The 122500-nt window shown below is 48.6% G+C and overlaps 2 protein-coding genes across 3 annotated transcripts; one reads left to right on the forward strand and one right to left on the reverse strand.

Annotated features, from left to right (window-relative positions):
• Positions 1-50199: 50199 nt before the first annotated feature.
• On the reverse strand, positions 50200-86172 carry LOC311329027 (gap junction gamma-1 protein-like). 2 transcript variants are annotated; one of them, XM_084462917.1, is made up of 3 exons: positions 86049-86079; positions 82026-82080; positions 50200-51973 (listed from the first exon to the last, which is right to left on the reverse strand). In XM_084462917.1, exon 3 carries the CDS (start codon positions 51820-51822, stop codon positions 50335-50337), a length of 1488 nt encoding a protein of 495 aa, XP_084319043.1. In that variant the 5' UTR covers positions 51823-51973; positions 82026-82080; positions 86049-86079; the 3' UTR covers positions 50200-50334. The 2 variants fall into 2 exon arrangements, with proteins under 2 accessions (XP_084319043.1, XP_084319044.1); XM_084462918.1 differs by lacking the exon at positions 82026-82080 and having other exon boundaries at positions 86049-86172.
• A 4799-nt stretch (positions 86173-90971) lies between these two features.
• On the forward strand, positions 90972-107589 carry LOC311328997 (lymphoid-specific helicase-like). Its single transcript, XM_084462881.1, is given in 23 exon segments — positions 90972-91048; positions 92008-92111; positions 92524-92646; positions 93320-93361; positions 93486-93510; positions 94222-94283; positions 94387-94431; positions 95060-95287; positions 97275-97457; positions 97571-97714; positions 98370-98566; positions 99518-99617; positions 100185-100346; positions 101145-101163; positions 101166-101280; positions 101998-102142; positions 103946-104029; positions 104130-104249; positions 105276-105392; positions 106130-106289; positions 106813-106906; positions 107001-107077; positions 107245-107589. Coding segments are annotated over 23 exon segments (2448 nt in total). The 5' UTR covers positions 90972-91035; the 3' UTR covers positions 107334-107589.
• The last annotated feature ends 14911 nt before the right edge of the window (positions 107590-122500 follow it).

The raw sequence follows: 122500 nt of genomic DNA on the forward strand, positions 1-122500 counted from the left end.
TCTGGGTGAGGGTGACGGGGTCTGGGTGAGGGGGTCTGGGTGAGGGTGACGGGGTCTGGGTGAGGGTGAGGGGGTGTGGGTGAGGGTGAGGGGGTCTGGGTGAGGGTGACAGGGTCTGGGTGAGGGTGAGGGGGTCTGGGTGAGGGTGAGGGGGTCTGGGTGAGGGTGACAGGGTCTGGGTGAGGGGGTCTGGGTGAGGGTGAGGGGGTCTGGGTGAGGGTGAGGGGGTCTGGGTGAGGGTGACGGGGTCTGGGTGAGGGTGAGGGGGTCTGGGTGAGGGGGTCTGGGTGAGGGTGACAGGGTCTGGGTGAGGGGGTCTGGGTGAGGGTGACAGGGTCTGGGTGAGGGTGACGGGGTCTGGGTGAGGGTGAGGGGGTCTGGGTGAGGGGGTCTGGGTGAGGGTGACAGGGTCTGGGTGAGGGGGTCTGGGTCTGGGTGAGGGGGTCTGGGTGAGGGTGAGGGGGTCTGGGTGAGGGTGAGGGGGTCTGGGTGAGGGTGAGGGGGTCTGGGTGAGGGTGAGGGGGTCTGGGTGAGGGTGAGGGGGTCTGGGTGAGGGTGACGGGGTCTGGGTGAGGGTGACAGGGTCTGGGTGAGGGTGAGGGGGTCTGGGTGAGGGTGAGGGGGTCTGGGTGAGGGTGACAGGGTCTGGGTGAGGGGGTCTGGGTGAGGGTGAGGGGGTCTGGGTGAGGGTGACGGGGTCTGGGTGAGGGTGAGGGGGTCTGGGTGAGGGTGAGGGGGTGTGGGTGAGGGTGACGGGGTCTGGGTGAGGGTGACAGGGTCTGGGTGAGGGTGTCTGGGTGAGGGTGAGGGGGTCTGGGTGAGGGTGACAGGGTCTGGGTGAGGGTGACGGGGTCTGGGTGAGGGTGAGGGGGTCTGGGTGAGGGGGTCTGGGTGAGGGTGACAGGGTCTGGGTGAGGGGGTCTGGGTCTGGGTGAGGGGGTCTGGGTGAGGGTGAGGGGGTCTGGGTGAGGGTGAGGGGGTCTGGGTGAGGGTGACAGGGTCTGGGTGAGGGTGAGGGGGTCTGGGTGAGGGTGAGGGGGTCTGGGTGAGGGGGTCTGGGTGAGGGTGAGGGGGTCTGGGTGAGGGGGTCTGGGTGAGGGTGAGGGGGTCTGGGTGAGGGGGTCTGGGTGAGGGTGAGGGGGTCTGGGTGAGGGTGAGGGGGTCTGGGTGAGGGTGACGGGGTCTGGGTGAGGGTGAGGGGGTCTGGGTGAGGGTGAGGGGGTCTGGGTGAGGGTGACAGGGTCTGGGTGAGGGGGTCTGGGTCTGGGTGAGGGTGAGGGGGTCTGGGTGAGGGTGACAGGGTCTGGGTGAGGGGGTCTGGGTGAGGGTGAGGGGGTCTGGGTGAGGGTGAGGGGGTCTGGGTGAGGGTGACAGGGTCTGGGTGAGGGTGACGGGGTCTGGGTGAGGGTGAGGGGGTCTGGGTGAGGGTGACAGGGTCTGGGTGAGGGGGTCTGGGTGAGGGGGTCTGGGTGAGGGGGTCTGGGTGAGGGTGACAGGGTCTGGGTGAGGGGGTCTGGGTCTGGGTGAGGGGGTGTGGGTGAGGGGGTCTGGGTCTGGGTGAGGGGGTCTGGGTGAGGGTGAGGTCTGCCAGGCTGGCTTCTCTGCTCAGGCCCTGTGTTTCAGTCTAAAGCATGCTGTCCCTGTTAGATGGGAAATTGAGTTTGAAAAAGTAAGAGACCAAACAAGAGGAGGAGGAAATTGTATAATAATGTGTCTAAATCATGGGTCTAAATCATGGGTCTAAATCATGGGTCTAAATCATGGGTCTAAATCATGGATCTAAATGCTTTGTGAAAATGCAAAAAACATTCTGGACATAACCTCTGTGTAGACAATTCACCCCCGCCAGTTATTTAAAGAATTAGCATTTAATGGAGATGCAGAGAGCGAGTGAATCACTCTGTAAATATAGAAACATTTGAACTAATGAGACTCGAAGTCTTTAATGGACCCCATCATCCCCACCACACACACACACACACACACGCACCATTCCTTCTATCTATCAGCACCACACACAATATACATCTTCTTTTGCACAGGCTTGTGCTACTGTAAGCAAAGCAAAATGTTTTAATCCATTCTGTTTCTGTGCACTTAACCAGTTTCTTTGATCTCTTTATTAATGGGGAAATAATCTGTTGTTTTACAAAATATAATCCAATTATCAATGTTGTTGACTGAAATGAAATATTTCCCTCCCTCCGACAGAGAGTTTTATTAGGCTGTGTTTGTCTGATTTGTGTCTTCCCAGGGTGCATTTTTGATGTGCGGTTCCGGAGCAGGAGGGATGGGAGGTTCCGAGCGTTGGGCCGTCCTGAAGGGCGTCCGGCGTTTGGGCGCAGCGTGGGTCAGTGTGGCGTCACGCCCTGCTCCCTGATTCGCTGCCAAAATGGCGGGACGTGCGTGGACTCCGGCTCTTCCGTCTAGTACGTACAGAGATCACCACTCCTAGGTTGGCCTGCGCCAACACAGATTAACTCTTAAACTAGCTTTAAACAAGGTTTGTCTTTTAATCCTGTTGCACCAACTTTACACCTAGTTTAAACTCTGTTTATAATTAATCCTGGTTAAATCTAACCCTTTGGCAATCTCAGTTTAATTTCCATTTAAATCTAGATTACTGTAAATTCGAGTGTGTTGCACCAGTATCGATCGCCTTGTTGAGAGGGGTCAGGGAAGAGTTTTTACAGCTCACTTATCTGGCCCCCGGGTGATACTGTTTTTTTGCTTCCCTCTGGAATATGTAGGGGTGGGTCGTCTGCCCACCTCCCTTGTTCTCTGTAAAGCACATTGTGTTGCCTCTGGGTATGAAATGCGCTATACAAATAAAGCTTTGATTGATTGATTGACCAGTAATTCTAAACCTGGTCTAAACCTGGATATTTAAACAGCCCTGGAGCAGGTTTATCTCAGTATTATTCACACCATGGCTAGCCTTTAACGTGTTCTGTATATTTGTTGTTCAACATATCAACTGTCCAGTTGTCAAAATGATTTGCTAATAAACTGGCTGTTATGCTAGCCGGCTGTATTTTTCACAAATAAATGTGACAGTATTATGGTCAGAAAATGAGACAGGACTGACGGTCTCAGATAGCTTGGCGTTATTGTAGGTTAATTACAGTAGCTACCTACAGTAGTTTACAGAGCTCGAGGTAAACATATTGTGATAGGCTATTGAGATATTCTCCCCAAATTAATTTGACAGTTTATTACGCTAGTGTTTCATTAAGCATCCACAAACGTGAGTGAAAATGAACGTTCAGAAGTATTATTAAAGCTTCTCCAACAGTTAATTATGCTGTTTAGACTGTTTCTCAAGACTGTGGACAATGGGCGTGGCAGTATTAGAAGAATGGATGATCCACACATGATGATCCATTTAACATGCTTTTAATCTCCAGATTTAATCTCCAGATTTACATAATATTAATCTCCAGATTTAATCTCCAGATTAAAAGCATGTTAAATGGAGCTACAGTGTGGGGATCATCCATTCTTCTTATAGTGTACTTGTTTTTGATCCAGCACCTGCCTAAAAAGGTTTGAGTTGATGAGCGTGCCATATTTTTATTCTCAATGGGCAACCAGTTTGAACCTAGATGTATTAACCCTAGATTAACTCTAGTCTCAACCAGGATTAATTTAATCCATGTTGGTGCAACCCAGCCTTAGACTCCAGTTGATAATCCCAGTTGAGCAGGGTGACGCCTGCATAGTTTCGGCTACTGATGGGGATCCTGCTGAACTCAACTGATGATAACTGTTATTATACTGATTGAGGCTGATTGATTGATTGATTGATATTATACTGATATGTATTCTTTATTAGGCAACATGCAGCACCAAATCATTTGAGGAGCGACTGCTGAGTTTAGACTTGAGGCTGATGTGTCCTCCTCAGGATGGGGGGGTGGGGGCGGGGCGTCTGTCTGACACCCAGGAAACAGGAGAGGTATCGATGCTGTGTGTCAGACAGGGGCTTAGTCACCTTCCCTGCTCCTCCAGCTGGGGTGATCAATGTTATCACCCACCAAGGAGGGCGACTGCAGATGAAACACGGCGCTCGACATGTCGTCAGTTTGACGGGTTCATGTATGGATGTTCAACACATGACTCCCTAGATGGATGACCGTCAGACTGCTGTAAACATGCCTCCACTACTATGCATAATAATGTCAATGAGTGTGTGTATGAATGATGAATACATGAATGAACGTATGGATACATGAATGGATGAGTATAAATGAATGAATGGGTTTAAATGAATAAATGAGTTTGTCTTGCAGGGTTATTTCAGGCTGTAGAGATACTGATGCTGCAGCCACCCATCACTGGTGATGATCTATTGTTGAACCACATTCACTGTGTCCATCCCTCCTCTCTCTCTCTCACTCTAGCTGCCAGTGCCTATTTGGATGGAAGGGAGCACTCTGCACTGAGACTGTGTCTGTGTGCGACGCTGAACACAGTCCCCCTCCCCTGTGTGCCCATGGTTCCACCTGCATCCCCCTGCCCAGCGGGTATACATGTCAGTGCCCCCTGGGGGCGGCCGGCTTGTACTGCCAGCAAGGTCAGAACCACCAGCCCTGTGTCGATCGAGGCTAATATTTTGTGTTTATTATTGAAGTAGACTAAGGGATAACATGGCCAGCCGGTGATTATCGAAAAATAAGAGCCTGTGCGTTCAGAACGCCGAGGCGAAGCCGACTAGCTTCAGATACGAGTCCCAGCAACGTGTTGTCGTTTTCCAAAAGCCAACCGTTATGTTTAGAATGTTCGGCAACTTTCAGACAACCTCCAACTGTCACCCGTAGACATATAATGTGTTGCCCTTGGCGGCAGTGATTATTGCTCCGAGCCGGTAATTCGCCTTATTCACCTCAGCTGCAGTATTGGTCAGTCTGATGTAATTGGTGGTGCGGATGCGGAAGTGCCCGTTGACTTCAATGTTAAAAGTTCACTGTGAAAACACCACTTCAAGAACCGAAATAGTCAAAATAACAGGCTGAATACACTATCGGGGTTACAAACTCATCATTACCAGATTGTTTTTCACTGCCGTTGTTTTCGCGTTTGGAAATACATGGAGGTGAATGAGCCATAGTTAGCCGTCAGCTGCACTCCCATGTTAAATTTAAGATGTACGATTGAATCGCTCCATAGAGCACCGTGGCAGGATCAGTCGGCTGCTGAAGGTGCTCCTCTACCTGACCAGTGTGTCATGAAGAGGGTGAGAGACGGTGTCCATGATGGCCTCAGTTTGTCCAGGATTCTTCTCTCTGCCAGTCAGTCACTCACGGTAGTCCAGGCAGATCCCCAGTACAGAGCTCACCCTCCTGGTCAGCTTGGCATGTCACTCACGCTGGTAGAATATGTTGAGCATTGTCCTACACACACCAAAGGAGCTAAGTAGGGAGGAGTTTGGTCCATGTCAGACCTGTTTAAGAACTAGCTGGCCCAGGCTTGCCTGCTTGTTCTGTTTGGACTAACCAGCCATCACTTTCATGCCTTGCCAGAGCTCCTTCACAGTATTCTGCTGCAGTTTGTCCCCTAACCTCTTCTTGTATTTGTTCTTTCCCTCCTTAAGCCTCCCTTTACTTTCCCTTTGAACACTCATTCCCTCCGTGTCCTCATCCGTAATGGCTCTCCTTTTCTTGTTCAGTAGGAGAGAGAACAAAAGCACCAAAGGGTTTAGGAGTATAACTGCCACATTAGTCATAGAAGGGTGTTTGTACCTTAAAGGACTATGCTCGTTTTTGACAACCTGGACCTTATTTACGACATATTATAAGAAGTTTGACTCACCCAGATCACTTTTGTGTTGTTCGGAGGCATGTAGAAGAAATATAAAATCCAGCGCGAGCCAGTATATCCATGTAATGGCGGCGCACGGGGCATAGGGAATGCAGTTTCTCAAAATCCATTTTCGGCCGCTAAACGGTTGTTTTCATCAATCACATAGCATGAATCGACAGTTGATATTCCTCTACGCCAGCCATTGTTGTTTTGGTTCCAAATAAGGGGTGTTGATCCTCTGTAACATGATCTTTATAAGCCTCTCCCCCACTTGCTCCAGCACGCATGCGCACAGGCCAGCGCGCAGACTTGCTATTCTCCGTCTGTAGGCTACACTCGCGCTCACATTGTGTGCGCTACGATCGGATTGTTGGTGCCTAGAATATTGTGTGCAATATGGCTGAATATTTGTCAGATTTAGAGGATCTAGAAAATGAATTAGAATATGACGGACGTCCATATCGTTTTGAGCCAGAGTATACGGACGAAGAGCTCCTTGAAAGGAGGGTGAGGAGACAGAGAGAGGAACAGCTGGCTCGAGAACAAACCGCTGCACGCTCCCGAAGAGATGGTAACTGGTGGTGTTTTTGCCTACATTGTCACCCTATGCCAACAGAGGAGGAATGCATTTGTTGCTCTGAGTGGGACTTGAGGCCAGACGATGCACGTCTGGAAGTCTCGAGAAATAACGACACATCGGACCCCACACAACAGTGTCTCACAACTCTTGAGGATTTTCCATCTCTGATCAACCGGGCAGTGGTCGAAACTTTCTTTCGTGTGCCAAAAGTGAACTGGAAGACCCAGCCAAAGCCTTTAGGACCAAATGGCCAACTTTCAATTGAGTAAGTAGACTACAAATAACATATGCATAAAATATTTTTGGCCTAGAATTTGAACGCCTGATAAGTAAATATCTTAGAATTTACATTTCTTTCTTCTAATCAACCCTCCTCTCCTACAGGCAGTACAGACTCGTAGCATATCGCATTGTGCTGGAGTGGGCACTTCGAGGGCAACACCTTGGACCTGCCAACAGAAGAGTCATCCCGAGTTGCATTGTCACAGCCATCAGAACGAAATACCCCTCCCCAACAGACAGCTATGTTGGGTTCACCGAGGCAGAGGACATTTTCAATATCATTTGACAATCAATAGCCTACACATTCCCAAACAGACTACATTATTCGATTATTTTCTGCTTCTTTGAAAAATACTGTCATCATTATCATGTCTCATTCTATCTAGGATAACATGCAATGTTTTCCCTAGCATTGCCATTTGCAATCACTAAAATCTTATCACAGACCAGATCTCATAACTATGCTGGATGCATATTACCCACTGCAGTGTATCACTGATGTACTTTTTTTTTTACCAGCCTACATTTGTACATTTTATATAGAGAAATATAACGTTTCATAATTATTGAATCAAAAAATTAAATGAAACAAACACAAAGTTATTTATGTTTTTATTTCGAGTCAGTATGCTCTACAGACAGCATACAAACACACAGACCTACAGCACAGACCAGAAATCAACAAAATTCTCATATAAATGGTACAAGGCACTGTGAGATAAATTCCCATGACATGATAATCCAGCAGTCAGAAAACATGATTCTAATTCTGTCAAGCTAATACGGTGTAGCTCTGAATAAACGCCCGAAACGACTGGTCCGTCTAGCCACTAAAACATTTCTATCTGGTCTAGGGACTGGAGCAATGTTCTGAAGCAGTCTTTTGTGAGGTGGTCTCTTCTCCTTGCGAGGTACTGTGTAAAGCACATTTGGATCATCCCTCATCTGCAGTACGCGCTCCATGAGGTCTCTCCGGAATGTCTGTGCTGTGCGAACGTATATGGGCTGTGTCACCCATTCGTGACTCTGTCTGGAGAATTTAAAACTGTAGCGGAGTTCTCCTGGAAAAAATGAAAGCAGTTTCTAGTTATAGTTCACCATATAAATAATAATAATAATTTTATGTGAATGCAGTTGTTATGGCAGGACATATATTACAGCACAGAACTGTGTTATAAAAAAATAGGTAAAGATTGTCAATTACTCCCACGAAAGACATTAGAGCAAAAAGCTGGCCTATAAAAAGTTGAAGCCCATCAACCATCTATCATCCATCTATTCATCCCATGTGATTGACTGGGTGTGTCTCCCCATCTATTGATCCCATGTGATTGACTGGGTGTGTCTCCGGCATCAGTTTTGCTTCCTGTAACAACCTTGAGTAGTTGCATTATCTATTCTTGTTTTTAGAGAACTAGGTAAAATTTATGTAAATCTTTTGATAACTATAAATATTTTTTGCTAATCTCACGTTACCTTTTTTGTTTGTATCCTGTGGTCTGTCTACATTTTCGTTGTGATCCATGATTGCCAGCTGTGTGCGTGCCCGCATGGAGTCATATCCGAAATGTATTCTTTTCGGGGCGTATTTCAGCACCACGGAGTGAAACACCTCCAGAGATCCTGTGTGGGTGAAAGACAGACAACCATAGACAATTATACATCCACATCGGATACATTGTGTGTGTGTGTGTGTGCGCGTTTTTTGGACTAGTATATTATTTAGTCCCTTGTGGACTATAAAGGTAGTATAACTTTGTAGCTTTTTCTGTGTTTGAGCGCCACCTTTTGCCAAAACAGGAAATGGATCAAAATAAAAAAAAACAGGATTCATTCCCAGCCTACAGCAGCGGATTGCGGTTCAACAACACATTTAGAAGAACAATTACAAATTATGATTCAGAAATACTTCAACTATATAAAAGTGACACACCTGTATGTTTGAAAAGTGACATCTGCTTCAAATCCCGAAGGAGATTTTTGTCTGTCACGATGTCTTTGAGGGCGTTGAAAGCTGGTGAACCAGGTTCTATCCACCTCTTTCTCTGTTGCTGCTCGTCTGTCAAAGGAGGATGACAGCAGGTGTACTCAACACCGTCAACCTCCCATCGATGCACGCCACTGATGTGATGCAGCACCGAAACCCATCGACGGACTGCAACCTGAAAAGATGACAATGGACCCTCAGCGAAACACTTCTCTTGAAAAAAATATAGAAATTACAGGACTGTAGAGATATCTTTACAGTATGTATGTAGCAGATCAGGGGAGATCATTTTGTTTATATTTTAGGTCATTACAAAGTGGAAAAAATCATAATCCCATTCTGATCCTGAATAGTATCGAGGACTTTATAAATTAGAGTATGGTATTTAGTGAATTATTTTTTATGTTTTCTAAATTCATATTCTTTGGATTCTTACCTCCTGATCTCCCTTTGAGGATTCACAGGACCAATACAGGTGGTTGGTTATAGCTTTCACCCACAGAAGGAGGTCTTTGCTGTCCTTCTTATTCGATGCAGCAACAAGTTTCTTCTTTACACCTGAAAACACACATACAACAAAATCCCAATCAGTAAATTAAACAATACAAACACATGCAAGGAAGTGCATTGTCAATTACTTTGCCTTTCTATAAATGAGTAAGCACTTCTAAGCTGTGGGTTAGATAGTAAAATGTGATGGCTTTAGCCAGTGGCAGACTGGGATCAAAAGACGACCCTGGCTGCCGTTTGCATCACAGCGGCCCTTATTCCAATGCACACCCCCCCCTCACACACAGCGGCCCTTATCCCAATCAAATCCCCCTCAGACACAGCGGCCCTTTTTCCATTCAAATTCCCCTCCCCTCAGGCGGGCCTGAGTCCCAAGGCCTTTCTGGCATTTGCCAGCGCGGCCAGATTGCCAGTCCGCCTGTGGTTTTAGCTTACCCTTGACGACATGCCAGGGGTCAAACTCATGCCGGATTTGGGGGTATTCCTCTCTCATGAGTTTCCGGATTGAAGGCGATCTGTCGGTGGTCATCACAGCAACATCCACCCCACACTCCAGCAACTGGTTCAGGCCCCTCTGGAATCCCATGGTCTCCATGGCGACAGAGCTTGTTGCCTCTGTCACCTAAAGCATAATGAATATTAAAAAGTTTAACATCCACATGTTTTTTTTCTTGATGAAAGCAACCTCATCACACAGTGCATTTTAGTTTTGCATAGATGAATTACCTGGACCAATTCAAAATGGACTAGTTCTTTGGTGGCATCATTCTGGAAAGTGTATGTTGAATACTTTGCACTGTAACCTGAGAAAAGAAACACAGATGGTTCAATTTCCTGTGGGGGTGGGGTGGGGAATGTTGATTATATAAAATGATAGCGATTTAGATGATTGTACAATATTAGTAATGATGTAATATTTACCAGGACTATCAAACCTGCCATCACCACAGAGTTCAGTACTATTTCCAGACTGTGATGCATCAATGAGCCGGGATTTGATCTGGTCATGTTTATCTTTGTAGGTGGACTGTATGACAGGTAGGAGGTAGGTCTTCTGAATGTTTTGGAACTGTGTTTGATGTGGAATGGGGACGTTGAGAAGAGAAGCCCAATCTGCTATGTCTGTGTACGTGGCTCCGGTGAAAACTATTGATGCACATACTTGCAGATTATTTTCTGGCATGCCTCTTCGGTCAGGACATGACTGCCAGTCACCAAAGTGTTTCCCACAGGTCCAGTGGATCTTGATTTGGCTGCCTTTGGTGTTGATTTTAGTCTCGGTTATTAGACTGGTACACTTGGGACAGGTTTGAAAAAGTTGAAGGAGGTGTGACTCGTTCACCAGCCACTTCTTTTCGGCCCATCCTGTTGTGGTGTCTCCACAAGAGCTTGCAGACCCAGACGTAGTCCCTGTGCTGGAAGACGGGTCAGAACTTGGTGGTGCAAAACTGACGTCTGCGGGATCCAGACCCAAGTCCCCAAAACTCGTGCTGAGATCAGACACCGGTTCCATGTCTTCTTCATGTTCACTCTGAAGACACAAAACAGTAGCAGAATTTATCTCTAACTGCACTGATGTTCAAGTAAGAAATTTTCACTCTATCATAGTAATATTTACATGATAACTTTTTATGCATACATGTTTATCGTTTTGCTATGAATAAAAGACAAGACTCTCAACTCACTCTCAATACTGCCGATGGTGTTGAGGCAGACGGGTGTGCAGGAATCAAAGTGGAGGTTGATGTGGATGGAATCTGCTCCTGGTGCAGACAAATAAAATACACATTGTATATGTACAGTACAGGAATGGATGGGCTGAATAGATACTCGGATAATACCCATGCAAAACCATTTCACTGCTGTGCTTACCACTGATTTGGAACATATAGGAGGCAAAGCAAGGTATTTTCCAGATCGGGAAGGTCTTGTGCGTGTTTTTGTCTGAGGTGGACTGGTTAGAAGTATAGTCAACAAAGAGGATAAATCAGGCCTAGATGATCCAGATGGCTCCTCATCTGCTCTGTGTTGGCTTTTGATTGGAGTGGATTGTGGGCGTATTTCAAAGTCTGCCTCCGGAGGAGACCCCGCACCACTGGCACTCTCCTAAAAGATAGTGGCGAAGAAGTGTGTTACAAAGCCTCATGACAAAAACAACCGTTTATAAGGTTTCTATTTGTACATGTAGGTAGCCTACAGGATCCCAATTCACACATTGTTGTCTGCATAGGGTAGGCTATTGAACAAAGAAATGTGCCCTTCCCCCAACACCCTTGGTAAAGTTTCGATATGGAAATGCAGGTACAGGAGCCAATTCACACAATTGTCTGCAGAGGGTAGGCTAGTGAAGAAAAGAGGTGCCCTTCCCCCAGCTCACCTGTGTTGAGCTTGGGGTATTCTTATTCTTATTTTTATCTGCTTCTTATTTTTACAGACTTTTCAATTCAGTCTGAGAGTGTTTTATAGTCTATTTATATTGGTATCAGTGATAATTACTGTAGATAATTCTTCAACTTAGTTTGTAACGTTATATTGCTAGCTACTTTGTTGACATATTACACCAATCGATGAGCACACATTATAGCCTAATAACATAATTCCACTAAGCTTCAAGAGAAATGCTTTACCTCCATTGTGTCTGTTGTGCCTTCTGCAACCTTTGGGATGGCATTCTTCCTGAGGCGGAGACGCTGCAATTTCTGTGTCCCATGTGTTTTTTGCCTGCCTGGAAAAAAATCCTCGGCAGCAAAGTGCAGACTGCATACCCGATGATCGGCCAGCCTCAATGTATCCACTGGCGTATTGGGGTCCTTTTTCAGCGCTACTAGCCAGAGCTTTAGGACGTCCGTGGAGAGCAAAGGAAGCCTGTGGAAGCTGAGATTTGTCCAAGTAGTCATTTTGTTTGGACAATTTGGGTACACGCAAAAACGAACCATTGCTGACGAATGACGACGACAATATTCTAGGCACCAACAATCCGATCGTAGCGCAGACAATGTGAGCGCGAGTGTAGCCTACAGACGGAGAATAGCAAGTCTGCGCGCTGGCCTGTGCGCATGCGTGCTGGAGCAAGTGGGGGAGAGGCTTATAAAGACCATGTTACAGAGGATCAACACCCCTTATTTGGAACCAAAACAACAATGGCTGGCGTAGAGGAATATCAACTGTCGATTCATGCTATGTGATTGATGAAAACAACCGTTTAGCGGCCGAAAATGGATTTTGAGAAACTGCATTCCCTATGCCCCGTGCGCCGCCATTACATGGATATACTGGCTCGCGCTGGATTTTATATTTCTTCTACATGCCTCCGAACAACACAAAAGTGATCTGGGTGAGTCAAACTTCTTATAATATGTCGTAAATAAGATCCAGGTTGTCAAAAACGAGCATAGTCCTTTAAGAGAGGCTGCTTGTGTCCCCAAATTCAAATCTCAACTGATACTCTAAACATCCCATCATTCACTTCAATGGGAAGGCACGACCTGCTTCTGACAGCTCTATCTCAAAAAGTATAAATGTTACAGCTTAGACATTGACACCGTAGGAATCCTGGGAACAAGCTGAACATGACACATAACACTTTATGTTATGATGTTTAATATGTCTGTGTAGCTTAAAAACTGTAAGTGTGGCAACAAGCTAGAAAACGGGTATGAATTCAACGTTAGCAACTCAAACGCTAGAGTGGAGCGCCATTCATTTGAATGAGGGGCATGGTTGTCAAGCAGATGGTACAAATGCTTCAAAAACCATAAATCACACAGTTAATATGAATCAGCACAAAACTAAGAGTGATGGTAGTTTACAAAATGTGTGAATGTTTTCAAATCACCAACTGCCACCAGTGTTAATTTTGACAGCAAATTATGATTTTGTTTTAGTCATAGTCTTTTGACTAAAATGCCATTTAGTTTTAGTCATATTTTAGTCATCTGACTTGTTTTAGTTTTAGTCTAGTTTTAGTTGACTAAATATCATTACGATTTTAGTCGACAAAATCTACCATAGATATGCTATGGACATGTGTCGCATACTTAGAAGCAGCTGCACAGCTTAAAAAAGTAATCATTCATAACGACGAACAGCGAAGGAGGGATAATAATAGATGTGTGGACTGTGGTGTGGAAGAAAACGTTGAACACTTTCTGTTACACAGTTTGAGGGAGAAAGGCGGAGACTACGAGATGAAATCAGAGGCAGGATGAGATGGGATTCTAAGGGGATTATTGAGCACTGAGGTTGAGGGGTAGGACTCAGCAGGAAGGCACTTTTCACATCCTTGGGTGACAAGGGGCTCTTGAAAAGGATTGTGCCAACGTCGTGCCAGCATTGTGCCAACATTGCGCCAGCGTCGGGCCAGCATTAATTAGAGCTGCCACCCAGGGGTCTGTAGTCCATTCCTAGGCCGAGCAGTGAACAATTGTATTATTTCCACCTGAAAAAAAACATAAGGGGTATGTATGGCGTAGTTGGCATACCTGTGAATGTTCATGAAGCAATTCTGATCATAGATCTGCCACCCAGGTGTGTCTAGTCCATTACTAGGCCGAGCAGTGAACAATTTAATTATGTCCACCTGAAAAAAAACATAAGGGGTATGTATGGCGTTTTTTTTTCAGACCAAATTAATTTTTATCTACAATCTTCATAAACCTTCACAGGTATGTAGTACAAGCAATTCTGATCATAGATCTGCCACCCAGGTGTGTCTAGTCCATTACTAGGCCGAGCAGTGAACAATTTAATTATGTCCACCTGAAAAAAACCATAAGGGGTATGTATGGCGGTTTTTTTTCAGACCAAATTAATTTTTTGTCTACAATCTTCATGAACCTTCACAGATATGTAGTACAAGTAATTCTAATCATAGATCTGCCACCTAGGTGTGTCTAGTCCATTACTAGGCCGAGCAGTGAACAATTTAATTATGTCCACCTGAAAAAAAACATAAGGGGTATGTATGGCTTTTTTTTTTTCAGACCAAATTTATTTTTATCTACAATCTTCATATACCTTAACAGGTATGTAGTACAAGCAATTCTGATCATAGATCTGCCACCCAGGTGTGTCTAGTCCATTACTAGGCCGAGCAGTGAACAATTTTATTATTTCCACCTGAAAAAAACCATAAGGGGTATGTATGGCGTTTTTTCTTCAGACCAAATTTATTTTTTGTCTACAATCTTCATGAACCTTCACAGGTATGTAGTACAAGCAATTCTGATCATAGATCTGCCACCCAGGTGTCTCTAGTCCATTCCTAGGCTGAGCAGTGAACAATTGTATTATTTCCAACTGAAAAAAAACATAAGGGGTATGTATGGCGTTTTTTTTTCAGACCAAATTTATTTTTTGTCTACAATCTTCATAATCCTTCACAGGTATGTAGTACAAGCAATTCTGATCATAGATCTGCCACCCAGGGGTCTGTAGTCCATTCCTAGGCCGAGCAGTGAACAATTGTATTATTTCCACCTGAAAAAAAACATAAGGGGTATGTATGGCTTTTTTTTTTCAGACCAAATTTATTTTTATCTACAATCTTCATGAACATTCACAGGTATGTAGGCCAAGCAATTCTGATCATAGATCTGCCACCTAGGTGTGTCTAGTCCATTACTAGGCCGAGCAGTGAACAATTTAATTATTTCCACCTGAAAAAAAACATAAGGGGTATGTATGGCGTTTTTTTTTCAGACCAAATTAATTTTTTGTCTACAATCTTCATGAACCTTCACAGATATGTAGTACAAGCAATTCTAATCATAGATCTGCCACCCAGGTGTGTATAGTCCATTACTAGGCCGAGCAGTGACAAATTTTATTTCCACCTGAAAAAAAACATGAGGGGTATGTATGGCTTTTTTGTCTGCCACCACTTTAAAAACTGAACATTTTATAATAAAAGAGATGAAGAAATGAGTTTATATGGTCAAAATGGCTCAATGTATTTTGTTTTGTTTTTTTACCAAAAAAAAATATTATTGTATATATTATATATTTCTCTACCATTGAAACTCTTTAGCTGTTGTGGACCATACATGTACATGTTAAATTTCAGACCCATTGGACTAACAGTTTATTAAGTTACTTTTTATAGGTTTTGCCAATTTTTCAAGCTTCGGACAAATTCATCAGACTGAGACTATGGCAAATAGAGGCAAATTTGTTCCCCATGAGGAAAGACACAAGTGTACCAAGTTTAATACATTTTTGTCAAGAGGGGTGGAAATGCCAGCATTTTGAAATGTGTGGTTTGAATTGGGTATAGCGCCACCTATGGGCGAATAATGGTGATTCCTAATGACCTCTAGTTTCAACATGCACATTTTGAGCATTTTTGGTCAATTACTTTTTGAGTTATTTGACCATTTCCAGGAAAAAAATAATAGCAAGCAGAACAAAAAATACCATCAATAACAATAGGGTACCTACTACCTACCATAGGACCAGTAATAAGTACGTCTGTCTAGAGGAAGTGATCCCAGCCATCGGGAGTAAAGCCTTCAATTCTTCCCCACGGCCATCAGCCTCATCAACAAGGCTTGTCTGACTACCCCCCTCCACCCTTTCCCTAAATGTTATGCCCCATGACCGAAAGCAAATTCCTAGTATGTTGAAAAACCGCATGGCAATAAATCAAATTCTGATTCTGAATAATAACAACTGCCACTAGCAGTTAAGAGTGCTAGAGAACATTCTCTGTTTATATGAATTGCAGCTTTGACTAACCTCTTTCTCTCATTGTCCATGTTTCAGCGGTGGCCATCAGTGACCCCTACTTTAGCGGCAACCAGTCCTCCTGGATGTCCTTCCCTCCTGTCAGAATCAGGCACAGGACCGACCTGCAGCTGCAGTTCCAGACTCTGTCACCAGAGGGCATCCTCTTCTACACGGCACAGCACCTCAGTGCCAGAGCTGGTAGGATTTCAGGAACGTCAGCAGGCGACTGTATGACATAGTCTAAAGGCAATTTGCACATCCCAAAGAGAGTAATTTATCTTTTGACCTTTTGTGGTGTATTATCAGGTGATTTCAGTTTGACATTTGCAGCACAACCAAGTCATCCATTAACAATGAGTATAGCTTACTACAACAGAACTGCAACCTTTTGCAACAGAAAAAGAAACATACAAAATTAAAACGTCAGACTAATTTCCATTCATTACTTCCCTTCCCCCGGCCTGCGTCGCCCTCCTCCCCTCCCCAGGAGACTTCCTGTGTGTGTCTCTGACATCAGGCTTCCTTCAGCTGCGCTACAACCTGGGAGACGGCACCAGGGTCCTACAGTCCGCCCGCCGCGCCGACACCAGTGGCTACACCTGGCACGTCGTACGTGCGGGCAGAGATGGCCACCAGGGCTTCCTGGTTCTGGACGGCGTGGAGGTGAGACGGAACGCCACCGATGACGGGACGATGACCACGTTGGACGTGGCTACGGAGATGTTTATCGGGGGCGTGTCCACTCTGAGCACGGTAGCCAACGAGGCGGTGGAGAACGAGCCGGCGGGGTTCACCGGTGGGATCCGGGAGGTGGTTGTTAACGGGGTGGAGCTAGAGCTGACGGAGACGGGGGCGCTGGGCGGAGCCAATGTGGGGGACTGGGACGGTACAGCTTGTGGGTACAAGGTGTGTCAGAACGGAGGTCGCTGCAGTCCTTTTGGCTCAAACTCCTTCCTGTGTACCTGCCCCCCTCCCTGGACAGGCCCTGTGTGTAACCAGACGGTCAACTGCGTCAACCACCTCTGCCAGCCCGGCTCTCTGTGTGCCCCCGGAGTCGCGCCCGCCTCCTACTACTGCATCTGCCCCCTGGGCAGGCGGGGCAGGTACTGCGGGGATGAGGCCTACGTTACCAGCAGCCTGAAGTTCATAGGGAACTCCTACTTGAAACACAGAGACGCTAAGTTCGGTACGCGGAACCTGAGGTACACAGAGCTGTCGTTCAACTTTTCCGCGGCGCCAGGGACGGTTTGATCATGTGGATGGGGAGGGCGGAACACGAGGACGACGACTACCTCGCCGTCGGGCTCCAAGAGGGGCGCCTCAAATACGCAGTGAACCTCGGGGAGAGACTGGCCCTCCCCTTCACATTCAGAAACGTCTCGTTGTGCTGCAACAAGTGGCACCATGTCTCCATCTCCCTCAATAGCACCGTGACTCAGGTGTTCCTGGACCAGGACAGAGTCCTCCACGAGGACGTGGATCCCTTTGAACGCTACGTCGCTATGAATTATGGGGGGGTGTTTTACTTTGGAGGGTTTGAGTTACACCGAAATATATCCACAGTGACCTCTGGACTCTTTAACAACAGATTTGTGGGAATCCTGAAAGATGTGCGCTTGTATCAGGACCCTAGGCATCTACAATTCCTCCAAAACAGTGAAGGGTTTAATGTTTACAAAGGCAATGAGTAGTTGGGTGCGGTTGTCAAGTAGGCCTGATGGTGTTAGTAAAAGTGATGTGAGATATGTTTGCAGCTACAGATAGAAACGGCACATCCAGAACAGGACTGAAACAGAGGCGTATAGAGACATGCTAGATTGCTTAATTCTGCAACAAAAATATTCAGTTTTTTTATGTTTTAGGTACCACAGAGATCTGGATTAACTAGTTGAAAATGAGCATAAAAGGAACCTTTAGAGTGGCACTTACTTTTCAGGGGGATATCTTCAACATGATGTAAATAATGATCTTGTTGGTAAGAAATTACAATATAGTAGATAATAGCCGTTTCTGCAACCACAAAAGTGTCATGTGCATGCAAATCAGTTTTTGAGCATACAAAAACCACTATACACATCCCAAGTTCTTACCCACACAAAATGTTTCCATCATATATGCATGGTGAATGGATTCCCCTTAAAAATATACATTTAACCCACTGAAGAACATTTTCTCATCAACAATAAAAAGAACTTTATTAGGAACTGTACATACACTGTGCAGAAGGCACACTTGATCTCTAATGTACATGACAAGCCAAAATGTACAGACCACGGCTGCTGATAAAAATGAACAGCTTAAAAAAATCAGAGCAGGTCAAAATAAAGAAATGAATTACAACAGAACAAGCTGCTTTCATGGCAAATGTGTTTGTTGTTTTTTTCCTACTCCGGGGTTACGTCATAGCCGTGATTGAGAAGAACTCAACTGGAGTTCAGTCGATCCCATCCAGGAACATCCATGTCTGTGTTGTTTCATGCATTTGAACAGCATGTGCGAGGCCTCAGAGCATTATGTTCAGAGCTGCGGGTCACTAGGTGACATAATAAACCATATACATAATATACAACAAAAGGAAGATTTTTTTTGTGTGATTCAATTGTTTTTAAAAGAAATAATATTTTGAATGTGTTAATTATCCCAACTGAAATGTTTCTACTGTACTGTATTGTAAATATGACTGTGGGGAGAAAAAAAAGGAACATTTATGAGATGGCACAAAAACAGTTGTAGACCAGGGCGTATAAAAATCAGGATTCGCTCATTTAAAAACCCTTTCAATCCGTCAAACCTGTCCAATCATGAATTAATGTCTTTCAAAATCCTCCAATCAGGAGTGGCCGTCTTTCGAACTCCTCCTCCTCTCTTTGTCGTGGTCAGAGTCTCGCCTGTGTCGGTGTCTGTCCTTGTGCCGACCGCTGTGGTCGTCGCTATGGTGCCTGTCTTTCCTCCGGTCTCCATGGCGATCCTCTTTGGAGTGTCCATGGTGCCTGCTCCTGTCTCTGTGCTTGTCCTTGTCCTCGTGGCTCCTGTCCTGCTTCTTCTCCCTGTCGTGGTCTCGGTCGTGGTGTCGGCTCTTCTTCCCGTGGGGAGATGACTCGCTGTGGGTCCGGCGTCGGCTGTACTGGTCCCTGTCCTCTGCCTGCTGGGGCTGCCGGTCCCAGGGGTCCGTGTACAGCATGCTCTCCGGTCCCAGATCCTCCTTGGGAGCGGCCTGGGGAGGTGGAGGGTCAGAAGGGTCGGGGTAGCCCTGTCCCAGTCCAGGAAGCACGTTGAGGGGCGCTGGGCCGGGTGGCACCCACGGCGCGGTGTGGTTCAGCGTCTGAGGGTCTGGGTGGGGGAATATGGGCGGGGGGCCGCCGGGGTAAACATAGTTACCAGGTACCTGGGGGGGCAGGTGTGGTGGGTAGGGGTGATAGGGGGGCATCGCCGCCGGAGGGTAGGGGTACTCGGGGACTCTGCTGTGGATAGGCGTGTAGGCGGGGGCCTGAGGACCATGGTTGTTGGGAGGGTATGTGCCTGGACAGCCCGGCGCGTTGGGCTGGGGCAGGTTGGTGCTGCTTTCCTCCAGGGGTATGTAGTCAGCCTGGAGGTGGTGCGAGGCCCCGTGCTGGGCTGCTGGGGCTTTGTAACTCCTGGTGTTCAGCACCGGGACCGGCTGGGGGTCCAACGGAGCCGGGTGACCGGCAGAGTTAACCACAGTCTTTGGCCTCTTCTCTTCCGTCGTGCTGGGGTAGGCCGTGCATTTCTTCAAGATGCCGCTGGGAGGGGGTTTAGGGAGGGTGGAGGTGCCGTCTTCGATAGTCCCACCGGATGGGGTTGTACATTTCTCCTCCTTGGGTTTTCCGTTTTCGGAGGACGCCTCTCCTCTGTCTGGAGCAGCAGAGTTGCCGGTCACCTTTCCCTCTGCGGGAGGCAGGCCGGCCAGGAAGGCTTCGGTAGAGACGTCCGGAGGCTTGTCTTTCAGAGAGACGGACGTCACGGCGTGGTTCACCACAACGTCTTTAGAGTTGTTAGTGAGGGACTTCTCTGCGGGGTCGGTGGGGGGCACCGGTTTGGGCTCTCTCTTCTTAATGACGAAGCGGTCGAGCCTGAGCGGGGCAGAGGGGCTCTTCGTGGGGGTGGTGGGGTAGTTCCCCAAACCTGGGATGACTACATCTGTGCTGTCGCTGCCCGGTACAGGTTTACCCCACATGTCCGGCAGGGGCGGCAGCTCCCCTCCCCAGCTCCGCAGCACCCCCGGGAGGAAGCGTAGTGGTTTAAAAGACTCCTGGAGGTTCCCCTCCTCCGACTCCGACATCTTCTCAGGCGAGTCAACGTTAGACTCTGTGACGTCCTCCGGCTCTTTGTGTTTCTCTGTAGCTTCTTTAGTGCGGTGTGAGACGGTGAGGGAGGTGAGGTAGCTGGTCTCCTCGTCCTTTGTAGCGTTGACCTCTGTGTTGGGGACGGGCAGGGGCTTGCTCTCTGGGATGAACCTGGCCGTCTCGTTGATGTCCACCGGGAGGAAGTCTCTCTTGGGCCTCTGGCGGATGATCAGGCCCATGAGCAGGTTGGGACGGTTGGCCTCCAAGCCTAGGGAGAAACACAAAATGGCCAAACATTTCCAATGCTATGAAATCAATACACAAACGAATCACATTTAAGTACATTTCGCCAGACACAGTCTAATCCTAGTCCAAGCATGAACATAACTTTTACAGATATTCTCAGAGATCTTAGTCCTATATGCTATTGCTATCTCTGTGCTAGAAATCCAACTTCAGAAGAAACCGAGAAAATATACTTTTTCTCTGATATGCAGGATGCATTCTTCTCCATGTGGATTGTACATCAGCAAGAACGGTGTGTGTGTGTGTGTGCGTCAGCCCTGTTACCTGGGCCGTCGAATGGCACCAGTTGGTGGGGGACTTTCTCGGCGGCTCCCAGGGGGATGAGGTACATGTCTTTGACCCGTTTCAGGTTGTTGGCCACCACCCCGAAGCGCTTCCTGCTGCTGAAGTAGGCGTACAGCAGCGTGTAGGAGATCTCATCCTCCTCCGTCTCCGGGGAGAAGCGAATCAAACACACCTCCTGGAAAAGATGACGGATATGAAGAGATGGTCTCACGCACGGTCACATCTCCTCGAAAAGTTCATATGGAATAAGGTCAACATCCAAATTGTCTGTAGTGGCAAAATACAATAACCCAAAATACACCATCCTCCTGTGACTGCTATTATTCCGTCAGCACAAAATTGATGCAAAGTGTTCCCCAGATTGCTTTTAACCTCAGGAAGGAACTTGGAGCTACAAGACTGAACTTGCAACATACGTCTAATTGTCTTACTCTAATTGCTAGTGCTAAGTCGTCAGTGTCGTTGTGAAACTGCTGTGTTCTGCAATGCTATTGTGAGAGTGAGTTTTGGCCTGATCTAGACTAACTGCCCTGTTGAGTGGGCTGAGGGAGTGGCCTACTCCCCTGGCGGACGATTAGCAATCAGCAGGTACAGGCCTTAAGCAATGACGGCCTAGACGGCGACAGCTCCCTCTGGCGTGCGACCGAAGGCTGGGGCGACCAAAGGCACCGGGCGACTTAGTCAAGGAAGACGGTCAGGACGGCAGCGCGTCTGCACCTACCTCTGGACCTGTTGGGTCTGCCTTAGGTGTTTGCCTCCGATTCCGTCCCTCTCCTACCGTCTGATACTGCCACTGAACTTCTCCTCTCTACTCTTGCCTCTTCTCTGGACAATCTCTGTCCCCTCACCTCCAGGCCTGCACACCCAACTCCACCTGCCCCATGGTTGACAGACTCCAAGAGGACCTTCTGAATTTCCAATAGGCCTATCTTCTTCCCACATTCTCCTCCACTCTGTCTGCTGCTAAAGCTGCTTTCTTCCACTCCCACTCTGCTTCCTATCCGAAAAAAGTCATTGCTACCTTCTCTTCACTACTCCAGCCCCCTACTCCCAACTCCTCCCTAACCCTGATGATTTCGCAAAATTCTTTAACAAGAAAGTTTACGAGATCAGATCCTCTTTCCACCCTCCCCCAGTCAACGCTCCGTGAACCAAGCGCACCCCCCCACCCTCTCTCCCCTCCCTGCTCCCCCCCTCCTAAAGAAACCATCTCTCGACCCCTCTCAAAAACTACAGACCGGTTTCCCTTCTATCCTTTCTATCCAAAACACTTGAACATGCTATCTTTAACCAACTGTCTTCGTACCTCCACCAGAACGTACCTCCACCACAAAGCTGCTGCTCGCCTGGTGTTCACCCACACAACTTCCCTCCTCCGTTCCCTACACCGACTCCCTGTAGCAGCTCACATCCAGTTTAAAACTCTGGCTCTAACCTACAGGGCAATGAAAGGAACAGCCACCCCCTCCCAACCGCTACGCTCTGCTACCTCGGGACGACCGGTTGCTCCGAGGCTCCTGCGGTCGATCGACACAGTCACAGCTCTTCTCTGTCCTGGCCCCGCAGTGGTGGAACAAACTGCCCACTGATGTCAGGACAGCAGAGTCGCTGCCCATCTTTCGTCGCAGGCTCAAAACTCATCTCTTCAAGAAGCAACAATCCTCCCACCTAAGCACTTATTTTATTATATTATATTGCACTGTACTTTAGATTGCCATTCTTGCACTTTGCCTTCAGCACTAAATGATGCTCTTAGTCACTTGTTTTAGAAAGAAGATGCACTTGTGAGTTCTGGCAAGTAGTAGTACATTGGCTCTTCCTACGTTAAATGCAATTATTGTTAGTCGCTTTGGATAAAAGCGTCTGCTAAATGACTAATGTAAAAGCACATCAAATTAAACCCCACAGGTCATGGAGAGGTTATCAAAATTGAGGTGATTAAGTCTTAAAATGTTAGGAAATGACAATTAAAACTCAGACCTTAGTGCAAGCAAGACACAATGCTTGTGTTCTAGGATCCTGCTCTCCTGGAGGACTTGGATTTGTACTTAATTCGCACCTATTGTTGTTATTATAACAATTTACTTCCTTGGAGGAGGGGTTGTTCATGTTGCCTGGTGTGGGTTCTCTCTGGACAGAGAGTGATAACATATTTTCTACAGTAGAATGGGACCCCCACATTGCCCTTTTGCACTACGGCTGGCTAGTTACCTTTTTTGGTCAGCAGAGGGAGCCATCTACCTGTAAATCAATGCCTCATTCCAGTGGATGGCCTCCCTCTTTTATTTTTGACATGGTGATGTTTACAATGTGGAAATGCTTGTGTTCTAGTATCCTGCTCTCCTGGAGGACTTGGATTTATACTTAATTCGTACCTATGGTTATAACAATTTACCTCCTTGGAGGAGGGGGGGGGTTTTCATGTTGCCTGGTGTGGGTTCTCTCTGGATAAAGAGTGATAAAGTCTTTTCTACAGTAGAATGGGACCCCTACATTGCCCTTCAACCCTGGTTCCTCCAGGGAATTTGGACATGGCTCCTCCTCTCTGACCATACTTATACTGGAACACAATCCTACCTGGATCAAGTCCCACAGACTCAGGAGGGAATGTTGGCCCTGAGAATTGTTGATTTTTCTACTTGATACAAACAAAGATCACTTACTTTTGATAAGTCCGAGTCTTTTTGATGCTACTGTATAAACTCAGTTAGACCTTGATTGGCTAGACGATTGATAAATGACGTCAACAATCCTGTCTGAACCAAGGCCCGTCTATCAGAATACTGACAATTGTCTTAAAGGCAAAAGGAGAATGTGCACTGACCGAATGTGTGGTTTTTGGTATTCATATTTTGCAATCAAGTCTTCCATGTAAATAGTTTAAAGTTATTTTACGGTTGTTGTTCAAATAAAACAAACAAAATAAGCTTAAGTCTTGTGTGTGTGTGTTTGTGGTATGATGTGCTGGGCTGAGGTAATTATAGGTATGATAATATTATAATAGATTGCATGTAGACAGCCAAAATATGTCATATATGTTAATATATAAACAGCCCCCACCCGGTTACACATTGCTTTAAAGAAGTCTCTGGCGCCATCTCCTGACGAAATCTCCACACTGCAAATGAATAAAGCCTCAAATGAGATACTGGACTTTTGTGAGATACTGTACCTTCTGGATTTGGCAATATGGCCTATATGAATATATAAATAGCACACAATCACACACCACAAAAACACACATTGGCCAAAAAGTACACACATTTTTAGAATATATTGATAAAAACGCACAGCACTGTCACACAAGGGGAGCAAAAATAACTAACACACAGGAGCTAGGCTACATCTCTAGGCTACACACACACCAAACACGGCAAACGGCCCAACAAATTGTAACTGGAGTTAGGCAAGAGCCTAATTGCATTCCTCGGCCAGTTCCGTCAACATTTTGGCAGTCTCCTCGTCGCGTCTTCTACGCAGGAGACGACGAACCCTCTCCCGGATGTAGGATTGAGGGCTGCCTTTGATTCCGTCGGGACTCCAATTACGGGGCCACAGACCATGCTGGACGCCGAGTTGGACGATCGTGTTGGCTTTCTCGTCGAGGCGAGTGTGGTCTGCAGGGACAGGAGGGTAGTAGATTGAGCACGATTGAGCAGATTTCAAAGACTGAATGCATTTTCTGCAGCAATGGGCAAAAAGCAAGCGACAAAAACATTTGAGATAGGCCTACTAACCTTTGATCTTAAGTTGGTCAACCATGCAGTGGACAAATCCTGCCTGTAGCACGGTGAGTTTTTCTCTCGGATCTAAAGCTGCCGGCAAGAAGGGCTTTACTTGTTCCGCGAGTTCAGTTTCCAGGTCCTCGAGCGATGAAGCAACCAGCCTTGGTTTTTTGGCCGGGCATGACGGCCTACCCAGCAGCACCAGATGACCAGCAGAAGAGGCAGCTCGCTGACCGGGGATGGTTTCCGATGAGGGGCAGGGTTCTTGGCTTTGCGCTCGGGCAGTGAGCGCGGCTTGCAGGCCAGCGTGTTCCTGCCTCAGCTGGTGAACATCACTTCTCAACTGCGCCATTTCCTTTGCCTGCTGATCCAGCATCGCTTTAAAGTCCTTCATTTTCTCAACCATGAACTGCCGTAGCACGCTCACTTGGTCCTGCGCGCTCAACGCAGGCTGTGACCCAGGAACTTCTGTGGAGGGAGGGGGGGGGGGGGGGGGGGGGTACAGTGATGGACAGTTTAGTCCATTGCAACAGAATCAATGTCTTGTCTGTCACACTGTCATAATGTCATTGTCTTTTTATTTTCTGCACATGCTCTTCCAAACGCACGCACCCATCATCTCCTCCTCAGATTCGCTGCCGGATCGTTCCGCTGGTCGTTCCATGGCCTGTGGGGGAGATGTTCAAAGGTGTTTTTCACCTTCAGTCATAAAATAGCTCATGAGAAGATACGCCGTTTGTCTATTATTATTATTATTATTATTATTATTTGTGTATGTCAAATAAACCAAACCAAACAAACTGAAAAGGTTATTCATAAGGCACATCAAAATAACTTATATATTAACTATATATGCTACTGTTTATAAATAGGCTATTGTGTTTTTCATCCAATTTCCTCAAGAACGTGGTCAGGCCGCTGAACATAATTACATTAAATGATGAACTCAGAAAAGTTGATATACTGTCTTCACTCCCAAGATGTGTGTGTTGCAAACGCCCTCAAGTGTGTTAACATGTGGACTGGCAGACAATGACCACCACTCATCCGCTTCAGTGAGCGTGGAAAGTTCAGATCTTCAGTGGAAGAAGAAAATTATGATGATTATTAGGTTATAAAAGTATGGAAAGCAGTCTTTGATTACATTTGAAATATTGTACTGTAATTCTATATAACAAAAGCTTAAGATTGTTTTGATTTGATACTAAGCACACTGTGACGATTCCGTCTCGGTCACCGCCCTACCCGATGTAGTTGACTCCCAAACCATCACTCACTTTTTTCCACCAATCATCTGTCACCAAATCCACTCAACCAATTCCAGTGGTTTATTTAGAGGCTCTTCCCTTATTCCCTAGTAGCGCGCGACAAAACAAGGAAGTGGCTAGACCGTCCTTTGTTCGAATTGTTTCATTGATAATAACCACCCAAGGAATAGCATTCAGCTGCGGGATTTACAAACTAGCGATTATTCACTGTAGCCTACTGCTGAAACTTACGGGGTGACAGTGACGGTGTCGTGAGTGGAATTGTTATTTTGTTTGTGCTGGTCGAGATTTAAGTTGTAGCCTACAGATCCAAAGACTGAACTGAGCCAAGGACTCTTAATTTTTGTGAGGTTTTGCGCTGTCGGAATTGGACTGTGTAGCTCTGGATCTGACTGATTGGTGCGATATATTTTCGATTTGTGATTGATTTATGGTGACGGCCTATGCGAATGAACTGCAATTTGTTTTGTTTAATTGCATGTTTTTGTTGCACTATATTGTTTTTTTGCACTATGCTTTGTGTACTGAGGTTGCTTGGCTGTTACGCTTCACATTTCTGTTACGATAGTATATCACATTTCTATTAAGATAATATATATTTGAAAAAGAGTGGTTTAGAGCTTTAGTTCATTTGATGAGGTACCATTAGACACGTGAGTCTTTTCTTATAAAGAAAATTGTGCACTAAACTGACATTAAATGGTTGAAATTAATAAATTCCAGTGAACAAAATAATCTTGATAATCAGTGATATGGAATCTGATGACGCTTCTATGGAGATTGATTGGTTCCAAGAGATTATCCTTCTAAGAGGTTATGTTGTTGGCAATCAAATGACTAATTGTTTTTTATGTTATTTCATACAAAACGTGCCTAACTTCTCCCAGCTGGCAGAGCCCCTGAATGCAATGAAGCGCAAGGGAGCCAAGTTTATCTGGACGCCGAAGTGCCAGGATGCCTTTGAGACCCTGAAACGCTGCCTTGTGTCCCCGCCCATACTGGGACATCCAAACTTTAACCTGCCCTTCATTGTCTACACCGACGCCAGCGAGGTTGGCCTTGGTGCAGTTCTGGTTCAGCAGACGGGACTTGGGACCGAAGAGGTTCTAGCATACGCCAGTCGCAGTCTGAACACCGCTGAAAGGAACTATTCCACCACCGAGCAGGAGTGTCTGGCAGTCGTCTGGGCGTTGGAAAAATGGAGATACTACCTGGAAGGAAGGCTGTTCTCTGTTGTGACGGACCACTCCTCTTTGGTGTGGGTTTTCAAGACCCAGAAACCCAGCACCCGTCTCATCAGGTGGGCCTTACGTCTCCAGGAGTTCATTTTTTCAGTGGAGTACAGGAAGGGAAAGTACAATACGGTGCCTGATGCGCTGTCCAGAGCCCCAGCTGATGGACATAGTCCTCCCTTGCCCACCTGTGCCTCTGTCCTGTCCTTCAAGCTGGATCTGGTGAAAGACCTGCAGATCTCAGACGAAGCCCTCTGGAAGGCTCAACAAGCAGACCCAGACATACGGAAATTGTACCAGTCTGTTGTGGATCAGGGTGAAGTTGTGGAGAACTCGGCTACCAAATATACCATCTTGGAGGACAAGGTATACCGAGTGGTGCAGCTGCCTCATAAGATGCTGTACCAGGTATATATACCATCACCGCTACGAACCCAACTGCTGCAGCTCTTCCATGAGGACCCCTTGGCTGGCCATCTGGGGAGGTTCAAAACCTATAAAAGATTGCAAGCCTTGGTTTATTGGCCAAACCTAAGCTTAGATGTCAAACATTATGTCCAATGCTGTCAGATATGCCAACAACACAAGCCGGAATGCCGGAAACCTGCTGGAAAACTCCAACAGACTGTCGTCCATAGCCCTTGGGAGATGTTGGGGGTTGACCTGATGGGCCCTTTCCCTAGAAGCTCCAAGGGAAATGTCTACCTCTTGGTATTTGTAGATTACTACTCACGATGGGTGGAGCTTTTCCCACTACGACGTGCAACTGCTGAGACTGTGTCCAAGGTACTTACAGAAGAAATCCTAACCCGCTGGGGAGTACCAAACTTCATCCTTTCAGACCAGGGCTCACAGTTTGTTTCCTCTGTCTTTGAAAGTGTCTGCAAGCAGTGGAACGTGGGTCCGAAGAGGACGACCGCTTATCACCCGCAGACAAACCTAACAGAAAGGATCAACCGGAATTTAAGAACCATGATTGCCTCCTATGTTGATGACAACCATAAGCACTGGGATAAATACCTACCCGAATTCCGGTTTGCATTGAACTCTGCTGTCCACGAATCCACCGGAGTGACACCTGCTGAGGTGAACCTCAACCGGCCTCTCAGGGGACCCATGGAGGTTCTGTTGCTGCCCCGAGAGTGCACTCCTGACGCCCCAGCATTTGGAAAGGTTGCCCAGCTGTGTGAGCTAAAAGACTTTGTCACCAGCAAGCTCAAGAACGCTAGACAGAAACAGAAGAAATACTATGACAAACATCGGAGGGAAGTGGAGTATAAGGATCAAGACCGAGTCTGGATGCGCACCCACCCGTACTCCAAAGCTGAAAAGTCCTTCTCTGCGAAAATAGCCCCGCGATGGAAGGGACCTTACCGTGTCATACAGAGAGTGGGTGCCCTTACCTATCAGATTGCATTGGAAGACACTGGAGAGGATGTCAGAGTGGTGAATGTCACCCGTCTCAAGCCCTGCTATCCCTCTGCCAAGGAAATGGAGGAACAACAAAGTCGTTCAGACCGACAGCGTGTCCTCGACATTTTTGCTGAAGAGAGTGGGGATGAGGAGTTTCTGGGTTTCAACTCTACGGCTGAGGGGATGGAGGACCAGTGCCGCTCGGACCGCCAGAGGATCCTGGACATTTTTGCAGAGGAGAGCGACGATGAAGATTTCCTTGGTTTTGAGTGAAGTAACGCCTCCCTGCCATCTGGCTTTCTTCAAAGGGGGGGGAGTGTGACGATTCCGTCTCGGTCACCGCCCTACCCGATGTAGTTGACTCCCAAACCATCACTCACTTTTTTCCACCAATCATCTGTCACCAAATCCACTCAACCAATTCCAGTGGTTTATTTAGAGGCTCTTCCCTTATTCCCTAGTAGCGCGCGACAAAACAAGGAAGTGGCTAGACCGTCCTTTGTTCGAATTGTTTCATTGATAATAACCACCCAAGGAATAGCATTCAGCTGCGGGATTTACAAACTAGCGATTATTCACTGTAGCCTACTGATGAAACTTACGGGGTGACAGTGACGGTGTCGTGAGTGGAATTGTTATTTTGTTTGTGCTGGTCGAGATTTAAGTTGTAGCCTACAGATCCAAAGACTGAACTGAGCCAAGGACTCTTAATTTTTGTGAGGTTTTGCGCTGTCGGAATTGGACTGTGTAGCTCTGGATCTGACTGATTGGTGCGATATATTTTCGATTTGTGATTGATTTATGGTGACGGCCTATGCGAATGAACTGCAATTTGTTTTGTTTAATTGCATGTTTTTGTTGCACTATATTGTTTTTTTGCACTATGCTTTGTGTACTGAGGTTGCTTGGCTGTTACGCTTCACATTTCTGTTACGATAGTATATCACATTTCTATTAAGATAATATATATTTGAAAAAGAGTGGTTTAGAGCTTTAGTTCATTTGATGAGGTACCATTAGACACGTGAGTCTTTTCTTATAAAGAAAATTGTGCACTAAACTGACATTAAATGGTTGAAATTAATAAATTCCAGTGAACAAAATAATCTTGATAATCAGTGATATGGAATCTGATGACGCTTCTATGGAGATTGATTGGTTCCAAGAGATTATCCTTCTAAGAGGTTATGTTGTTGGCAATCAAATGACTAATTGTTTTTGATGTTATTTCATACAAAACGTGCCTAACTTCTCCCAGCTGGCAGAGCCCCTGAATGCAATGAAGCGCAAGGGAGCCAAGTTTATCTGGACGCCGAAGTGCCAGGATGCCTTTGAGACCCTGAAACGCTGCCTTGTGTCCCCGCCCATACTGGGACATCCAAACTTTAACCTGCCCTTCATTGTCTACACCGACGCCAGCGAGGTTGGCCTTGGTGCAGTTCTGGTTCAGCAGACGGGACTTGGGACCGAAGAGGTTCTAGCATACGCCAGTCGCAGTCTGAACACCGCTGAAAGGAACTATTCCACCACCGAGCAGGAGTGTCTGGCAGTCGTCTGGGCGTTGGAAAAATGGAGATACTACCTGGAAGGAAGGCTGTTCTCTGTTGTGACGGACCACTCCTCTTTGGTGTGGGTTTTCAAGACCCAGAAACCCAGCACCCGTCTCATCAGGTGGGCCTTACGTCTCCAGGAGTTCATTTTTTCAGTGGAGTACAGGAAGGGAAAGTACAATACGGTGCCTGATGCGCTGTCCAGAGCCCCAGCTGATGGACATAGTCCTCCCTTGCCCACCTGTGCCTCTGTCCTGTCCTTCAAGCTGGATCTGGTGAAAGACCTGCAGATCTCAGACGAAGCCCTCTGGAAGGCTCAACAAGCAGACCCAGACGTACGGAAATTGTACCAGTCTGTTGTGGATCAGGGTGAAGTTGTGGAGAACTCGGCTACCAAATATACCATCTTGGAGGACAAGGTATACCGAGTGGTGCAGCTGCCTCATAAGACGCTGTACCAGGTATATATACCATCACCGCTACGAACCCAACTGCTGCAGCTCTTCCATGAGGACCCCTTGGCTGGCCATCTGGGGAGGTTCAAAACCTATAAAAGATTGCAAGCCTTGGTTTATTGGCCAAACCTAAGCTTAGATGTCAAACATTATGTCCAATGCTGTCAGATATGCCAACAACACAAGCCGGAATGCCGGAAACCTGCTGGAAAACTCCAACAGACTGTCGTCCATAGCCCTTGGGAGATGTTGGGGGTTGACCTGATGGGCCCTTTCCCTAGAAGCTCCAAGGGAAATGTCTACCTCTTGGTATTTGTAGATTACTACTCACGATGGGTGGAGCTTTTCCCACTACGACGTGCAACTGCTGAGACTGTGTCCAAGGTACTTACAGAAGAAATCCTAACCCGCTGGGGAGTACCAAACTTCATCCTTTCAGACCAGGGCTCACAGTTTGTTTCCTCTGTCTTTGAAAGTGTCTGCAAGCAGTGGAACGTGGGTCCGAAGAGGACGACCGCTTATCACCCGCAGACAAACCTAACAGAAAGGATCAATCAATCAATCAAAGCTTTATTTATATAGCGCATTTCATACCCAGAGGCAACACAATGCGCTTTACAGAGAACAAGGGAGGTGGGCAGACATCCCACCCCTACATATTCCAGAGGGAAGCAAAAAAACAGTAATCACCCGAGGGCCAGATAAGTGAGCTGTAAAAATTCTTCCCTGACCCCTCTCAACGAGGCGATCGAGCAAGCTCCTGGAGTATGTTTGTCTACCGGCTAAGAACATTTATAGAGCAATAAATAACATTAAATTACATTTTCAGAGTAAGAGAGGCTAATAACATCATAGGAGAGACATGGCAAAACATTGGAGTATGTCTGTGTGTGCATAAATGTGCCTGGGCCCAGATAGAGGCAGGGGTTTGGGTAGGGTGGGGGGAAGTAAAAGGATACGGACCCGGGTTAGGGTGAGGGGAAGGGGATCTGAGCCCAGGACTGGTGTATGTCAGTGTGTGTGTGAGTGTGCCTGGGTCCAGGTAGAGGCAGGGGTCAGGGGTAGGGTTGGGGTAGGAAGAGGATACGGACCCGGGGTAGGGTGAGGGGAAGGGGGTACTGGACCCAGGCCTAAGGCCGGAAGTGGACTGTTGTATGTCTGTGTGTGTGTGTGTGTGTGTTAACTAATTTGCTACGACATCTGCAGCAGATACAGGGGCATCCATCGGACTCAGGGTGGTCCATTGGCGACAGCGGGGCATCCACTGGACCTGGTTAGAAGATAGGAGGGAGAGAGAGAGGCACTAGGGAGAGGGGAGGCAGAACAGGGTTAGTAGCACACGGAGCCATATATAGAGCAATACATTACGTCAAACTACATTTTCAGAGCAAGAAAGGCTAAGAGCATCATGGGAGAGGTGTGGCAAACACTAATGTGTGTGTGTGTGTGTGTGTGCGTGCCTGGGCCCCGATAGAGGCAGGGGTTGGGGTAGGGTGGGGGGTAGGAAAAGGATACGGACCCGGGTTAGGGTGAGGGGAAGGGGATCTGAGCCCAGGACTGGTGTATGTCAGTGTGTGTGTGAGTGTGCCTGGGTCCAGGTAGAGGCAGGGGTCAGGGGTAGGGTTGGGGTAGGAAGAGGATACGGACCCGGGTTAGGGTGAGGGGTAGGGGTACTGGGCCCAGGCCTAAAGCCGGAAGTGGACTGTTGTATGTCTGTGTGTACGTGTGTGTGTGTTAACTAATTTGTTACGACATCTGCAGCAGACACAGGGGTATCTATCGGTCTCAGGGTGGTCTGCTGGTGACAGTGGGGCATCCACTGGACCTGGTTAGAAGATAGGAGGGAGAGAGAGAGGCACTAGGGAGAGGGGAGGCAGAGCAGGGTTAGTAGCACACAGAGCCATATATAGAGCAGTACATTACATCAAACTACATTTTTAGAGCAAGAAAGGATAAGAGCATCATGGGAGAGGTGTGGCAAACCCTGATGTGTGTCTGTGTGTGTGTGCGTGCCTGGGCCCAGATAGAGGCAGGGGTCAGGGGTAGGGTGGGGGGTAGGAAGAGGATACGGACCCGGGTTAGGGTGAGGGGGAGGGGATCTGAGCCCAGGACTGGTGTATGTCTGTATGTGTGTGAGCGTGAGTGTAGGTGTGCCTGGGTCCAGTTAGAGGTAGGGGTCAGGGGTAGGGTTGGGGGTGGGAAAAGGATACGGATCAACCGGAATTTAAGAACCATGATTGCCTCCTATGTTGATGACAACCATAAGCACTGGGATAAATACCTACCCGAATTCCGGTTTGCATTGAACTCTGCTGTCCACGAATCCACCGGAGTGACACCTGCTGAGGTGAACCTCAACCGGCCTCTCAGGGGACCCATGGAGGTTCTGTTGCTGCCCCGAGAGTGCACTCCTGACGCCCCAGCATTTGGAAAGGTTGCCCAGCTGTGTGAGCTAAAAGACTTTGTCACCAGCAAGCTCAAGAACGCTAGACAGAAACAGAAGAAATACTATGACAAACATCGGAGGGAAGTGGAGTATAAGGATCAAGACCGAGTCTGGATGCGCACCCACCCGTACTCCAAAGCTGAAAAGTCCTTCTCTGCGAAAATAGCCCCGCGATGGAAGGGACCTTACCGTGTCATACAGAGAGTGGGTGCCCTTACCTATCAGATTGCATTGGAAGACACTGGAGAGGATGTCAGAGTGGTGAATGTCACCCGTCTCAAGCCCTGCTATCCCTCTGCCAAGGAAATGGAGGAACAACAAAGTCGTTCAGACCGACAGCGTGTCCTCGACATTTTTGCTGAAGAGAGTGGGGATGAGGAGTTTCTGGGTTTCAACTCTACGGCTGAGGGGATGGAGGACCAGTGCCGCTCGGACCGCCAGAGGATCCTGGACATTTTTGCAGAGGAGAGCGACGATGAAGATTTCCTTGGTTTTGAGTGAAGTAACGCCTCCCTGCCATCTGGCTTTCTTCAAAGGGGGGGGAGTGTGACGATTCCGTCTCGGTCACCGCCCTACCCGATGTAGTTGACTCCCAAACCATCACTCACTTTTTTCCACCAATCATCTGTCACCAAATCCACTCAACCAATTCCAGTGGTTTATTTAGAGGCTCTTCCCTTATTCCCTAGTAGCGCGCGACAAAACAAGGAAGTGGCTAGACCGTCCTTTGTTCGAATTGTTTCATTGATAATAACCACCCAAGGAATAGCATTCAGCTGCGGGATTTACAAACTAGCGATTACTCACTGTAGCCTACTGATGAAACTTACGGGGTGACAGTGACGGTGTCGTGAGTGGAATTGTTATTTTGTTTGTGCTGGTCGAGATTTAAGTTGTAGCCTACAGATCCAAAGACTGAACTGAGCCAAGGACTCTTAATTTTTGTGAGGTTTTGCGCTGTCGGAATTGGACTGTGTAGCTCTGGATCTGACTGATTGGTGCGATATATTTTCGATTTGTGATTGATTTATGGTGACGGCCTATGCGAATGAACTGCAATTTGTTTTGTTTAATTGCATGTTTTTGTTGCACTATATTGTTTTTTTGCACTATGCTTTGTGTACTGAGGTTGCTTGGCTGTTACGCTTCACATTTCTGTTACGATAGTATATCACATTTCTATTAAGATAATATATATTTGAAAAAGAGTGGTTTAGAGCTTTAGTTCATTTGATGAGGTACCATTAGACACGTGAGTCTTTTCTTATAAAGAAAATTGTGCACTAAACTGACATTAAATGGTTGAAATGAATAAATTCCAGTGAACAAAATAATCTTGATAATCAGTGATATGGAATCTGATGACGCTTCTATGGAGATTGATTGGTTCCAAGAGATTATCCTTCTAAGAGGTTATGTTGTTGGCAATCAAATGACTAATTGTTTTTGATGTTATTTCATACAAAACGTGCCTAACTTCTCCCAGCTGGCAGAGCCCCTGAATGCAATGAAGCGCAAGGGAGCCAAGTTTATCTGGACGCCGAAGTGCCAGGATGCCTTTGAGACCCTGAAACGCTGCCTTGTGTCCCCGCCCATACTGGGACATCCAAACTTTAACCTGCCCTTCATTGTCTACACCGACGCCAGTGAGGTTGGCCTTGGTGCAGTTCTGGTTCAGCAGACGGGACTTGGGACCGAAGAGGTTCTAGCATACGCCAGTCGCAGTCTGAACACCGCTGAAAGGAACTATTCCACCACCGAGCAGGAGTGTCTGGCAGTCGTCTGGGCGTTGGAAAAATGGAGATACTACCTGGAAGGAAGGCTGTTCTCTGTTGTGACGGACCACTCCTCTTTGGTGTGGGTTTTCAAGACCCAGAAACCCAGCACCCGTCTCATCAGGTGGGCCTTACGTCTCCAGGAGTTCATTTTTTCAGTGGAGTACAGGAAGGGAAAGTACAATACGGTGCCTGATGCGCTGTCCAGAGCCCCAGCTGATGGACATAGTCCTCCCTTGCCCACCTGTGCCTCTGTCCTGTCCTTCAAGCTGGATCTGGTGAAAGACCTGCAGATCTCAGACGAAGCCCTCTGGAAGGCTCAACAAGCAGACCCAGACGTACGGAAATTGTACCAGTCTGTTGTGGATCAGGGTGAAGTTGTGGAGAACTCGGCTACCAAATATACCATCTTGGAGGACAAGGTATACCGAGTGGTGCAGCTGCCTCATAAGACGCTGTACCAGGTATATATACCATCACCGCTACGAACCCAACTGCTGCAGCTCTTCCATGAGGACCCCTTGGCTGGCCATCTGGGGAGGTTCAAAACCTATAAAAGATTGCAAGCCTTGGTTTATTGGCCAAACCTAAGCTTAGATGTCAAACATTATGTCCAATGCTGTCAGATATGCCAACAACACAAGCCGGAATGCCGGAAACCTGCTGGAAAACTCCAACAGACTGTCGTCCATAGCCCTTGGGAGATGTTGGGGGTTGACCTGATGGGCCCTTTCCCTAGAAGCTCCAAGGGAAATGTCTACCTCTTGGTATTTGTAGATTACTACTCACGATGGGTGGAGCTTTTCCCACTACGACGTGCAACTGCTGAGACTGTGTCCAAGGTACTTACAGAAGAAATCCTAACCCGCTGGGGAGTACCAAACTTCATCCTTTCAGACCAGGGCTCACAGTTTGTTTCCTCTGTCTTTGAAAGTGTCTGCAAGCAGTGGAACGTGGGTCCGAAGAGGACGACCGCTTATCACCCGCAGACAAACCTAACAGAAAGGATCAACCGGAATTTAAGAACCATGATTGCCTCCTATGTTGATGACAACCATAAGCACTGGGATAAATACCTACCCGAATTCCGGTTTGCATTGAACTCTGCTGTCCACGAATCCACCGGAGTGACACCTGCTGAGGTGAACCTCAACCGGCCTCTCAGGGGACCCATGGAGGTTCTGTTGCTGCCCCGAGAGTGCACTCCTGACGCCCCAGCATTTGGAAAGGTTGCCCAGCTGTGTGAGCTAAAAGACTTTGTCACCAGCAAGCTCAAGAACGCTAGACAGAAACAGAAGAAATACTATGACAAACATCGGAGGGAAGTGGAGTATAAGGATCAAGACCGAGTCTGGATGCGCACCCACCCGTACTCCAAAGCTGAAAAGTCCTTCTCTGCGAAAATAGCCCCGCGATGGAAGGGACCTTACCGTGTCATACAGAGAGTGGGTGCCCTTACCTATCAGATTGCATTGGAAGACACTGGAGAGGATGTCAGAGTGGTGAATGTCACCCGTCTCAAGCCCTGCTATCCCTCTGCCAAGGAAATGGAGGAACAACAAAGTCGTTCAGACCGACAGCGTGTCCTCGACATTTTTGCTGAAGAGAGTGGGGATGAGGAGTTTCTGGGTTTCAACTCTACGGCTGAGGGGATGGAGGACCAGTGCCGCTCGGACCGCCAGAGGATCCTGGACATTTTTGCAGAGGAGAGCGACGATGAAGATTTCCTTGGTTTTGAGTGAAGTAACGCCTCCCTGCCATCTGGCTTTCTTCAAAGGGGGGGGAGTGTGACGATTCCGTCTCGGTCACCGCCCTACCCGATGTAGTTGACTCCCAAACCATCACTCACTTTTTTCCACCAATCATCTGTCACCAAATCCACTCAACCAATTCCAGTGGTTTATTTAGAGGCTCTTCCCTTATTCCCTAGTAGCGCGCGACAAAACAAGGAAGTGGCTAGACCGTCTTTTGTTCGAATTGTTTCATTGATAATAACCACCCAAGGAATAGCATTCAGCTGCGGGATTTACAAACTAGCGATTATTCACTGTAGCCTACTGATGAAACTTACGGGGTGACAGTGACGGTGTCGTGAGTGGAATTGTTATTTTGTTTGTGCTGGTCGAGATTTAAGTTGTAGCCTACAGATCCAAAGACTGAACTGAGCCAAGGACTCTTAATTTTTGTGAGGTTTTGCGCTGTCGGAATTGGACTGTGTAGCTCTGGATCTGACTGATTGGTGCGATATATTTTCGATTTGTGATTGATTTATGGTGACGGCCTATGCGAATGAACTGCAATTTGTTTTGTTTAATTGCATGCTTTGGTTGAATATATTTTGATTTTGCTCCGTATATTACGTGTGCATGTGCCTTATTTGCCCTATTGAATGCAACGCATTGGTACGGTGTATTATTTAAATGTGTGTATAATGGTTATGAGAAAAATATAATTTAATATTAAGAACGGAAACATTGGTACCTGTATGAGGGTTCATGAGAAGTCAATATACTATAAAATATACAAATATAATATAAAAGAGCTGATACATGCACCCTTTGTGAGGTTGACTGACCATAGGGGATAAAAAAGAACCTTAAATCTTTTATTGTCAGGTTTAGCCTGACTGGCAATCACATTATAAAAATAGTCAAACCGTCACAACACATAAATTAATCATCTAGTGATAGTAATCAAAGTTGTGGACTGCCAGCGTTTGTGCTTGATACCCTTACAGGATGTGCATAAAATCCATAAAAATCAGTATAATGGAGAAATGACAAGGATACAGTAATTATCTTGTTCAGAAACCTGCTATTATATACTTAATTCTAGGAGTATAATCTTTAGTAACAGTATGGAAAATATCATGACATTGATAAAACTCAAGAAATCTCTCCAAATTATTTTTTAGACCAAATTATATATTATAGGGGCGGCTGTAGCTCAGTTGGTAGAGCGGGTCGTTCAATGATCGAAGGGTCAGCGGTTCAAATCCCAGCTCTGACTGTCCACATGTCGACGTGTCCTTGAGCAAGACACCTAACCCCAAAATTGCTCCCAATGAGCAGGTTAGCACCTTGCATGGCAGCTGCCGCCATTGGTGTGTGAATGTGTGTGTGAATGGGTGAATGAGAGGCCATTGTAAAGCGCTTTGAGTGCCGCTAAGGTGGAAAAGCGCTATATAAGTGCAGTTCATTTACCATTTATACCTTTTGGGGGATGGGGTAACATTTTCTGCTGTACCTCCGACAGCACGAAGTCCCGGCAGGAGGTTATGCCATTAGGAGTGGATCCTAATCACGGAACGGATTCACAAATGATTTGTCCCTTTTATTAACATTGGGAGACTGGGCATTTGGCCTTGTTATATTATGCACAGTGCCATCTGGTGCATTTTTGATATTACGAGACCTGGCGGATCCACAGATCACTTCTCCCCCTCGTTAACATGGACATTGAGAGACGTCCTTCTCTAAACTAGAAGCGCCCACTCCACACACACATTCAGCAACTACATGCTGCCCACATGCATCATGGGAGGTCTGCGCTCTCCGAGTGCCCTTCTAGTTTATGTATTCACATTGTGTTGTGCGGGTAAGATCATATGCAGGTTGCCGTTTCTAAGATTTAAGCCCAAAGTGCCTGTTTCAAAACAATGGCTTTCTCTTCTTTTTTTTTGTCCCCCACTGTTGCAGAACATTTTATGTGACACTTTGTGTGTGCTTGGTGTGTGCTTGGTGTGTGCTTGGTGTGTGTGTGTGTCAAACCTGGCTTTGTCCTGTTTCTTTTCTTTGATTCTCTCAGGCTGAGGAGGAGGAAGAGGTTCGAAGGGACTGGAGCGCCGACCACAGTAAAACAGCATAGGGAAGGTCATGGACTGCATGTGCAGGGGCTTGTACTTCCTGGTTACAAAGCCAATGAGAGATGAGACCCAATATTACACACATATCAAACAAACCACCAGCAAACAAGAGCAGCGAACAGCCATCCGTCTCGGGTGTCGGGGTCTCGATGTCCAGCAGAAGAGGACAAATCTCCTGCCGGCCACTTTAATTAGCTGAAATGATCTGGCTGCTGAAAAGAGCTTTTAGCGCATGGGAGATCCCCCGCCATGTTCATGCAGTAGCGCTGCCGCTCCATGGCCAACGCCAGGGGAAAACGGATACCCTATCCGCCAGAGCCCCCGCCACGCTCCCGGTGAGCAGCTTTGCTCGTGGCGCTCGTTACATTACCTGACGGGACTCCTAAACAGGTTCAATTAAGAAGATCAGCCCCGGATGAAATATAAGACTTTTGAAACCCGGGCTTTGGGTGGGGTGGAAAGGACAGACACAATGTAGGGCACCACACTACCACCAACGCAGAGTATGGTTTCCCAGGGGTCATTAGCAACCAGTCTGTGGGACAGCATCTGTTCCTGTGCTCTAGAGCGCTACATCTACAGCTCTACCACGGCTGCATGTCTACGAGTTCTCCTTTGGGCCTCCATGGAAACATTAGAAGTTCATTCAGAACATTAGCTGGCCCTCTGCCTCGGCTCTGACCTCCTTCGTTCAACAAGCGCCCATGTCATGCTGAGATGTAGACCGTTGAGCCAAAGAACTGGACCTCCCTACTCTCGCTGCTCCTTTAGAGGGGGCAGGGTTTGAAAAGGCCACCTCCCCCGCCTCCCTAGGCCCTGAGGAAGCCACGCTACGGTAGAAGAGATGATGATGTTGCTGGCTGAGTGAGTGAGTGGAGAGCTCACCTGCATGAGTCCTCCACTTTCAGGTACGGGGATTTCAAAGCAACTGCTGTGGACCAGAGAGGAGAAAGCAAAGTGTTGCAAATCATAAGTGACGATAACACCACAGGTCACGAGAGTGAAAAGTAGCCGAGTAGAGCAGTGGATCTGTGTTAATGGATCTGACACTGACCCTTAACGAGCTTTGTCGCAGGACACTTGTTGGTATTCCTCTGCTTGAGATCAAATGTTAATGTCAAAACCTTCAACAAGCTTTACTGATGCCTCTAAAACAGTTGTGTGAGCAGAAAGACACTCATCAAACATGGTTACTTGGTGTGAGGGGGACCAATAGGATCAGAGAGACTGAACCATGTTACCTCTGGCCTCCTGCATTTCACCTTGGACTTCTCAGCTTTCAACAGCTGCACATACGACAGGAAATCTTAAACCGCCATTAAGGACCATGGTCAATCATTATTAATAGCAAATCCTTTGTTAAAACCCAGAAAGGTTATTATGTTCATAGCAATGACATGTATTTTATCAAAGGGAAAAAAACAGGCCTCCTCATGAATTGTAGTGGTTCCTTCGTCTTCAATAGATTAGTTGGCGCCATCTTCTGTCTGCTTATAATAACTACAACATAGGAGGAAATGGTGTGCATAGGATGTATCTGGCCTGTTATACCACAGGATCAAGTCAACAAATCAGTGACTTTAGGGAGACCGTGCATTCAATGACGTTGACGTGCAGCGAAAAGGATACCGTCGACATGGACAATCCTCACCCCCCACGATCGAGCGCTGGCCAACACGCTACTTCCCTGAAGTCGTTCCTGCAAAATAAATACACTTTATACACATTAGGCAGTCGTGTACCAATGAAACTGTACAGTAATGTACAGATGCTACACATTTAGCAACAACAGTGCTTCTGGTAAGGGGCTTAATAAATACTATGCATTATTATTATTAATTATTATTAAAACAGCCAAGCATGTAGTCACACTCACATTATTGCGTATGGCCTTCTCCAGCAGGGCCTTCCCACGGCTGCCGTACACCTGCTACAAACACACGACAGGCCTGCTGTGACACCGCTCACCTGTCTATCCTGGTTCTACACAAAGCAGTAGTGAGGTCCACCATGCACCCTCACCCATAACCAAGATCAGGATCACAAAGACTAATGCAAAATGTAGATGGATAAAAAGTGGCTAAAAAATGTACATGTGAAGGACAGAAGCGGTACGTACTTCCGCTAGGGGTCTAGGGGTGCTGTTTTTAGTGGGAACGCCCTCTCGCTGTTTGGTGGGGCGGGCAGAGCTCGCCTCCTTTCCTCCCATCCCGTCCGATCCTCCTCGGCCGGAGGCTTCCGCCCTCCCAACCATGAGCCCAGAACCTCCTCGGGGTCCGGAGGCTTCCGCCCTCCCGACCATGAGCCCAGAACCTCCTCGGGGGATAGAGGCCTCCGCCCTCCCAACCATGAGCCCAGAACCTCCTCGGGGTCCGGAGGCTTCCGCCCTCCCAACCATGAGCCCAGAACCTCCTCGGGGGCCAGAGGCCTCCGCCCTCCCAACCATGAGCCCAGAACCTCCTCGGGGGCCGGAGGCCTCCGCCCTCCCAACCATGAGCCCAGAACCTCCTCGGGGGATAGAGGCCTCCGCCCTCCCAACCATGAGCCCAGAACCTCCTCGGGGGATAGAGGCTTCCGTCCTCCCAACCATGAGCCCAGAACCTCCTCGGGGGATAGAGGCTTCCGTCCTCCCAACCATGAGCCCAGAACCTCCTCGGGGGATAGAGGCCTCCGTCCTCCCAACCATGAGCCCAGAACCTCCTCGGGGGATAGAGGCCTCCGCCCTCCCAACCATGAGCCCAGAACCTCCTCGGGGGCCGGAGGCTTCCGTCCTCCCAACCATGAGCCCAGAACCTCCTCGGGGGATAGAGGCTTCCGCCCTCCCAACCATGAGCCCAGAACCTCCTCGGGGGATAGAGGCTTCCGCCCTCCCAACCATGAGCCCAGAACCTCCTCGGGGCGCCTCCGTCCTCCTGTCCCTGAGCCCTGAACCCTGTTGGGGGCCGGGGGCCCTCGCGTCCCTGAGCCCTGAACCTTGTTGGGGGCCGGGGGCCCTCGCGTCCCTGAGTCCTGAACCTTGTTGGGGGCCGGGGGCCCTCGCGTCCCTGAGTCCTGAACCTTGTTGGGGGCCGGGGGCCCTCGCGTCCCTGAGCCCTGAACCTTGTTGGGGGCCGGGGGCCCTCGCGTCCCTGAGTCCTGAACCTTGTTGGGGGCCGGGGGCCCTCGCGTCCCTGAGTCCTGAACCTTGTTGGGGGCCGGGGGCCCTCGCGTCCCTGAGTCCTGAACCTTGTTGGGGGCCGGGGGCCCTCGCGTCCCTGAGTCCTGAACCTTGTTGGGGGCCGGGGGCCCTCGCGTCCCTGAGTCCTGAACCTTGTTGGGGGCCGGGGGCCCTCGCGTCCCTGAGTCCTGAACCTTGTTGGGGGCCGGGGGCCCTCGCGTCCCTGAGCCCCTCCAGGCTGCACGTCACCACGCAGCTGACGTCCTTGTTGAGAAAACCCTCGACTGTCTGAAAAACACACCGGAGGAAACGGGACTTCGTTCGTTTTACGCGTGGCTGTTATATCACAACAATCCAGTGCTGCTGAATGTGCTATTGAGGTATCCTGTGCAAAACGTGTACGATAAAATCATGCCTGTATGGACACACACCACTTTTATAATAGGGTTGTTCTTTCTACATCCAAAATAATCACAAGTCCATGAAATCCACTGTGAGTGGGTATTCATAATGTGTCATAATTGTACCAGGAAACTGTTTACTAAAGCATGGCGATTCTAGTACCAAGTTACGCATTAGCTGATTATACCAACCATACACAACATATGGGTGTGTAATGGGCACAACATGGGCCCTAATAGGCTATAATAAGTGATGCGTTTGTATCTTAAGGTTAACATTTACATTTCAGCCACATATAACGCGCTCTACAGGCTACCTACCCCTCCTCTACAGGCTACCTACCCCTCCTCTACAGACTACCTACCCCTCCTCTACAGACTACCTACCCCTCCTCTACAGACTACCTACTACCCCTCCTCTACAGACTACCTACCCCTCCTCTACAGGCTACCTACCCCTCCTCTACAGGCTCCATACCCCTCCTCTACAGGCTACCTACCCCTCCTCTACAGACTACCTACCCCTCCTCTACAGACTACCTACCCCTCCTCTACAGACTACCTACCCCTCCTCTACAGGCTACCTACCCCTCCTCTACAGGCTACCTACCCCTCCTCTACAGACTACCTACCCCTCCTCTACAGGCTACCTACCCCTCCTCTACAGGATACCTACCCCTCCTCTTCAGACTACCTACCCCTCCTCTACAGGCTACCTACCCCTCCTCTACAGGATACCTACCCCTCCTCTACAGGCTACCTACCCCTCCTCTACAGACTACCTACCCCTCCTCTACAGGCTACCTACCCCTCCTCTACAGGCTACCTACCCCTCCTCTACAGACTACCTACCCCTCCTCTACAGACTACCTACCCCTCCTCTACAGGCTACCTACCCCTCCTCTACAGACTACCTACCCCTCCTCTACAGGCTACCTACCCCTCCTCTACAGGATACCTACCCCTCCTCTACAGACTACCTACCCCTCCTCTACAGACTACCTACCCCTCCTCTACAGGCTACCTACCCCTCCTCTACAGACTACCTACCCCTCCTCTACAGACTACCTACTACCCCTCCTCTACAGGCTACCTACCCCTCCTCTACAGGCTACCTACCCCTCCTCTACAGACTACCTACCCCTCCTCTACAGACTACCTACCCCTCCTCTACAGACTACCTACCCCTCCTCTACAGGCTACCTACCCCTCCTCTACAGGATACCTACCCCTCCTCTACAGGCTACCTACCCCTCCTCTACAGGCTACCTACCCCTCCTCTACAGACTACCTACCCCTCCTCTACAGACTACCTACCCCTCCTCTACAGACTACCTACCCCTCCTCTACAGACTACCTACCCCTCCTCTACAGGCTACCTACCCCTCCTCTACAGGCTACCTACCCCTCCTCTACAGACTACCTACCCCTCCTCTACAGGCTACCTACCCCTCCTCTACAGGCTACCTACCCCTCCTCTACAGACTACCCACCCCTCCTCTACAGACTACCTACCCCTCCTCTACAGACTACCTACCCCTCCTCTACAGGCTCCCTACCCCTCCTCTACAGACTACCTACCCCTCCTCTACAGGCTACCTACCCCTCCTCTACAGGCTACCTACCCCTCCTCTACAGACTACCTACCCCTCCTCTACAGACTACCTACCCCTCCTCTACAGGCTACCTACCCCTCCTCTACAGGCTACCTACCCCTCCTCTACAGACTACCTACCCCTCCTCTACAGACTACCTACCCCTCCTCTACAGACTACCTACCCCTCCTCTACAGGCTACCTACCCCTCCTCTACAGACTACCTACCCCTCCTCTACAGACTACCTACCCCTCCTCTACAGACTACCTACCCCTCCTCTACAGACTACCCACCCCTCCTCTACAGACTACCTACTACCCCTCCTCTACAGGCTACCTACCCCTCCTCTACAGGCTACCTACTACCCCTCCTCTACAGGCTACCTACCCCTCCTCTACAGACTACCTACCCCTCCTCTACAGACTACCTACCCCTCCTCTACAGGCTACCTACCCCTCCTCTACAGGCTACCTACCCCTCCTCTACAGACTACCTACCCCTCCTCTACAGGCTACCTACCCCTCCTCTACAGGCTACCTACCCCTCCTCTACAGACTACCTACCCCTCCTCTACAGGCTACCTACCCCTCCTCTACAGACTACCTACCCCTCCTCTACAGACTACCTTCCCCTCCTCTACAGGCTACCTACCCCTCCTCTACAGACTACCTACCCCTCCTCTACAGACTACCTACCCCTCCTCTACAGACTACCTACCCCTCCTCTACAGACTACCTACCCCTCCTCTACAGGCTACCTACCCCTCCTCTACAGGCTACCTACCCCTCCTCTACAGACTACCTACCCCTCCTCTACAGACTACCTACCCCTCCTCTACAGACTACCTACCCCTCCTCTACAGGCTCCATACCCCTCCTCTACAGGCTACCTACCCCTCCTCTACAGACTACCTACCCCTCCTCTACAGACTACCTACCCCTCCTCTACAGACTACCTACCCCTCCTCTACAGGCTACCTACCCCTCCTCTACAGGCTACCTACCCCTCCTCTACAGGCTACCTACCCCTCCTCTACAGGCTACCTACCCCTCCTCTACAGGCTACCTACCCCTCCTCTACAGACTACCTACCCCTCCTCTACAGGCTACCTACCCCTCCTCTACAGGCTACCTACCCCTCCTCTACAGGCTACCTACCCCTCCTCTACAGACTACCTACCCCTCCTCTACAGGCTACCTACCCCTCCTCTACAGACTACCTACCCCTCCTCTACAGGCTAACTACCCCTCCTCTACAGGCTACCTACCCCTCCTCTACAGACTACCTACCCCTCCTCTACAGACTACCTACCCCTCCTCTACAGGCTACCTACCCCTCCTCTACAGACTACCTACCCCTCCTCTACAGACTACCTACCCCTCCTCTACAGACTACCTACCCCTCCTCTACAGACTACCTACCACTCCTCTACAGGCTACCTACCCCTCCTCTACAGACTACCTACCCCTCCTCTACAGACTACCTACCCCTCCTCTACAGACTACCTACCCCTCCTCTACAGACTACCTACCCCTCCTCTACAGACTACCTACCCCTCCTCTACAGACTACCTACCCCTCCTCTACAGACTACCCACCCCTCCTCTACAGACTACCTACCCCTCCTCTACAGACTACCTACCCCTCCTCTACAGGCTACCTACCCCTCCAAGATGGGAGATGGCCTCCACCAGCACAGCTGCCAGGCGGCTCTTCAGGGCGTCCAGGTAGAAGGACTTCCCCTCCAGCTTCCTCTCCCCGGGGGACAGCGCACCCAGGAGGTGTCTGATCTCGGGTGGGTTGGGTCTGATCTCGGGTGGACTGGGTCTGATCTCGGGTGGGTTGGGTCTGATCTCGGGTGGACTGGGTCTGATCTCGGGTGGGTTGGGTCTGATCTCGGGTGGACTGGGTCTGATCTCGGGTGGGCTGGGCTGCATGGTGGAGTCTCTCCGGGTCAAGCCTTGTTGTTGTTGTTAGCTCACTGTTTAAGTGACACGCAAACTAAACAGCAGTCACATGTAGAAATGTTGTTCATTAATTTAATACTTGTGTCTAACAGAGCTGCTCTGCTACCAGACTAGCTCTCCTTTAGACTGGAGCTCACGCTTAGCCCGAGTTGCCAGGTAGCAAGTCTTAGCAAGTCTTAGCAAGTCTTAGCTAGCTAGTAGCCCAGTAGTCATTGTTGGTGTTAGCTAACGTTAGCTTGTCTTAGCTAGGGCTAAGAAGATAGCCAGCTAACGTTAGCTAACAAACCACCACATCAAAATAGACAATTAACGTACTTTATAAACTAGCAAGAGGGCAAACGAGCCAGAAAAGAGATCAAACGGATTTGCAACTCGTATAAAACTATCATCAAAACTATCAAACTATCATCAACAACAGGTTTTTAGTGCAGCCGCCGTTTTCAAACTCCCCTCCATCTGTCACGTGGTGTGAGATGTGGAGCTATGGAGAGCTAAGGGGGACAAACTGAGCTAGGGGGACAAACTGAGCTAGGGGGACAAACTGAGCTAGGGGGACAAACTGAGCTAGGGGGACAAACTGAGCTAGGGGGACAAACTGAGCTAGGGGGACAAACTGAGCTAGGGGGACAAACTGAGCTAGGGGGACAAACTGAGCTAGGGGGACAAACTGAGCTAGGGGGACAAACTGAGCTAGGGGGACAAACTGAGCTAGGGGGACAAACTGAGCTAGGGGGACAGACTGAGCTAGGGGGACAGACTGAGCTAGGGGGACAAACTGAGCTAGGGGGACAAACTGAGCTAGGGGGACAAACTGAGCTAGGGGGACAAACTGAGCTAGGGGGACAAACTGAGCTAGGGGGACAGAAGCAGAAGAAGCAAACCCCATTTATAAAAGGCCCTGGATGCTGAACGATGTCTTGTTATACAAGTATTTTAACATAACATTTTTAAATATATATTTGATACATGATGACATACTTTTTTCTATATATCTGCCACAAGGAAATCTAGATTTTAGTAGTTGTCAACTTTCTGTGATGCAAAACTCTTCACTATACAGCACCTAGCCTTACTGCATTACTGTTCATATACAGCACCTAGCCTTACTGCATTACTGCACATATACAGCACCTAGCCTTACTGCATTACTGCACATATACAGCACCTAGCCTTACTGCATTACTGTACATATACAGCACCTAGCCTTACTGCATTACTGCACATATACAGCACCTAGCCTTACTGCATTACTGCACATATACAGCACCTAGCCTTACTGCATTACTGCACATATACAGCACCTAGCCTTACTGCCTTACTGCACATATACAGCACCTAGCCTTACTGCATTACTGTACATATACAGCACCTAGCCTTACTGCATTACTGCACATATACAGCACCTAGCCTTACTGCATTACTGTACATATACAGCACCTAGCCTTACTGCCTTACTGCACATATACAGCACCTAGCCTTACTGCATTACTGTACATATACAGCACCTAGCCTTACTGCATTACTGCACATATACAGCACCTAGCCTTACTGCCTTACTGCACATATACAGCACCTAGCCTTACTGCATTACTGCACATATACAGCACCTAGCCTTACTGCATTACTGTACATATACAGCACCTAGCCTTACTGCCTTACTGCACATATACAGCACCTAGCCTTACTGCATTACTGTACATATACAGCACCTAGCCTTACTGCATTACTGCACATATACAGCACCTAGCCTTACTGCCTTACTGCACATATACAGCACCTAGCCTTACTGCATTACTGCACATATACAGCACCTAGCCTTACTGCATTACTGCACATATACAGCACCTAGCCTTACTGCATTACTGCACATATACAGCACCTAGCCTTACTGCCTTACTGCACATATACAGCACCTAGCCTTACTGCCTTACTGCACATATACAGCACCTAGCCTTACTGCATTACTGCACATATACAGCACCTAGCCTTACTGCATTACTGCACATATACAGCACCTAGCCTTACTGCATTACTGTACATATACAGCACCTAGCCTTACTGCATTACTGTACATATACAGCACCTAGCCTTACTGCCTTACTGCACATATACAGCACCTAGCCTTACTGCATTACTGCACATATACAGCACCTAGCCTTACTGCATTACTGCACATATACAGCACCTAGCCTTACTGCATTACTGCACATATACAGCACCTAGCCTTACTGCATTACTGCACATATACAGTACCTAGCCTTACTGCATTACTGTACAATCAATTCAAAACCAAGAGAAAAATGAGCACCATGACAAATACTGTATAATCTTTACTTGTTTATTCATGTTCATCCATTGCAACAGAACATGCCCCATTTTTCTTGAATAAAATGATTACCGCAAAATGGAAATATCGGCACTGTGTCGGGGCTCTGAGCTTTATAGGAATAGTTTGGTATTTAGCATCATAAGCCCTGTTATAAGGTTATTTGTGATCATATACAACGGTCTATATACACATTTTGACAGACTGTGCACTCTTGAGATACGTGCTCATTGCTCATGTCATAACTAAGTAGGCTACACATGGATGTCTATGGGGATATTATGCCCATACAGATCCATTCTATTGCTTAGCTGTGACATGAGCAATGAGCACTAATCTCAAGAGTGTTACCTGGACCGTTGTATATGATCACAAATAACCATATAACAGGGCTTATGATGATAATAGTCCTTTAACATTTCAATTTGGAAAAAAAGGTTACCAAAGAAACATTTCACAGGTAGGCCTTTCTGTTATTTGATTTACCACCAACATATTGTGGTAATTAGTTGAGTGAATGATAGTTGCAAAGATCGGCAGGACAACAACGTAACCTCACATCAGTGTACAGATGTGGAATATTGACGCAAACTCCACAATGTCTCCAGCAATACTGACAACAGATTTGTTATTTTCTCCATTTATGTGGAGCTGTGGATAGCTTAAGTTCAACGTATAAAACAGTTTCAGAACCAATCAAAGTACTGCTTAATTGTCTATTCCAAAAAACAGTAAAACTGAACAATACAGAGTTAACATTTCAATTCCATACACATTATGAAAATATAAACAATTCTTAATAAAATGTCTTTGTACGAACATGGCTACAGTATTCCTCAAGCTCTCTTCCTTGACAAGTCTTAACAGCTCATAAACCAGTGTCTGGTGTTTCAATGGTTAAGGGTGCTTAGCACTCCTCTGCAACACTGTAAAAATACACAGAGATATGAACACATGAACACAGAACCTTCTCAGCAAGAAGGCCACAAGTAACATCTGACATTTGGCATTCTAGCCATGGAAGACTGTGTTACTACTGGTGTCAAATCACTCAACCCTTTGCATTTGCTCTCGTGATGTTCAGCTTGGGAGAGTTTACTCTGTGATTATATCACCCAGTTCCAGGAGGAAAGTTGTCTTGAGGTTTGCTGAGAAGTATACTGTACATATGAGGACTATTTTGCTTGGCATCTAATGCCACGTCTGATGAGGAGCACTGCACAACTTTGACCCCTGGGTGGCGCCCAAGAGCCAGTGATAGGACTAGTGGTTTAATGGACAGCGTCAAACTCTGCCTCTGAACACTCAATTCTCCAAATACAACTGAAACCACCACATGAAAAACAAATGTCCAACTTGTTTTAGGCTTGCATTGGCCATGGGCAACCCTAACCCCAACCCTAACCCTAACCCTCACCCTCACCCTCACCCTCACCCTCACCCTAACCCATGGGCAGTTCTATGAGCAGTAAGGCACTTTGGATAACAGAGATGCAGCATACCAAGTCTCCCATTTCGTCATGGAAGCAAAGATAGGACTATAGCACCGATATGTTGCATGGATGAAAAGAAAGAAAAAAAAGTCAATTTGGTATGTTTCTTTAATACTCACTTTAACATTTCCCTCAGCAACATAGATATAAAATAGCTTATGGAACTGCTACAGCATCTATTAAATCAATTCTCCATTTCCCATTTTCATCATGTACTGTATGTGCGTATGTGAGTGTGTGTGTGTGTGTGTGTGTGTGTGTGTGTGTGAGTGTGTGTGTGTGTGTGTGTGTGTGTGTGTGTGTGTAAGAGAGCAACTGAGAGTCATGCTTATTGGTGTAATTTGAAGGCTTCTAGTCGATGACAAGCACCAATCCTGATCAACTGTGTGCAACTGTGACAGCAGCTATTCTGTGGTTCTTAGAGCTGACACACAGCACAGGACGTTAGGAGGAGTAACTCCAGGTAGGTTACTGTACAGAAAGAGGTTAGCCAGCATCTAGCTAATGGATGAGATCTAGCTAATGGATGATATCTAGCTAATGGATGAGATCTAGCTAATGGATGAGATCTAGCTAATGGATGAGATCTAGCTAATGGCCACAGTGACTCAGATGTCCTGTATCTCTGTGATGCATTCTTCTCACTGTACAATCCATTCAAAACCAAGAGAAAAAATGAGCACCAAATAAGGCATAATCTGAGCATGTTTATTCACGTCATGCCGTACCGCAAAACAGAACGCGCCCCATTTCTCTCATATAAAATGATTTCCACTCAGATGGAAACATGGGCGCTGTGTATAGGGGCTCTCAGCTTTTCACCTCTTCAGCAAAGTCCCATATGTGCGAGTCCTGCTTGTGTTCGTTCGTGGTCGTCTGGAAGGTCAGACCCACTCGGAGCCTTTCCCCTCTCCAGACTTCCCGCTGCTGCTGTTGCTGCTGCTGCCCTTGGCGGGCTTGCCGGACGCGTGCTTGGACGCCTGGCGGTGCTTGCGGTCGCGGTGGGCCTTGCCAGGGTTGCCGCCCTGGCCCTGCTGCTGCTGCTGGCTGTAGGCCTGGACGGCCGCCTCCAGTCTGTCCTGCGCCTCCCGGATCTCCCTCTGGAGGGCGCCGCGTGCGTCGCCCACGCCCACGCCCACCACCCCCCCGCGGCCGCCGCCGGGGAAGTTGTCTTCGTTGCTGGCGTACTGCCGCCGCTCCTCCTGCGCGATGTTGGCGCGGTTCTGCCGGCACGCCATCTTGGCGTTGCCGAGGTCCGTGAAGGGCAGGGGCTGCTTCTCCTGGCGGCCCGCCTGCTGCTGCTGCCCCCCCCCCCCCAGGACCGGCGGCGCTGGCTTGACGGCGATGTTGTAGCCCGGCGGCGCGGACGGCGCGTTCCAGGAGAACGGGTAGCCGCCGTAGCCCACCTCTCCGTCCAAACCTCCTCCGCCGCCTCCCCCCTTGCTCAAAGCGGCCGGACCCCCGGCCCCCCCCATCGGCCCGCCCACCAGCCCGTACAGGTCGTCCTCGGACAGCGGTCCGCGCCGCGTGCGCAGGATGTCGCAGATGGTCCCCAAGCCCAGGTGCATCATCTCCAACACGTTGAGCGCCAGGCTGAGCAGCGACACAGCGTACATGATGAGCAGGAAGATGGTCTTCTCCGTGGGCCGCGACACGAAGCAGTCCACGTGGTGCGGGCACGGGCGCCCCGAGCACACGTAGTTGGCGGGCACGGCCCAGCCGTACAGGACGTACTGCCCGCCCAGGAACGCCACCTCCAGCACGGAGCGCACCAGCAGCTGGACCACGTAGAAGGGCATCAGGCCGTCCTCCTTGATGCGCTGGCGCCCGTCGTGGCGCACCTTGCCCTTGCCCTGGCCGCCGGCGGCCCCGCCCCCGCCGCCGCCGCCACCGCTGTCGCTCTCCACCTCCGGCACCTCGTAGATCATGGGGTCATCCTCCTGGTCGTCCTCCGCCTCCTCGATGCCCCGGTGCTGCCGCCGGGCGCCCAGGTAGTGCTTGCTGGGCTTCCGCTGGGACAGGCCGCCGGCGCCGGAGTCGCCCCCGCCGCCCCCCCGGCCCTCCTCCCGCCGGGCGATCTTGTTGACGGCGTAGCCCAGGTACATGAGCGAGGGCGTGGCCACCAGGATGATCTGGAAGACCCAGAAGCGGACGTGGGAGAGCGGCGCGAAGGCGTCGTAGCACACGTTCTCGCAGCCCGGCTGTTCGGTGTTGCAGACGAAATTGCTCTGCTCGTCGTTGTAGATGGACTCGCCGCCCACGGCGGTCAGCACGATGCGGAACACGATCAGCACGGTCAGCCAGATCTTCCCCACGAAGGTGGAATGGTTGTGGATCTCTTCAAGCAGACTGGTGAGAAAGCTCCAGCTCATGGTGGTGGAGGGTGATGCGGGGGCTCTGAGGCTGTGCCCACCCCCTCTCCTCACTCACTCCTCACTCACGGGGCCTCTGGGGAAGACGATGCGGGGGGCTCGGAGGCTGTGCCCACCCCCTCTCCTCACTCACTCCTCGCTCACGGGGCCTCTGGGGAAGACGAGAGGAGAGGTGAGCGGTTAGTCTCTCTGAAGGTGGAGCTCTCTCGACCATGTACACATCCCCCGTAACAAACCACACTCCAATTGGAACACAAAATCTCAAACCCCCCGAAGTCAAAAACACACTTTAATTGTTAAATCATCATCCATTATCCCCCACCACCGCCCCCCATGGATAGTAAATCGCCAGTTTGAGAACCTGTAATGTCTAGCTGCGTACCTAGGACTGGAATGAGGAACTCATTAGATATTGTGCTGATAAGATATAAGCGATGACAAGAATTTCAATGTACCTGCAATGTACCTTCTGGTTATATATGGCGAGAATAAACTTTCCATTTCGATTTTGCTCATTTAAGATTGGAAAGCGTTTTGAAGTTGATTCATCAGTGGTAAAATGTTTTATACTATATCAAGGGGTGTAGTGGTGACTACAGAAGTGGGTATACTGGTTGGTACTGATTGATTGATTGATTGATTGATTGATTGATATACTCCAATGGCTAAATTGCATAAATATCTTTACATTAGAAGTGGTTAAAGAAGTGGGTTTTCGCCGGCAGCAACATTTCACTGTCGTTCACACGTACGTTACATGTGACAAATACAGATGTGAATCTGAACACCGTGAGCCATGGATAGAGAAGTGGGTATATATATGTGTATATAAGTGGGTATACAGTACTTCATAAACCCTCCACTACACCACTGACTGATCTAAAACAGTGGTCATCAGGTTGAATTGAAATATAACGCAGTGCCTTGTCTTGTCAGCAGGGGTGGTTCCACAATTTCCACTACAAATAAGGACAAAATGGACAATAAAGAGGGAGCACAAAGACAAACGATGCTAGAACATCTGCTGGTGTGCCGTCCAGACAGGGTGGTGATGGATCTGTATGTGTGTCAGTACCGTGTGTGTGTGTGTGTGTGTGTGTGTGTGTGTGTGTGTGTGTGTGTGTGTGTGTGTGCATGTGCAAACTATGCTGGAGCCCCATCCTGCATATTTCCACTGTGCCCCCCCCCTCCTTCAACCTGAAGACAGAGCAGCAACGGGCATCATCTCTCCACTCAACACACATGTTTACACTTATCCAGGGCCGCGTGCCAGACCTGCCATACATTACTATCATAGCGCACTCAGAGTCACAGACCACCCCTCTGTAAGTACACCAGGACTCCCAGCCAGGAATCACATCCATCCATACACATTCATTCTGAACTGGATACAGTAATGTGAAATATCAGGAGCATAGTTCAAATGTGTGAGGACAGTGTATATAAACATTTCATAAAAGATGTGTAGGCTCAAAATATGCTGATCGGGTCTTTATATCATAGCAGGGAATCCTTGGAATACAACACGCAGCATAAACGTGGCCCCCTGACCCACGACCCTTCTGGGTGTTTTTTATAGATGACGATGCTGCCTGTCGGAAAAAACAGGCCCCAATAAACAGTCAGCTCACCAGAGACAGGGGGGCTTTTTATGCTCTGAAATATATGGACGAGAAAAAATCCTTAATTCTGCACTTTTTGAAAACAGCACACTGCTAAATTCCATATTTAACATTTGATGCCTCCACAAATGCCTGCCAAGAGGTAATCCGTAACATATTTGGAGTATTAAGACACTTAAGCACACACTTGGAAACTCTAACTCCCTTCAAACACATGGACCCAGTCAGAAATGGCCACACTATAGATGTTCTGTTTTAAATTCATATGAAACTAAAATGAGAAACGTAGTTGAAGTGCGAACCTGCTTCCTGCTGCCTCGTTACTGATAGCCAATGGTGCGCAGCCTTGACCAAGAGAACTGACTCTGCTGTCTGTGACCATGTGAATCTGCTCTACGCTGACCAGTGAATGTGCTCTACGCTGACCAGTGAGTCTGCTCTACGCTGACCAGTGAATCTGCGCTACGCTGACCAGTGAATCTGCGCTACGCTGACCAGTGAATGTGCTCTACGCTGACCAGTGAATGTGCTCTACGCTGACCAGTGAATCTGCTCTACGCTGACCAGTGAATCTGCTCTACGCTGACCAGTGAATCTACTCCTCGCTGACCAGTGAATCTGCTCTACGCTGACCAGTGAATCTGCTCTATGCTGACCAGTGAATCTGCTCTGTGACCATGTGAATCTGCTCTACGCTGACCAGTGAATCTGCTCTACGCTGACCAGTGAATCTACTCCTCGCTGACCAGTGAATCTGCTCTATGCTGACCAGTGAATCTGCTCTATGCTGACCAGTGAATGTGCTCTACGCTGACCAGTGAATCTGCTCTACGCTGACCAGTGAATCTGCTCTATACTGACCAGTGAATCTGCTCTATGCTGACCAGTGAATGTGCTCTACGCTGACCAGTGAGTCTGCTCTATGCTGACCAGTGAATCTGCTCTACGCTGACCAGTGAATCTGCTCTACGCTGACCAGTGAATCTGCGCTACGCTGACCAGTGAATCTGCTCTACGCTGACCAGTGAATCTACTCCTCGCTGACCAGACAACAGCTAAGAACTTGAACACATCACACAACTTACTGAAGGATAAAGTCTTTTTTTTCCTCTAAAAAAGGCAACAGTCCAAAATATGAAGTAGAGAGGAAAACCAGTGTATAATGCAAATATAATAATTATCGTATTTCCTAAAAATATGCACCCTTTAGAATAGAATAGAATAGAATAGAATACAATAGAATAGAACAGAAAGTTTATTTGACATGAGTAACAAGTACAGGTACAGGTACAGGTACAGGTACAGGTACAGGTACACTGGGATTCTTGTAATTGTTGTCCTCACAGTATCTTATCAGTGCTGATCAGTTCCTCATTCCAGTCCTGGGTTCACAGCTACACATTCAAATGTTCCCAAACTGGCAATTGACTATCCTGTCCGTGGTGCAGCAGTCTTAGCGCGTTCTTCTCAGGCTTCTTAGTCTAGGCTAGACTAGGCTTGCCAGTGGTCTGTATCAGACGTATTGTATTAAAAGACCGGTCTGTATAAGCCCAATTCTAAAAAGCCTATCAGAACACTATAAAGGGTGTGTATTTTTAGGCATAAAATAATTTTTATTTTTGCATTATACACTGATTCATAACCATGACTTGACATAGAGAAATAATATTCTATAGAACTTTTGCCAGATTGCTAGCCCTGCAAGCAATATGAATAAGTGTAGCTAGTGTTATATGTGAGAGGATAAAGGCACCAGATAGTATCATAGGATCTCAGCTCCATAAGAGGGTTAGTTGTACAGAAGCAGTTGTACTTCAGATTAACCCACTACTTTTTCTCTTCTTTTTTTTCTATATTTTTTTCTATATTTTTTTTTACCTCAGGTGTTCTTGGAGGAATGTGAAAATATGATTTGTGAAGCTGAGTCCAACATCTCCCCTACTACATGGTCACTTGGCCCAAGACATTCTTGGGTGAATCCCTTTGGAAAAATGAGCGTCATTCGGAAGATATTTTTCTGGTTACTCTTATCTTTATTCCCCAGAACTGTAGTTATCCATAAACAGAGACTAATGTAGATATATAGGACTGTGGAAACAGACGCTTTATCCAAGACGATGAAAAGCGAGAGATTTAGAGGTATTGCATCAAAATGATGAGAATGTGAAAGAGGCAGAGTTAAGCCTCTGCCTTGCTGGAAGACAAAGCTTTTCTTTCTACCAAGTACTGTAGAATAATGGTGGAGTAGACAGAACCAACTGGAGTCCAATTGTGATTGTTCAGAGTGAAATGGCACAGAGGTCTGCCTCTGGTAACCAACCCAAGTTACTCCCGGTATTTTAAAACGGAGACAGAAGAATAAAGCAATGAAAGGAGCTAGAATAAAAGGCTAAAGATTCAGTGCAATTAATAAATCTGGAAGCAGACCAAGCGTTTTTCAAACCAGGGGTCTTTGCCTCCATCGTTGGTGATCATTTATCAACCTTGGTCCTCCTAAGCCCTGTTTCTGCACTCACAGCAGTCCCTCTACACGCCGCCCCTCGCTGGGGCTCTGCTCTCAATCCGCACGCACTTCATCACACTAACATCCTCAATTAGAGCGATTAAAACCTGATCCCGACTGGTGAAATGTTGAGCATTTTCAGATGGCCAACACGGAGGGAAGTCTAGGAGGTGCTTCATAGCCTTGATTTGCATGTTTACCAGAGTCCTACTGATATCAGACATGCTATTGTTTACAGTACACTATAGGCAGATACAGTACAATAGGCAGATTTTTATAACAGACCTGACTTGTGATACACAAAGTAATGCTTTGAAACAAGTATGGCCACACCTCTAAGGGAGGAGGCGCCCTCAGCTCCAAGCTTTTTATTTTATTTTTTATTTTAAATATCTGGTCTTGACCAGACACCAAATTATAAATAATAAATAATTATCCTAATTGCTGTAGCAGAGCCAAACAGCGATCCACAAAGACATGGTTTTCACAGAGGAGCTCTCCATTTTTAATAGCAATATCACAATATTTAAGTGTTTAAAATCTTTGGAAAGTCTTACATACTGCAGCCTTAATATTGTTAGACCTGCATTATTCTAGTGCAGTGCAAATTCGGACCTTGAAATGTGATCCAAAAGTGCTTTGAAAGAGGATTCTTTTTAGGATCCTATTAGCAAATGCACTGATCAAAGTATATGACTGAAAAATAAATTGCTAGCAGCTGAATGAATGTAATGGAGAGATGGTAGGGAGGTGAGAGCTTGGCTAGAATGAAGCGGCATTCCAGTTGAGCAAACTGAGTTTGACATGACAGACTGAGACATGACAGACTGAGACATGACAGACTGAGACATGACAGACTGAGACATGACAGACTGAACCACTACGACATGACAGACTGAACCACTACGACATGACAGACTGAGACATGACAGACTGAACCACTACGACATGACAGACTGAACCACTACGACATGACAGACTGAGACATGACAGACTGAGACATGACAGACTGAGACATGACAGACTGAACCACTACGACATGACAGACTGAGACCACTACGACATGACAGACTGAACCACTACGACATGACAGACTGAGACATGACAGACTGACCACTACGACATGACAGACTGAACCACTACGACATGACAGACTGAGACATGACAGACTGAGACATGACAGACTGAGACATGACAGACTGAACCACTACGACATGACAGACTGAGACCACTACGACATGACAGACTGAGACATGACAGACTGACCACTACGACATGACAGACTGAGACAGCTACGACATGACAGACTGACCACTACGACATGACAGACTGAGACAGCTACGACATGACAGACTGACCACTACGACATGACAGACTGAGACATGACAGACTGAACCACTACGACATGACAGACTGAGACCACTACGACATGACAGACTGAGACATGACAGACTGAGACATGACAGACTGAACCACTACGACATGACAGACTGAGACATGACAGACTGACCACTACGACATGACAGACTGAACCACTACGACATGACAGAGTGAGACATGACAGACTGAGACATGACAGACTGAGACATGACAGACTGAACCACTACGACATGACAGACTGAGACCACTACGACATGACAGACTGAGACATGACAGACTGAGACATGACAGACTGAGACATGACAGACTGAGACCACTACGACATGACAGACTGAGACATGACAGACTGACCACTACGACATGACAGACTGAGACATGACAGACTGACCACTACGACATGACAGACTGAGACAGCTACGACATGACAGACTGACCACTACGACATGACAGACTGAGACATGACAGACTGAACCACCACGACATGACAGACTGAGACCACTACGACATGACAGACTGAGACATGACAGACTGAGACATGACAGACTGAGACAGCTACGACATGACAGACTGAGACATGACAGACTGAGACCACTACGACATGACAGACTGAGACATGACAGACTGAGACCACTACGACATGACAGACTGAGACCACTACGACATGACAGACTGAGACATGACAGACTGAGACCACTACGACATGACAGACACCACTACGACATGACAGACTGACCACTACGACATGACAGACTGAGACAGCTACGACATGACAGACTGACCACTACGACATGACAGACTGAGACATGACAGACTGAACCACCACGACATGACAGACTGACCACTACGACATGACAGACTGACCACTACGACATGACAGACTGAGACATGACAGACTGAGACCACTACGACATGACAGACTGACCACTACGACATGACAGACTGAGACAGCTACGACATGACAGACTGAGACAGCTACGACATGACAGACTGAGACAGCTACGACATGACAGACTGAGACAGCTACGACATGACAGACTGAGACAGCTACGACATGACAGACTGAGACCACTACGACATGACAGACTGAGACCACTACGACATGACAGACTGAGACAGCTACGACATGACAGACTGAGACCACTACGACATGACAGACTGAGACCACTACGACATGACAGACTGGCACCACCAGGGATGGAGGTCTAGAGATATTCTTGGATTAAAATGTATCAGTATCTGATATCATTCCATTTCCAAAGCACATGTGGAGACCTGGCTATTTAAAGGAGTAGTAAAGGGAAAATGCATGTTTAGCCCTATTTTAAGGTTACTTATGATCATATACAATGGTTCAGATCAAAACATTGACAAAACTTTTGAGAAAGTCTGATAATTGCTCTACCGTTTTAGTCATACAATGGATGTGAGTGGGCACCGTGAAAAATCATTCAAAAAACATGTTAAACTCTCAATTTCAAAGACAATAAACTCACCGAGGTGTTAGTTGGCGTTCTGACATATAATTCGCCATAAAGTAAGATTCTAGTTCATCTGGAAAGGCTTTTTAAAATATTTAGCATAGAACTATTTAGTCGCAGCACATACGTGTGTAAACTTCCGCAAACTAGGTAGCCTAGCAACATAAACAATAACAATATTTACCGTAAGTAGTTCCGCTTCCTGAATCCCCTCTGAGGATTGATCTACACATCTACAACGGTAGCTTCAATACAAGTCAATGGATTTCATAAAATGATCAATAAAACCCTACAGGATTCATACTTTGCGGCGAATTTGATGTCAGAACACCAACGGACACCAATTATCCCCTCGGTGAGCTTCTTGTCTTTGAAATCGAGAGTTTAACATGTTTTTTGAAAGATTTTTCAAGGTGCCCACCCACATCCATTGTATGACCAAAACGGTGGTAGAGAAATTATCGGACTTTCTCAAAAGTGCTAGTTTTGTCAACATTTTGATCTGAACCATTGTATATGATCATAAGTAACCTTAAAACAGGGCTAAACATGCATTTTCCCTTTACTACTCCTTTAATTACTTTTAATCTAAATGAAATTAGACATTTTCTACCCTATACAGTAGCACTCTGCCATATGGAATCTACAGTACTGAAACCCTACAACCAGACATCCACCTTTAAATGCAGATAATCCTGTGGGATTCATACCCCAGTCCGATTTAAAGGAGTAGTTTGGTATTTAGCAACAGAAGCCCTGCTATAAGGTTATTTACGATCATATGCAATGGTTACAACAGTCCATATAAAATTGACTTATTGTGCACTCTTGAGATAGTAATGCTCATTGCTCATGTCACAGCGAAGTACACGATGGATCTATATATATATATCTATGCCCATAAAGACCCATAGTGTGCTTGGGCAGGGGCATATACATGCCCATAGAGATCTAGCATATTGGTTAGCTGACACTTAGCTGTGACATGAGCAATGTAAATATTCTTAATGTTTTAAATATTGACCGTTGTATATGATCATAAATAACCTTATAACAGGGCTCATGATGCTAAATACCAAACTAGTCCTTTAATGGAAACTATAATTAAACAGGATAAGCCCATAACCTGCTTGCTCACAATGGTGCAGCATTAGCACATAGATTAGAGAATTCATTACCTCCTTAAAATGAGCATTTCTTTACAGTTCTTATCATGGAGTGACTTTCCATTGAGGAATACGTACATCACAAATGTTGACATGCGGAATGCTTGAATACACCGTTCGATGGCAGGTTTCTCATTTAAATGCGAGTGCTTTTCACTTGAGTGCAAATTTGACTCATGACATGATTGAGCAAAACAGGGTTAGTTGATACTGTAAGTCAGTCGGAGCAAAAAATGTCCACAAACCTGGCAACCGCAACTACAGGGCTAAAAACCTGGCAACAGCAACTACAGGGCTAATTGAGACTTGCGTGCAGGCGATGCTAGACTACATATCATCACGACTTACTGTGTTTTCATGAGAAAAGGGCTGTTCTGACATGATATGCTTCCTCATTTTCCTGAGGAGTAAATCACTAGTTGTTAACAACAGAGCGTACATTGTCTAGCCTGATTTATCTCCAGTTCTTAGTGTAACAATGACCTTCTTTGTCAAAACAACATCAGTGAAATCCCAAGTGAGATCCTCACTAGAGGAGCGATGGCGGCGCGCCCGGGTGACGGACTGAGCAGCCTCTCTTCCCTCTGTGATCGGTTCATTACAATCTGAATGGGCTCATGTTTTATAACTAGGCTGAACCCTGAAACACGTCTGCGTGCTGTAATTAATGAGTAAGTACTGTAAGGCTGGTCTGAGGTCAGGTGTTGTTCTGAGGCATCAGTACACTAGCCTGGCGTGGTCGTCCTGATCACAAGCTCACATTCTGCTCTCCACGGATCAGGCTGGACGTCTTCCCATCCACATCACTTCCCAGAAATCACATTTTTACCGGACCAATCAGGGACTGCGTTCTAACTGCTGTTCCACCCCCCAGTGGGGAGGCAGCCACTGATTGTCGTCAAGCTAGACTCAATAACAACAATTAAACAAGAACAAAACAATGCACTAGTGGAGTTTCTCTGAGTAAAAGTTGTTTTTGTCATTCTTCCAACTGGATTTGGCGAGTAAAGGCAAGTACTCCCGCCCACTGAAAGGTTTTAGGCAGCTAGACGTCCAGACTGTATCACAAAAGGGACTTTCTTTTTTGCCAGGAAGTGTGTCTTCCAGGCTCTAAGCCCACTACTACAGCGGTAGCAGAGCAGAGAGCAGCAGTCCACCCTGCGGAGACGTCTGCACGCGCACAGCTTTTATGGAAAAAATAAATCATGGCAAATTGTGGAGAGCTACTTTCTTCTGTGACATTATTCCCAATCTTTCAATATAGCCTGGGGGTGAATGAGTTTGACCTCTCTGGTCTATGGTGATGAGTGTGTGTGTGTGTGTGTGTGTGTGTGTGTGTGTGTGTGTGTGTGTGTGTGTGTGTGCATGCGCACGCATGTGTATGTGTGTGTGTGTATGCACGTGTGTGTGTGTGCGTATATTCAGTCAGGTGAAAGAGCAGACGTCCTCTGTTCTCCAGTGCCAGAGGAAGGAGAGAGACCTCAGTGAGACGGGAGAGAGAGCTCAGTGAGACAGGGGAGAGAGAGCTCAGTGAGACGGGAGAGAGAGACCTCAGTGAGACGGGAGAGAGACCTCAGTGAGACGGGAGAGAGACCTCAGTGAGACGGGAGAGAGACCTCAGTGAGACAGGAGAGAGAGAGCTCAGTGAGACGGGAGAGAGAGCTCAGTGAGACGGGAGAGAGAGCTCAGTGAGACGGGAGAGAGAGCTCAGTGAGACGGGAGAGAGACCTCAGTGAGACAGGAGAGAGACCTCAGTGAGACAGGAGAGAGAGCTCAGTGAGACGGGAGAGAGAGCTCAGTGAGACGGGAGAGAGAGCTCAGTGAGACGGGAGAGAGACCTCAGTGAGACGGGAGACCTCAGTGAGACGGGAGAGAGACCTCAGTGAGACGGGGGAGAGAGACCTCAGTGAGACAGGAGAGAGAGCTCAGTGAGACGGGGGAGAGAGACCTCAGTGAGACGGGAGAGAGAGCTCAGTGAGACGGGGGAGAGAGAGCTCAGTGAGATGGGAGAGAGAGCTCAGTGAGACAGGAGAGAGAGCTCAGTGAGACGGGGGAGAGAGCTCAGTGAGATGGGAGAGAGAGAGCTCAGTGAGACGGGAGAGAGAGCTCAGTGAGACAGGAGAGAGAGCTCAGTGAGACGGGAGAGAGAGAGCTCAGTGAGACGGGAGAGAGAGCTCAGTGAGACAGGGGAGAGAGACCTCAGTGAGACGGGAGAGAGAGCTCAGTGAGACGGGGGAGAGAGAGCTCAGTGAGACGGGAGAGAGAGCTCAGTGAGACAGGGGAGAGAGACCTCAGTGAGACGGGAGAGAGAGCTCAGTGAGACGGGGGAGAGAGCTCAGTGAGACGGGGGAGAGAGACCTCAGTGAGACAGGGGAGAGAGACCTCAGTGAGACGGGGGAGAGAGAGCTCAGTGAGACGGGGGAGAGAGACCTCAGTGAGACAGGGGAGAGAGACCTCAGTGAGACAGGGGAGAGAGAGCTCAGTGAGACAGGAGAGAGAGAGCTCAGTGTGACGGGAGAGAGAGCTCAGTGAGACGGGAGAGAGACCTCAGTGAGACGGGGGAGAGACCTCAGTGAGACAGGAGAGAGAGAGCTCAGTGAGACGGGAGAGAGAGAGCTCAGTGAGACAGGAGAGAGAGAGCTCAGTGAGACGGGAGAGAGAGAGCTCAGTGAGACGGGAGAGAGAGCTCAGTGAGACGGGAGAGAGAGAGCTCAGTGAGACGGGAGAGAGAGCTCAGTGAGACGGGAGAGAGAGAGCTCAGTGAGACGGGAGAGAGAGACCTCAGTGAGACGGGAGAGAGAGCTCAGTGTGACGGGAGAGAGAGCTCAGTGAGACGGGAGAGAGAGAGCTCAGTGAGACAGGAGAGAGACCTCAGTGAGACGGGGGAGAGAGAGCTCAGTGAGACGGGAGAGAGAGAGCTCAGTGAGACAGGAGAGAGACCTCAGTGAGACGGGGGAGAGAGAGCTCAGTGAGACGGGAGAGAGAGAGCTCAGTGAGACGGGAGAGAGAGCTCAGTGAGACGGGAGAGAGAGAGCTCAGTGAGACGGGAGAGAGAGAGCTCAGTGAGACAGGAGAGAGAGAGCTCAGTGAGACAGGAGAGAGACCTCAGTGAGACGGGGGAGAGAGAGCTCAGTGAGACGGGAGAGAGAGAGCTCAGTGAGACGGGAGAGAGAGCTCAGTGAGACAGGAGAGAGAGCTCAGTGAGACGGGAGAGAGAGACCTCAGTGAGACGGGGGAGAGAGCTCAGTGAGACGGGAGAGAGAGCTCAGTGAGACAGGGGAGAGAGAGCTCAGTGAGACAGGGGAGAGAGAGCTCAGTGAGACGGGAGAGAGAGAGCTCAGTGAGACGGGAGAGAGAGCTCAGTGAGACGGGAGAGAGAGAGCTCAGTGAGACGGGAGAGAGAGACCTCAGTGAGACAGGAGAGAGAGCTCAGTGAGACAGGGGAGAGAGAGCTCAGTGAGACAGGAGAGAGAGAGCTCAGTGAGACGGGAGAGAGAGCTCAGTGTGACGGGAGAGAGAGCTCAGTGAGACGGGAGAGAGAGCTCAGTGAGACAGGGGAGAGAGACCTCAGTGAGACGGGAGAGAGAGCTCAGTGAGACAGGAGAGAGAGCTCAGTGAGACGGGAGAGAGAGCTCAGTGAGACGGGAGAGAGAGCTCAGTGAGACAGGGGAGAGAGAGCTCAGTGAGACGGGAGAGAGACCTCAGTGAGACAGGGGAGAGACCTCAGTGAGACGGGAGAGAGAGCTCAGTGTGACGGGAGAGAGAGCTCAGTGAGACAGGGGAGAGACCTCAGTGAGACAGGAGAGAGACCTCAGTGAGACAGGGGAGAGAGAGCTCAGTGAGACGGGGGAGAGAGAGCTCAGTGAGACGGGAGAGAGAGCTCAGTGAGACGGGGGAGAGAGCTCAGTGAGACGGGAGAGAGAGCTCAGTGAGACGGGAGAGAGAGAGCTCAGTAAGACGGGAGAGAGAGGAACAGAGCATGCTGGGACACACTGGTCCCTTGAACAATGCGTTGCCCAGCGCTGTGTAAACTCCATCATTATTACATTACACGGCATAATGACCATAGCAGCCAAAAGCACCGTGTAAACAAGCTCATTTTTTCTTCTTCTTTGCTTCCCCCCTTGCATTTTAAACAGCGAATGGACTCCTGAACGCTTGGATGGCCTTCCTCGTACGGCCGCCTGCTCAAACCGCTCCATCCTGGCTGGACTGTGTGACGTGACGTCCCCTGTGTCCAGGCTCAGGCCGGGTGCCCAGAGAATCCCAGGGGTGTGCGAGCGGCGCTGCGTTTGTGTACATCCGCGCACGCCCGCGTCCGAGTTGCATTGAGTCGACCATCCCCCCAGAAATCTCTGTTCATCCAAACATCCGTTTTAAATTCTTAATTTGAATCCATCTTTTTTATTTATTTCATGGGATTCAAATATCGGGAGATTTTTTTTACAGACATACGAACACCTCATCGTATCTCCTTTTGGGTAGGCCTGCCGTCCGCAGTCAGTTTAGTGTGTGTGTGTGTGTGTGTGTGTGTGTGTGTGTGTCTGAGAAGAACGTTGAGTTTACACTGTCTCGTTGAGAGCTGCTTTGTCAGTGCTTTATCAGAAAAGGAGTGGTCCATTATACAAATCAAATGAAAAGCCTACTATTCACAGACACACACACACACACACACAAACAAACCAACTAATTCACGCAGACACGCACGCATAGTAGGCCACACGACCACACACACTCAAACAAACACAGATTCATGCTTGGACACGCATACATATTCTGTAGCAGGCTACACACAGACGCTCGCGCACACACACCCACACACACACACACACTCAGAATACCAACACACCCATACACTCACAACTTTCTTTCAGAATGCCAACAAAGGCCACACACACACACACACACACACACACACACACACACACACACACACACACACTCACTCACAACTCTTTTTCAGAATGTCAACACGGGCTACGCTGTCCGTGCTCCGTCCACGCCGGCAGTCCTTGGCACATCCCATCGCTTCACACCTCTGGCTTTCATCAGCATCACTTAAACTGCTGCCGCCCCATGATAATCACCCCGGACCCAGTTCAAAGGCTGCTCCGCACAGCTGGCTCTGTGTAGAAAGGAGCTCCAGGATTTTTCCCCCCTCACATTCGCTCTCGCATTTATTGTCCACTAACTTTCGCTGGCATTTCACAGAGCGTCTGGTAGAAGCGAAATAGCAATGTACAGTAGCGTTTGCGGGCAAAATCCCAAGCAACGCCTTTTATTGAAAATACCACGTTTTGTAGGGTGATAAAAGTAAAATTGTCTTCCTTCTTTTAGAGAGTCTTGCGGTTCTTTCTCTTTCTGGACCCCTGATGGTAGGTTCTGGTGCGGTTAGCCAGATAGATAACAGGTATATCACAGGCAAGCCTTTTCCCTACAGTCTGCCAAACTAAATGATCCTTAAAGGGACCCCGAGGAGTTTATTTTTGGTTACGAAACAGTCTCATTTTAATGTGGGTGAATCTACATTAGCCACACTTGTTTATGTGTCCATTTTCGACAAATGCCGTTTCTTGTATGTAGTTTATTTTTAGATTATTATTTTGTGGTCGGGTCGTCCAGAACTTCCTTGGAATGACGAAACGGTTTACTGCAGTAGCCTACGGCGCCGACAAGAGACAGCACGAGCAAATATGACCGTTATATATTGTCAAAAGTAACGTTACTAGTAAGACCTATGTAATTACCTCGGTGGTGGCCATTGTTCCGTCTTCAAAACACCCGGCTCAGGTAGCTAAGGTTTACGACAGTGCCCGTGGAGGCTTATGGGAAATGTGGTCTTTTTGGGCGGAAAACACTTCCGCTTCTCGAATCTCCTCGTAGGGCCTTTAAAGAAACACTGGGAGAAGAACTAACCTAGATTTAGGATGAAATGTGGCCAAAGAGATACAATGACACACACACACACACACACACACACACACACACACACCACAGGCAATATGTGCAGACACAATAGTCATCACAGCCATTCAGTCTCAAACAGGGTTTCCACTCAGCGCTACGACCAAAGCCAAACTCCAGAGAATATGGATATCCTCCCTTTCATGCCGTCGTGTCATTCAGTAATATTGCTCCATTACATCCCAGAGTCACCCCCCAATCTCATCCCTCATCCGTGACCCCCCCCAAACCCCCCCCCGGATCAGTAAAGTACTACAGTATCTATCAGTCAAGAAGCCGCGCTACATCTCATCTGCCATTTTACAACACCCCACCTTGCCCTCCCTAATAAGTCCCTTAGCCTCTCAGTCCCTCCCCCACCAACATTAACACACAGACCCTCAGAATTAAGCATGTAGCCTGAAGAGAGGACAGTGTGTGCGTGCGTGTGTGTGTGTGTACATGTGTGTGCGCACGTGCGTGTTTTTTGCTGAGATAGCCTACATTCATTAGCTGCTCAATGTGACACACACCACTGTGAGGGTCGAAGTGGTGTTTGCGATGGCCCCGAGACTAGAGGCACGCTGACCTGTAGTGGCATACAAAAGCATACAAAAAAGACTGCTCAAAAACACACAAAAAAAACTAGCATGATAGCTTTGTGTTCAAGTGCACTTAACAAATGAAATGAACAAAGACTTAAGAGCTAGAGCATTCCCAAGGACACAACAGTAGAGGCAACGAAATCACTTGTTGAGTGTCCCAGTCCGATCTCAAACCAGCGAGCGGTCACCGGTCAGACACTCTGACCACTGGGCTACCTGCCGTACTTCTCCTACCATGCTGCACGCAAGCACACTACACTCCATCTCCTACCATGCTGCACGCAAGCACACTACCCTCCATCTCCTACCATGCTACACGCAAGCACACTACACTCCATCTCCTACCATGCTACACGCAAGCACACTACACTCCATCTGACCACTGGGCTACCTGCCGTACTTCTCCTACCATGCTGCACGCAAGCACACTACACTCCATCTCCTACCATGCTGCGCGCAAGCACACTACACTCCATCTCCTACCATGCTACACGCAAGCACACTACCCTCCATCTCCTACCATGCTGCGCGCAAGCACACTACCCTCCATCTCCTACCATGCTACACGCAAGCACACTACACTCCATCTCCTACCATGCTACACGCAAGCACACTACACTCCATCTGACCACTGGGCTACCTGCCGTACTTCTCCTACCATGCTGCACGCAAGCACACTACACTCCATCTCCTACCATGCTACACGCAAGCACACTACACTCCATCTCCTACCATGCTACACGCAAGCACACTACACTCCATCTCCTACCATGCTGCACGCAAGCACACTACACTCCATCTCCTACCATGCTGCGCGCAAGCACACTACACTCCATCTCCTACCATGCTGCACGCAAGCACACTACCCTCCATCTCCTACCATGCTACACGCAAGCACACTACACTCCATCTCCTACCATGCTGCGCGCAAGCACACTACCCTCCATCTCCTACCATGCTGCGCGCAAGCACACTACACTCCATCTCCTACCATGCTGCACGCAAGCACACTACCCTCCATCTCCTACCATGCTGCACGCAAGCACACTACACTCCATCTCCTACCATGCTGCGCGCAAGCACACTACCCTCCATCTCCTACCATGCTACACGCAAGCACACTACACTCCATCTCCTACCATGCTGCGCGCAAGCACACTACACTCCATCTCCTACCATGCTGCACGCAAGCACACTACCCTCCATCTCCTACCATGCTGCACGCAAGCACACTACCCTCCATCTCCTACCATGCTGCACGCAAGCACACTACCCTCCATCTCCTACCATGCTGCGCGCAAGCACACTACACTCCATCTCCTACCATGCTGCACGCAAGCACACTACCCTCCATCTCCTACCATGCTGCACGCAAGCACACTACCCTCCATCTCCTACCATGCTGCACGCAAGCACACTACCCTCCATCTCCTACCATGCTGCACGCAAGCACACTACCCTCCATCTCCTACCATGCTGCGCGCAAGCACACTACCCTCCATCTCCAGTGGCTCAGAGGCAGCTGTGCAGGGTTGAGCCCAGGCTGTCATGCAGACGGGGAACCACAGTGGAACCCTACAGGGGAGCGCAGCGCCCCCTCCCTCCCAGCGTGGACGTCCGTCCTCGGGGCGCAGACCAGACGCCTCCAGCACCCCACAGGGCCGTCCTCGGGGCCCAGACCAGACGCCTCCAGCACCCCACAGGGCCGTCCTCGGGGCCCAGACCAGACGCCTCCAGCACCCCACAGCGCCAGTAAAGGAACTATTTGTGGTCTGGGACTTGAAAGAGCAGCTCTCCATGGTGCATGCCTGCCTATGAGGGCCACACGCTGTGTGAGGAAAGGCTTACGGTTTCTTAAAGTCAGAGCGAGGCACTTAGCCTCAGCTCGCTCGCTTCCAGAGACAGGGACAAGACCTCTATACTCAGGGGACAACACCCGTCCTCTATCTGTCAGGGGACAACACCCGTTCTCTATCTGTCAGGGGACAACACCCGTTCTCTATCTGTCAGGGGACAACACCCTTCCTCTATCTGTCAGGGGACAACACCCGTTCTCTCCATCTGTCAGGGGACAACACCCGTTCTCTATCTGTCAGGGGACAACACCCGTTCTCTATCTGTCAGGGGACAACACCCGTCCTCTATCTGTCAGGGGACAACACCCGTCCTCTATCTGTCAGGGGACAACACCCGTTCTCTATCTGTCAGGGGACAACACCCGTCCTCTATCTGTCAGGGGACAACACCCGTCCTCTCCATCTGTCAGGGGACAACACCCGTTCTCTATCTGTCAGGGGACAACACCCGTCCTCTATCTGTCAGGGGACAACACCCGTCCTCTATCTGTCAGGGGACAACACCCGTTCTCTATCTGTCAGGGGACAACACCCGTCCTCTATCTGTCAGGGGACAACACCCGTTCTCTCCATCTGTCAGGGGACAACACCCGTCCTCTCCATCTGTCAGGGGACAACACCCGTCCTCTATCTGTCAATACCTCTCTTCAGTCTATCATGGTTTAATACAGCTCGCTCACCACTTTCTTATTTGAAGCTTACTTATAGATCCAGCAAAGTGTGTTTGTGCCAAATGATAGCAATAATAAGAAAGTCTAACTGAAAATCTAGACTTCATACTTGATTCAATTAGACTTCAAGTAATTTACAGAACCATTACAGGATGGAGCTCTTTACCTAGTCAGGTTGTTGATTCAAATACTAGAGACGCTTTTAAGAAAACAATACTACTTATGGCATTTAACTCTATAATCGAAGAGTAGATTAGGCTGCTTATCTCTATTTCTGTTTGTTTTATGTTATATATTATTTTTTTTTAATTATGGATCTTTGAAATAAACTGAATGAATATAATGTACTGTATATAACTGTCTGTTAAATGTGTGATTTCTGTCAGGAAGACTGGTAGCTAACGGGGATCTTAAACAATAAAGATCACGCTGGTCTAGTTGTGCTCCTTCAGATAAAAACTACTTTTCAATCTGGACCTTAACTGGAACCACGTTTCTAGGATTAGCACTCCTCCCACACTCCTCCCACACTCCTCCCACACTCCTCCCACACTCCTCCCACTCCTCCCACACTCCTCCCACTCCTCCCACACTCCTCCCACTCCTCCCACACTCCTCCCACACTCCTCCCACACTCCTCCCACACTCCTCCCACACTCCTCCCACTCCTCCCACACTCCTCCCACTCCTCCCACACTCCTCCCACACTCCTCCCACTCTCCTCCCACTCCTCCCACACTCCTCCCACTCCTCCCACACTCCTCCCACTCCTCCCACACTCCTCCCACTCCTCCCACACTCCTCCCACTCCTCCCACACTCCTCCCCCACTCCTCCCACTCCTCCCACACTCCTCCCCCACCCCTCCCCCACTCCTCCCACACCCCTCCCCCACTCCTCCCCCACTCCTCCCCCACTCCTCTCACACTCCTCCCACACTCCTCCCACTCCTCCCACACTCCTCCCACACTCCTCCCACACTCCTCCCACTCCTCCCACACTCCTCCCACACCCCTCCCACACTCCTCCCACACTCCTCCCACACCCCTCCCACACTCCTCCCACTCCTCCCCCACTCCTCCCCCACTCCTCCCACACCGCTCCCACACCGCTCCCACACTCCTCCCACTCCTCCCACACTCCTCCCCCACTCCTCCCACACTCCTCCCCCACTCCTCCCCCACTCCTCCCACTCCTCCCACACTCCTCCCACACCGCTCCCCCACTCCTCCCACACCCCTCCCACACCCCTCCCACACTCCTCCCACACTCCTCCCCCACTCCTCCCCCACTCCTCCCACACTCCTCCCACACCCCTCCCACACTCCTCCCACACTCCTCCCACACTCCTCCCACTCCTTCCACACTCCTCCCCCACTCCTCCCACACTCCTCCCCCACTCCTCCCCCACTCCTCCCACACTCCTCCCACACTCCTCCCCCACTCCTCCCACACCCCTCCCACACTCCTCCCCCACTCCTCCCCCACTCCTCCCACACTCCTCCCACTCCTCCCACACTCCTCCCACTCCTCCCACACTCCTACCACACTCCTCCCACACTCCTCCCACACTCCTCCCCCACTCCTCCCACACCCCTCCCACACTCCTCCCCCACTCCTCCCCCACTCCTCTCACACTCCTCCCACACTCCTCCCACTCCTCCCACACTCCTCCCACACTCCTCCCACACTCCTCCCACACTCCTCCCCCACTCCTCCCCCACCCCTCCCACACTCCTCCCACTCCTCCCCCACTCCTCCCCCACTCCTCCCACACCGCTCCCACACCGCTCCCACACTCCTCCCACTCCTCCCCCACTCCTCCCCCACTCCTCCCCCACTCCTCCCACACTCCTCCCACACCCCTCCCACACTCCTCCCACACTCCTCCCACACTCCTACCACACTCCTCCCACACCCCTCCCACACTCCTCCCACTCCTCCCCCACTCCTCCCCCACTCCTCCCACACCGCTCCCACACCGCTCCCACACTCCTCCCACTCCTCCCCCACTCCTCCCCCACTCCTCCCACACTCCTCCCCCACTCCTCCCCCACTCCTCCCCCACTCCTCCCACACTCCTCCCCCACTCCTCCCACACTCCTCCCACACTCCTACCACACTCCTCCCACACTCCTCCCCAACTCCTCCCCCACTCCTCCCAAACTCCTCCCACACTGCTCCCACACTCCTCCAACACTCCTCCCACACTCCTCCCCCACTCCTCCCACACCCCTCCCACACTCCTCCCACACTCCTCCCACACTCCTCCCACCCACTCCTCCCCCACTCCTCCCACACTCCTCCCCCACTCCTCCCACACTCCTCCCACACTCCTCCCACACTCCTCCCACACTCCTCCCACACTCCTCCCACACTCCTCCCACACTCCTCCCACACTCCTCCCAAACTCCTCCCAAACTCCTACCACACTCCTCCCACACTCCTCCCAAACTCCTCCCACACTCCTCCCACACTCCTCCCACACTCCTACCACACTCCTCCCACACTCCTCCCACACTCCTCCCACTCCTCCCACACTCCTCCCACACTCCTACCACACTCCTCCCACACTCCTCCCAAACTCCTCCCACACTCCTCCCACACTCCTCCCACACTCCTCCCACTCCTCCCACACTCCTCCCCCACTCCTCCCACACTCCTCCCACACTGCTCCCACACTCCTCCCACACTCCTCCCACTCCTCCCACACTCCTACCACACTCCTCCCAAACTCCTCCCACACTCCTCCCACACTCCTACCACACTCCTCCCACACTCCTCCCACTCCTCCCCCACTCCTACCACACTCCTCCCACACTCCTCCCAAACTCCTCCCACTCCTCCCACACTCCTCCCACACTCCTCCCACACTCCTCCCAAACTCCTCCCACACTCCTCCCACTCCTCCCACACTCCTACCACACTCCTCCCACACTCCTCCCACACTCCTCCCCCACTCCTCCCACACTCCTCCCACACTCCTCCCACACTCCTCCCCCACTCCTCCCCCACTCCTCCCACACTCCTCCCCAACTCCTCCCCCACTCCTCCCACACTCCTCCCACTCCTCCCCCACTCCTCCCACTCCTCCCCCACTCCTCCCACTCCTCCCCCACTCCTCCCCCACTCCTCCCACACTCCTCCCACACTCCTACCACACTCCTCCCACTCCTCCCACACTCCTCCCACACTCCTCCCACACTCCTCCCACACTCCTCCCACACTCCTCCCACTCCTCCCACTCCTCCCACACTCCTCCCACACTCCTCCACACACTCCTCCCACACTCCTCCCACACTCCTCCCACACTCCTCCCACACTCCTCCCACACTCCTCCCACTCCTCCCACACTCCTCCCACTCCTCCCACACTCCTCCCCCACTCCTCCCACACTCCTCCACACACTCCTCCCACACTCCTCCCACACTCCTACCACACTCCTCCCACACTCCTCCCCCACTCCTCCCACACTCCTCCCACTCCTCCCCCACTCCTCCCACTCCTCCCCCACTCCTCCCCCACTCCTCCCACACTCCTCCCACACTCCTCCCACACTCCTACCACACTCCTACCACACTGCTCCCACTCCTCCCACACTCCTCCCACATTCCTCCCACACTGCTCCCACACTCCTCCCACTCCTCCCACACTCCTCCCACACTCCTCCCACTCCTCCCACACTCCTCCCCCACTCCTCCCCCACTCCTCCCACTCCTCCCACACTCCTACCACACTCCTCCCACACTCCTCCCACACTCCTCCCACACTCCTACCACACTCCTACCACACTCCTCCCACACTCCTCCCACACTCCTCCCCCACTCCTCCCCCACTCCTCCCACTCCTCCCACACTCCTCCCACACTCCTCCCACACTCCTCCCACACTCCTACCACACTCCTCCCACACTCCTACCACACTGCTCCCACACTCCTCCCACACTCCTCCCACACTCCTACCACACTCCTACCACACTGCTCCCACACTCCTCCCCCACTCCTCCCCCACTCCTCCCACACTCCTCCCACACTCCTCCCACACTCCTCCCACACTCCTACCACACTCCTCCCACACTCCTCCCACACTCCTCCCACACTCCTACCACACTCCTATCACACTCCTCCCACTCCTCCCACACTCCTCCCCCACTCCTCCCCCACTCCTCCCACTCCTCCCACACTCCTCCCCCACTCCTCCCACACTCCTACCACACTCCTACCACACTCCTCCCACACTCCTCCCACACTCCTACCACACTCCTCCCACACTCCTCCCACACTCCTCTCACTCCTCCCACACTCCTCCCCCACTCCTCCCCCACTCCTCCCACACTCCTCCCACACTCCTCCCACACTCCTCCCCCACTCCTCCCACACTCCTACCACACTCCTCCCACACTCCTCCCACACTCCTCCCAAACTCCTCCCACACTCCTCCCACACTCCTCCCACACTCCTCACACTCCTCCCACACTCCTCCCACACTCCTCTCACACTCCTCCCACACTCCTCCCACTCCTCCCACACTCCTACCACACTCCTCTCACACTCCTCCCACACTGCAAAACAGCAATACATGTTTTGGGTCGCATTTGTTTTTTTTCATGCTGTGTAGTGTAAACATAGATTTGTCATTCCGGGAACATGATTATTACCTCCGCCCCAGGCGCAAAGCCCCGCAGGGCGGAAGGTAATGTTTTCGCCCGTCTGTCTGTGTGTGTGTGTGTGTGTGTCTGTGTGTGTGTGTGTCTGTCTGCATGCGGACAGGATTAAACAAAATCATTTTAACTTGTACAGTAAGTAAGATTTAAGTAAATGCTTTTGTGGGGGTCTGGCAGTTGCTCCTCCTCTATAAGCAGAAGTAAGCTGGCTCCAAACAAGCAGCCTGAACGGTCATGTTTCTCAAACAAGCAGCCTGAACGGTCATGTTTCTCAAACAAGCAGCCTGAACGGTCATGTTTCTCAAACAAGCAGCCTGAACGGTCATGTGTCTCAAACAAGCAGCCTGAACGGTCATGTTTCTCAAACAAGCAGCCTGAACGGTCATGTTTCTCAGACAAGCAGCCTGAACGGTCATGTTTCTCAAACAAGCAGTCTGAACGGTCATGTGTCTCAAACAAGCAGCCTGAACGGTCATGTTTCTCAGACAAGCAGCCTGAACGGTCATGTTTCTCAAACAAGCAGTCTGAACGGTCATGTTTCTCAAACAAGCAGTCTGAACGGTCATGTTTCTCAGACAAGCAGCCTGAACGGTCATGTTTCTCAAACAAGCAGTCTGAACGGTCATGTTTCTCAGACAAGCAGTCTGAACGGTCATGTTTCTCAAACAAGCAGCCTGAACGGTCATGTTTCTCAAACAAGCAGCCTGAACGGTCATGTTTCTCAAACAAGCAGTCTGAACGGTCATGTTTCTCAAACAAGCAGCCTGAACGGTCATGTTTCTCAAACAAGCAGCCTGAACGGTCATGTTTCTCAAACAAGCAGCCTGAACGGTCATGTTTCTCAAACAAGCAGCCTGAACGGTCATGTTTCTCAAACAAGCAGCCTGAACGGTCATGTTTCTCAAACAAGCAGCCTGAACGGTCATGTGTCTCAAACAAGCAGCCTGAACGGTCATGTTTCTCAAACAAGCAGCCTGAACGGTCATGTTTCTCAGACAAGCAGCCTGAACGGTCATGTTTCTCAAACAAGCAGTCTGAACGGTCATGTGTCTCAAACAAGCAGCCTGAACGGTCATGTTTCTCAGACAAGCAGCCTGAACGGTCATGTTTCTCAAACAAGCAGTCTGAACGGTCATGTTTCTCAAACAAGCAGTCTGAACGGTCATGTTTCTCAGACAAGCAGCCTGAACGGTCATGTTTCTCAAACAAGCAGTCTGAACGGTCATGTTTCTCAGACAAGCAGTCTGAACGGTCATGTTTCTCAAACAAGCAGCCTGAACGGTCATGTTTCTCAAACAAGCAGCCTGAACGGTCATGTTTCTCAAACAAGCAGCCTGAACGGTCATGTTTCTCAAACAAGCAGCCTGAACGGTCATGTTTCTCAAACAAGCAGCCTGAACGGTCATGTTTCTCAAACAAGCAGCCTCAACGGTCATGTTTCTCAAACAAGCAGCCTGAACGGTCATGTTTCTCAAACAAGCAGCCTGAACGGTCATGTTTCTCAAACAAGCAGTCTGAACGGTCATGTTTCTCAAACAAGCAGTCTGAACGGTCATGTTTCTCAAACAAGCAGCCTGAACGGTCATGTTTCTCAAACAAGCAGCCTGAACGGTCATGTTTCTCAAACAAGCAGTCTGAACGGTCATGTTTCTCAAACAAGCAGTCTGAACGGTCATGTTTCTCAAACAAGCAGCCTGAACGGTCATGTTTCTCAAACAAGCAGCCTGAACGGTCATGTTTCTCAGACAAGCAGTCTGAACGGTCATGTTTCTCAAACAAGCAGCCTGAACGGTCATGTTTCTCAGACAAGCAGCCTCAACGGTCATGTTTCTCAAACAAGCAGCCTGAACGGTCATGTTTCTCAAACAAGCAGCCTGAACGGTCATGTTTCTCAAACAAGCAGCCTGAACGGTCATGTTTCTCAAACAAGCAGCCTGAACGGTCATGTTTCTCAAACAAGCAGCCTGAACGGTCATGTTTCTCAAACAAGCAGTCTGAACGGTCATGTTTCTCAAACAAGCAGTCTGAACGGTCATGTTTCTCAAACAAGCAGTCTGAACGGTCATGTTTCTCAAACAAGCAGCCTGAACGGTCATGTTTCTCAAACAAGCAGCCTGAACGGTCATGTTTCTCAAACAAGCCGCCTGAACGGTCATGTTTCTCAAACAAGCAGTCTGAACGGTCATGTTTCTCAAACAAGCAGCCTGAACGGTCATGTTTCTCAAACAAGCAGCCTGAACGGTCATGTTTCTCAAACAAGCAGTCTGAACGGTCATGTTTCTCAAACAAGCAGTCTGAACGGTCATGTTTCTCAAACAAGCAGTCTGAACGGTCATGTTTCTCAAACAAGCAGTCTGAACGGTCATGTTTCTCAAACAAGCAGCCTGAACGGTCATGTTTCTCAGAAGCCCTTTGGATGAGACACAAGACAGAAGACAGGGAAACAGACGGAATAAATATGTAACACCTCACATCCGTCTATGATGTTCTCTGTGAACAGATACGTGAGCGTAGGAGGCTCAGAGGCAAAAGCTCACTTTTGACCCAAGTCATGACCATGTCTATAGTCTGACTCAACGGATGGAGGTTTTGGGGATAAGCCTTGTCATTAATTGATTACTGTCCAATCAGTGGCGACGGATTTGATTTCCGGCCCAATCACATTCAATACAGACTCAGCCTGCGAGAAACAACCACAACCTAGCAACCACTCCGCCCAGGACGACTGATTGGTTTAAAGAAACACCACGTTCTTTTCCCCCCTGCCACAAATGGTAATGAGTCCAGCCATCTTTTTCTCCAGCAGTGGCACAGCGTAGATGAAGTGTGGAGATACGTAGGTCTGGCTATGCGAGACTACGTGTCTCAATCCAGGTTTGGGGTGGGTATGAGACCGGGGAGGGGGTCCTACTCCGGCACTGTCTCTGGGCCATGAGCAGTAGCAGCATGTTGGTGGTGGTGTGTGTGTCCCAGCTGGGGTCCAGCCCGCCCTGCTGAACAAGCGCAGGATTGAGGGGATGGGCTGTGAGGAGGAGAGGAGGCGTGAACAGAGCTGTTGTTGGTCCCATGATTTGGGATAAAGCAGCAACACAGACCATGAAGGGCTGGACGGTTTCTCAGCTCTTAAACAGGGACAGAAGTGCATACATACTACGCACAAACACCCGCCCCCACACACACACTTACATACTACGCACAAACACCCGCCCCACACACACACACTTACATACTACGCACAAACACCCGCCCCCACACACACACTTACATACTACGCACAAACACCCGCCCCACACACACACACTTACATACTACGCACAAACACCCGCCCCCACACACACACTTACATACTACGCACAAACACCCGCCCCCACACACACACTTACATACTACGCACAAACACCCGCCCCCACACACACACTTACATACTACGCACAAACACCCGCCCCCACACACACACACTTACATACTACGCACAAACACCCGCCCCCACACACACACTTACATACTACGCACAAACACCCGCCCCCACACACACACTTACATACTACGCACAAACACCCGCCCCCACACACACACACTTACATACTACGCACAAACACCCGCCCACACACACACATACATACTACGCACAAACACCCGCCCCCACACACACACTTACATACTACGCACAAACACCCGCCCCCACACACACACTTACATACTACGCACAAACACCCGCCCCCACACACACACACTTACATACTACGCACAAACACCCGCCCCCACACACACACTTACATACTACGCACAAACACCCGCCCCCACACACACACTTACATACTACGCACAAACACCCGCCCCCACACACACACTTACATACTACGCACAAACACCCGCCCCCACACACACACACTTACATACTACGCACAAACACCCGCCCCCACACACACACTTACATACTACGCACAAACACCCGCCCCCACACACACACTTACATACTACGCACAAACACCCGCCCCACACACACACACATACATACTACGCACAAACACCCGCCCCACACACACACACTTACATACTACGCACAAACACCCGCCCCACACACACACACTTACATACTACGCACAAACACCCGCCCCACACACACACACTTACATACTACGCACAAACACCCGCCCCCACACACACACTTACATACTACGCACAAACACCCGCCCCCACACACACACTTACATACTACGCACAAACACCCGCCCCCACACACACACTTACATACTACGCACAAACACCCGCCCCCACACACACACTTACATACTACGCACAAACACCCGCCCCCACACACACACTTACATACTACGCACAAACACCCGCCCCCACACACACACTTACATACTACGCACAAACACCCGCCCCCACACACACACTTACATACTACGCACAAACACCCGCCCCCACACACACACTTACATACTACGCACAAACACCCGCCCCCACACACACACTTACATACTACGCACAAACACCCGCCCCCACACACACACTTACATACTACGCACAAACACCCGCCCCCACACACACACTTACATACTACGCACAAACACCCGCCCCCACACACACACTTACATACTACGCACAAACACCCGCCCCCACACACACACTTACATACTACGCACAAACACCCGCCCCCACACACACACTTACATACTACGCACAAACACCCGCCCCCACACACACACTTACATACTACGCACAAACACCCGCCCCCACACACACACACTTACATACTACGCACAAACACCCGCCCCCACACACACACTTACATACTACGCACAAACACCCGCCCCCACACACACACACTTACATACTACGCACAAACACCCGCCCCCACACACACACACTTACATACTACGCACAAACACCCGCCCCCACACACACACACATACATACTACGCACAAACACCCGCCCCCACACACACACTTACATACTACGCACAAACACCCGCCCCCACACACACACACTTACATACTACGCACAAACACCCGCCCCCACACACACACACTTACATACTACGCACAAACACCCGCCCCCACACACACACACTTACATACTACGCACAAACACCCGCCCCCACACACACACACTTACATACTACGCACAAACACCCGCCCCCACACACACACTTACATACTACGCACAAACACCCGCCCCCACACACACACACTTACATACTACGCACAAACACCCGCCCCACACACACACACATACATACTACGCACAAACACCCGCCCCCACACACACACATACATACTACGCACAAACACCCGCCCCCACACACACACATACATACTACGCACAAACACCCGCCCCCACACACACACTTACATACTACGCACAAACACCCGCCCCCACACACACACTTACATACTACGCACAAACACCCGCCCCCACACACACACTTACATACTACGCACAAACACCTGCCCCCACACACACACTTACATACTACGCACAAACACCCGCCCCCACACACACACTTACATACTACGCACAAACACCCGCCCCCACACACACACTTACATACTACGCACAAACACCCGCCCCCACACACACACTTACATACTACGCACAAACACCCGCCCCCACACACACACTTACATACTACGCACAAACACCCGCCCCCACACACACACTTACATACTACGCACAAACACCCGCCCCCACACACACACTTACATACTACGCACAAACACCCGCCCCCACACACACACTTACATACTACGCACAAACACCCGCCCCCACACACACACTTACATACTACGCACAAACACCCGCCCCCACACACACACTTACATACTACGCACAAACACCCGCCCCCACACACACACACTTACATACTACGCACAAACACCCGCCCCACACACACACACATACATACTACGCACAAACACCCGCCCCCACACACACACTTACATACTACGCACAAACACCCGCCCCCACACACACACTTACATACTACGCACAAACACCCGCCCCCACACACACACACTTACATACTACGCACAAACACCCACTCCCACACACACACACACTTACATACTACGCACAAACACCCGCCCCACACACACACACTTACATACTACGCACAAACACCCGCCCCCACACACACACACTTACATACTACGCACAAACACCCGCCCCACACACACACACTTACATACTACGCACAAACACCCGCCCCACACACACACACTTACATACTACGCACAAACACCCGCCCCCACACACACACACTTACATACTACGCACAAACACCCGCCCACACACACACTTACATACTACGCACAAACACCCGCCCGCACACACACACACTTACATACTACGCACAAACACCCGCCCCCACACACACACACATACATACTACGCACAAACACCCGCCCACACACACACTTACATACTACGCACAAACACCCGCCCGCACACACACACACTTACATACTACGCACAAACACCCGCCCCCACACACACACTTACATACTACGCACAAACACCCGCCCCACAGACACACACTTACATACTACGCACAAACACCCGCCCCACACACACACACTTACATACTATGCACAAACACCCGCCCCCACACACACACACTTACATACTACGCACAAACACCCGCCCACACACACACTTACATACTACGCACAAACACCCGCCCGCACACACACACACTTACATACTACGCACAAACACCCGCCCCCACACACACACACACATACATACTACGCACAAACACCCGCCCACACACACACTTACATACTACGCACAAACACCCGCCCGCACACACACACACACTTACATACTACGCACAAACACCCGCCCCCACACACACACACTTTCATACTACGCACAAACACCCACCCCCACACACACACACTTTCATACTACGCACAAACACCCGCCCCCACACACACACACTTTCATACTACGCACAAACACCCGCCCCCACACACACACACTTACATACTACGCACAAACACCCGCCCCCACACACACACTTACATACTACGCACAAACACCCGCCCCCACACACACACTTACATACTACGCACAAACACCCGCCCCCACACACACACACTTACATACTACGCACAAACACCCGCCCCCACACACACACACTTACATACTACGCACAAACACCCGCCCCCACACACACACACTTACATACTACGCACAAACACCCGCCCCCACACACACACACTTTCAAACATACTCATTTACTAGTGTTTTTCTTTATTACGTAGATCCATGTTCTATAGACTACTCCAACCTAACATATACTGTTTGAAAAAGTGTGTCAAATCAGAAAGATACTAAATATAACTCAAGCCCCTGCAGTGCATGTTGGGAGATGTTGTGATCCTCCTGGTAAATCCAGTCTACCCATGTATAACCTGACCATACATAGCCCTCGCTTCATCTAAACATGGCCTTGAACGAGAGCCAACACCAGTCTCTCTGTTTCAACAGGCAGTTAAGAGTTGATGAAGTGGTGAGTTGATGAAGTGGTGAGTTGATGAAGTGGTGAGTTGATGAAGTGGTGGTCTATTTACATTGCTAACGACAAGCTTTTCAATCATACATGTCATCATGATTCACTAAGACCTGAGACAAGATGTTTGTTTTTTTCTTTCCAGACCCAAGGAAGGTTAGTGCATGGTTATAGATGGTTATAGATGGTTATAGATGGTTATAGACCAACTAGCTCTAAAGTCAAGCACGGTTAGTGCATGGTTATAGATGGTTATAGATGGTTATAGATGGTTATAGATGGTTATAGACCAACTAGCTCTAAAGTCCACTGTTTTCAAACAAAACTGAAATAGGGTGCAAGACAATAACAATGCAAGCTATACCTTCGGCCTGCACTGCCGCTGTAATGCTATATAATACTGATCTGGGGCCTGTCACTGCCGCTGGGCCAGAGGTACAGTAATGCTATATAATACTGATCTGGGGCCTGCACTGCCGCTGGGCCAGAGGTACAGTAATGCTATATAATACTGATCTGGGGCCTGCACTGCCGCTGGGCCAGAGGTACAGTAATGCTATATAATACTGATCTGGGGCCTGCACTGCCGCTGGGCCAGAGGTACAGTAATGCTATATAATACTGATCTGGGGCCTGCACTGCCGCTGGGCCAGAGGTACAGTAATGCTATATAATACTGATCTGGGGCCTGCACTGCCGCTGGGCCAGAGGTACAGTAATGCTATATAATACTGATCTGGGGTCTGTCAGACCGTGACCATGTGTGGTATGAACTTGGGGCAAGGTTATTACCTGTGTTTTAGCTCGTCTTCGGCTGTTTGCTGTGAGGGTGAATCACACCAGAGACCTGACGACAAGAGAACACTCATATATGATCAGACAGCAGGCCGATCCTGCAATGAACACATGTAGTGATACTGTATGTGGTTATAAACTTGTCCAAAAAAGTTTGGAAATGTGTGTTTGGTTGATCGTATCTCTGTTGCCACTGTATTATTAGCATTGTATCTTATATCATTGGAAAGTCTGTTCATTTCCCTTTACAATGATGTCCCATATGTGGGTGTGGTCCCAAGTGACATGTCCCCAATCTCCCTGCCAATGTCAAACGGTTTATTCTGCTGTTGGTATGGACTCTCATTGATTTGAGTTGTTTGCGGGATTGGATGATTGAACTCTCTATCAGTAACAAGGAACAAACAAGACATATTGGTAATTTTACTCTTTATTCAACAGTCTTAGTAGCGGGTGGAAGATGGTTCACAACATCCTGGAACCTGCTCCTCATGCTGGAACCTGCTCCTCATGCTGGAACCTGCTCCTCATCCTGGCACCTGCTCCTCATGCTGGAACCTGCTCCTCATGCTGGAACCTGCTCCTCATCCTGGCACCTGCTCCTCATGCTGGAACCTGCTCCTCATGCTGGAACCTGCTCCTCACGCTGGAACCTGCTCCTCACGCTGGAACCTGCTCCTCATGCTGGAACCTGCTCCTCACGCTGGAACCTGCTCCTCATGCTGGAACCTGCTCCTCATGCTGGAACCTGCTCCTCACGCTGGAACCTGCTCCTCATGCTGGAACTTGCTCCTCATGCTGGAACCTGCTCCTCACGCTGGAACCTGCTCCTCATGCTGGAACCTGCTCCTCATGCTGGAACCTGCTCCTCATGCTGGTCACCCTGCAGGTCCTCAGTGATGTAGGGGGATGACCTGGTCTTCTTGAGGTGTTGTCTTCTTGGGGTGTTGTCTTCTTGGGGTGTTGTCTTCTTGGGGTGTTGTCTTCTTGGGGTGTTGTCTTCTTGAGGTGTTGTCTTCTTGAGGTGTTGTCTTCTTGGGGTGTTGTCTTCTTGGGGTGTTGTCTTCTTGAGGTGTTGTCTTCTTGGGGTGTTGTCTTCTTGAGGTGTTGTCTTCTTGGGGTGTTGTCTTCTTGGGGTGTTGTCTTCTTGGGGTGTTGTCTTCTTGGGGTGTTGTCTTCTTGAGGTGTTGTCTTCTTGGGGTGTTGTCTTCTTGAGGTGTTGTCTTCTTGGGGTGTTGTCTTCTTGGGGTGTTGTCTTCTTGGGGTGTTGTCTTCTTGAGGTGTTGTCTTCTTGGGGTGTTGTCTTCTTGGGGTGTTGTCTTCTTGAGGTGTTGTCTTCTTGGGGTGTTGTCTTCTTGGGGTGTTGTCTTCTTGGGGTGTTGTCTTCTTGGGGTGTTGTCTTCTTGAGGTGTTGTCTTCTTGGGGTGTTGTCTTCTTGGGGTGTTGTCTTCTTGGGGTGTTGTCTTCTTGGGGTGTTGTCTTCTTGGGTTGTTGTCTTATTGGGTTGTTGTCTTCTTGGGTTGTTGTCTTCTTGGGGTGTTGTCTTCTTGGGATGTTGTCTTCTTGGGATGTTGTCTTCTTGGGGTGTTGTCTTCTTGGGGTCTTCTTGGGGTCTTCTTGGGGTGTTGTCTTCTTGGGGTCTTCTTGGGGTGTTGTCTTCTTGGGGTATTCTTGAGGTGTTGTCTTCTTGGGGTCTTCTTGGGGTGTTGTCTTCTTGGGGTCTTCTTGGGGTGTTGTCTTCTTGGGGTCTTCTTGGGGTGTTGTCTTCTTGGGGTCTTCTTGAGGTGTTGTCTTCTTGGGGTCTTCTTGGGGTGTTGTCTTCTTGGGGTGTTGTCTTCTTGGGGTCTTCTTGAGGTGTTGTCTTCTTGGGGTCTTCTTGGGGTGTTGTCTTCTTGGGGTGTTGTCTTCTTGGGGTCTTCTTGGGGTGTTGTCTTCTTGGGGTCTTCTTGGGGTGTTGTCTTCTTGGGACGCCCGCTTCGCGGTCTGTCTTTGACATCACAGCTTTCATGGAGCTGGGCTCTCAGTCTGGAGATGGAGAGGGCTTACTGAGATGGTACCAGGGCTTACTGAGATGGTACCAGGGCTTACTGAGATGGTACCAGGGCTTACTGAGATGGTACCAGGGCTTACTGAGATGGTACCAGGGCTTACTGAGATGGAGAGGGCTTACTGAGATGGTACCAGGGCTTACTGAGATGGTACCAGGGCTTACTGAGATGGTACCAGGGCTTACTCCAAATAATGCTGCAACTTGCTTCTGGGGAACACCAGCTTCAACCTGCCCTATAGCATCGGCCTTATCCAGGCTGGATAAACATGGCGTGGCAATGCTTGGAGCAGACACCAAATGAGAGAGAAAGAGAGAGAGAGAGAGAGAGAGAGAGAGAGAGAGAGAGAGAGAGAGAGAGAGAGAGAGAGAGAGAGAAGGTCCCATATAATGCACCAGGTGCTGCCAATTAGGTGTCAATCAACCAATCCCCCCAAACAACTCAGGACATAGAGTCACACCAACAGGAGAATTAACTGACATTGGCAGGGAAATTCTGCACATTTCACTTTGGACCACACCCACATATCAGCTGTGCTGCTCATCCCACAAATGCAGGATCCTTACAAATGGTACATCATTGTAACGGGAAATGAACAGGCTTTCCAATGATATAGGATACTACTAATAATGATATAGGATACTACTAATCATGATATAGGATACTACTAATCATGATATAGGATACTACTAATAATGATATAGGATACTACTAATAATGCTAGTAATACAGTGGCACTGGCAACAGAAATATATCATGGGCCAAACACAAAACTTTTTTGAAAGGTTTATGAAGCCTTTTGAAAAGGCCAGAATGTGATATTTGAGATTCAATCATGTCAAATGAAGAATCCCAACATGAAACTATTACTAATATCCAACTTTAGGGCAGGTAGAGGAAAAAGAACGCACTTCTCTTTTTTGGTCTGTCTGAATGAGACCTGGAGCGACATTAAACCATGAAAACATCTTCCTTACCTCCTTACCTTACCTAAAATCCTCTACGTACAGTAGCCTAGGCTATACCTGTGTTTTTAGTGCATTGTTAGTCATACCTAATAAGACTACCTTCATGAACATGCTTTTTTCATTGTAATGAGGCAAATGCATGCAATCAAGTGTTTCCAGCGGGCTGCATTCTTCATCTATCATCTTTCATTCTTCATCTATCATCTTTCAGTTAGATAAACAGTCTTCATCTATCATCTTTCAGTTAGATAAACAGTCTTCATCTATCATCTTTCAGTTAGATAAACAGCTGGTGTTACATGTGCACGTGGAGGTGACTTCTTCTAAAGTAATAGAAAGCTGGAAGTTAGAGCTCGGCTGATTCACCCCAGAACCATGGAACTATACCCAGAACCATGGAACTATACCCAGAACCATGGAACTATACCCAGAGCCATGGAACTATACCCAGAGCCATGGAACTATACCCTGAACCATGGAACTATACCCAGAACCATGGAACTATACCCAGAGCCATGGAACTATACCCAGAGCCATGGAACTATACCCTGAACCATGGAACTATACCCAGAACCATGGAACTATACCCAGAACCATGGAACTATACCCAGAACCATGGAACTATACCCAGAACCATGGAACTATACCCAGAACCATGGAACTATACCCAGAACCATGGAACTATACCCAGAACCATGGAACTATTTACGTCGACCATAAAAACTATATACCAGCTAACGTGAGTGATCCGTCAAATCAGTGAAAAGCGAGGCTTTAGAGATGCGCATTAGCTCACTGCAGAACAAACATGTGCTCGTCAACTTTCAGTCACATATTTTACACTTAGCTAGCAAGAACGTTATAGTCTAACCAGTCGGTTTCTTAGGAGAATAACAGGCAAACAGCTACTTGCTTATCTCCTGGAACACGTTAAGCTAAAGCTAGCTAGTGTTAGCTCAATTGAATGTGTTTAAAATCGTCACATTCCGGTTTTCTGTTCCTACCTTCAACAGCCCGACCGCACATCTGGTACGGAGCCCCTCTGGGGTCACTTAGGAGAAGAAAAAAAAAAAAGAGTAATCCGTGCGCACAGTTTAGTAAACTGTGGCCTCAGATTCATAAACTGTGCGCACGGTTTAGTAAACTGTGGCCTCAGATTCATAAACTGTGCCCTGCCCTCATAATCACTCCGCACTTGCGTAAACTGGTCTCGCCTTCATTTCCCTGTATTCAACTGCAGCTGATAGCCTGGACCGCAATGGGTAAGCCAACTTCTTTGATAGTGATATAAGTTAGATATTAAGCTTTGTGCTTTTATAATTTCCACGTTTTACTGTGCATTGTTTGTGTTTTTCATGCAAAAACCTCAGCGTTGCCAGCCACCCGTCCGGCACGATAGCCTACATAGCTTTCATCGGCGGTGTAGTCAGTTATGGGTTGCGCTGTTCTATTGTGCTTCAGTTCTTATGTTATACCGTTATTATAGTTCTTGAATTGATTGTTTGGGTCTGCTGTAGGCGCGTGGCAGATTGCACAGGGGGCCCATATGTTTTAAATAATTTCAACATTTTAGGATTTAAAATGTAGGCCTACCCTACCCCCTCCCAAATATGTGACTGAATCGCATATGCGCATCCACTGCGCGCTCGTACCTAGTTAGGTTTGGTATCGTTTGCAAGCATACAAATAAGGCTTTGCCGTGATATCAAGCATGCAATGACTTGAAATAGCCAGCTCTTGTCAGTGCCACAATAAACACCAAGCCAAACCTTAGAAGTGTGTGCATATGTCACATGACTGCCAGCGCGATTGTCATGAAACGCAACCTAGTTTGATGCCTTGTCCATTTCGAGGTAATAGATTGGCCATCCAAACTGGGGGCGTTCATTATGAGCCGCTTGATAGTAGCCTGAGGCAGAGCCTACTAAATCCAGTATTTGCAGTGATTTGCTTTGTCTTAGTGGGAGTTTGGTGGTAGTCGGCTACACTTAAGACTACTGTAGCCTATAAAATAATGGAGTTATAAGTTATTTATGGGGGGGGGGTCATTTGGAGACCAGTTGTTTTTAATTAATTTTAAACTGTGCCCAATGGTAGAATTTGCCAATACACTGATACATGTCATGGGGAAAGACTTTGTCTTCACAAAGCCTCATGTAGTGGAAATCGGTAGTATTGTATTGCCATATTACAATATTGTAATATGCATCCTTCCTGGATGCCAGCAGGAATGGGATGATAAGGTCTCCTTCTTTCACTCCCGAGTAAAGCTGAAATGAGAAGCAAATGGTTAGCATTTTTGAAGAGCCATGGTGTTACAGAGTCTGTCACCGCTAGCGCCCGCCTCTGCAGCAAACATTTCACTCCCGAAAGCTTCTGCAATTATAATATGAGGCTTTTGGGTTTCACGGACTCACGACTGGTCCTGGTGAATTCGGCGGAGCCAACCATCTCCCTCCCCGGCCTCCATTCTCCTCCTGTCAACCATCTCCCTCCCCGGCCTCCATTCTCCTCCTGTCAACCATCTCCCTCCCCGGCCTCCATTCTCCTCCTGTCAACCATCTCCCTCCCCGGCCTCCATTCTCTTCCTGTCAACCATCTCCCTCCCCGGCCTCCATTCTCCTCCTGTCAACCATCTCCCTCCCCGGCCTCCATTCTCCTCCTGTCAACCATCTCCCTCCCCGGCCTCCATTCTCCTCCTGTCAACCATCTCCCTCCCCGGCCTCCATTCTCCTCCTGTCAACCATCTCCCTCCCCGGCCTCCATTCTCCTCCTGTCAACCATCTCCCTCCCCGGCCTCCATTCTCCTCCTGTCGCATCAACCTTTGGTGCCGACACCGCTGCCTTGTGTGCTTATAGCTAATTCACGTTATAACGTTAGCTAGGTAACATAAGCAATAGGAAAATACACTGCTACGTTAATCTACAAAATGTGTCTTGACATTTATGTGGTAATGTCAGCTATGATGAATTATATTATATCTTAGTGTAACAGAGTTGTTATTGATAATTGAAGTTCGCCAAAATTATGTTTTATTTTATCTGCACCTTAGAATTGTTCTGGTTGTCCATACAGGCATACCATACATGTGACCATGTATTGGAGCGCCCCCGTGTGGTTTGGAGTGGGTGGTTGCTATGTATATTTGCTGTTAAGCTGCCTGCTCGTCCCTTTTGACTGTGACAACGGACGAGTGTGGTGAGTTGAGATCGTGCTCTGCCGTTTTGTAGATATCGTCGAATAAGATCCTATTGAGAGGATCTAAGATTGTATGATTTGTCAGATGTTTGTTTTCTATTTGTTTTCTGACGGTTAATTTGCTTCGTGTGATGTATTTTACTATTTTAGCGAGTGAGCTAACGTGTCTGTCTTGGAGCCGTTAGCTAGCTACAGTAGGCTGGCTACTGCCCTGCGCGTGGCTGGTGTTTTGGGCGGGATCTTTTCCCCCTTTCTTTATTTCATTTCGTTCTTAGTATGTAAAGGGCAGCACATCTGAGTGACAGCAACCATCCCATCTGTGTTAAAAACAGGTATGTTTGTGTGGAGAAATGTATGTATGAAGTTTGATATTGTTGAGTGCATAGATACATTTAGATAAATTAGGAATAAGTTAGTAATAAGTTAGGAAACTATACGATCACTTTGCATCTGTTCAAATTAGTTAAATCAGTAGTAAGCTGCGTGCCCTTTTGACTGTGACAACGGACGAGTGTGTATGTAAAGGGCAGCACATCTGAGTGACAGCAACCATCCCATCTGTGTTAAAAACAGAGTGTGCAATAAAAGCTGGATGAGCGATGAACCTGGCGTCCTGACTGGTGTGTGAGGCAGAGAGAAAAGAGAAGGGTTACATTAGGAGGAATTATAGCTAACATTAGCTATGTAGCTTGTTGCAGATGGGAGTGTGTATATAACCTTAGTCTAGCTAACATAGCTAGCAGCACCGACCAGGCGACCACCCACCAAATAACGTTACGGATGATATATTATGACTATAAGCGTAACTATACAGAAACTGCCTGCCATATTTGTGGCACCTGATGTGCGTATGGGTTCACCGGTAATGGTTCCAGTATATTTCTCCAGCGGGAGACCGGGAGGCGGGAGCGAGGGGGATGGTTAGGTAGGTAGACCAGGTAGACCAGCTGGAGAAAGACGCACCCTCTCCCAGTGAAGCGGTGCTCGGCGGCTACTGGCTGAACATCCCAGTTCTGTTGGATATGAGAGGGAAAGTTGAAGCCGAGTGCTCGTTATTCTCACACATAACATTGCCAACGAGAGTGGATGAGTCTGTCCCGATTATCAACTCCGGTAGTGTACGCTTCTTCGCGCTATCAGCGCTGTTCAAGCCAGTGACTAAAAGGTACATTTTAAACAACTTTTTCCATTGATCCCAAGGGACGACAGGATCGCCTGTTAGGGATAGGAATGGGTCCGGAGGTGGCAGGGAGAAAATAGGGACAGACTCATACATTCCTCGTTGCCTGTTTTTGTATTTTGCATCTAAGGGCAGTAACACTGGCGCGTTGGTATAGAGTAGCTACAGTTTTACCTGTGTTGTTTGTCAGGAGGTAGGTTAGGAGGAAGCATCTGTGCGTTTGACTCATTAGACAAGTGTAATTTCAACTCCTCTCTGTTTTCACAAAGCTGTGCCTTCCTACCACAAAAGAGACGGCGTGCCAGTGTGACAATATGCAGACCAGAGAACGGTACTATTTGACAGGTTCTTCCCTCCACACCCCCTCCCCACGCAATTGGGTGTGGCTTCGGTGCCTTCAGCAGACACGCCCCCACAGTCTCAGACCAGAGAATGCTGCTGATTTTTAACCGATTTTGAAGCCTTATTTTATATACTTAGCGACATTTTTAATCACTCAGATTTGGCTGGGTGGTTAATGACATGTTTTCCTGTGGTGTGTGAAGCTCATAACAAAAATTTGAACTGGGTTAACCTGGACTTTAAGGAAAAGCTCCCTGTGAGCATTTTTGTTCAATGTTTCTTTACAGTTTTGCTTATGATTCAACGGTGTTTATCTTGATTCATGGTTTCATCACATTAAAAGTGGCACTGGACGTGTTTACCCCACTGAAATTTTTTCTTTCATGTTGTGAAACAAACCCGGGTTGAAATACATTCAATCAGTCTCTTTTCATAAAATCTACACAATATAGTTAATAATATTGAATGATTGAAACGTCTCTGTGTTGTGAAGAGGCAGAACTGTTCTGCAGCAAAAAGTAGGGCTACTTAAAAAATAAATAATAAAAGAAAAGAAAAGAATAAAAAGAAGAAATCACTTAGTTTTTGACTGACTAGTCTTATCCTAGAGTAATATCCTATATCCTGCTAGTACATTCGCGGGAAATATTAATCAGATGGATTTCAGTACACATCTCAGCGGGGTGTACCATGAGTAGTTGGTTGTATAAATCTTCCTCTGGAAAAATTCTGTTCATACAAAAATGTATATATTCCTATAAATACCCTTACTGTAAAGACACATCTCTCTTTGTCCGTCTGTAAACTCAAACATTTGACTGTCAGAGAATAAAATAAACAACGGCCACCCCTCGGTTAAAGAATGGTTTCGGAAATCGTGAAGCCCCTCCCCTTTCTCCAAACCCGCACTACCCGGCGGACAGACACGCTGCACATGTCCAGATATACAAAGTAGCTTTTGTTCACATTAAACCACAAAGTTACGTTAATTGCGAACATTACTTTGCTTTAAGTGACAGAGGACAAAGTTTTGAACTTGTTGAACATGAGTTGGTGAGTTCTGTCACGTTTTAACATTGTTTGCTTGCATGTCGTGGTGACTACGTCGTGACTACGTTGTGACTACGTCTTGTCCAGTCTGTGTTGTTGTTTGTTGTCTTGTACAGTGTTGTTGTTGATTTTTCTCTTGTACAGTGTGAAGGAAGAGAGCCGGAGTGTGTCTCCTCTCTGCCCAAAGCCAGATGAATCCGAGGGGCCCCTCGGTACAACCATGGAGCCCAATGGTGAGACATCATGACCTCCTCCTGTGAAAAGCTGACTTTTATTTGACTCAAGGTGCTTTACATGAGACATTAAAAGCATTAAAAACAAAAAGCAAGACATTATAGACATTTAAAACAAAAGGCAGGACAAATTAAAAGCATTAAAACAAAAAAGCAAGTCATTATAGACCTTGGTAAGACTTGTTGTAGCTAGTCTAGCTAGGTACCTTAGCAGTGGCAGATGGGGACCCTGCAAACACGCAACGTTCAGGGAGACGTTCAGATCACGTCTTAATAACGTCCGTGGGTCCTGAACCCCGTGTGTACGTCTGCTGGACCCCTCAATATTCACACGTCTGGCTTGGACCCCTCTAAGACGTCTGTGGACGTGCAGAACGGGTCCAATATCTGAACGTTAAATAAAACTAATTCTGGCTCCTAATTGGATGTCTTTGGACGTACGAAAAAGACAGATAAAAGACGTCTTTTAGACGTGTCTTTGCTCAGTGGGTATAGACCCAATGGAACCAGCGAAACTGGTCCCCAAAAAAACGTACTCTTTTAAATATGAACATATATATATTTACAGGATGTTTGTTTGGACCAGTTGCACTAGTGACCAAATATCCAATTGAAATGGTCTATATAACAGTGCCTGAGCGTTCCTGGGTGTTATGGTGGTGTGCATGTATGTGACTATTATTACTAGACATATCTACAGCCTGGATGCATGTATATTCTATATTTTGTTTATATTCCTTGTTATTTTTCATGCTTAATCGCTACTATCTATATTCTGCACTTCCAACCTTTGGAATTTCCCAATGCTGAAATGCCAAGTTCTCTTATGGGAATTATTAAAGTGTTTATCTATCTATCTATCTATCTATCTATCTATCTATCTGTCTATCTGTCTGTCTGTCTGTCTGTCTGTCTGTCTGTCTGTCTGTCTACAGCTAAATGTGTCTTGTTTTCCACAGCTGCCAGTGTGGAAACTGTGAACGTTGTCACCAAGGAGATGGAGGAGGAGGAGCAGCAGCTGATGGAGGAGGGCGAGAAGAAGGAGAAGGAGTTGATGCAACAGGTCTCATTTCAATCACTGATGTTTGAGATCAGGCTGTATGTTATGTAACCGTTGACTAGACATATGCAGTGTGTGGCTATCGTGCTGGGCGTGCTAAATATTGGTGTGTGGGGCGGCTGTAGCGCAGTTGGTAGAGCGGGTCGTTCAGTGATCGAAGGGTCAGCGGTTCGAATCCCAGCTCCGACTGTCCACATGTCGAAGTGTCCTTGAGCAAGACACCTAACCCCCAATTGCTCCCAATGAGCAGGTTAGCACCTTGCATAGCAGCTACCGCCATTGGTGTGTGAATGTGTGTGAATGGGTGAATGAGAGGCCATTGTAAAGCGCTTTGAGTGCCGCTAAGGTGGAAAAGCGCTATATAAGTGCAGTCCGTTTACCATTTGTTAACACATTGGCTTTGTGTTCTGATCAGGCACGGGTGTCCTGGGAGAAGGACCCTCAGGAGATGCGCTTTAAGAGACTGCAGCACTTGCTTGAGAAGAGTAACGTCTATTCCAAGTTCCTGCTCACTAAGATGGAGCAGCAGCAGCAGGAGGTAAGACCCGCTCAGCTGGAGAATGGTAGTCCTGCAAATAGGGCTGGGGTTAAAAAATCGATGAATCGATTCTGAATCAAATGATTCAGAATCGATTCATGAATCCCAAAATCGGATCTTTTATTTAATGAATGAATGAATAAATGAAGGTATGAATAGTTCATTAATTCATTCAATGATTCATTCATTCATTTTTGGAAATCAGTATCGATACCCAGCCCTAGTATTGATGTGTTGCATAACTTGGCAGTCATGTAATTAAGGTTACAGCTAAAAAAACAAACAGGTTTTAGTAACACTAACCTAATCGATATTGAAGCGAATCGTGATAATCGATTCTGAACCTTGTGAATCGGAATTGAATCGATTCTTGAAATTCGACTTGATACCTGCAAAGCTGCATATTAGAAAAATCGAGACCCTGAAAATATTCATCCACATATTGCTGCACAGCGATCGCCTCTCAGATCCTGCTGCCTCAACACTGACGGGTGAATTAACACCTTGAGCATTGGATTCTAGTGAGCTGGACTAAGCTCTTAACGCACCGTGTTTGGTCCCCTGTGAGTGATGTTAACTTAGACTGAGCTCTAACATTCATTGGTATAGCTGAATCTCATTTGAGGGTGAGGTGAGGTGCTGACGAACAGTTTTGTGTGTTTCTGACCTTCAGGAGAAGCTCAAGAAAGAGAAACTGGACAAGAAGAGACTGAAGGTTTGTGTGTTTTCCACTTCTGTGTTGATTATGTGTGCGATATTCATTCAAGATATTCATTTGTTGTCTGAATTAAGAATGTTTGGCGCTCCAGTTGCACTCACCTATCAAATGTTTGTCACAGGGCACTGGAAAAACTACTGAGAAAGGTGAGTGTTCATAGTGTCCCTCGCTGTCCCCCACAACGTGTAGTGTCCCTAGCTGTCCCCCAACAATATGCTTGGTGAAACTAGTCGCCATGTGCTTGGCTGTTGTACATTTCCTCCTGTGGCGTCTGAACCAGGGTTATAATAGTTTTGCTTTTTTCATTAGTTTTAATTTTTATATCGTTTTAACTTTTTGTGTTCAAATTCAGTTTAGTTTTAATTAGTTTAAAAGCAGATTTGCTAGTTTAGTTTAGTTATTTTTTGATAATGCTTAGTTTTAGTTTAGTTTTTATTAGTTTCAGTATTAGTTTTAGTTTTTTTTTTCTTCTGTGCTAGCCTCGTGAGACCATCCTGATCTCCTGAGCTCACGTTGTTTCACTCTGTGTAAAACAAACCATCTGGCGCACGTCAGGTTACTCCTGCGCAGCGGCACAGCAAAAGAACATGGAGGATAGATTTCATATCCACCCAAAATACTAGGCTTATGTATGAAATGAAAAAGACTTAAACTAAGGACATTTTTTCTACAATTTAAGTTTATTTTAGTTAGTTTTTTAAACGCACAATACAGTTTTAGTTAGTTATCGTTTTTTTGTAAAGCCTAGTTTTTATTTCAGTTAACTAAAATGTTTTTTCACACCTAGTTATTGTTTTTTAGTTAGTTTTCGTTAACTATAATAACCTTGGTCTGAACGTTTCACATTCTTTTCAAAGTCGAGAGGAAGAAACGCGGTCGAGAGGAGGAGTACAAGATCGCTGACGTCATCTCTAAAGAGGTGTGTACAGTACGAACACGGCGTACAGTCATCTCCCCCCGAAACACCTTGACGTTTGTGTTAGTGTGTGAATTCATTCATCAACACTTTTTTTTTTCCTCAGGAAATTCTGTCCAAAGCCAAGAAAGTCAAACTGGATGTGGAGGAGGTAAAACCAACACACCATCATCATCATCATCATCATCGTCATCATCACACACCATTTCTCTTAGACAGTGAGAAGCATGTATTTCTACCAGGGATGCACCGACGGTCACATTTTGAGCCGATACCGATGTTTAAAATAGCCGATGCCGACACCAATATTTTTGTTTGTTAATTTTGTTTTTGTTAGTTATTTCACCTTTTGTACCAGTGAAACAAAGACATCTTCATTATAAAAATAAAAAAACATACAAATTCGCATCATATAAACTGGGAACTGAGTCCCTGAGTTGGGGCGGCTGTAGCTCAGTTGGTAGAGCGGGTCGTTCAGTGATCGAAGGGTCAGCGGTTCGAATCCCAGCTCCGACTGTCCACATGTCGAGTGTCCTTGAGCAAGACGCCTAACCCCAAATGCTCCCAAGCAGGTTAGCACCTTGCATGGCAGCTGCCGCCATTGGTGTGTGAATGTGTGTGTGAATGGGTGAATGAGAGGCCATTGTAAAGCGCTTTGAGTGCCGCTAAGGTGGAAAAGCGCTATATAAGTGCAGTTTACCATTTACCGTTTGTACTCAAGGTAGGCGTGAGAATGTCTTCAGTCCCAAACGAGCTCTCTCCCCTCTCGAACCCGGCAGGTTCAGGTGGCCCGATCCGTCAAGCTGGAGGTGGAGGACATCGAGAAGATGAGCGACTCCAACGCCGACATCAAAGGCCGTCTGTCGGAGGCGGTGCGAGAGGGGACCAAGCAGATGCTCGGCCCGGACAGGACGGTGGACGGCCAGGCCGTGCCGGCTCAGCAGCCCCCCCTGGTGACCGGGGGCGTCATGAGGTTTTACCAGATCGAGGGCATCGAGTGGCTCAGGGTGAGTGTGGGGACCTCAGGGTGTGTGTGTGTGGACCTCGGGGTGTGTGTGTTGACCTCAGGGTGTGTGTGTGGACCTCGGGGTGTGTGTGTTGACCTCAGGGTGTGTGTGTGTGTGGACCTCAGGGTGTGTGTGTGGACCTCGGGGTGTGTGTGTTGACCTCAGGGTGTGTGTGTGTGTGGACCTCAGGGTGTGTGTGTGTGGACCTCAGGGTGTGTGTGTGTGGACCTCAGGGTGTGTGTGTGTGGACCTCAGGGTGTGTGTGTGTGGACCTCAGGGTGTGTGTGTGGACCTCAGGGTGAGTGTGGGGACCTCAGGGTGTGTGTGTGGACCTCAGGGTGTGTGTGTGGACCTCAGGGTGTGTGTGTGGACCTCAGGGTGTGTGTGTATGGACCTCAGGGTGTGTGTGTGGACCTCAGGGTGTGTGTGTATGGACCTCAGGGTGTGTGTGTGGACCTCAGGGTGTGTGTGTGGACCTCGGGGTGTGTGTGTGTGGACCTCAGGGTGTGTGTGTGTTGACCTCAGGGTGTGTGTGTATGGACCTCAGGGTGTGTGTGTGGACCTCAGGGTGTGTGTGTGGACCTCGGGGTGTGTGTGTTGACCTCAGGGTGTGTGTGTGTGTGGACCTCAGTGTGTGTGTGTGGACCTCAGGGTGTGTGTGTGGACCTCAGGGTGTGTGTGTGGACCTCAGGGTGTGTGTGTGGACCTCAGGGTGTGTGTGTGGACCTCAGGGTGTGTGTGTATGGACCTCAGGGTGTGTGTGTGGACCTCAGGGTGTGTGTGTGGACCTCGGGGTGTGTGTGTTGACCTCAGGGTGTGTGTGTGTGTGGACCTCAGTGTGTGTGTGTGGACCTCAGGGTGTGTGTGTGGACCTCAGGGTGTGTGTGTGGACCTCAGGGTGTGTGTGTGGACCTCAGGGTGTGTGTGTGTGGACCTCGGGGTGTGTGTGTGTGGACCTCAGGGTGTGTGTGTGGACCTCGGGGTGTGTGTGTGTGGACCTCAGGGTGTGTGTATGGACCTCAGGGTGTGTGTGTGGACCTCAGGGTGTGTGTGTGGACCTCGGGGTGTGTGTGTGTGGACCTCGGGGTGTGTGTGTGTGGACCTCGGGGTGTGTGTGTGTGGACCTCAGTGTGTGTGTGTGGACCTCAGGGTGTGTGTGTGGACCTCAGGGTGTGTGTGTATGGACCTCAGGGTGTGTGTGTGTGTGGACCTCAGGGTGTGTGTGTGGACCTCAGGGTGTGTGTGTGGACCTCGGGGTGTGTGTGTGTGGACCTCGGGGTGTGTGTGTGTGGACCTCGGGGTGTGTGTGTGTGGACCTCGGGGTGTGTGTGTGTGGACCTCGGGGTGTGTGTGTGTGGACCTCGGGGTGTGTGTGTGTGGACCTCGGGGTGTGTGTGTGTGGACCTCAGGGTGTGTGTGTGTGTGGACCTCGGGGTGTGTGTGTGTGGACCTCAGGGTGTGTGTGTGTGTGGACCTCGGGGTGTGTGTGTGTGGACCTCGGTGTGTGTGGACCTCAGGGTGTGTGTGTGTGGACCTCAGGGTGTGTGTGTGTGGACCTCAGGGTGTTGTTCTGCTGACTAACTGTATTGTAAGCTAGAGCGAAATAATTTGTCTTAGGCTGTGTCAAATCAGTTTTGATCTTAATCTTAATGAAAATCGTCACTGCCGTAGTATATAACAATAATGCCCCCCAAAATAAACTGTTGAACATTGTAAAGAATTTGCGGGAACTTGTTGTGCTTTCAATGTCTTGAGAAAGGTCTGTGACCGAAGCATTGATTTTTTAATAAATCAATCACACAGTAAAAGTGCAGGAATCCACTTTTTTTTTGGAATGGATTGAATTGTATCTTCAATCAATCAATCAATCAAAGCTTTATTTGTATATCTTCAGGGGATTGGATTCCCAGCACTAAGCAAGTCGGTGTGCGTGTCGCCTCTACTCGCCTCACGCTTTCAGTGGAACCGTGTTTGTGCGTCCGTTTAGATGATGTGGGAGAACGGCATCAACGGGATCTTGGCGGACGAGATGGGCCTGGGGAAGACCCTGCAGTGCATCGCGCACATCGCCATGATGGTGGAGAGGCAGGTGCTCGGACCCTTCCTGGTCGTCGCCCCGCTCTCCACGCTGTCCAACTGGGTCAACGAGTTCATGCGCTTCGCACCGAAGGTAGGCCGTACACACCTCTCTTCTGAAAACTACAGTCACTGTGCAGTAGCGGTCGAGCAACGCGCCGGGCTAGCCGGTTCCTAGCTGAGAGCTGTTTGTCGTCGTGTCGCCAGGTGTCGGTGCAGCTGTACCACGGGACGGCGCTGGAGAGGCGGGGCCTGCTGAAGAGCATCAGGAAGCGCCAGGAGCCCCTCCAGATGTGCCCCGTGGTCGTCACCTCCTTCGATATCGCCATGATCGACAGGAAGTACCTCCAGGTAGGCCCGCCCACCTGCCACACTCTTCTCTGTGGTTCACTTGTGTCACTTCCTGCTCACAGTACAAGTTTTCTGTCAAAGTGACCCGAAAAAAGTGTTTTGCGAAGCGATTGATGGTGTTGTGCATTTGTGGCTTCAGGAGAAATGGTTCTCTAGCTGAATGTTGAATTCATTGAAATTGATGGAATCTATTGAATAATTTTTTTCATTGAATAACGTGAACATGTATGAATGTGTACATGTATTAGGGCTGCACGATTATGACAAAAGATGATAATTGCGATTATTTGCTTCAAAATGGTAATTGCGATTAATAATTGCGATTAATATTTCAAAGTAATAGCTTTAGCTCTGCACAGTTTGCATATGACCTGCTGGGCTTGAGCGACATCATCTTTTTTGTAACCCCTCAGCGGGAACGCATGCGATTGGTCAGACAGCATAAGCGCCTGTGATTCGTCCGTGTAGTCCTAGCACACTCAATTCAAAGCAAAATGATTAATCGCATTAATTACGGCCTTTTGCGATTAGTTAATTTCAATTAATTCACGATTAATTGTGCAGCCCTGACATGTATTAATTAATTTTTTTTATATGGCATGTTTGGTCATCCGTATTGATCATCCCTTTCCTTCCCTCATCCCTTCCCACCCAGCGGTTCCAGTGGAAGTTCCTGATCGTGGACGAGGGCCACCGGATCAAGAACATGAACTGCCGCCTGGTGCGCGAGCTGAAGATGCTGCCCGCGGACAGCAAGCTGCTCCTCACGGGCACGCCGCTCCAGAACAACCTCGCCGAGCTCTGGTCTCTGCTCAACTTCCTGCTGCCGGAGGTGTTCGACGACCTCCGCAGGTAGGCGCCCCCTTCTGGTGGAGTGTTGTCAACATGTGGCCGTCGGTGTCTGGTTTAGGCCACTGGTTGGGGGGTATTTAAAAGTCTCACTGAAACGGACGTTTGAGATCATCTAACTTCCGTAGTTTGACGTATTTCCGACGCAAACAAGCCATGAGGGCGGGACATGCGTTTAGAGGAATTTGATTGGAACATTGACAAGTGGACGGGTTTTAAGAACTTTAGACAGATCCGATAGAAGGATAGCGTTGATTGACGGGTGGATGTCGTGAGATTATTGGTCTAAAATCTAAGGTGCCTGTTGTCATTGCACGTGATCTACCGTTTTCCAGGAAGTAAGAAATTACATACTTCGATATAAAATCACAACAAAAGTAGAATTTTGTAAAATTTTTGGCATACGTCGTTGAATAGGTGAACACTATGACCAATTATGTGAACCAAAACGGGACAAAATGCTTTTTTCATTTCAGTGCGACTTTAAGGTGTCTGAACACGGCCACAACCGGCGCCAACCAACTCCCAATACCCAACATTCTTGAGTTGTCAGTTGTGGTTAGAATGTGGGAAGATTAAAATTCAGCGGCAAAATCCATCCAACCAACGGCAAGAGTCACGAACAATCATGGCACACCAATCCAGCAGACACCTTTAGTGTACAGAGATTCATTTTTGGCTGCAACCAGCCGTTCTATAGCTTGTTCTTGTCAGTCGGTCCACAAAAATGTTCACAAACATGCGAGTTTAGCTATTGCGAATTTGCGCTTTTTATTTTAACTGCTGCATGAGCCATGATCTCACTGCGAACGAAACGAACAAATTTGATAGAGGAAAAAGTGAGAGAATTATGTCTTAATGTTTATTTATTGTTTACTTTTACTTATTGTTTACGTTTCCTATATTTTGGGTCGATCATTCTGAGGATGTCGTTGTTGTCGTTGTTCTCTGCAGCTTTGAGTCGTGGTTCGACATCGACACCATCATCAGCTCGGACGCCGAGAACATTGTCGCCAACGAACGCGAGCAGAATATCCTGAACATGCTTCACCAGGTACTCCACCCTCACCAGAGTTACAGGACAATGCTCGTTTTCGACAACCTGGACCTTATTTACGGCATATTATAAGACCTTTGACTCACCGAGATAACTTTGGTGTAATTCGGAGGCCTGTAGAAGAAATTTTAAATCCAGCGCGAGCCAGTATATCCATGTAATGGCGGCGGACGGGGCACCGAGAATGCAGCTTCTAAAAATCTATTTTCTGCCACGAAACGGTTGTTTTCATCAATCTGTCTTCATGAATCGCTAGTTGTGCTTGCATAGAGCGAGGGCTTGTTGTGGTTTTTCACATGCCTCTGTAATATGATGTTTAGAAACGAAATGGCTTCCCCACTTGCTCCAGCACGCATGCGCACAGCGCGCAAGCGTCGCTCCAGCTCAACCGTCTTATAATATGCCGTAAATAAGGTTGAGGTTGTCAAAAACGAGCATTCTCCTTTAATCACCAGTGTCAAGTTACTCTAGGACTGAACTTGAACTTTATTTCCATGTTCTGGTTTGTGTGTCTGAGGCCCTTGTCATGTGACCCCCCCTCACGCCTTCTGTCTCCGCCCCCAGATCCTCACGCCCTTCCTTCTGAGGAGGCTGAAGTCTGACGTGACCTTAGAGGTGCCGCCGAAGAAGGAGATCGTGGTGTACGCCCCCCTCACCGCCAAGCAGGCGTCCTTCTACACGGCGGTGGCCAGCAAGACCATCGCCAAGATGCTCGGCCAGGAAAAGGTTAAAGTTCAAATCTACCTTCTCTTCTGACTGGGGATTTCAATGTCAATGTTCCAATTCTCCAAAAAGCCCCAAAAAGAGTTATTTGGACTTGAAAACAGTATCTTAACACAGGGTTCTCACGGGTCATGGTATTTCTGGAATATCATAGAATTTTAATTAGATTTTTGGCCCAAGTCATGGAATATCAGGGAATTTTGTTAGAATTTTCAATTTAAAAAAACAAAAATTATAATATTTTCCATGCAGTATTTTTCTTTTATCAGGTTATATCACGCGTTTCCTGTATTGCGTGAGTGGTTGTTGTTCAGCAAGCATTTATTCCCTTCCCACAGTTTGTCTGTGTATTACAGGTCATGGAAATTCAGCTTTTCAGTCACTGGAAGTCAGGGAAAAGTCAGGGAATTGGACATGTGGCTTAAGAGTGTGAACCCAGTGAACACGGTGGGAATGAATGAATGAATGAATATTTATTTTCGTGTCATGTCCGAGGACCCATCCCTTAAGGGATTATAAGACACCATAAACGATAATTAACTATATCACATACACTTCTCACGGTTTGTAAGCTATGCAATGTACACCAAACAATAACAGAAAATGGATCAATAAAAATAAGTCTTTCGTCAGAATCCTAAATAAATGCATCACATATAAGTTATCTGTGTTCGTTTTGTCCCAAGCTTTCTCTAAATATTCTGCAAGTGCAAATACCCTATGATCAAACGTCCGGTGTGTGTGTGTGTGTGCGCGCGCGTGTGTGTGTGCGCGCGCGTGTGTGTGTGTGTGTGTGTCCAGGTGGAGGCACCGGTGGAGCTGGCGGACGGCCCAAGCGTCGGGTCAGGAAGCCGCTCAGATACTCGGAGACGGAAGACGACTCTCCCCACGACCTGGAGAAATACCTGGAGAAGCTCCAGGAGGAGCTGGAGGCGGAGCAGACCCACGACCTGGAGAAATACCTGGAGAAGCTCCAGGAGGAGCTGGAGGCGGAGCAGACCCACGACCTGGAGAAATACCTGGAGAAGCTCCAGGAGGAGCTGGAGGCGGAGCAGACCCACGACCTGGAGAAATACCTGGAGAAGCTCCAGGAGGAGCTGGAGGCGGAGCAGACCCACGACCTGGAGAAATACCTGGAGAAGCTCCAGGAGGAGCTGGAGGTGGAGCAGAGGTCTGTAGCATCTCCCTCTGTGTCGTTAGCTCCTGCTCAGTGGAGGTAGTGGAGGCTGCGCACCCAAGCCCAAGTTAACATGTCAAACATTTAGACCAGCGTTTCTCAACTGGTGGGTCGCAGAGCCGTTTTGATTGGGTCGTGGGCGGTTTCCCTTTCTTTTCTTTTTTTTTTAAGGGATTTAAAAATATATATATTTATAGAGAAAATGTTGGGTTTTTATTTTGCAGGACACACAATTCAATAATTTCAATTTATTTATGAGAAATGACAGGAAGTGGGCTAACCTTAGCGTGTGCCAATGTTGTGTTATGTGTCACAGACTTTTTCTATTTTTGTGGAATAAATTGAGTGCTGTGGAATAAATTTGGGTCGCGACTTCATGATGAGGAAAAATGTGGGTCCTGAGGCTCCACCAGTTTAGAACCGCTGATTTCGACTGTCAGTGTGGTCTGAGTCTCTCGTCCGCCCCCCCCTCCCCAGCTCTGGCGCAGTAGTGGAGGTTCAGACGCCCCTCGACGCCCAGATCAACCTGAAGCTGCGCAACATCCTCATGCTGCTGAAGAAATCCTGCAACCACCCCTACCTCATAGAGTACCCGCTGGACCCCGCCTCTCAGGACTTCAAGGTAATGTCCCTACCTCATAGAGTACCCCCTGGACCCGGCCTCTCAGGACTTCAAGGTAATGTCCCTACCTCATAGAGTTCCCCCTGGTCCCTACCTCATAGAGTTCCCCCTGGTCCCTACCTCATAGAGTTCCCCCTGGTCCCTACCTCATAGAGTTCCCCCTGGACCCTGCCTCTCAGGAGTTCAAGGTAATGTCCCTACCTCATAGAGTTCCCCCTGGACCCTGTCTCTCAGGACTTCAAGGTAATGTCCCTACCTCATAGAGTACCCCCTGGTCCCTACCTCATAGAGTTCCCCCTGGTCCCTACCTCATAGAGTTCCCCCTGGTCCCTACCTTATAGAGTTCCCCCTGGACCCTGTCTCTCAGGACTTCAAGGTAATGTCCCTACCTCATAGAGTTCCCCCTGGACCCTGTCTCTCAGGACTTCAAGGTAATGTCCCTACCTCATAGAGTTCCCCCTGGACCCTGTCTCCCAGGACTTCAAGGTAATGTCCCTACCTCATAGAGTACCCCCTGGACCCTGTCTCTCAGGACTTCAAGGTAATGTCCCTACCTCATAGAGTTCCCCCTGGACCCTGTCTCCCAGGAGTTCAAGGTAATGTCCCTACCTCATAGAGTTCCCCCTGGTCCCTACCTCATAGAGTTCCCCCTGGACCCTGTCTCTCAGGAGTTCAAGGTAATGTCCCTACCTCATAGAGTACCCCCTGGTCCCTACCTCATAGAGTTCCCCCTGGACCACGTCTCTCAGGAGTTCAAGGTAATGTCCCTACCTCATAGAGTTCCCCCTGGTCCCTACCTCATAGAGTTCCCCCTGGACCACGTCTCTCAGGAGTTCAAGGTAATGTCCCTACCTCAGAGTTCCCCCTGGACCCTGTCTCTCAGGAGTTCAAGGTAATGTCCCTACCTCATAGAGTACCCCCTGGTCCCTACCTCATAGAGTACCCCCTGGTCCCTACCTCATAGAGTTCCCCCTGGACCCCGCCTCTCAGGACTTCAAGGTAATGTCCCTACCTCATAGAGTTCCCCCTGGTCCCTACCTCATAGAGTTCCCTCTGCTCCCTACCTCATAGAGTTCCCCCTGGACCCTGTCTCTCAGGACTTCAAGGTAATGTCCCTACCTCATAGAGTTCCCCCTGGACCCTGTCTCTCAGGAGTTCAAGGTAATGTCCCTACCTCAGAGTTCCCCCTGTCCCTAGCTGGAGTGATCATGTCAGCCTGCTTCATAAAGTAGAAAAATGGTTTGCGCCCTTCAACTAGTTCAAAAGTATATTTTTTTGAACAGGCGGATAAGCCAAATGCATTTAAGATTTAAAACAGAAAAAAATGCCCCGTTTCATACACATGGGAATGGCAATCTGACACCACAGACGTGACGGAACAAAGTATGCATGGTTTGGTCAGATACAGTAGTTTTTGAGCTGGTGTGAATGAAATTCAAGTCTCACCAAAGTGTTTTGTTTTCCTACTTGACTGTTGTTCTAACTTTGTAGTTTCGTTCTCATAGATCAGTCTGTTAACACTACAAATTCTTCCTGTGTGACATCACTTCCCTGTCCTCTTCATCCTGAAACTGTCACTTCCTTTTTCACTGTATAACCTATCGACCTCGTCCACATCTGACTCACTCAGCCCGGATTCACTTCCTGTGCTCGAGTCCGACTCTGCAGAATCGTAACATAGAATAAACTATTGTCTTTGTTTAAAACCAGCTTGACCGACCACTCAGCGTGTTCTTTGAAATCTAAACTAAACCAAGTAAGATTTTTCCTTTACACTGGTCTGTCGTTGTGATGTGTCTCTAGATTGACGAGCAGCTGGTCCAGACTTCCGGAAAGTTCCTCATCCTGGACAGAATGTTGCCCGAGCTGAAAAAGAGAGGCCACAAGGTACAAACTTGTCACATGGGTACAGATTTAGTTTGACCACTTCCTGGACCAGCAGCCCCAGATGTGAGCTCTTGGGGTTTTGTGTGGCGTTTGTGGGCAGGTGCTGGTCTTCAGTACGATGACGACCATCCTGGACCTGCTGGTGGACTACTGCTACCTGCGGGGGTATCAGTACAGCCGGCTGGACGGCGCCATGGCCTACTCCGACCGAGACCACAACGTGAGTCCCCGGGACGCGCCCGCTCAGGGCTGTTCCTGGCGCAGAATGAGGCGGTGGGGGTACTGTACCTGGGGGGGTCTGGGCATCAAATTTTGGGCATCAAAAGCTTCATTTTCTGCATTCTGGGGAATTTTCTATACACTGTGTGCTTTATTAGCTTGTCTGCCTAACTATATTAGCCTACGTTATCCAATTTCATTGTTTGTTTATTTTTAAATAACAAACAGACTAGAACATTTGTGAGCCTCGTAATTCTCTACGCGTACACTTGAATCACTTATTTGTTTTAAATAACCATCATTAAGCCCCTATTACCATGCGTGTAATTCGAAAAACGTATTCAATTACCACTTATAACAACGATGTGTTAGTAATATGAGTATAGTGATCTGAGTATAGTGATCTGAGTATAGTGATCTGAGTATAGTGATCTGAGTATAGTGATCTGAGTGTAGTGATCTGAGTATAGTGATCTGATGATCTGAGTATAGTGATCTGAGTATAGTGATCTGATGATCTGAGTGTAGTGATCTGAGTATAGTGATCTGATGATCTGAGTATAGTGATCTGAGTATAGTGATCTGATGATCTGAGTGTAGTGATCTGAGTATAGTGATCTGAGTGTAGTGATCTGATGATCTGAGTATAGTGATCTGATGATCTGAGTGTAGTGATCTGAGTATAGTGATCTGAGTATAGTGATCTGAGTATAGTGATCTGATGATCTGAGTATAGTGATCTGATGACCTGAGTGTAGTGATCTGAGTGTAGTGATCTGAGTGTAGTGATCTGAGTGTAGTGATCTGAGTATAGTGATCTGAGTGTAGTGATCTGAGTATAGTGATCTGAGTATAGTGATCTGATGATCTGAGTATAGTGATCTGATGATCTGAGTATAGTGATCTGATGATCTGAGTATAGTGATCTGATGATCTGAGTATAGTGATCTGAGTATAGTGATCTGATGATCTGAGTATAGTGATCTGAGTATAGCGAACTGAATGTAGTGATCTGTTTTTCTTCCAGATGGCCAAGTTCTCGTCCGATCCAGAGGTGTTCATCTTCCTCCTCAGCACCCGGGCGGGGGGGCTGGGCATCAACCTGACCGCCGCCGACACCGTCATCATCTTCGATAGCGACTGGGTAGGTAGCGCCCGGCTCCACTGCAATCTAGAGATTTGACTTTTGCCGTCATTCACATACCGAGCCAACGTATAGCATGTTTCATGTAAAAATCAATCACATGCGTTCCCGCTGAGTGCGCAGCGATTTCAGTACCCGCAGCCGTGAGAAGTGAAAAAATTAGCGAAATTAGCGAAAACAAAAAATTTGGCAGCATTTTGGTTATTATATATTAAATATTAATCGCAATTACATTACATTTTTTACATTACAGTCATTTAGCAGACGCTTTTATCCAAAGCGACTAACAATAATTGCATTTAACGTAGGAAGAGCCAATGTACTACTACTTGCCAGAACTCACAAGTGCATCTTCTTTCTAAAACAAACAAGTGACTAAGAGCATAATCTAGTGCTGAAGGCAAAGTGCAAGAATAGCAATCTAAAGTACAGTGCAATATAATATAAGTGCTTAGGTGGGAGGATTGTTGTAGTACTTCTTGAAGAGCATTTTGAAGCAAATAATCGCAATTATTATCTTTTGTCATAATCGTGCAGCCCTAGCTCTAACCCCCCTGGTCTGTCCCTTGTACACTCGCATGCTCTGACCCCCCCGGTCTGACCCTTGAACCCCCCCGGTCTGACCCTTGAACCCCCCCGGTCTGACCCTTGAACCCCCCCGGTCTGACCCTTGAACCCCCCTGGTCTGACCCTTGAACCCCCCTGGTCTGACCCCTGAACCCCCCCGGTCTGTGTAGAACCCCCAGGCGGACCTGCAGGCCCAGGACCGGTGCCACCGCATCGGGCAGACCAAGCCCGTGGTGGTGTACCGCCTCGTCACTGCCAACACCATCGACCAGAAGATCCTGGAGAGGGCCTCCGCGAAGAGGAAGCTGGAGAAGATGGTCATCCACAAGAGTGAGCATGAATGTGATCAATAACTCCATGAGCACCGGCATGAATGTGATCAATAACTCCCTGACCACCGACATTATCAATAACTCCCTGATCAATAACTCCCTGATCACCGACGTGAATGTGATCAATAACTCCCTGAGCAGCGACATGAATGTGATCAATAACTGGAATGAAAGGCTAAAATGCTGTGGAGTGTTGACTGGCCAGGGCTTCCATCCTTCCTTCCTTCTTTCCTTCCTTCCTTCCTTCCTTCCTTCCTTCCTTCCATCCATCCTTCCCTTCCTTCCATCCTTCCTTCCTTCCATCCATCTTTCCTTCCATCCTTCCTTCCATCCATCCTTCCTTCCTTCCTTTCCTTCCATCCAGGAGGCATCGTAGCGCTACGTTCATCGTAAGCTATGGCGTTCATCATAGCGCTACGATGAACGTAGCGCTACGATGCCTCTGGGAAACTCAGCCCAGACTGGTTGAAGGTCGTGTGAAGGTCGTGTGCGCGTCCTGATGTCGGCGTCTTGTTCCTCAGACAAGTTCAAAGGCGGGAAGGCGGAGCTGAAACAGCGCAGCTGCTTCGACGTCACGGAGCTGATGGACCTTCTCAAATCCAGAGACTACGAGAAGTACGCGCCATTTTGACCTGCTTAACGACACGTGTGCGTTTCAGGATGTAGTATGCAGCTGTGTAATGGTCGTACTGTCCTTGGTCGTCCTCAGGGAGGTCAAAAGCACCAAGGGGAAGGTCATCGGTCAATGTGACCTGGAGTTCCTGCTGGATCGTAGTGATCTAATGGGTGAGTTGACCGCGTTTCTACTTAGTTTGGACGCATTAAACATCTAGAACCTTCCGTGTAGCATGTCCACCAACACAGGACTGCCAGAATCTCTCATTCTCGAATAAATGGATGTTTAGGACCCAAACGACAGCTAAATAACCGTCGCGTCCAACCTCTCCCTCCAGACAAGGAGCGGAAGAGCTGCAAACGGGAGAAAGTCGGCGTCTTCAGGGTGATCGAAGCCAAAGATTCATCTGAGATCTCCTTGACCTGAGGGCCCAAGTCAACTTGGGGCAGACTTCTCCTAGTCCGAACAATCTACTCGTTCATTTTGTTTTGTCTTTTGCAAACTTTTTTCATTTTAGTGTTTTTGTTCGTGGATGAATCTTTGCACTCGTTCTGTGTGTGTATATTTACACATGGTAACTTTAATGCTGTACTATTATGTCCTGTCCACCTATAAGACCTAGTAGATACAGTGTCAATGCATCAGTGTAGTGCCGTTAGTACTGTATGTTGGATCTGAGCACTTTCATGACCTTCACTTTTTGTATCTTTAAAAGAAATAAAAACCTTTTAAATACGTCACTGGTTTTGTACATTTTTGTTGATCAGGAACTGAATGTTACTACTAGATTAGAATTATTGTGTTATGACTCAAATAGGATGATGTAATACTGTAATACATGCTTAACTACACTGGAAGCGTTCAGTGGTTATAAGTGATCGTTTGTATGGAGAACTGAAAAATGCAGGAAACAGGAAATCTACTGTTAACTCATTTAAAGGTGTGATTTATGGCGGCATCTAGTGGTGAGGTTGTAAATTGCAACGAACGGAATACAGTTAAATGGTGCAACATCACAGCCTTCTTGGAAGGTACGGGTCCTATGTAGACATAAAAGGCTCGTTCTAAGATAGCGAAAAACTTGATTATTATTTTCATGGGATTATACTCTTAATTAAAACACATGAATATTATATTAAATCTGCCACAAAATCTTACACACTGAGCCTTTAAGATCGACATTCTCAATGGCTCGAATCGAAGATGTACTAATGTGTGTTCTGTATACAGTAGGACGAGTCCTCCGAGTCCTTTCAAGCATGCAAACTCTGCCATAGTTCAAAACGTACTTTTGCTGTGTACAATGCTCTTGCACCTGCCCAGTCCTGGGGGAACACACCCTCCATTCTCTCCCAAGCCGTGGATGTCAGCGTGCCGTGTAACGCTCACACGCCTTGTCTGGGTGTGGTCAGAGAGCCTTGTCACCTGGCCGCTGGGTTTGCGCTCTCTTCCTAGATCACCGGTCGCCTGTGCAGACATCCAAATCTTTTTTCAGCATTTTGACTTCTGGAGTTGTGTTTTCTTCAGTAAGTCTACCCATCTAGACTATTCTCAACCGTCTGAATTTAAGAACCACTTTATTAATTGAACTATGGAACGTCTGAAGTTAGTTCTGCAGTATTTCCAGTCTAACTCCGAGTCCATCTCCAACGGTATCTGCATCATCCTGGCTCTGGTCAGCGTCAAGCTCTACACCAGCTTTGACTTCAACTGCCCCTGCATTCCCCAGTACAACAAGCTGTACTCTCTGGGCGTGATGCTAGTGCCGCCGGTCATCTTGTTCCTCCTCGGCGTCCTGGTGAACCGCCACACCGGGGTCATGATGGAGGAGTGGCTTCGGCCGGTCGGGAAACGCTCGAAGAATCCTGCTGTTGTCAGGTGAGTCTAGGCTTTAGTTCCATATCCTCCACGTTATTATTCACGTCGTGTGTGTGTGATGATGTTGGGGGGGGGTGAGAACACCTAGAGCGCTTTGAGATGGTCTGATCACTCAATTTTCTTGATTTGGAATAATATTAGCTTGGTCACTAGTAATTTCCTTGATCATAACTTGGTCATAGCCTTTGAAATGCTGGTGGAAAACATTCTCCGTCATTCTTATTTCTGATCTAGAGGAGTGTCTAGTATAGGGAGACATAGAAAGACAGAGAGAGAGAGAGAGACAGAGAGAGAGAGAGAGAGAGAAAGAGAGAAAAAAGAGAGAGAGATAGAGAGAGAGAGAGAGAGAGAGGGGGGGGGGGACTGAGAAAGAGATAGAGGCAGGAAGTGTGTCTGGATGCTCTCCATAGACTTAGATAGTCAGAGTGGTGACTGTGAACTTGACAATGACTTTGTGTGGTAATGCTGTGAGCAGGGGTCCAGGGTGGGGTGGGGGAGGGTCCGGGGGGGTAGATGGATGACCCCACATCTGGCACTCCCACATCCCATCTGAAAGACTCTGGGCGGGGCCGAGTCAGTCCGCTCCACTGCCCCTCACAGCCCTGCATAGCTGAGACCCCGAGAGCTGGGCGTAACTCACTACCCCTCACACACACACACACACACACACACACAGACACACGGACATACACACACACACACACACACACAAACACACACACAGACACACGGACATACACACACACACACACGGACATACACACACACACACACACACACACACACACAGACACACGGACATACACACACACACACACACACACAAACACACACACAGACACACGGACATACACACACACACACACGGACACACGGACATACACACACACACACACACACACACACACAGACACACGGACACACACACACACGGACACACACACACACACGGACTACACACAGACACACGGACATACACACACAGACACACGGACATACACACATGGACAGAGATGCACAAAAGAGTGTGTGAGAGGGGAGGGACCCTGGCTGTCCAGAGTGAGTCATTCTCGGCCATATGTCACTGTCACTGTAACAGAGGGGTTCACAATGTCCCCTCGCAACGTACCCCAGATATGCCCCTAATGTCTCATCCACACCCCTTCCTCTGAGGTAGCTGTCGGTTCACTATAGACCAGCCAGTCTAGTCATGTAGTCACTATAGACTAGAGTAGACCAGCCAGTCTGTCATGTAGTCACTATAGACTAGAGAAGACCAGCCAGTCTGTCATGTAGTCACTATAGTGTAGACCAGCCAGTCTGTCATGTAGTCACTATAGACTAGAGTAGACCAGCCAGTCTGTCATGTAGTCACTATAGACTAGAGTAGACCAGCCAGTCTGTCATGTAGTCACTATAGAGTAGACCAGCCAGTCTAGTCATGTAGTCACTATAGAGTAGACCAGCCAGTCTAGTCATGTAGTCACTATCAGTGTTGGGCAGTAACGCGTTACTAGTAACGCGCTACAGTAATAATATTACTTTTTCCAGTAACGAGGGGTGTAGCGAGTTACTAATCACATTTCAGTAATAATATTACAGTTACTTGCCCCCAGAAAGCTCGCTACTGCATTACTTTTGTCATAGGCCTGCTCTGTTTATTTATTTTCGTTTTACAAAGGGTGAAATTAAGTTTTGATTTCAGATTGAAGAACGTTCCGCTCATATCACGTCCCGTCACATTACCAGGCAAGCAGCGAGCGAGCGGAGCTATTTGAACATGACGACGTTAACATTCCATGGCTGGAAATACGCACACTATTTCGATTTCCTGGAACTGAAAGACAACAAGAATGTTGTCAAGTGTAAACTGTGTGTAAGTTCTACTAAGACTCTTTCTTGGGCCAGAAACACCACCTCAAATCTCCTGAAACATTTGCTACGCCAACACAGCAACATGAAGTTGGTGGAAAGAGAACCGGACCGTGATGAGCACGCTGCAAAAGGTAGTCAATATGGAAAGTAATATATTACATAAGTAACTAGTAACTTTTGGCTGGGAGTAATAAGTAAAGTAACGATATTACTTTTAAAAAGGGTAATGAGTAATAAGTAATATATTACATTTTTTGAGTAACGAGCCCAACACTGGTCACTATAGACTAGTGTAGACCAGCCAGTCTGTCATGTAGTCACTATAGACTAGAGTAGACCAGCCAGTCTGTCATGTAGTCACTATAGACTAGAGTAGACCAGCCAGTCTGTCATGTAGTCACTATAGTGTAGACCAGCCAGTCTGTCATGTAGTCACTATAGACTAGAGTAGACCAGCCAGTCTGTCATGTAGTCACTATAGTGTAGACCAGCCAGTCTGTCATGTAGTCACTATAGACTAGAGTAGACCAGCCAGTCTGTCATGTAGTCACTATAGAGTAGACCAGCCAGTCTAGTCATGTAGTCACTATAGTGTAGACCAGCCAGTCTGTCATGTAGTCACTATAGACTAGAGTAGACCAGCCAGTCTGTCATGTAGTCACTATAGTGTAGACCAGCCAGTCTAGTCATGTAGTCACTATAGAGTAGAGTAGACCAGCCAGTCTGTCATGTAGTCACTATAGAGTAGACCAGCCAGTCTGTCATTTAGTCACTATAGAGTAGACCAGCCAGTCTGTCATGTAGTCACTATAGAGTAGACCAGCCAGTCTGTCATGTAGTCACTATAGACTAGAGTAGACCAGCCAGTCTAGTCATGTAGTCACTATAGTGTAGACCAGCCAGTCTAGTCATGTAGTCACTATAGTGTAGACCAGCCAGTCTGTCATGTAGTCACTATAGTGTAGACCAGCCAGTCTGTCATGTAGTCACTATAGTGTAGACCAGCCAGTCTGTCATGTAGTCACTATAGACTAGAGTAGACCAGTCAGTCTGTCATGTAGTCACTATAGAGTAGACCAGCCAGTCTGTCATGTAGTCACTATAGACTAGAGTAGACCAGTCAGTCTGTCATGTAGTCACTATAGTGTAGACCAGCCAGTCTGTCATGTAGTCACTATAGAGTAGAGTAGACCAGCCAGTCTGTCATGTAGTCACTATAGAGTAGAGTAGACCAGCCAGTCTGTCATGTAGTCACTATAGAGTAGACCAGCCAGTCTAGTCATGTAGTCACTATAGAGTAGACCAGCCAGTCTAGTCATGTAGTCACTATAGAGTAGAGTAGACCAGCCAGTCTGTCATGTAGTCACTATGGACTAGAGTAGACCAGCCAGTCTAGTCATGTAGTCACTATAGAGTAGACCAGCCAGTCTAGTCATGTAGTCACTATAGAGTAGACCAGCCAGTCTAGTCATGTAGTCACTATAGAGTAGAGTAGACCAGCCAGTCTGTCATGTAGTCACTATAGAGTAGACCAGCCAGTCTGTCATGTAGTCACTATAGAGTAGACCAGCCAGTCTGTCATGTAGTCACTATAGACTAGAGTAGACCAGCCAGTCTGTCATGTAGTCACTATAGAGTAGACCAGCCAGTCTGTCATGTAGTCACTATAGACTAGAGTAGACCAGCCAGTCTAGTCATGTAGTCACTATAGTGTAGACCAGCCAGTCTAGTCATGTAGTCACTATAGAGTAGACCAGCCAGTCTGTCATGTAGTCACTATAGACTAGAGTAGACCAGCCAGTCTGTCATGTAGTCACTATAGACTAGAGTAGACCAGCCAGTCTGTCATGTAGTCACTATAGTGTAGACCAGCCAGTCTAGTCATGTAGTCACTATAGAGTAGACCAGCCAGTCTAGTCATGTAGTCACTATAGAGTAGACCAGCCAGTCTGTCATTTAGTCACTATAGAGTAGACCAGCCAGTCTGTCATTTAGTCACTAAAGAGTAGACCAGCCAGTCTAGTCATGTAGTCACTATAGACTAGAGTAGACCAGCCAGTCTGTCATGTAGTCACTATAGACTAGAGTAGACCAGCCAGTCTGTCATGTAGTCACTATAGTGTAGACCAGCCAGTCTAGTCATGTAGTCACTATAGACTAGAGTAGACCAGCCAGTCTGTCATGTAGTCACTATAGTGTAGACCAGCCAGTCTAGTCATGTAGTCACTATAGAGTAGACCAGCCAGTCTAGTCATGTAGTCACTATAGTGTAGACCAGCCAGTCTGTCATGTAGTCACTATAGACTAGAGTAGACCAGCCAGTCTGTCATGTAGTCACTATAGACTAGAGTAGACCAGCCAGTCTGTCATGTAGTCACTATAGACTAGAGTAGACCAGCCAGTCTGTCATGTAGTCACTATAGTGTAGACCAGCCAGTCTAGTCATGTAGTCACTATAGAGTAGACCAGCCAGTCTGTCATTTAGTCACTATAGAGTAGACCAGTCAGTCTGTCATGTAGTCACTATAGAGTAGACCTATTTTTGTATTCCTTTGTTGTTTCAGTGATATGTTGAGAGGATGAACAGACAATTGGCAGCGTGAAAAGACTCTACTCAGTCATCCACCTCAACACCGAGAGCAGATCTCTCCTCAGACTGCATCTCCCTCAACACCGAGAGCAGATCTCTCCTCAGACTGCATCTACCTCAACACCGAGAGCAGATCTCTCCTCAGACTGCATCTCCCTCAACACCGAGAGCAGATCTCTCCTCAGACTGCATCTCCCTCAACACCGAGAGCAGATCTCTCCTCAGACTGCATCTACCTCAACACCGAGAGCAGATCTCTCCTCAGACTGCATCTCCCTCAACACCGAGAGCAGATCTCTCCTCAGACTGCATCTCCCTCAACACCGAGAGCAGATCTCTCCTCAGACTGCATCTCCCTCAACACCGAGAGCAGATCTCTCCTCAGACTGCATCTCCCTCAACACCGAGAGCAGATCTCTCCTCAGACTGCATCTCCCTCAACACCGAGAGCAGATCTCTCCTCAGACTGCATCTCCCTCAACACCGAGAGCAGATCTCTCCTCAGACTGCATCTCCCTCAACACCGAGAGCAGATCTCTCCTCAGACTGCATCTCCCTCAACACCGAGAGCAGATCTCTCCTCAGACTGCATCTCCCTCAACACCGAGAGCAGATCTCTCCTCAGACTGCATCTCCCTCAACACCGAGAGCAGATCTCTCCTCAGACTGCATCTCCCTCAACACCGAGAGCAGATCTCTCCTCAGACTGCATCTCCCTCAACACCGAGAGCAGATCTCTCCTCAGACTGCATCTCCCTCAACACCGAGAGCAGATCTCTCCTCAGACTGCATCCACCTCAACACCGAGAGCAGATCTCTCCTCAGACTGCATCTCCCTCAACACCGAGAGCAGATCTCTCCTCAGACTGCATCTCCCTCAACACCGAGAGCAGATCTCTCCTCAGACTGCATCTCCCTCAACACCGAGAGCAGATCTCTCCTCAGACTGCATCTCCCTCAACACCGAGAGCAGATCTCTCCTCAGACTGCATCTCCCTCAACACCGAGAGCAGATCTCTCCTCAGACTGCATCTCCCTCAACACCGAGAGCAGATCTCTCCTCAGACTGCATCTCCCTCAACACCGAGAGCAGATCTCTCCTCAGACTGCGTCTCCCTCAACACCGAGAGCAGATCTCTCCTCAGACTGCGTCTCCCTCAACACCGAGAGCAGATCTCTCCTCAGACTGCATCTCCCTCAACACCGAGAGCAGATCTCTCCTCAGACTGCATCTCCCTCAACACCGAGAGCAGATCTCTCCTCAGACTGCATCTCCCTCAACACCGAGAACAGATCTCTCCTCAGACTGCATCTCCCTCAACACCGAGAACAGATCTCTCCTCAGACTGCGTCTCCCTCAACACCGAGAGCAGATCTCTCCTCAGACTGCATCTCCCTCAACACCGAGAACAGATCTCTCCTCAGACTGCATCTCCCTCAACACCGAGAGCAGACATCTTCCTCCTCCTGGAGAGGAGCCGCGGGAGCGCACACCAACAGGAAGCCATCTGTTGGCGGCGCGGCGTCGGGGGCGGCGGCGTCCTGCGTCTGTGAGCCAACCAGAAAGCAGAATGATGGATGCGCATCAGGTTCGCCATTAAACGGCTTAACCTGCAGATCACATCCAGCTCCGCGCGGCTCGGGGAAATTAGACATGTTACCTGGAGACGAGGCCTACAGGGGGTCTCCTTCTACCTCTCTAAGCCCCTCCCCCCCCCCCCCCCACTCTATCTCCATCTCTCTCTAATAGCGACCGGGGTACGACGGCACGGTCACATGCACACGCGATCAGACACGCATGCACTCAAACATGCACACTAAAGCAGTCTCTCGCTCTCTCTTTCTCTCTCTCTCTCTCTCTCACACACACGCACACACACACACACGCATGCACGCACGCACGCACGCACACAGCCAGGCCCCTCCCTTCTCTTGTCAACTCAACTGACAGAGGTCATGAGTTTCTTCTTGGCGTGAGCCAACTGGCCGCCACTCAAGGGAATTCTTCAGGCTGAATTACGTCCATTAATCACAATCTAGGGCAACACAGTGCAATCACGAGTGAGTGTGTGTGTGTGTGTGTGTGTGTGTGTGTGTGTGTGTGTGTGTGTGTGTGTGTGTGTGTGTGTGTGTGTGTGTGTGTGTGTGTGTGTGTGGCAAGCAGAGCAAGCTCACAGGGGGGCAGCGGGAGAACATGACAGAGAGGGAGCAGGAGAGGAGGAGAGGGAGGAGGGAGAGGGAGGAGGGAGGAGGGAGAGGGAGGGAGAGAGGAAGTAATAATGCTGCCTTACACACTAACACGTTTCTTTGTTTGGTTCATTCCTGTCCTGGGCAGGTAGGCGCACCGGTGGAACGCACTCTGAGATGCGCACACACACACACACACACACACACACACACACACACACACACACACACACGTATAGTGCTGAATAGAGACAATAGAAGCCCAGATGCTCTATTCGGTAAATATGACTAGAGGAAAGATCCTGAACATCAATCACAGTTAGCAAGACAGGAGGTGGAGAGGAGGAGAGAGAAGAGAGGAGAGGAGAGGAGAGGAGGAGAGAGGAGAGGAGAGGAGGAGAGAGAAGAGAGGAGATGACACATACACCCCCCCCACACACACACACACACACACACACACACACAGCTGAAACGCCTCAAAGCTGAACAATGATGCATACATTAAATGAGTGCCAGGGGCATAAATAAGGCATATGATTCTCAGAATACAGATTCCCAGTATGTGGTAACCCTCCCAGCAGACACACACACACACACACACACACCTCCACCTCCATCCTTGAGGCATGGACCATGTAGCGCTCGGATGGAGGGAGCGGTAGCCACCAGGCTGAGAGGGAAGGGGGGTCGGTGAAGGGGTGGGGTATAGAGATGGAGGGATGTGGGGGGGAGGGGGGGTAGAGAGAGGACAGGCATGGAGGACAGTAGGGCAGACAGGCAGCAGCATGGTGGCCATCTTGATTGTTCCTGCATGTCCTTGTGATGAGGAGATGTTGATCAAGCGGCTGCTCCGTACTCTACTCTTCCTTTCCCTCCCTCCCTCCCTCCCTCCCTCCCTCCCTCCCTACCTCCCTCCATCCCTCCATCCCTCCCTCCCTCCCTCCCTCCCTCCCTCCCTCCCTCCCTCCCTCCTTCCCCCTGTTTCAGCAGGCTGCCAGCTGACTGTCATCCCCAGGGATGAGCCCCTTACCCCCCTTGTGGATCAGACAACCCACACACACGCACACACACACGCACACACACACACACGCACCCCCCCCCCCCCCCCACACCACCCCCCCCCCCCCCTCCCCCCCACACACACACACACACATCCTCAAGATCAGGCTAATCCAGATTTAAATTTATGCTAATTCATGGGTCTGTGTGTGTGTGTGTGTGTGTCACTCACTACTGCCGTAAATAGGACCACACCCTCAGAACAGAGCCCCTGTCACACACAACAGCAGGAAGCGGGGAGGAAGGAGGATGAGGAGAAGACAAATAGACAGGGGAGAGATGAAACGCCTCCTCTTCATCATCCTCCTCCTCCTCCTTCTCAAATAAAGCATCCACGTGCGTTACTATGATGCTCTGTGTGATCACACTATCAGCTCCTCAGGATAATAAATGTTCCTTCTCCTCCTCCCTTCAACCCTCCATCCAGAGCACACATCCAAACCGCCATTAATCTCATATTTGAGTGGATCGAATTAGGATTAGTGTAGATTAGTCAAGCAAGATTTCTTGTGAATCATTCGTATACATTGGTGTATCTCCTGTTATGCACTGTGTGTATGTATAGATAAATATATATATATCTACACACACACACACACACACACACACACACGCTTACCAACACACACACCGACACACAAACACACACACCAACAGAAACAGACCCCAACATGTCACACACACACATACCAACACACACACCGACACACAAACACAGACAGAAACACAGACCCAACATGTCACACACACACACACACACACACACACACACACACACACACACACACACACACACAATCCATGGGGAAAAAATGTGTGACTGTGTGCGTGTGTAGACGACTGCAGTAGTTCCAGACTCCAGTGTTGAGAGAGTGCCCGCCCCTGTCTAACCTTTGACCCCCCCCCTTTGACCTCTGACCTTTATTACTCAGGAATGCCCCCTGGAGCCCTAAACCAGGCAGCAGGAATGCAAAGGGGGGGCGAGGGGGGCTGGGGCTTGCCTGACAGGCTGGACGATGGGAGAGAAGCAGCTGTCAATCAGACACATCCCTCCTCCCCCTTTCTGGTACCTGCTCTGGGACTGGCTGGTCCGAGCTGTCAATCAGACACATCCCTCCTCCCCCTTTCTGGTACCTGCTCTGGGACTGGCTGGTCCGAGCTGTCAATCAGACACGTCCCTCCTCCCCTCTCTGGGCCGAGAGAAGGAAGGAGAGAGAAGGAAGGAGAGAGAGAGAGAGAGAGAGAGAGAGAGGAGGAGAGAGGAGAGGGCCAGGCAGCTGTCCCAGACATCTCCAGTGGTATTCTGTGCTGTGAAGGCAGACAGTAGGCCTGGTAGCCGTGGTTACTGATGTCTCTGGCGTCGGGCCAGGTCTCCTCTCTTCAAACAAGGAGCCAAAACTATCAAAAAATAAAAACCCATGAAACGCAAACAGTGGCCGGGCTGTGGCAGCAATCCGCCAACATATACAACACAATGTGGTGTGATAACATGGCTGTGAGTGTGAGGAGGAGAGAGAGGGAGAGAGAGAGAGAGAGAGAGAGAGACAGAGAGAGAGAGACTGAAAGAAAGAGGGAGACAGAGTGAGAGAGGGGTGAAGAAAGAAAGAAAAAGCAAGAGGGAGAGAGAAAACGCGGGAGTGTGTGTGCGTGTGTGTGTGTGTTTGTGTGTGTGTGTGCATTGTTGTGTGTTCTGTTCCTTGTATGCGTCTCCCTGTTCTTCTCTCCAACATCCTGGTTCGTCTATCCCAGTGTTGTCCATCGACCAATCGTTCAGTCTTCCCTGTCATTCGTCGTCCAATCAGAGGGGCTCCCTCTCATTCATACCTCCCGCTTGCTCATTTGTTATTCATAGCTGTCATTGTTAGTGCTTGCTTATGTTAAACGGTGTTCTTGTCCAGTGTTTGTTGTTCCTTTCATTATGTTTATCGCCATAACTGTAGTTATCCCCAGGTGTGTATATACTGTACATTAGATAGCTTCCCCAGGCAGGTAAATGGTAAATGGACTGCACTTATATAGCGCTTTTCCACCTAAGCGGCACTCAAAGCGCTTTACAATGGCCTCTCATTCACACATTCACACACCAATGGCGGTAGCTGCCATGCAAGGTGCTGACCTGCTCATTGGGAGCAATTTGGGGTTAGGTGTCTTGCTCAAGGACACTTCGACATGTGGACAGTCAGAGCTGGGATTCGAACCACTGACCCTTCGATCATTGAACGACCCGCTCTACCAACTGAGCTACAGCCGCCCCAAGAGGTGCCACCTCTTGTGTGTTTTCTGGGTTTAGACGGGACAGCTAGTCAGTTAGTCGACTTGGTATTTAGAATAGGCAGTGTTAGGGTGTTAGAAGTAGCTAGGGTGTTATTTTTGTTTCTTTGCTTCGGCGCCCGGTCTGGCGTCCTCCCCTCTTCCCCCCTCGTCCCGTCTTCCCTCTGTGTTCCCTCCTGATGTTTGGCATCGATATTGTAAATAAATCCTCCTCGTTTCGGGCATTTTTATCAAGTCGCACTTGCGGTTTGTACTGCGCCACCACCGCGCCAGCGCCTCCCAGCACCCAGCATGGGACCAAACACCGCAGGAAAGAGAGAAAAAGAGAGGGGGAGAGAGACCAGCCTCAGTCTAATCTTTACCGAGAGCTGCTGACAGGGCAGTGACCCTACAAGTGTGTATGTAAATACAGGATCAGTACACACACACACACACACACACACACACACACACAGCTTTGACAGGCGGCTGTTGTGACCGGTGCTACCAGAGGCGCTAGGGTATGGGGTGTGAAAAGTGCCCTTTGGTTGCTTGTTCAAGCTTACTTACAACGTGTATGTATGTGTGTGTGTATGTGTGTATGTATATACATACACACACACATACAGACATACACACACGTTCGTTTGAACAAGCAGAGCTCACTGCAAAACATGCGCACATGCGCGGTAGTTCGCTCGCGCTTTAAATGAATGGGGGAGCTCACGTGACCGAATGACTGTTTGCGTTGTGAGTTGTGAGCTCAGTGGCGCGTGTATGTATGTCTGTGTGTGTGTGTGTGTGTGTGTCTGTTTCGACTCGCTTAATGAAGGACTTCGATACATCGCTTCAGAGAATGAAGACTGTAAAAATATTAATATCTGCGTGGTTAGATGACAAGACCATGCTTTGTGGGTAGATCGTATGCCAAATCAATTTGGTTTTTTTGTTTAGATGGGGGAGAGCCGGGTCAAAAGTCGCGCAGGACAAAAGTCGCGTTCCCATTTTCTCCAGAATGACTGGACCTGCAAATATGTGGTTATACTTGTCTGCACATATTACCGAGCTCCCTTCATATTTTGGGCGCGATCGCAGCATATTTGACAGAGATATCGATGGAAAACCACTTTTGCCCCATATAAGTAAAATCATGGTCTCATAAGCATTTTTCGATTTTAAATTTGTGTACACTTGTTTTAGTTTGCAAACATATGCAATTTTCTTAGCATATCTACTGGCTACATGATAACATAGCTTTCAAGTTTCGTTCGAGCAAGTCGTGCCTGCAAGCCAGGGAGAAATGACAGGAGACCGTGGCGGGGCTTAGAACCAGAGGGGTGCGCGAGTGACATTTGGGCAGAATGAACAGGTGAAATTAAAGCTCTCGAAGAGATCTTTCTAATGCCATTGGTCAGCTTTGTATGCAGTTTTAATGTGAAAGATACTGTTACGGCTCCGCCTCCGCCTGTGCGCTCTCCAGCTCCCACCACCGTTCCCGCAGCGCGCACGCCACGGCCTTCCACTTCAGCGCGCGCTCTGCGCGCCCTTCGACGTGATCACCCCGCACACCTGATCACCCCCGCACACCTGATCACCCCCGCACACCTGATCACCCCCGCACACCTGAACACGGTTCCGCTAACGAGCTCCGAGGGCGCGGCTCACCTGCTGCCACCACTCATCCAATCACCTCCCCTATAAGAACCCGGTCTTCCCAACGTTCTTCACTAAGATGCGTTGTGATTCCGGTTTGTTTGCTGCTCTTTCCTTGGACTGACACACGGCTTCCCCGACCCATTCTCCCCGGACCTCGACCACGGCTTGGATTACGTTTTCTGGACATTGTTTGTTGATAGATTGACCCCTGCCTAAACTTGACTACCCTTTGCCTTGCCCTCTGTACCTCCGCTTTGTATTAAACCGCCCTCTGGGCTTGGAACTGTCCGTCTGTGTCCGTGCGTTTGGGTCAGCTAGCGAACCAGCCCCCTTACAGATACATCTTAAATGCAGTCAAGACAAATTATTTTGCCTCTTAACTTTCGTCAAACCCCCTGGTTCCAGTCAATTGGATTATATAGGCTACTTTCGTTTACAATGACGTTACCTTATGAACACAATAGCTTAACCTATAGGCCTACATAAACACAATAGCCTAAAACCATGTTTATTTAGGCCTACAATGTATTTTCTTTCATTGACAGCATGCCAATAGGGTGAGGAAAACGACGCGCGGTCTCTTCAGCCCTGAGACCATCAGGCAGACAGCTCAGGAGGTCGTTGAAGGCTATATATTATTATGATATGTCTAATAATACATTCGTTTTGTGTTTGTCCCCACGCAGAGCAAATTATTTTGTTTACAACTATTTTGTTACCAAGGTGATTTGCTACCTAAATGATTGGTTTGAAGTGGTTCTCACGCGACTTCCTCGCGACCTAGCGAAACAATCATGATTTTATGACAAATCTGCAATAAACTAAAATGGGCAGGAAGAAATGCACAGCGAAACTAGAGAGAGAGAGAGAGAGAGAGAAACGTTCTTATGGAATGAATTTATTTATTTTTTAATGAAAGGATGAAAGAGCCGCAAGCCAACTTTTTTTTAATCAATGAATGGAGGAGCCGCACATTGACGGGCGTGGAGCCGCGGGTTGGCCACCCCTGCTCTACGGGATGCGACTTCCGCCACGGTCTCCTGTCATTTCTCCCTGGCTTGCAGGCACGACTTGCTCGAACGAAACTTGAAAGCTATGTTATCATGTAGCCAGTAGATATGCTAAGATAGCAAAAATTGCATATGTTTGCAAACTAAAACAAGTGTACACAAATTTAAAATCGAAAAATGCTTATGAGACCATGATTTTACTTATATGGGGCAAAAGTGGTTTTCCATCGATATCTCTGTCAAATATGCTGCGATCGCGCCCAAAATATGAAGGGAGCTCGGTAATATGTGCAGACAAGTATAACCACATATTTGCAGGTCCAGTCATTCTGGAGAAAATGGGAACGCGACTTTTGTCCTGCGCGACTTTTGACCCGGCTCTCCCCCATCTAAACAAAAAAAACAAATTGATTTGGCATACGATCTACCCACAAAGCATGGTCTTGTCATCTAACCACGCAGATATTAATATTTTTACAGTCTTCATTCTCTGAAGCGATGTATCGAAGTCCTTCATTAAGCGAGTCGAAACAGATACACACACACACACACACACAGACATACATACACACACACACACACACACACACACACATACACACATACACACACACACACACACACACACACACACACACATACATACACACACGCTCTTCTCTAAACAGCGGCAGAGCATTCGGTGACGTCACGCGGAAGTGCGGTGGCTACCGCGATTGTATGCGCAAGAAGTTTCACATACAGCTGCGCTGGTTGGAACGAACATGTATGTGTGTGTGTATGTGTGTGTGTATGTATGTAGGCTATGTTCGATCTCATACATACACACACACACACACACATACATACATACACGCGCCACTGAGCTCACAACTCACAACGCAAACAGTCATTCGGTCACGTGAGCTCCCCCATTCATTTAAAGCGCGAGCGAACTACCGCGCATGTGCGCATGTTTTGCAGTGAGCTCTGCTTGTTCAAACGAACGTGTGTGTATGTCTGTATGTGTGTGTGTATGTATATACATACACACATACACACACACATACATACACGTTGTAAGTAAGCTTGAACAAGCAACCAAAGGG

The sequence above is a fragment of the Borostomias antarcticus genome, assembly GCF_949987555.1.
Source record: "Borostomias antarcticus genome assembly, contig: scaffold_79, whole genome shotgun sequence".
NCBI classification, from domain to species: Eukaryota; Metazoa; Chordata; class Actinopteri; order Stomiiformes; family Stomiidae; genus Borostomias; species Borostomias antarcticus.

Coding starts and splice junctions, on each gene's coding strand:
- LOC311329027 (XM_084462918.1), bottom strand. CDS start 51,822: ATGAGCTGGAGCTTTCTCACCAGTCTGCTTGAAGAGATCCACAACCAT.